Source organism: Scomber scombrus, chromosome 10 (assembly GCF_963691925.1).
Source record: "Scomber scombrus chromosome 10, fScoSco1.1, whole genome shotgun sequence".
NCBI lineage: Eukaryota > Metazoa > Chordata > Actinopteri > Scombriformes > Scombridae > Scomber > Scomber scombrus.
The window spans coordinates 4,705,136-4,827,031 of record NC_084979.1 but is presented as its reverse complement, the minus strand read 5'-3'; the positions used below and the strand labels follow the sequence as shown (position 1 = coordinate 4,827,031).

Here is a 121,896-nt window from a genome sequence, read left to right as displayed (position 1 = left end):
AACACCTAACACGGATTGTAGAGACACTTCTTGGAGTTTCTTTCCATTTGCTGGCTCTTCTACAAGGCTGTCTATTATTTCATTATTATTCTTGTGCATTTTCTATGTCATTAGACCTTTTTTGTGAATGAGTCTCATTCAACATGTCAGCCTCTCTCTTTTTTACATATCTAAAAGATAACACGTTTGTATGAGTCTCAAGAAGGTGATAGGAGTCACTTAGAACTTAGAGACTTTTTGAATGAATTTTAAAGAAAGGTGATTTATTCCGACCAGTGTAACAAATAAAAAAGTACCTCCTCATGTATTATTTGATGAGTAGCTATTTTATTTTTGCGAATAAATCATTGCACAGTCTATCAGTGATGATTACAGGTTTTATATGTGCACTTCATGAGAGTAAGATCCAGGATACAAGATGCATTTTTTAATCTCTATGTCTAAGTAAACATATGGACAGGTGTTTTTCTTGCTAGGGAAACAATGATAAGTCTTGACAGTGTAAACTTTTCACTGTTTGTGGAGGCCACTTCAACAGTGGTCGTATTGAGACTTTAGTGAGTGCTGACTATTAGGCTCTATTCAGCTGTGCAGATTCAAATCAAACGGGTTTTTTTTTAAAGATAAACCTAATTTGATAAGATATTAATTGCTAAACTTTTTCTTTGCTCTGTCTGCTTCTTCAAATGTGTGTGTGTGTGTGGTGTTTACCTCAAACTTGTACTAATTACAATGGCCTGATGACACGTTGATACAGTAAACACCATGGAGCATAGGCTGTGAGCATATTAATTGTTATTTAAGCTATTGGGTGTTTTGTTTACATTTCAGTCAGACTGTTGTAGATGACTAGTTGTATTTGGATTACTTTTTTTTAGAATATTTTATTTTCAGTTTTCCAACTTAACAAGACATACATGAACATACAGGAACATAGTTCTAAACCCCTTCCCTAACCCACCCAACAACAAACAGAAAAGGTAACGTAAAACGAGAGGCGAGACAAACAATACTCAGTACTGATGATCGAAGGCTTAGCCCTCTTCTATACCACATCTAAAGCACAGGTTGGATATCTCAGGTTTATATTTATGCAATTTCTGTGGCGTAATATAAATGATGGAGAAAGTTATAATGGGTCAGTCTGTATCTGGAGTTAATAGTGGCACTTAGATTTTTTTGACACAATTCAGACAGAAGAAGTTTGATTGAATCCAGTCTAAAGGCTTACCCATGTCTTTGCCTTATTCTCACACTCCTTGCCTTCTTGACAATATAAAACACTATTGTTGATGTTCACCTATGTATTATGCAGTATAATAAATGCCAATTTGGTTACTTTGGTGCAGTAATGTCATGTTGACTTTGGCCATACTAAATTACATTATAATTTGGATGTCCGTTGTGATGCATTGTAAGGAACTTCTAATGCATACTGAATAGAAGGTAATCTTCAGGGCTGCATAATAAAAACTGCTTTATTCCTGGGATGGGCATACAACCAAAAGTGCAGACTTGAACAGGATTAACTTGAACAAAGGATCCAACAAAACTGAACTGTAAACCAAGACTTAAGTACAGACAGAACTAATTCATTGATAGGGAAAAGGCTGGGAGTTTATTGGCTGAGAGGACACTGGAGACAGGGCAGGGTTGATGAGACTGATACTTGACAGGTGTGAAGGCTGAGGCAGTTCCAACGAACCTGATGCGGGGCAGGTGTGGAGAGAATAATGGGTTGAGGAGGAGTGCAGGAACACAGAAGTGTTACGGAAACACAGAGTAAACTGAAAATCAAAACCCAAAAGTCCAAAAAACCACGAGTCATGACAATAAACTGAAGCCATACATGCATCTATTTGATTAAGTCAAAACAGATTGTCAGTTTCCACTTGGCTAGGTGTAATTTGATTTTCAGTTAGCCTGTCTCCTTTTTTTGTGTCGATCCAATAAGGTACTGATGCTTCACGGACTCATTTGGGGTTGGGAATCTATCTGAAATTGAGATTTGGTGTTTGCACGGCTGCAGGGGATTAGGTGTAATTAAAAAACAACAACTTTTACCTGGGTGACAAAAATAAACTCTGAGCTACATCCTACTCCCACACTGTAAGCTGAAAAGTTCACATGAGTTGGATCCAAGTAAAAACCTTGCTCTGGGTAATATTATATTTCCAACATTTTGGTGTAGCTGTTGTGATTTCCCCTCGATATCTAAAATAACTTCAGTTTGCCTCTTGAAATACCTTGAAATATCTGATTTGAACATTATCAGATTCAAAATGGACAGTAATGGACAGGCTGTTAGCCTTCAGCAGTGATGAGGAGAGGGATGAAGAGGTCTGGTAAATACACTGCTTTCTAATTCCACACCCCCAGATTTGTGATATCACTTGAGGCATTTGTCTTCCTTTACGCATCCACTATCAAAAAAGGGAAGAAAAATGTATAATGTAAAACAGGAAGAATTTATTTGAGGATTCAATTAATTTGGAAAGAACAGATATTGGTTATGAGGTTACTATAAAACTTTAAGTATGCAAAATATACTGATGGCAAGAATTTACATTACTGAAGAAAAGATTCAACAATTTAATTACATGGCTTCAGATGTGTTCATCAACTGCAACATGATTTAACTCTGCTCTTTGCTTCCTGGGATTGTTAGAAGGTTTAAAATCTATGGCAAAGGTTAACTACAGTGATTAATTGTCATATTTTGCTATGTATTCTGCATGTCTAGTTTCAACCAGATATGGAATCATACTCCCCCCCCCCCCCCCCCCCCCCCCCCCCATGAACTCTCTGGCACCTGCCAGAGTTCATATCTTTGTGTCCACCCCAACACTTCACTGCATTAGGAAGGTTATTGCGGAGTGTAATGAGTGATGGAGATGCATAAAAGATAGGAGGCAAAAAAGGGAAGGAATGACGAGGAAAGGGACGGAAGAAAAGCAAATAAGGGAATAAGAGAAGTGAATAAGGGATCAAGAGGGTTCTAGGATGGGGGGATAGAGGGCTGGTTGGGGAGGAGTGATGGTATATCTCCAACCTTATATAGAGTGTGTTTGTCTACAGGGTTCAGCTGACCCCCCCTCCTCCCCTGGGGTATGTCCAGGAATAGAAGGAGGAGAATTGGAGGAAGAAGAAGGTGGTCAGAGAAGGAAACGGCAGGAATAAGAAAAAGAAAAAAATATTTTTAAAAAAAAGACAAATAATTTCCTCCCTCTGTCTTTCATTCCTTCTCTGCAAACCAACCTCGTGTCACCGTTCCACATCTTTGTTTCCAATCTGCTGAAAGGATGTGTGGAAAATGTTGTGCTGTGTTGCACAGCATCAGCTGGTGCTGTCAGTCAGGCAGCGAGCATGCACTCGTCGAATGCGGTGACATCATTGGGAAGCTGAACTCGCGCCCAGGCCCCCGGGGAAGGCAGAGGGGATGGCTGAGAGGGGTGACAGGAGGTTATGATGGAAAGAGGAGACGGTGTGAATCAAAACATGGAGAATAGTAGGAGGGGGATAAAGAAAGAGTACTGTCCATAGAGAAGAAATGTGGAATGTGACCAGGTGTTTAGTACTGTAAGAAGAGGAATGGATCTAAACCTGCCAAAAACTGAGATCATGTGAACAGCACTGGTCATTTAATTTTTTAACTGTAGTTTAAAGAGGAAATATGTAACACTGCATTTCAAATGGGTAGTGCAGTCAAAATTCAAAAGATTGGAGAAGGTTGTCTCCCCCTGTCTCCTCCGCTTCCAGACCTATGTGGGTTTTTACGTTGGGTGGAATCTATCTCAGTTGATCTAGTTTATTTGTTTGTTTCCATGGCTGCAACACGCTGTGTTTGTGTGCCAATGTTTCATATCTGGCAACCTGGGGTGTCAAAATGGGTGTTAGCCTGATCTAATAGAAATACATGAAATGACCAGGACCTCCTAAAATTGCATTATGTAGTGTGTTACAAGCACACTACATAATGCAATGTACCACAATTGAATGATTGAATGATGAATAAGCAGTGTGGAATCACACAGGGCGAATCACACAGGCCAAAACACTGAATATAACATTTCAAAGGAGAAGTTACTGACTGTAGTATTATAGTTGCAGAGGCCATAATTTTACTTATAGCATATTTCCTTAATCTCAGATAACATATCATGGTCTTTTTTCATACAGTAAATATATTACATATTGGTCCTTTAATTAAATCCTAAAGTGGTTAGGCTACTAGTTACTACTAGTTTTGCCGGAGCAGGTTGCCAAAGGGAAATAAAAGGAGAAAATGCATTTCTGCTCAAATGATTTTTTTTTTTAATAGATGCATTTAATCTCTTGAATTACACAACAGCCTTCTACTCTAGATATACTCAAAGACATACAAGATGATGACGTATGGATAATGTACTTTCAAAACAAATGTATTCCCTCGCTCCAAAAAAACTTGAGCAAAAACCCCCAAAAATAGAATACTTTTGTAACTTTTTATTGAATAATTAATGTGTATTTAAACACCAGCAGCAGGTTACTAGAAGTCTACAGCCATGCTAGCAGCCCTTCGAGGTTGTGCTTAGTTAAATGCTAAGATTATCATATGCTAATATGTTCACAGTGACAATGCTAATATGTCGATGCTAAGCAGGTATAAAGTTAACCACCTTCACCATCTTTGTGTAGCTTGTTAGCAGGTATATAGTTAACTATGTTCACCATCTTTATTTAGCTTGTTAGTCGTTTTAAAGTTACCATGCTCACCATTTTGTTTAGTTTGTTAGCAAATATAAAGTTCATTATGTTCACCATCCATTGTTAAGTTTAGCAAATATAAAGTTAACCATGTTTACCATATTTGTTTAGCTTGTTAGCATATATAAAGTTAACCATGTTCACCACCTTTGTTTAGTTTGTTAGCAGGTATACAATTACCCATATTTTCCATCTTTGTTTAGCTTGATAGCAGGTATAAAATTAACCATGTTTACCATCTTTGTTTAGCTTGTTAGCAGATATAAAGTTAATCATATTTGCCATCTATGTTTAGCTTGATAGCAGGTGTAAAATTACCCATGTTTACCATCTTTGTTTAGCTTGTTAGCAGATATAAAGTTAATCATATTTGCCATCTATGTTTAGCTTGATAGCAGGTGTATAATTACCCATGTTTACCATCTTTGTTTAACTTGTTAGCAGGTTTAAAGTTAACCATGCTCGCCATCTTTATTTAACTTGTTAGCATTTATACATTTAACCATGTTTATCATCTTTGTTGAGCTTGTTAGCAGTTATAAATGACACGCTCACCATCTTTGTTTAGTTTGTTAGCTTCGTTTTGTTAATTATAACTAAACATTAGAAACTAAGTACAACTGAGAACAACTAATGTTGTTAGTTTAGCACGTATTTACTTAGGAACCAACTGGAAAAACTGAATTTTAGCCTAGCTGATGGTGCTACATGAAAAGTTAAGGGATTTCAAAGTAATTTAAGTTCATCCTGAGGGGAACATGAATGTTTGTACATTTCAGTAAAAACTACAAATACTTTGACCTTCTGGTTGTGCAAGAGGAAAGGTCTAAAGATCACCAAAGTCATTAGTGTTCATCCTCTATGAATGTCTGTACTACCCGTCTCATAGCTTTCAATATATTTCAGCCTGGACCAAAGTGGTGCACTGACCAGTCAACCGACAGAGCCTTGTTGGTAGCATGGCTAAAAATACAGTATATGTACCATGTGCTACATATAAAGACCTACATTATTAATACACAAAAACATGCAACTTACATAGATACATGCAAACATCATCCAAGTTCACTATCCCCTAAATACTGTTCATATTCTACAGAAATCAAAGTCACATACAATCCACAGGTAATCCATGGGTCAAAGGAAGAGAAACCAATTACCAAACCAAATACCTGAATAAAGTCATTATCACAAATTACACCCCCAATCCAGTTCCAACCAATTACTCTACTCTCCTGCAGACTGCACTGTATTATTACCATCAGTGAGTTTCCGCCTGCTATGTCTCAATTTTCTAGATTTCTTGTGAACAGCAGCATATAATGAACTCAATGGTGACTGAGAATTAACTCAGTGGTGACTGAGACTCCAACAATGAAGAAATCATCTAAATATAACATAATTATCTACCCAAGCTGCTGTGCAGGTACATGTTCACTCCATGCAAACCTTATCCAACCAGGATAAGAAGAAAACTGGTGTGAGCAATATATATCTTAGTTGGTGAACGTTTTCACCACTAAATTCTGCCCTGATCTTGATGCTGATACAATGTGTAGATTTGAAGAAAACTTATAATGATGTTGCACAAACGTTACTTAGGCCAGTACACTGTTGTTAACTTTAAACCATCTGACATACATAATCCAGTCAAAAGTTTGGACACCACATTACAAGGAAAGTAAATTTGTGGTGCTCAAAATGATGAAAAATTATATTTAAAGCTCTACCATGGCTCTAAGAATATCAGTGTGGTCTGTCCAGACTGAAATACCTCAACAATTGTTGGATGGATTGCCATGAAATGTAGTATTGACATTCAAGTTCCCCCCAGGATGAACTGTAATAATTAAGGTCATTCTTTAACTTCTAATACTTAATAATATATGGTAAAACAAAATGTGTGCAAGGAACAAATGAGGAACAACCTAAAATTGATGAATCGTTAATAAATGCTTCCAGAATAACTGAGAATTGAGGACTAAATAAAAGATAATGATGAGTTTCTAGAGACCAGACTGGGAGATACCATATCAATGAATCATTAGGTAATGATTAGTTCATAAATATCTGTGAATCCATCATACTGACCACTTTCTTCAAGAGTTTTTCCTGATTAACTCAGACCTGCCTAGCTCGAGCAGAGAACCCATGAGTGGCCAATCGAAATTGTGTTTGCCAAAAATGTTTTTGTTCAGTTTTTGTTGTTCATGGTTGGTCCAAAGAAGAAAAAAGAAAAAAGAAAAAAAACATCCATCTAGATCTGCAACATTTAGTCAAGTTATTGATTAGTCAAATGAGAGAAAAGGAATCTTCAACTATTTTTTTTATAAATATTCAATTGTTTGTTCAATTAAAAATCCAAATTTTAGTACGCTGATCATCATGAGAATATTTGACACACTGAGATACAATTTAATGATGTTGAGTTAATAGTAAGTTTCTTTCTTTCTATAAAGCACTGAATGACTGACTGGCCTAATTTTTCATTTTAATCCTCCTAGCTGCAGGAAAAGCCTCAATCTGTAATGTCTTTTGAAGCAACTCCAAATGATTCTTTTTTTTCTGTTGCTTTTCAATAATGACCCTTGCTTCTTACTAACTGCATGTCTGGCACTCATGCTTTTTGATCAACTGCAGTTGCTCTAGTCTCTAAGCCAATGAGACAGCACTCTGTTCATAAATAGAATTCCAGTGAAAGCTTCTTAAAATTCCAGAGTGTAGACCAAGATCAGCTGAGACTCAACTGTTTCCATCAGCTGACCTGGAAGCTGAAGTGGAAAGTGCACTTGATAGTGTATATGTTTGTATGTGACAAATAAAACATTTTTTCCACTACTTTAGTCCATGCTGAAATATCTCAACAACTATTTGATAGATGATTTATTTTTTCATTCAAGGTCCCCAGAGGATGAATCCAAATGGCTTATGTGATTCATGAAGGTTTATGCCGCCATCATCATGTCAAACTTTCTGTTAGTCCAATACTTTGGTTTATGAACCAATACCTGTTAATCTAATGACAATCAATTCAGACTCAGCTGTACTTTGTGTTTCATACTAATCAGCAAATGAACACAATTAACAAACCAAACGAAGATGGTGAGCATTAACAATACCTGTTGTCATGTGTGACCATCTAAGCATGCTGATGTTACCATTTAGCTAAGTATAGACTCACACAGATGCTACCATGGCTGAAGGCTCATCTTTCCCTCCATGTAAAACCACTACACAATGGAACTAAAGAGTGGTGAGAGTTTTGCAGCAGTATATTCATTTTAATTTGCCTTAACATATACTTTGTTCAATATGATTCAGCTTGGTGATTGATTGATGTACTAACCATGGGTTGCATAATCAGGCTTGTGGCTAGGTGATCTAATTTAGTCGGTTTGCTTGTTAAAGTAGTGGGAAACCAATAGCTAAGATGGTTAAAGATGAGGTACAGCTGTGTGAGATCAAAAGTCTATTTGCACGCCTCTTAAGTTACAGATGTCACCAGTGCAAGGCCAAGTCCAAGGCAGCGAGGACAGAGAGACAGGCAGATAGATGGGTTGACGGACATTGCTAAAGGGGTAGAGAATCTGTGCACACTGGGAGGTGTTAATCTTGCTGTGCACGTTTGTCCGTGAGATGTGTATATGAGTGTGCATGTGTCCTGTTCTTCTAACGTATGTGAAATCAAGTGTCCATCTGCACTGAGATGCCCTGTTGATCCACGGCCAAAATAACCTCCAGCTGCCCGATGCCTCCGCTGTGTTTTCTTTTTTTTTTTCTTCTTAAATAAATGTCACTGGGGCTTGTCTGTTATCTAAATATAAATATGGCGGATTGGAGAGTGTGCCACAAAAGGGGATGTCCATCAGGAGTTTGTAAGAGGGCACAAACTAAAGTCGGATTTGATTGGCTGACTTTTCTGAGGAGGGGGTCTCTTGCCCAATCCTGATCATTTTCAGTAAAAGTGTAGTGGGATGAGAGGGTACTTATGGAGGGGAGGGGAGCCACAGTGCTACCTGAACTGTGTAGAAGGGAGACTTTCTTTCTCAGCCGTCTGTTGTTTGCACTGGTGTCTGTTTCGCAGCACAGCCGGCCACCATGGTAAGAAACCGAAAATTAAGATGGAGGTTAAAGGGAATATTTGAGGATTTATTTTTCACTTTCTGTTTTTAACTTTGAACTGGAGAGGATAAAAAGCATGGTGACAGAAGATGGAAACTATTATCGGAAGCAAAAAGAAACTTTTTCTTCTGCTTGCCCACAGTCACCCAGCAAGTCCTCATCTGCAACACAGCTGGATTACAGCTGGATGCCTACGAATGCTTTTATCTTTTGGGATTCCTTAAAGTAGAATTTAATTCGAGGCACATATGGTGTTTTGGTTGTTTGTAACTTTCTTACGCTTGCTCAAGACAGGAAAATTAACTTCTCTGACTGATAAGCTGCTGTTGGAAACCTTCTGTTCAACTTCTGTAACTCCTCTCTGCAGATGGTTGACAGCCAGATGTGATTTTACTCTGCGTTTGTGTTCCATCACATTGTCACTTAACTCAATACGATTGATATTGATATTGAGATTATAGGGAGCGACGCTAAAGATAGAAAGCACACAGCTGAGTAAAGTGAGACATGGCGCCTTTTCTGAGTGTCCTAACTTAGGGCGTTCACCTTGAGAAAATCCCTCCCAAATCCTCTCCATAGTGTCACCTTAAAAATAGCTTTAAAGTGGACGAATGACTAACCCCCTGTTGTTTTGTGTGACCTTCCATTTGTCAAAATTAGTGTGCGCCTTTCAAGTAAACTGACAAAGAGGGGAAAATAATGAGCTGTCGTCATCAACTACTGAGAAACAGAGGTCTATAGAACAGTTAAAGGGGAATACCACTCAATTTTAGTATTCTTCTGCAATGCCGTGATGTGATAGCACGGATAGTGTGTTTTCTTTTCTGTTTCAAAATGAAAATTCAACTTGTTTGCCTTATAAAGAAAATGAAAAAAGAAGCCAGCATCGTCAAGAAAGATTGATATTGGATGCATGACCTTCAGTGTAATTTAAAGGTGTGATGTCATCGGGTTTAAAGTCTGGATACGAGAACAGACTGGAAAGATGGCAGCGAGTGTTTGTTGCTAAAGACTGGAACAACATAGATAAAAACCAAGCAAACATCAGTTGGCATCACACACTCAGGTGTAACTGTTCCAACATATTGATTTGGCAACACTGAGTCTGTGCTAACATGTTTAATATTGAGTGGTGTTCCCCTTTAAGAACCATCATCAACAGCTGCGGCCAGCTGGTGGGGGATTAAACATGACTTCTTACCTGACATAAGACTATTTCCAGTCCTTGGCTGTCACTATGTCAATGACAGCTCTTTCTCTGGCTTTAGGTTTCTCTTTTGGTTTCCTCTGGCTCAACAGGGCTTAACTAGAAGGAGGTAGAATGACCAGAGCATACCACTGAAGGATCATACCAATGTGTATAAACTAAAAGGCACAAAAACATGTCTTTTTATTAAATTAAAACTAGAAACCCCCTTGAAATAGGCAATACTTGCAATATAATACAATGATAATGTTACTGTGCAATTAAACTTAAAACCAGATATCATGTTTAACTGTAATGTAAATTTAACAAGACATTTGTATTTGGTGTCTGATGCAGCAGATGTAAACCAGTGACTGCTTGCAAGGTAGCAAAACCACCCATACAATCTAAAACACCACTATAGTGCTTTTTTGTAATCTATGGTGTATGATTTGCTGTAAACAGGGCAGGAATGGACAGGTTGGCAGAGAATAAGAGGCTGATAGATTTTGATACAAACAGCTTAATGGTTCTATAGAGAGTTGATGAAGATGCTATCATCCTTAGACTATAGTCGCTCCTTACATCCTGTTTTAGTTCTTAACATGTTCAGCGTCATCACAATGCAGCTTCCAGGAAAATGAGTAATATGAATGATAACTAATGACCTCCTTTTCTTTCATTCATCCACCACTGTCCCCTCCTCCCTTCATTTCGATCACTTCTCTTAAGCCCACTGACGCCCAAAGCGATGCCCGCTCCTTCCTGACTGAGGAGATGATTGCAGGTCAGTTTGTACTATAATGCATCTCTTCATCATCATTTAGTGAATTTCACTTGATGATGTTCCTCCTTATTCCAACTGTTCCAATCCTATTGTTAGTAATTATTTTGATTATTAATGAATGGCTCTTAAGTGAACTGAAAATTAATCAAACAGATATTTATATTTTAAAAAGTGATATGTCATGAGTCAGCTTGTTGTAATCCTCCAAAATGTTAAAATTCAAGCACAAAGTCTTGCAACCAATGTCCTTCTGTCATCTAGAATTCAAGGCTGCTTTCGACATGTTCGACACCGATGGTGGCGGTGACATCAGCACCAAGGAGTTGGGCCAGGTGATGAGAATGCTGGGCCAAAACCCGTCAAGGGAGGAGTTGGATGCCATCATTGAGGAGGTGGATGAGGACGGTGAGACCACTGTGAGATCAAACAAATAGAAAAGGGACAAAGGATCTTGCGTCAAAATGCAAAAACCATACATATGATTGATGAAATTGAGCTTTCAGTGTTCCCTGTCCCTGTTTTCATAATTATAAGACGGTGGACTATTAGCTGGATTGAGTGTCCTTTTGAGAGTCCTTTTTTATTGTGTTTTTGATGCATACACTAATGCAATGCAATGATGCAATGCAAGGAAATGTAGGATGTTCTCACAGCTGAAAAACTAAAATAAATTGTTTTGTAGTTTTGAGACAACTCCAGAAAAGTCTTGTAAAATAAAGAAATTTAAACTCAGGAAAAAAAAATTGTGTAATCTATCTTTTGAGATTAATTGGCATGTAGTACTAACTGCTAAAATAGTAAACTACCACAGTTAGTTACTGTATTAGTATGTAATATGCGTAGTTTGGGTCAAGAAAAGGTTGTGTTCTGTTGTGACTCGCATACACTTGGAAGGTTTTTAGAAAGTGGCTACAAATAATTACTAATTGCATTGACCTCCAAGGACACAATAAACAAGATTAATGATTATGGGATTCTTAGAAAAAAAAAACTGTTATTCAAACATCACTCCTCTCTCCTCTTCTCAGGCAGCGGTACCATTGACTTCGAGGAGTTCTTGGTCATGATGGTGCAACAGTTAAAGGAGGACCAGGCCGGAAAGAGTGAAGAAGAACTTTCGGAATGCTTCCGTATTTTTGACAAGTATGACACCAAACCCTAATGGAAAGCCAAATATGTTTTAGCGTTTTAGCACTCTTAGTATTATATATAATGAACATAAAATTGAAACATAAGCCAAATGATTGAGACAATTTAGCATCTGTGTTGCCATTCCTTCGTTTGTCCACCAGAGAGCACACATCTCTTTATTTTAAGTTTACTTGTTGAAGTGGAAAATGTTCATTAGTTATTGTTGTATAAAAATTAGAGGAAGGAACAATAGTAGACACAAGCATGCTCTGTGAAACTAATTAGCTACAGCAGTGTTTCCTAGAATGCTAACAATGACTGATGCCAATCATGTTTACCAATGCCACCATAAAAGTGTAGCGTGTTAGCATGCTAACATTTGCTATAGTTGGCACTAAACACAAAGTAGAGCTGTGGCAGATGGAAATGTCATCAGTATTTAATTATAAGCTAAAGTATTAGACAAATATTGACCTGATGATAGCGGTAGATGGAAAATTAATCACCAAGGTTATATTTATCTTGAGTATGACATGAATGTGAACCATCTCATGGTCATATATTTAGTTTTTAGTGGTTAGTAGTAAGGAATTTCACCAAAAAAATCACACTATATCTTCTAGCTGCCATGGATATCCATTCTAATTTTTGTAGCAGCCCATCCAATGGTTATATATGCTAAGATATTTCATTTTGTCCAAAGCAGCTAGCTTTATAATATACCTACAGTATAGTCTATCTGCCAATACAATGTTATTGTTTTTTTTCAACCACTAATATTGCTTTCAGTATCTCATAATCCAGTCAGCCTTTAATTATAAGACAAGCCACAGTTTGTTGGCTAGAATATAGAATCATTCAGAAAATGTAGCTTAAAAAAAGAAAAAAGAAAAAAAGCTGACCTATTAATAAACAGGAATGTGTGTTGGTGTGTCGATGTAAGACAGCAGAGGTGTGTTTGTTTTGACATAGTGACTTTGATATTGCTTTTTACCCACAGAAACGGAGACGGTTTCATCGACCGGGAGGAGTTTGGAGACATTCTCCATCTCACGGGAGAACCAGTCGTAGAAGAAGATATTGATGAGCTGTTTGGGGAATCTGACAATAACAAGGACGGAAAAATTGATTTTGATGGTGAGCTTAAGCCACATGAACAGGAGGAGATATTTCTTTCCTGTGATCCAGACAGCATTTTTTCAAAAAGTAGATTATAAATATCAGAGGAAGAGAAAAACATACATTCTCACTCATTTAAAACGAAATAATATACTATTTTGTTAACCCTTTCTAAAAATTACACTGTAGGCTACCTTTTTTTTTTGACAAGTAAAGGTGGTACCAGCTATATATTGAGCATAAAATTAAAACACAGTCCACAATGAACTTTCGTTTAAAGGAAATGTTCAACATTTTGGAAAAAACAATTATTATTTTCCTTGCAGAGAGTTAGATATTAAAATCAATTCCACTCACATCTCAGCGTGTTATCAATCTTCTTATCAAACTATCTACAAGAAAGCAAATAACCTTATTTCCCAAAAGTGTAATTTACAGTCCCATCAAATCTCATCCTCCCCATAAGCAGTGTTGGGGAGTAACTAGTTACATGTAATGGTTACAAAATAAATGTAAGGGTACATTACAGTTACTGTTGATGATTACAAAGGGGGTTACATCTGAAGTCAGACCCTTAAGATTTTGCTCAGGAGATTTTTTTCCTCATTTTTTAATATTTAACATGTTACTGAATACATAAATTGCTTTTTTTAATTCTTTGAAATTAATATATTTTTTTATATTTAGTAAATAATCATGACGTGGGCTTATATGGAGCACACATGGGCTTAAATGGTGTCACAGTACCAATTAAACCCATGCCAGACTTTTGACTTTTTTCATCAAATATCTTTATTTTATATTCCAAAATCTACATGAACTAATGAATACATTTTCAAATGAGAGATAAATCTTGCTTTATAAAAAATGATCTCTCTTATAAATCATGTAAGTATCCATGAAAAACAGCTGAACATGTTGGTGCTTAATGGTTACACTTACCCTAACAGCTGAAAATATTTGTTAGAATATTAGAAAATGAATCAAAAAGTAATCAAATGTAATAAGTTACATTACTTTGATCAAGTAATTGAAATAGTTGAAACAATAAAACTTCTCAGATTATGCTCTGCAGTCACTTGAACTAAATATCCTCACATAAAGACTTTGTACACACTGTGACCTGACGTTAAGTGACTGACTAATTCATTCATCAATTCAGTCATTGATCAGTCGCTGTATGTTGGATCGATGGTGGGTTGGCTGATCGACTGTTGCCCTCTCTTTCTCCCTCTAGAATTTCTGAAGATGATGGAGAACGTCCAGTAATGACACCAGCTCTACATTCCTCGGTGACCCTTCCTCTGAGAGATAGGGAGAAAAAAAACCAAGACAAGGGCGATCCGCTATAAATCCCTCTACGGTTGTGAATATGATGTACTTTTTGAGACGTCAAAATGGATAGAGGCTGAAGAATGCCTTCGCCTTCACCCTCACTCAACCCCCCCCAACCCCCCCAACCCCCTTCCCCTTCTCATATGGTGAGGATATCTATAAATATCCGTTCAAACCTTTTAAGACGATGGCACTGTCCACCCTGCTTGCTGCCTCCTTACGCCGACGACCCAGCTGTCCCTTGGCAGCTGTCAGTTCTCAAGAAAGGCTACACCACCTACTAGCTTTAAATCCCCACACCGACCCCCCTTCCTCCTCCTTCTCTTTAAAACTAAATCTCTCCTCCACCCTGTTCTGTGCTTTCTAAATAAATCAACTTTCTCCTTCAGCTCATTGTGGATCTTTGCAAATGATTCTACCTTGCATGCTCGACACGACTTATCTAGTCTGATTCTTGTCTCTTTTTTTATCTATCAAAGGCCTTTCTGGGACTTCTGGATGACCACTGTCTGCCTGACATCACAACTTTTTTTTTAGAAACACACACACATAAACACTGGTGCACAGCCACACATTGAGTCACCACACACTCACAATCACATGTCTGTATACTCGAGAGCTGTTGCTCCTATACACACCAGCTCCTCATGCACACTTTCTACACCACCGATATCCACCTTTTACACACACACACGCACACACACACACACACACACACACACACACACACACACACACACACACACACACACACGCACGCACACACACACACACACACACACACACACACACACACACACACACACACACGCACACATTTGTTCAACTACAATCAATCTTATCTCACTATTCCATTACTTTTGACAATACCAGTCAAAAGTTTGACCACACTTTCCCAGTGAATGAGAAAGTGTGGCCAAACGTTTAACTGGTACTTCTACCAAAATCGCTGTCTCATTCAACAATAAAACTTGTCATCTGAAGCAGAAATTTCCAGTTATCTGATTTAAATTGATCTTTTCCCACTGTTTTCCGCCTAAATCTGTCATAACTCTCTAATCTCTGTGACTGATCTTCAGGCAAGCGTTCTCCCCCAGCACAGAAATCAATGCCCCCCCCCACCCCTCTGCCCCCAAGTGTCTCAGCTCCAGCGTGAGAGGTGAAGAGGCGAACAGGTTGCAGCCAAGCCCCAGACAAGCTGTCGGAGTGCTTTCTCTCTATCTCTCTCTGGTGGGAAAACGCAGGTTTCCCTCTGAGTATAGCCCGCAGCCCCCCACCACCTTTAAAGAAAGCAACATCCCTCCCATTTCTTCATGGCTGCTCTCTCCTCAGCATCACACCCCCTTCCCTCCCTCCCTGTCCCTTTCTCTCATCTCTCGGGCCCTCCCTTCAGGAACCGCCTGCCATAAAAGGAGCAACCAGGTTGTGTTTATCAGGCGACGTGGCACCGGCTTCCACGCTTGTGCTGCTCAGCCTGAAATCTGCCTGCTATTCAGGGCACAGCTAAAGGGGAGGAGACAGAGGAGAGGGTGGGGTGGGGGGGGGGTCTGAGGGTTGCTGGGTGAGATGGGGTCCAGCCCTGCAGACATTTTTTCTCTCGGTTTTGAGTTTCACGCCCAGATTGAAACGCCACCATCACAAAACCAGTAACCTACTTTAAAATCTGGGCCTCCCCCACTGTCTTATGTTTACAAGGTCTAAATAGTGGGCGATGACGAGCCGCAAGATGTGTAGTTTCACTGTTTCTGTTTAAATTTGAGTCATTATTTAAGGCGATTACAACTGAAGGCTTCTGTAGAGTTATTTAATGTTTTTTTATGATTTCAGTGCATTCTGTTTTTCAGTATTAACTATTTTACAGTACGTCACAGTTCTCGCTCACATCCTACCTCTGATAATCTCCATTTTAACAAACCAGGTGACAGACACATTAAAATACTCTATTACATCTTTGCATTATTCCCTTTTTGCATCTCCATTCTTCTCACATAGATTGTACCTTGACCCAAAAGTGCCCCAAAAACTACCCTCGAGACTTAACTTCTTCTACATTCTCAGTCACTTCAACTCCTAGAAACAAGAGCTTTTCCCCTCCAAAGTGTGATTGGCTTGCCTTGGCCCCAGAACCCTAAAAGTTCAGGATACTAAATCTGGAGACCTGTGAGAGCTTGGGGGCGGGACCTGGCCGTCCAGTTTAAAGTGTGTCTGAACCTTCACTTGACGTCTAGTCTCTCTGTTGGGGTGCACACGGATTGACCACTCCTTTGGGCTTTTATTTTCCTTGGATATTTGGGGGGGAAAAGCTAAACCACAAACATGGTAAGAGCAATGAATTGTGCAAAATGACCCGTTAAAAATATGACAAGTTGATCAGTCAACTAGCCATTGGTTATTTCCACATGAAGAAAGGTGCAATTTTAGTGTTTTTTTTTTTTAAATGAATAAAGCATGTGAGAGTATGAGTTGTAGGGAAGCATGTTTCCATCTGTAAATGAGGTTTATAAGTTTAACTGTTGGCTTCCCTTAAATACCTTAAATTATTTTTTATATATTTTATCTTCTTCTTAGTACATTTTTATACTTACTTTAATTGCATTTCATTATAATTCTTGCTAAAAAATATATAAAAATGTATATATCTTAACAATTTCTCTAGTGCGCACATTATCCATACTTGTAAGTTAGAATTGGGTGCTGATGGGGGGGAGCGGGGTGGGCCGCACAACTGGTAAGGTGCCGCTTCTGCTTAGGCGACAAATTCCAAGGGATTGGATGTCGGCCGGCCATATACAGCCAGCGTAATGTGTTGAGCCTGAAATAGCTGGGCTCATTTTCACCGAGCTCAACAATCCTATAGAGACGCATGCACTACATCCTTTAACGCCTAACTAATGAAAGGATGTCATGATAAACATTTATATCATGCAGTAATTGGAAATAAAGATTCAAAATATCTACAATATAATATATGTCTAGAATATCCCTGTGCTGTGCGTAATGGCATTTTTTTTACTCTCCTGTGGTATCATGGTTTTTGGTAATATTCTTTAAAAAAATGAACCACAGGAACAGCCTATGCGTCTTAGAGCTTGGCGCAATTTGGTCCAAACACCATGTCCAATTAAACAATTAACATGGTTTTAATTTGAATAGCCTATCTAACGAAGCCTAAATAAGGCCTGTGGTGATTGTTGAAGTAACAAAGTGACCCCTGTTTTCTTCCAGACTGACGCGCAACAAGAGGCCCGCTCCTACCTGAGCGAGGAAATGTTGTCTGGTGAGTACAGATTACAGTAACGCGTTACTATGTCGTTACTGTATCCAGGAGCTAGGGGTATACAGTAGCTGGTTATAAGTACTGATCAGTCATCCCTCATCTAAATATAAATATGGAATAAGTCTTCCAGTTCCACCCATAGTTTCCTGTTAGAATGAGCTCCTTCAGAAAAAAGCCAGTAATTGGATTTGAATGAGCAGAGTGATAATACGCATATAGCCACAACTTGTCTACTTAATGATCCATACATATCTTATTTCCCTGTGTTGTAACCTTTTACGTGATACATTTAGGATGTAGCGTAAAAGTCCTAGAAAAATAAACTACGCTCCTACAAAAACATACAAACCGTGATCTTTCTCCAGAGTTCAAGGCCGCCTTCGACATGTTCGACACCGATGGTGGCGGTGATATCAGCACCAAGGAGTTGGGCCAGGTGATGAGAATGCTGGGCCAAAACCCGACAAGAGAGGAGTTGGATGAGATCATCGAGGAGGTCGATGAGGACGGTGAGCAACGGATAGGACTTTGTATTTCGAACGGCAACGCAGTATTTTGTGTTTTTTGCGCACTTTATAAGTATCACACATCAGCACAATTAATCCAGTACCTGCATCTAACATTATAGGGCACAAATACCCTTTATGATAAGGCATAATGACTCTGTGTGAGTCATTATGCGTTGGATAGATGAGGTTTAGGCACATAGATGCGCACAAAGAGCATCGATGTTGTCCCACCAACATGAACCATATTCCCAAAACAAGACGTTATTGTCTTTACTGATATTTCACATGTCATCACGTTACATAAACTATATCTAAACTGGGATCACATAACTCCAGTGTTTCATCTCACTGTGGTTCATGTGTAAAACTGTGCGTAAAGACGACCCTGATGTCGAGTCCCACAGGGAGCGCGGCACTTTGAGCCTTTGGAACGGCTGATCATTGTTAATCAATGACATGGCTTCTTTTCACTCTCAGGTAGCGGCACCATCGACTTCGAGGAGTTCTTGGTCATGATGGTGAGGCTCCTAAAGGAGGACCAGGCCGGCAAGAGCGAGGAAGAGTTGGCAGAGTGCTTCCGTGTGTTCGACAAGTATGTTCACATTGTTCCTGCGCACTGCGTGGGCCATTTAGTGTGCGCCAAACTGATTTCTTATATGTTTCCAATCTTTATGCGTTCGTAATGAAATATACTTCTCTTTTTTTCCACAGGAACGCCGACGGCTACATCGACAGAGAGGAGTTCGCCCTCATCATCCGCAGCACCGGCGAGCCCATCTCAGAGGAGGAGATTGATGAGCTGATGAAGGATGGAGACAAAAACGCTGACGGCATGCTTGACTTTGACGGTACGTAAAGAACCCAAATAAGGGACTTGGGGTGTGTATGTGACCCTCACCAGCTTCCAGAATTTGCAGTCACAATGTATTTAATTAGATTTGTTAATCTTATATCAGCCTTAAAATATTCCTGCATGTCCCTCATGTGTCCATGTCATAGGCTGGCTTCAGGTTTTAGTTTGTTTTTATATATTTTATGTGATTTCATTGTTTTTGTTGTCTGTCATAAACACTGCTTGTAGGGGACGAATCATTTGACATGTGCTGCTGCTGATTGTCACTGGAATGTCACATTTCACTAACACAACCCCATCTTCATTCTCTTTTCCAGAATTCCTCAAGATGATGGAGAATGTGCAGTAAAACCAGAAAGACTCATGGACATTCCTCCTCCTCCCCGTGAACCCTCATTCTGAACACATCCGGTCCCTCAATTAACCCTCTCAAATCCCCCCCCCACCCCCCTTCCTCCCTCCCTCCTGTCCAACCTGCCTCTCCATCTCCATCCGTATTGACATCCTCAACAGACAGCTAGGGCACCTGGTGATTAGGGGGAGGGTCGCTGGCTGGGCTTCACCTTTTTCCCCCCAGCTCGCTTGTGATCGCATTAAAGCCCATGGATGCTGCGCTGAAACTGTACTACGTGACAAGACGGCAAGGCTGCAAATGGGGGAAAAAAGTTCACTGCACACACATTTTTTTTTGCTGTATGCATGGCGATAACACGTCATCGGCGACCCTCCTGCTGATAAAGATCAGATCTAGATGTAGTCTAGATGGAACGGCGGCCTGTTACCTGCTGCTTAGACCAATTCAATCAACCACTTCACTGTACAAAGAAGTAATTTGCTTGAACAGAATAAATGAACTAACACATGCTCACGTGTAGTCGGTCTGTCATATTTATGGTCTGTGTAAATTTTTTTTTGTTTTGAGGAATATTAATAAAATGTTTTTCTTCTTTTTGTCTATTTTGTTTGAACCACAGACATTTTTTTGTCTTTACGGTCAACTTTTTGTGTTGAGCATTCAGACTTTTGCAGTAGGGGTCAATTGGGGTCAATGTTGCATTTCAGAAGGTCTACACCTGAAGAGGCCTCATAATAATAATACAAGCATAACATTATTATACATGTTACACCAGTGCACATTTTCAGGGGTCATGAGTCCCTTTAAGGGCTTTTAAGGGTTTGACAAAGCGACTGCAAGTATGTCAGCTGTTCTGAAATCATAAAAAAGCTGCAATATGATACAATATATCCTCTGGAAATGATGGTGCTCAATTTAAACAATCTACTCAGTATTAGTAAAACAATATGTATATTAGTTTATTTCAAGAGTCCCAGACGGCATGAAATCAGGTCACTGTTCACTGTCATATGTAAAATAATGTCATCACATGTCTCAAATAACGCAGAGTCAGCACAAACTTTGACAGAGGTCACACAGATCAATTATTTAACAAGGCAGCAAATTAAAAGTAATGAACAGCCAAATTGAATGAAGACGCCTATGTATGTGGTAAAAAAAAAAGTGACGTAAAGTGAGTTTAAGAGCCGTAATTCGCCTCGTCGAAAGCTTTCCTGGCTCTCTTCAGCTCTTCGTTCATGGTCAGCAGATCTTTCACCCTGGCGAACTTCCTGGGGTCTTTGCGAATGAGGAAAACGATGTCCTCCACCTGGACGCGTCCCTGGCGTCCGATGGACATCGCTTTGTGGGTCATTTCAGTGATAAACTCGATGACCAGATCCTCCAGGATGTCCACAGACTCGGTATACGGGTTCTGGTCGTCCCCAAACCCGTACATCATGCAGCGGAGCTCCTTAGAGAAGAGCCTCTTTCTTCTTCCGTGGCAGACGTCAGTCCCGCCGGAGCCGTCGTCCAGCTCCTGCTCGTCCAGTTCGTCTTCCTCATCCGCCATTCTGCTGGAAAAAAAGCACGGCTTCAGCTTTAATAAAGGCCGTTTTAAACCAGCTTAACACTGAGTAGAAACACATATTAACATTATACTAGCTGTGTTATACCGTGTTGTTAAAGCATAGCAAACAAACATTACCTTGTAGTTCTTCGCTGCAACGCAACACCACAACAACACCGTCGTTTGTATCGCCTTCACCGGAGTTGTTTCCTTCGCCTGCGGAAGTGGTTTAGTGAATAAGGAAAAAGTGTCGTATTTTAAAAGTGCCGCCCCCCAGTGGTTAATTTAATCACACACAGGTTCCAGTTACGCCACAAAGTTTGCAGTTGTTACTCATCCGTAGCTTAACATGCCAGACGGTAGGTTTCAATTTTCTGGTTCGTTTCTGTTTTGTGAGCTCTTGACAATGTTTGGAGACGCAGCGAGGCCAAACTTCGGTCAAAAAAGCTAACAATATTGAAAAGGTTTGCGCCTGAGAGTGACCACCTAACTAGCTTAAACTGTCAATTAAAGTGAGCTACGTACACGTGTGTATAAACTAGTTAATTAACCCATATTTCCACCTGCGCTTTGTGCCTACTAAATAAGTGAAATAAGCAATGAGGTTTGGTGGTGAGCGACAACAGCCATACAGAAAGTAAAACATTTAGGAAATCATACCAACGACACTTGTCGGTGATTTATGCGGATGCCGAATTAAAAAAATAGTTCCTACTGACTCTATAGAGGTCTTTAGTAATAACGAAAATGACTTTTAAGGTGTCTAACAAACACTGATACTCTTAATTGGCGGATTTATGAATGGAGTTCGGTTTAAAGTTACTGGTGTCGCCGTGTTAAACTGACACGTCCCGGGTGGAGATGTGTACCCCGTCCAGTGACAGAGTGAGGCTGTTTAAAGCCCAATGAATGAGATGTTGGTTTATTATCGTACGTATTAGTTAATAGGTTAATATACAGAAGCAATAAAGTCAGGTAATGAGGTAATGTTATTGTTAGCTAAACCTGTCAAACTTAGCCTCTTCAACAGATGGCGAGTGTCAGCGGTGCCTCAGCTAATATTAGCCCGAGGCTGTCTTTAGAAACTACAGTAAACTCCGTTCTTGGTTATTAATGCGTTGGCTAACTATAGTTAATATAACATTAGGTTATTATTACTGTTATCAGCATTTCAGCTCTGTTAATGTGTTTTTTTTCAGCTGTAGCTGATTAAATGACATGCACCCACATTCTAACCTGATTTCTGTCTTTCCCCATTTCCCTTTTGTTCTCTTCGTTTACACGGTGTCTCTTCCTCTCTTTGAAGAAATCAGCTATGGCTGGTAGGAAGGAGTGCAGGCTGAGTTTGGAGATGACCTTTCTACAGTAGCTGTCTGGTCACTGGACAGCTGATCCTGGCAGCCCTGTATGGCGTTCCCTGTCCAGGTCATCTGCAGGGCATTTCGCACTGTTGGATTAGTTCTCTTGTATTATGTCTTCTCTATAGGCATCACCTTCTATAACAAATGGCTAATGAAGGTAAGTGACTCATTTCAGAAAGCACTGTTATCATACACAGGATGTAAACCATCAAAGCTGCATTTCTGCTTTTCTTGTCTTGGGACACACGTTACGCCATATAGTCTCTCTCAGTGCCTCCAGTCTAGGTGACTGTTTGTGTTTCTCTCTCTCAGGATTTCCACTATCCCCTCTTCATGACCTTAGTTCATCTCGCGCTCAACTTTTGCCTGTCGGCCCTGACGCGATGGGCCATGCAGTGCTGGACAGGGAAACCCCGCATCATCCTGGGCTGGACAGATTACATCTATAAAGTGGCTCCCACAGGTGAGGATTTCGGTGGACTCTTCAGAGTTTGGACCAACTGTTCACATGGAAGCACAAAATATTCAAAGCAAGACTGATAAGCAGCTGTTATCATGTTCACTGACTGATCAAGCTCTCGTGGAAGAAAACATTTGACTAAAGTCCATGTTGACAGTTGGGTGCATTACATCACACCAAAGTGGGGAGTTAGACTGTCCCATGTAGCTGGGATAGATTCTAATAAACTGATACACCAGTTAACAATCATGGATGAGCAAATCTTCCTTATACATCACATCCAATGATTTAAATTGTGCAGACTCTTTGGATTTGGGCAAATTTTCTTTGGTCTTTAATCAGTTACAGACAAACACCAGTATTCATTTTACACATCACAATATCCCCTTCAGTTCTTCTGATCTTTTTTTTTTTTTTACTGTTAGGAGGTCATAGTTAGTACTAAATAGTAGTACATAGTTTGCAATATGTACATTACTGACAATGGCAAAGCAATTTCTTTACTAAACATGCTAAACCGAGTTTGTTGTATCGAATCTAATCACAAAATTTCTGATGATTGATGTCTTACTTCTTATATATAGTCGAAGTATACTTCATAGTGATACACTGACATTATCTATTGGAAGCTGTTTGCCTTTAAAAGTCCTATCTCTCTCTCTCTCTCTCTCTCTCTCTCACTCAGCCGTAGCAACAGCACTGGATATCGGGCTTTCCAACTGGAGCTTCCTCTTCATCACCATAAGCTTGTAAGTCTAGTCTAGTTTAGACTCTAGAGTAATTGCATTTATCAGTATTGCATTTACTCATTATCGAGTTGTTCCATCCTAATATGTGGGCTTCGCTCCGTGTCATTCAAGGTACACCATGACCAAATCTTCAGCAGTGCTCTTCATCCTCTTCTTCTCTCTGGTTTTTAAACTAGAGGAGCCTGTGAGTGAACAGTTTTTTCAATCTAACTTCAGTGGAAATCATGTTCATAAAGTGTTTGTTAATGTTGTGTGAACTTACTGATTGTGACAGTCATACAAAAAGGACAGAATGTTCAGAAACTAAAAATAGAAATAAAAGAAGAAATGAAAATTTTGATCACATTCATTTGCTGCATTAGTGGCAGGGAAAGGAAGCGACCATTCTCATAGCTCTGCTGCTTTAAAAACATCAATTTAAATCTCAACTCAGCTCCTTGCTGTGTTCTCATCGTGGTCAATAAAAAAGATTATTCCCCTCAGTTATCTAATTTCTATTAAAACTGGGCACAGATAGGTACAAATATTGAAGTGTTGTTTATATAATAGATTTAATGTAGGGAAATATTCTCTCCATGCAGAGTTAATGTCATAGTGAGCATTGATTAGACTGCAGGGGACTGATGATACATTAAGCCTTTATAATCAATGTTTGATTAACCCTTCATCTTTATTTGTATATTCTCTCTACCATCACGTCGTTTTATGGTTTGTTTTCTTTCTAATCTCACCCCTCCCTCCCTCCCTCCCTCTCTCTCTTTCTCTCTCTCTCTCTCTCTCTTCTGTCCCATGTGACCAGAACCCATACCTGATCCTGGTGGTCCTGCTGATCTCCTCCGGTCTTTTCATGTTTACATTCGAGTCGACGCAGTTCAACCTCGAGGGCTTCACCATGGTGCTCATGGCGGCCTTCATAGGGGGGATCCGCTGGACCCTCACTCAGGTCCTCATGCAGAAAGCAGAGCTGGGTCAGTGTCGTGGAGCAGCACTATTATAGTTGCTCAACTGGAGGGTATTTAAAAAACAATTTAAACATGAATATTAATTCTATACTGGAGGCGTTTAGGTACAGTGTTTAGCGTAGGTCGCCCGGATGTTCGGAGCACTGAGAGCCCAATACACATGACTAGCGACACATGTTAAACAGAGGAAAATAGACCTGGGGTATAACAACATCAGGGCGCGGTTCCACCTGCACGAAGCCAGTGCAAATAGCTGCATAGATTAAAATGAGAGTGTGTCTGTTGTGTGTGAAGTGCGAGCGAAAAATGCATCTGACACATTTCAATGCGATAGTGTTGAAAAGAAATGAAAAACAATGAAAATGCCTCCAACATTCCTGCACGCTTAGCAGCCCAACTTGAAGGAACTGATAGTTGAGTAGAAGAGCTTTGAAAGAAGCCGTGCAGGGTACAAATTAAAAATCATGAATATGTTGTGTAATATGAAAACGGTGCATTCAAGGCACAGCTAAGGAATGAATCCAATAAGAATTACAATACAGCACCATTATTCATTGCTTTTACATGTCTTTTGATGTTTTTCTGCATCTCAAAGAAATTGATTCATTTTTAATACTTTATTTATTGTCATCATTTCATTTTATACATCTCGTGTTCATCTTGCTACATAGTGATGACAATATTTTTTGGTAATGTGATCAATTAACATACCAATTAGTTAAAGTAAATCAGTAAAGATAAGATATTCCTTTATTAGTCCCACAGTGGGGACATTTACATGTTTATAGTACAGTACATATTTAAATTATTGCAGTATATTGTAGTAAATTGAAATTCATAGAACATTTCATAGAAAATAATTGAAAATAAATAAATAATTATTTTATTTCATATTTAAAAGTCTGCTTGCTGTATGCCATAGGTTTTTCAAAGTTTCCACCTTCCTCAAGAGCAGCAAGCATCAAAGAAATTTATTTTTCAAAAGGTTTTTACCCCATTTTTCCTCCTTTTGAAACTCATTTGTTTATGTTGCATCTTCCCCCAGGTCTTCAGAACCCAGTAGATACCATGTACCACCTCCAGCCTGTCATGTTCCTCTGCCTCTTTCCCCTCTTCCTGTATAATGAAGGTGAGATGTAGTGTGTGGGTTAGTTATCTTCAATCTGTTTGTCTCTCACTGAAAGATGTCACAGACCTCTCTTTAAAGACTCTTATCTTCATAAAACTAATTATTCCGCCCCAACACTATCACTTGAGGTATTTATGAGTAGTAGAGTACCTACTCGTGCAGCAAATTTCTAAATTCCACCGTGTTCAAGTGCTTGTTAAAGACCGCAAGTATTTGGAGGTTCTTCAGCACGCATGCATTTGATTAACTCAACAGCATTACAATTAGCTGCTTCACTGCAGCCATGTACAGTGTACTAACAATGTCGAGTTAAGAACATAGATTCACTTGTCGGGGTTAAGTTGCGTGCATCAGTTTTTTGCCAAATTTGTGTAGGTGTTTATGATACTAACCATTCATGAACAGCGGTTTGATTCCAGGCAGGAATGCAGCCGATGTCCTCTCTGCAGGGAAAAGCCAACAACAATCATTCCTCCCACGCATGCTCATGTTTTGATTCACAGTGTGCACAGATAGGAGGAGGCTGTTCACAGACAGTCTGCTGTCAATGTGTTTGTGTGTGAGAAGGAGAGAGAGCAGGGCAAGGGTGCAGAGAAAATCAATGCTATGAGATAAGATTTTAACCATTTTAAATTAATGAGATAGATAATCAGTATGTGGCGATTGATTATTGACATTGCAACGGGCCGCCACAAATAAATGAATGAATGGGAAACACTGCAATGAATGCTATAATTAAAGCAATTAAATAGAGCTCACTGGGATAATGATAGGTTTTAGGTGATAACATCTGTGGAGGTTCTGTAAAATCAGCTTGCAGGAAAATTATCACCAACAAAAAAACAGCAATAAATGAACAGACTTTATATTTTGATACATCACAGCAGGATAAACAATGAAATGAATGATGGCTGCATTGTGTTAAGATGCTGGCTCACCGTCACGCTAGCATGATTTAAAAGGACACTTGAATAGAGCAGAGCCATTATTTATGTGATTAGTTACACCTGCACTTTTCCGTCTATGACAAATTAAAATGGCTGTGAAAAAAGGCTTATACAGTGGGACACATCTACCTACTAGCTGCTGTTAAGTGTGGGCATAGGGACAGCCCCATAGTTTGACTGTGTCGCATAGTAAATATCACGTCTTCTCACATTTCTGCACACTTGGCTTTTCATGTTTTGATATTAAAGCAACAGGTGGCCACAGGCAGAATATCAGATCATTATCTACATTCTTTTCCACACTAATAAACCAGCCATTATGCGATTTTGGCAGTGACGATGATGAGGTGGAGCCTGTGTAAACATCATGAATGTGGCACTAAAAAGAGTAACTTTAAAAGGCCTGATTTGACTCATTTGGACGGCTAAAGCTTCATATTAGCTTCAGATCCATTTTTACACAGAAGGAGGACTATGGATTTTGTCCTCCATCACTTACACTGTAAGTGCATTATGAAGGTATCTTCTAAAGGTCAGTATGAACAGGAAGAATGATGACAGCAAGAAAAATGTGTCAGTGGTCATATGATGATCTGTCTCTCTTTTTTCATTGTTCTGTCACTAAAATCTACAATTGTTCATTCAAGCATTTAAGGTACCTAGAACTATTAGGCTTTAAACATCTGGAATATTAATTAGTTGGAAGAAGAATGTGTGGAATAAAAAAAAAAAAAAGAACTGTCCATCACAAGTCTGACAAAGTGTGACAGTGCCATAAGTACATTTTTAACTCGCATTGCCGTTTTCAATGTCATACAAATATCGCCACTGTTAAACATCTCTGTCCTGATTGTCTCCCATCTGTCTCCAGCATTGAGCCTCAGTACCTCAGAGAAGTTATTCCGGGCGTCAGGGCCCTCACCTCTCCTCCATTCGCTCTTCTTTCTGAGCATCGGCGGCGTGCTGGCCTTCGGTTTGGGCTTCTCAGAGTTCCTGCTAGTCGCCCGAACCTCCAGCCTCACTTTATCCATATCAGGGATCTTTAAGGTACTTTAAAAAAACAAAAACAAAACTGAACCAACGAGCTACAGAATCTGATTCAGCAAGTTTATTATGTTTGCTTTGGAATCGTCACATAATAGAAAGAGCTCCAAAAGTTCCAGTGAGGAAAAACACATTTTTTAAAATAGAAGAGAATTTATTTAAAAACTCTCAGCGGACTCTTTCGCCTTTAAGTTTCTAGGTCAGCTGTAATCTAATTGAGCACGCTTTGTTTTTTTATAGCTGACCTTTCAATGTCTCAAGCATTCCACTCACATGGAGCTACAATGCTCGTCTTGTTCAGACCTATCTAATACACCCTTTCTACCTCTCCTCTTATTGTCTCTTCTTCTTGCAGGAGGTGTGCACTCTGCTTCTGGCAGCAGCTCTGATGGGAGATAAAATGAGCATGTTAAATTGGCTGGGATTCATCGTGTGCCTGTGTGGCATTTCATTACACGTGGGACTCAAGACATATTATTCCAAAAGTAAGGATTGTTATAATTAGTTTTTACAAATGCTTTCCTGCCTTTTAGTCTTGAGTCATGCACACTGCTCACATACACAGGGCAGAGAAATCTAGCTTGGGGAAATCAAATCTTTCTATTTCACTCCTCCAATTAAAGTTATCAAGTTTCTTCCGTTTCCATGACATGAAATCATCTTACTGGAGGAAGCCAACTGTAGCCTGGTTACTGACGTGCACATAAAAAACACACCGTTCTTATAAACTTAATAATAGGGATGTAACTTATCTTATAGTCATTTACAGAGAAAAATACAATAGAATAAAACAACAGCTAATACATAAATACAATAATAACTTAGACAATTTGTACACAACAGAAAGTCGATGTAGGCCGGTCCCCAAAAACCATTTAGAGCAGGGATGTCAAACTCATTTTAGTATGAGGGCCACATACAGCCTAATTTGATCTCAGGTGGGCCAGACCAGTAAAACCATTTCATATTAACCTACAAATAATATATGATATATATTATAACTTTACCGTAATAAACTGTCTATTTACAAACAGATGAACAGCCTGATATATCTTCAGAAAAATGAGTGCAATTTTAACAATGCACAATGTTCAATATATCAATGATTTAAATATGACCGCAATATATATTCATTGTTTTATAGAGAACTGTATTCTGGTCATGGTTGAAAAAAAAAAAAAAACCTCTGAAGCAGCAGAAAAATTGGAATTTCTTTTCTGCAATTTTCATACTTTGCAAAGTTATCCAGTGGGCTGGGTTGGACCCCTTGGCGGGCCAGTTCTGGCCCACAGGCTGCATGTTTGACACCCCTGATTTAGAGCTTTAAAAACAAGTAAAAGAACCTTAAGATCTATTCTAAAAGATACTGGGAGCCAATGAAGTGCAGCTAAAACCAGAGTAAAATGCTCACTCCTACTGTACTTGTTTTGGTTAAAGGTCTAGCAGCGCAGTTTTGAATGAGGTATATACTTGTGGATATACTTAGTTATTATGCTTGTGTAAATTGCTTACTGGATCATGATTGGCTTACAAAAAAGTTGTGATCGCAAATTGGTTCTCGTATCGAGTTACAGAGGCCTTCTAGTGTCAACGCATGATGTGCAGTTTGACACTAGAAGCTCAAATATTCAAGTGGTAGAACAAGCAGGCAAAACACGTTTGTGATTGGAGTGATGATCATTTTACAATGTCTATTTTTTATTTTTTATTTTTTATTTTCTCAGATAAGGGCCCTTCTTTAAGGCAGCTCAGTAGCAAGAGCCCGGAGCTCGAGCTGCCGTTACTGCGGCAGAACGGGGACGAAAGAGAAGAATCGCCCGCCGATGACGAAGACGAGGAGCAAGAAATCACTCTGCACTGACCTCACAGTATTACAGGCTGGCGAGGTCCAGACTGTGCCAATGCTGCTCTTCCTCCAGACAGTTCCCAACAGTGACGACAGAGGAGCGCTTCCAAAAAAACTTCTTTGTATGCAAATCACTGCCACAAAAAGACACAACAGCCTTTCTTTCTCTCGAGCTCTTCTCTTCCACCAGGCCAAGTCCTCTTCACAAGCTGTACTTTTTTACCTGTGGACTCATCACAAGTTATGATCTTTCTGCCCGAGGGCAGCTTAAAAAATTGAGCTAATACATGCACATGTCAACAAAGTATGATGTATGGAAACAGATTATTAGAGCTTTAAAGGGATATTTTTGACACCTTGAATTGTAGAGGGTCATTTTTCTTTGCCATATACATGTCACACTGTGGGGAATATTTTTTCTTACTCTGTTATACAGTATCTGGAACTGTAATGATGTTATGTGTTAGGAATGTGAAGGACTGGTAGAGAAAAATGAACTAGACTTTAAGGTGTCCTGGTATCCCTGTAATGCAGACTTGAGAGTGACGCTACTCAAATGTCAGATTACATGATATCTTTCCTTGATTCCTAAGCAAAGGACATCTCTAAATTATTTTGATGTATAAACCTGGATTAACAGCAGTTCTATAATATACTCACTCACATTCCTAATTTTTGCAGATGTCTCGGTTATATTTTTTGGCAGGCAGATATCAAAGCTGACACAATTTGATATGAATACATCCATTGATTACTCTACATATTATTATCCAACCAACAGTTCAAAACCTGAAGATATTTAGTTGCTATCAAATGAAACAGAGAAAAGTACCACATCCTCATATTTTAGAGGCTGGACTTGGTAATATTTATCTTGAAATGTTATTTAAATGATTAATAAGTGATCAAAATAATTGCAGATTAGTTTTCAAATCAACACAGTTAAGAATCAAATTGTTTCAGCCCTACAGGATCTGCTTTATTATGTAATCATAAGTAAGTTATGTGTTAATTGTGACATTATGATGTATGTCTTCATATTGGCACGTCACAATATAGTCCGTTTTAATGACATTTACTACTTCAAAAGTCTAACCCCGCTGAAACTGACAATGAGAATGAAATGAGGAGTCACGGGGTCGCAGACAGTTTATTTATATTGCTGGGTATTTGAAGTAGTGATGTAAAATGATTATACCTTAATGTGCCTTGTTAACATAACAGTCAAGAAGACTCATTTAAAGAGCTATTTTCAAAAAGCCATCATGACTTAATCAGTGATTATGTAGCTGCGGTTCTTGCGTTCATGAATTTCTTTTTTTTTCTTCTTTTCTTTGTCATGTTTTATAAAATGCAGCATTGTTGCAATCCGAAGAGAATTAAAGTGGAAAAAGGAGAGAAAAAAAAGTAATATGTTCATGTGTGGCACACTCTAACATGTCTTACCCATCTCCTCTTTCCTTACAGTATCAACTCAAGATTTTATTGCATCCCTGCTCATTCATTTGATTACATTTACCCACACACACTGCAAACATGAGCTCTCATTGCCCTAATTCAGTTTATTTACACTTAACTAGATTAAGTGTAGTTCCACAGGGAGCACAAGTCTCCTAACAAACTGATTCTAATCTAATCCACTACTCCTACTGCTCATTTATGGATGGAACAAGGGCACTCGTGCACAGATGTGAAATGTCTACACTCTTACTCATCGGTTTATCCCCCCTGAAAATCCTTCAGATTTGACAGATTACCGCCTGTGATTCAGCTCCCTGCAATAAGTTAAACACAAATGACTTATTTATTATCAGCCGTGCACCTGGTTGACCTGCCAGACTAGACTCATGTGATGTAGCCTCAGAGTATGGTCAGGTTCTAACACAGCTCTTTGGAAATGATTGAAGCTTGCAGTCATCATGGAAAAATAGATGATGGAGAGAAGGAGTGTTGGGGAAAAAAAAAAGCCTTCACAGCAACATCTCACTTAGTTTTGAGATAGTTACACCATACAATCAGTGGCACTGGGCACGCCCTCTTAAGACTGTATTGTGTCATTAAGTAGGATGTTTTAGGGTAATGTAGGACAGTTTTTGCAATTCTGATTTGTTTACCATATTAACATAAGGATCCAATAATATCAACACCTAATATCATTATTGAAATCCCTGAGATGTTTCCTTGTTAAATCAGAAGGCAATTTTTATATATTGTACTTAAAAGGAAAATGGCACATATATATATATATTAATGTTCCTTGTGCCAAATGTTTCAGAACTTGTGGATTTTCTAATGTGTGGACACTAGTTTTTAGGCTTAGAAATCATTTATACAAAGCAGCCTTATCTGCCAAAACATTTGGAAATGTGCATACCAATAATTGGTCATTTAATTTAGTATGCCTACAATGTTTTACTTTCCTCGTCAGATAGTTTAAAAAACTAGTAGCTTGTATGTTGACAGTTAGCTTTAAAATAATTGAATAGAAAGATGCACTGGAGCTTAGTTGTCCCACATTAGTCAATGCCCCACATTACCCTAACCCACCCTATACGTCTGCTTCTGCCGGGCTTGCCCTGGAGAAAAATTCTAGTTTTCTCCGGAGCACCACGCCCTTGTCGGAGCAGCAGGAGGGCCTTATTTCACATAAGTTTCGGATTTCACACCGGAAAGTTCCGATTCAACCTGCCGAGAGGGAGCTGGCCGCACAGTCCGGCGGAACTGGTGCGTGTTGACATCCCACCTCTGGAATGCAGTGAAGGGTTAACCCGGACAGACACCCAGGTAACACCTCACCTGGCGCCGCCGACAGTCCCGAGGAAAAAAGTAGCTGTGTTAAAGTGAGGGTAAGCACCGTTTCTCTTTGTGGTACTCTCTTAAGACTAGACTAGAAACTCCATTTAGAAAGTGTTGCTGCTGTCCATTGTTCCAAACTGTTTGAAAATACCTGAGGAGGGGATACACTACCTGGGGACAGGTAGGTTAGCCAAACTAGCCCAAATATAGCCTACAGCTTCTTATGTGTTGCTTGGCAACAGCCCATTTGCCACCTCTCAAAGAAATATGTTTGCATAATTTAAAAAAAAAAGTGAGTCAAAGCTAAATTATTATTATTAAGTCATATTTAAATCACCGAAAATGAAAACATCTGTGCGAATTAGCAGAATTAAACCGGATTTAAATGTCTACTGCTCAAAATTAAATGATTCCATGAAGAAATATAACATTAAAAAGCTCAGTGTTGGTTCAGAGGCAGTTAAAATGTACCTACTTTTGCTGTTTAATATTATATGTGTATTTATATTATTTTATAATTCCGTCATACACAGACATGAAAAAAAGGGGTCAGACTAAGAGGAAACTTTTTAATCCATCCTCTCGGCAAGTTGATCCACCTCCACAATGCATTGCATAATAATAGTCATCTTTTCCCCTCTCTCTCTCTCTCTCTCTCTCTATATATGTGTGTGTGTGTGTGTGTGAGGGAGAGAGAGAGAGAGAGTTGCAGACAGGTATGCACAACATGCGACTCCAGTGTAATTCAGACATGGCAACCTTCAGGCAAGCAGGCACATGTGAAGCATCGGAAAAACATAGAAAAAGAGCAACATAGTCTCGTCACATACTGCACATGAGTCTGTATCAGCTGGCCTGAACTAGACTCACAGGAGCAGTGCTGATTTGACTCGTTTTAGACACTTTTCTCACACCGGCGGGGCTGTGAGCTCCAGTATAATCGCTGCTTTACCGGGCAGTTTATTGCAGCCTTGTTCAGTCTGCACTTTACTGAACAATGTTGTTATTCACAAGGAGCAAATGTCAGCGTTTTTGCCTTTGTTGTCTAAATATCACCTGCCCACACTACTTAACATAATTTCCTGCAGCTCTCCAGTCCATTTAGCTTTCTTTTTCTTTTTTTGTTGGGGTCAGGCTTTTAAAAACTCAATTGAAATATTAAAAAAAAAGAGCTGCAGTCATTAGACTTTTTGATTCATGACCCCCAAATGCAAATGATACCTACTTATGATGTCTTTATAGAGATGTATTGTAGCAGAGTGGAAACAATGCACGGCAACTATTAACTATCTATCCTAGAAACGTTTTAATTATGTAACCTGTGCATTAGATTTACACATTATCCTCCTCTAATGATTTTATAACCTGCAGGTAATCAGACAATAGAGGTCAGTGGGTCCAGAGGCGTTCGGTGTACGCTGTTAAATGTTGCTCCTCTCAGACAGAGGCATGTACGTTTTATGACCTCTTTAAAGAGCTGCACGTTTGTTAATATTACAGCCCTGTGTGTGTGTGTACACGTGTGTCATTAACTGTGTGAAGTCTGCATGGGGACGAACGCTGAAGCACCTGTAGTCTGAGTCAGCCATAAGAGTTCCCACGGGAAAAAGGCGGACAGGATTGAACTTTTAGTTGGTGTGGAAAACATGTAATTTCACAAATGGTGTGGGTTTTTTTCACCAAAATAGAATTGTATATCTGCATTTTATTTGCCAAGTGTTACCGTGGCAAGAAACCTCTTCAAAATCATAATGTCAGTCAGAATTGTTTGACTTTATTGAGATGAGACAAGGAATTGTTTTAATTATCAATTCATCTGCTGATTGTGTTCTCAATAATTCAATTTGGTTCATGTAATATCAAAAAATGAAAGTTAGAAAAAGTGATTTTTTAAAAATCAGTTTTGCTTGAAAATTGGTTAAAATTATCATTAAATGATCAACCAATTACATTTCTGTCAATCAAACAGAGATACAAGGTTTTCACGCACCAGCCAAATCAACTGATTCTTTTTTATATGTGATACAATATAATATGAATATACATAAATTATAACATTCATACCATTTTTGTTCATGTTTCCAGGCTCCACTTGTATCATGTCTCCTCACCTCCTAGCTTCATCATCATCCCCATCATCATCATCTATGCTAATGCTGTGTTTCCTGCTCAGTGTGCTGCTGCTGTCCTCAGGGGTTGATGGCCAAGGTAAAGTGCTTCCATTACATTTATAACCCAAATGACTTTCTATATGAGAGTATCTAACATTCAGGTGGAGATGACAGGTGCTGAAGTAGCACAGAGTGGACAGGAATGATGGAAACGTGTTTTTACCATGAGTATTGCAATATAGGAGCATTTGCAGGACCACTATAGCATTCCTATAACACTGCTTGTTACCTAACATTACATGTATCCCAAAATAATATGTTTTCTTGGATTTTTTTGGGTCGATGCCGATACCAATATGAGAGAGTAAAAGAATTGTCTATGTCTATATATCTGCAAATAATGTTATATGTACAGACTATATACATAAATACACATTTTTTGCAATGATCTCTCACATGTGGTTACACTTGTGACAAAGATATGTAATGGAGGAAAGATATTTTACAGTTTAATAATAAAATGAAATCAGTTCACTGAAACGGTAAACTTCACTGGAAATGTAATAATTATAAATAAGTATGAATAAAAAATATACGTATATATTAAACATTATATATTAAATTGTATCATGTTATAACCTTATATATTATATTTGAATTAAGAAAAAAGGATCACATAAAGTGCTGCCTACACATATATATCGACCCATATCAGACAACATAAACGCAGATACCAATATATCTGTGATAGGCCAATATCGGCCAATAATATCAGCTGACCGACATATCAATGATGCTCTAACGCACTAATAAAGTAATCATTTTATGTATTTTGATACATGCAACTCCATTCACTATTATCTATTTCACAGCCTAATACTTTTAATACCCTAATAAAGCATAATTTATTATGTTACTAGTTTGCCATAAAGCAGACAATTTTTTGTCCTTACTTCTAAATGACATAGTCATTACAAAGCTAAAACTTCAGCTTATAAATGAAGCACAATGTTACTGTTGCATATTTCAAGCAAGGAAAATACAGTGTGAAAAACATATTACTCTTATACATGAAAAAGGTAATTTAAATATTAATAAATCGCTCCGACTGATACCAACACTGTACTACTTGGTAATTAAATAACATTATCATGAAAATGGGATTAGTACTAATTAATAATGAATATGTAATGAATATGCCAAGCTTTTTTCTACTGCTGGTTAATAAGAACAACCAATCAGAATGCTTTCCAATAATATGATCTGCTGTTGAGAATTAGGGGATTTCTTTTATCACAGTGGTTATTTTATAGCACATTTTATAAAAGCAACAGTCAGAAAGAGTCAGAGGGCTTATTATTTCTTTGCAACACTAAAACACGACAGCCGCAACCAGCTGCTCTTACACCACAAATCAGGGAGGACAACACAGCCACTGTCCTTGTACTCGCATATCTGCCCGCCTGTCTGGAAAAGTTGTTGTTGTTAGTGGCTCTGTTAGACCTTGACCCCGGTCTCTCTAAATCCCCATCAGACCCTATCTGATCCTCTGCCAGGCACCCAAGAAGCTGAAGACCCTCCAGAGGCCCTGACCCAAATACACACTCACACACACACACACACACACACACACACACACACATACATACACACACATACACACACATACATGTATGCATGCTGTTGAGTGCTGAGGGTCATACGTCCACAGAAGCGAGACAAAGACAAAGTTCTATGATTCATGCCGTTCATGTCTGCACTCCTCTGTCTTCTTTGCTTCCGTCCCCCCCTCATCGCCCCCCTCCATCTATTACCCTGCCACACAGTACATACAAAACCCCCTGACACACTGTAACTCTGTGACGTTCCTCTGACACGACCTTTGACCCCGTAGCCCCACACCAGCGTCCTGTTCCTGTTTCTACACCAGAGGAGAGGACAGGGCCAGCTTTGATGGATGAAGGGGGGCAGCTGGAGAGAGGGACGGACGGAGGGCAAGAGGATAGGAACATGAAAGACGCTGCTTGTTGGGAAGCCCCTTGCTGGAAATTATGGAGATGAAGTCGAAACAAGAGACGAATTAGATTTTTTTGGGGGGAAGGAAGCGAGATGAGGTTAGGACGTCTTGGACGACAGGAGACATGCAGAAAGTGTCACAGCTTGTTTCTTTGATCTTTAAAAAGCCATCAACTGTCAGGCTCTTTCCCTTTTTCTCTTGACCCAAATTCTTCATTAGGCAACACACACACACACACTAACCTGACTTTTTGTTTTGTTTTTCTCCCCTCTGTCACTGTGCATGTCAAGGTCGCCTTAAGCTGACAGTCCTGTCTGAGGACAGACTGCAGATGAAATGGAAGGAGGCTGATGGACCCGTTCAGGGCTACAAGGTCCGAGTGAGACCCATCTCAGGTGAGGCTCTCCTAGCTGTGCTAAAGTGCTGACAGTAATCTCAAGTGATGTTTTCATGTAATTATCTTCCGTAATAACATATATTAACAACACAATTGTGATATAAACTACTGAGTGGGTTCAAATCATTGTGGCAGGTTTCCAAAATATGTTTTTAAAGCCTTTTCAGAAGAGTGGAGGCTGTTAAAGCAGCAGATTAATGATCATGGATTTTGAATCAGATGTTAAACAATCACATGTGGGTGTAATAGCTCAGGCTATGTAGTGCAGATGTCCTCATCACATCTCCTTTAGTGAAAGAGTTAAAGAACAGGTTCAAGTCTGTCTTAAAACAACAGTTGATCACTGTAATCATTCCTCCTGTTCATACTGACTATTAAAGGATTTTCTTCAAATGTGCTTTTAATGTAAGTGATGGGAGCCAACATTCACATTGTGTCCACACAGTCATTTAAAAGTAGATGTGAAGCTAATATGAGGCTTCAGCAGTCTGAGTTAGTCATATCAAGTGATATCTGACACATTTACAGTCTTTTTAGCATCTAATTCCCTCTTAGTGTTTCCCTGTTGAACTGTGGTGGAAGTAGAGTAACAAAAAGACTTTGGCACTAAAACCACTGTAACGTTGAAACATAGAAGACTTGATTTGACTCATTTGGACGACTGAAGCTTTATATTAGCTTCAGATCAACTTTAAAATACATTGGATGTGGATTTTGTCCTCCATCACTTACACTGTAAGTTTATTATGAAGGGATCTTGTAATAGTCAATACGAACATGAGGAATGATTACAGCAAGGAAAACATGTTTCAGTGTACATATGGACACCTGACTGTTGTTTTTAAGACACACTTGAAAATTGTGAATCTGATGCTGTTTGAACACCAGACAAGCACGTCATGTATACAGTTAAACACAGTAAAATACACAGCGAAATGTACCTTTTCCAGCTCAGCGAGAAGTGAGAAGAAACTTTTAAACATTTTAAAAGAATGATTAAAATTGAAATAGAATAAATACAAAATAAATTATAAGTCATATTTTACTCACAGTGAGGGGAATTTGTACATGATTATGACTGTAAGAGCCATTCAAACACCTTTCAGCTATAATTCAAAATAATAATTGTAATTACAGTACAAGGCTCTGGGTAATGGCTAAAAGCTTCACAGCAGCGTGCATTGATCTAACTTGAAATTGCCTTTATTATACCGTGTTTCTCTTCCTGCCTCGATTTACTGTACAATGGTTCAAAGTTTTGTGACCTCTAAAAATACCATATGCAGGGGAGACAGTGCTTTTAAACTTCTGTCAATTAGGAAAAGACTGCATTCTCTATATAAATAATATGAATCTTTTTTCTCAGAATTATTATCAAGTCCTGTGCTTTTTAACCATTGGCACAAACTCATTACTTTGAGTTGCACTGAAGGTTTCACCGGAGTTAAGTGTACATTAATTTTACTTTGTGAAACTTCCTGCCCGCACTCTCAGGAAGGAACTGAATTGTCACCTTGGAGACGGAATGACACTACAGTTTTAGGACGCCATGGGCAGTCAAAAAAAATGCCATGAATTTTTGTTGTTGAATCGACTCTTTGGATCTGCTGTTGGTTTACTCACATTTGGCCACACTATCAAGTATCATACATCCATGTTGTAGTATGTAATAAATGTATTTAATATGTCATTCTCCATGACACTAACATGTGCAAGAGAGCCAACAAAGTAAGTGAAAAAAGCTCTTATTATTTATATATAATAGCATAGCTTTGGAGTCCTGATGTGCATCAAATGTAATCACAGTTGTGAGGGACTCAAATTAAATGATCACTAGTGTAAATGTGTTTCCTGGCTGCCAATGATGTATACATTTGTTTTCTGTGTTGTGAGTACAGTTACATCCTGGATAGAATGAGTCACCATGTTTAGTTTAACCCTTTACATACTGTTCATGTCAAATTCGACCAGTTTTGACATTTGACAGAGCAAACACCCCAAATGTCTTTTACTCTGAAATTTGATGTCTTTTCCTGAAGTGGAATATGGAAATATTTAAAAATGTTATACTTTTGTATAGGTGCTACACATTTTTGTCCATTGAGTCTGTCCTGGGTCAAATTTTACCCATATTGACATGTCTTTTAGTTAAATGAATAGTTAATAGTTTTAATAAGAAAGTAGTTATGAGGATTTCTTTTTATGATGGCTCTAATGGTTATACAATAAACCCCACAGTTCATAAAGATATGAACAGTAAGTAAGGGGTTAATCAATATTGGTTAACCTTTGATTTTGAATGTCTTTCTTATTTTAAAAAAAAAAAAAAAAAAGAAAAAGAAAAGAAAAAGTTGGACAGAGGAATAGAGGAATACGTAGCAAATGTTATAAAGCAGCTTTCTTGTATCCTAATGGAGACAGGATTTATTTTCAAGGTTTAGACATTTGATAAAAATACATATACATAATACTTTTACTCCTTAAAACAAATTACTCTAAGAATTTTTGGGGCAGAGCAGAATAACTTTCCTACTCTGTAAGACTTTTGTATATGCATCACAAGTCATTGTATGATTTCTCCTTTTTATAAAAGTACAATTCAGTGAACATCTGTTATCAAAAAATGGATTAGCCAAGCTTTACTCCCAGTCTGACCACTTCCTATTTTAATCAGTCTATGGAAGTTCAAGCCTTCACTCCATCCCTCCATCTCTTGCTGGAAACAGCATATAAATGTGCTGTGAAAGTGGCGCACTGCCTTTCATGTCACTGTAATCCAGACTGCCATCAGTTTGTCAGCTCTCTTGCTACGCAGGAATCGGATAAGAACGCGGCTCCCTTTCCCCCTCGCCTCCCCCGCCTCCCTTCACGTCTGTGCTTCTTACTGCCCCTCTAGCATCTTCCCTGACATTGTTTTCTCCCTGTCACCCTCTTATCTCCCATTCCACTTTGTGCAGCTAAGTCCAGGCAGGTCTAAAAGATACACAGAAAGGGGGCTTAGATAAAGAATTCAGTCCCACAGGAGATTTGCCGTTCCTCAGGGGAGGAGGGGCAGTGAGAGGATGAAAAGGTGGTCTATAGATGAGATTAAAGTGGGGTGGTGGCGTGTTGTACAATTCTGGGGGGGAAAAAGAAGAAAGAATAAAAAGAAGAAAGAAATGAAGAAGATGAAGAAGAAACAGTGATTACACAATGAGTTGATGAAAACTCCCTGCACATTTTTTTGCTTCAGGGGGGCTAAGTGGGGAGTAATCTGTCCCGCTCATGTTGTGTGTGTGTGTGTGTGTGTGTGTGTGTGTGTGTGTGTGTGTGTGTGTGTGTGTGTGTGTGTGTGTGTGTGTGTGTGTGTCTCTAACTGGTATCTCTTGTCTATAAAGCTATCATAGAAAAATGACTACATTACCTTTCAGAACTGCTCTATTCTATCTATTTTTTTTCTTCTTATTTTATCTTTATTTTTTTGCTGTTGTTTTCCTTTACTGTCCTTGTGATTGTCTCGATGTCATTGTAAATGAGGGTCACGCTCAATGATGTCTCGGGTATAAATAAAGGTTACTACTAGTTACGGAAGCCAATAATATATAATACTAGATAAACTACATGAAGAGTTTTTCATGACAAAAATAAAAATGCTCATAGTGAGTCATAGTTACAAGATACTAAGTGAAACCTTTGATTCAGTCAGTCAAATTAACCTAGATTTTACCATAGTATGTTTTTGACTAACTTAGTATATAATCATTTTGACGGGTCAGGTCAGGTTCGGCTGGTTGATGATTAACATTTTTGCAGGTTGGGTGGTGCTGATTGGCTCTCACCAGTCAGCAGCCACAGCAGCATACATCAAGTCCATAGAGTTTTGCTAATTAGAGCGAATTTCTGATTCCTACATACTTAGGAAAAATAAAATTGAAACATATGAAAGCATACGATGATAAATTAAAATAAAACTAAGAACAAAAATACAATACAAGCTCTCTCTCCTCTTTATCCTGAATACTTTTGAGATGCTCTGTCTTTCCCTTTAGACTCCAGCACTTTGGCAACCGTTTACTCAACCCAACCAAAATACTTCTTTCTTTCTTTCTTTCTTTTTCAGAGGTGCCACAGCCAGAGCTCATGCTGACCACCACAAGGGGACGGGCGACAGTGGCAGGACTGGACTCCAGTCAGGAATACACCCTCCAAGTCCTCGTTCTCAATGGGACCACAGAGAAACTTCTGGCAAAGCGGCGATTCACCAGTAAGAAACACGGCGAGGTGGGAGGGAGAAATTGGAAAGGCAGTACGGAGAGAATAGAGAGAATAAAGGGAAATGGATGAGGAGAGGGAAAAAAAATGTTTGCAGTCAGAAATGGCAGAAAAATAAAGGTAGATGTTAATAGATACTTCAGATTTGCAGGTGAATTGCCAATATGTAAAATAGCTTCCCACATAATTGACGTGTTTGTATGTTGTCACACAAAATAAGCAATTTTAAGACATGCCTTTTCAAATCAAATCTTTATGAAAATGTATTTATATAGCACCTTTAACACAGGTTAATGTAGTTAAAAGTGCTTCACAGTTGATTGACAAGCTGATTAAACAGGTGTCGAACAGGGACGACATAAATAAAAGGATTAAAAACAAGAAAAAACTAAAAAATTGAGACCAATGCATGCTACAGAAATAAGTGATAACATGTTATTGTTTTTTTAAAGTGAAATAAGACAAATAAACTGATTTAAACTGGTTAAAATAGATTAAAAAGACACATCTTTTTAAGTGAAGTTTATTAAAAGCTAGACTAAAACTAGGTTTAAAAAAAGAGATTAAAAAGACAAAAGAAACTTATAGGATGATGATCATAGTAAAATAACAAAATAAAGTAGAGCAAAATTTTACATGGTCAAAACTGAAAAAAAGACTATGAAAATTTTTTATCAAAAGCCAGCTGGTTAATTAAATAGAAACAATTATATTTTTCCTGTTAAAAAAAAAACATAAACTAATGCAACAAAAAGAGAGGAGGATAATAAAAAGGTATGAGGTTAGTTGTTCATGTGTATATATATAAGCAAGAAGGAGCATGACTACATATCTATATGGGCCATCTCATTCAAGTTAGTGTATATGTTTAAATCTGCAATCCATCAATTTAGATAGTGATTAACTGGGACATATGCCAGAGGACATAAAAGTCCACCAGCGCCATGTGATGTTCAGCATCAATAAGAGATGAAAGAAAACACCACCAGCCCTGCTGTTGACTCAGTTGGTCCTGAGTGAGATAACATTGGCAAGACATGACAGTCTGAGCAGTGTCATATTATAGGAAGTGGTGCATTTTTGACATTCTTAACACTTTACTTGAGTGTACAGTGGCTCCACCAAATCCCCACCCCATCACACCAAGTACACACACACACACACACACACACACACGAAGTAGGTGGGTATAAATGCTACTTTAACCGAATTACAGGACAAAAGTGGGACGTGTTTGGACATACTGTATACTTACATGAGTTAAGTGTGTTCCAGGGTTGTAAATCTGCCCACCAACATTTGTTTCTTTATGTTGTCAATGACTCACAAAGACAACTCTATATGTTAAATTACATAGCCGGTAATGGCTTTTTAGTACATAGTGTAAGGGTGTGTTGAAACGGTAGTCTAAAAGCTCATTCAACAGGTAGATAGGTAGGTAGGATTGGGGCATTTGGCTGAATTGTTATCTCTATTTAGTAGATTTGTCTTTCCGTGGAAATTAGCCACAAATTTTACACACTCATCAGCCCCTCATGATGCCTCAGATATCGCACAGCACTGCCAATCCCAACGCATCTCTCTCTCTGTCATTTTCCCCTTGATTTGCGATCCCTCTTTCACTTTTGACATTTTATTGTTGGACCGTGATTGATACTTTCTCGGGGGTTCGTAAAAGTGGTGGATGTAGCCCGTGGTTGCATGTGAACCGCGTTACGGATATTAGGTTACTGTGTTGAGTCGAGCGTGTCCGGGCAGGCCAGAAAACACACGTCAACATTGAAATTCGTAACACAGGCTGACACGCTGGAATGATGGCAGTCTGGGAACTCCTTCCTGAAGTGTCTTCTTTTTTTTTTTTTTTTTTGCTTTAAGCCCCCTCTGGGCTCTGTACTTATTTCAAGCTTTAGCAGTGATAGTAGGTTACTGTGTCGAGGTAATTCTTCCTTCCTTGGAAATTTCACGCTCAATTTGCAGTTGGTGACCTTAACCCCAGGGGAGGATTTGCCAACAGGACCTGGTGAAGGAGTCAAGTCAGAGATTTAGTATACTAAACAGTGAACATGCCCTTATTTTTTTTTACCATGTTTAATCATTTTTTTTACCTGCCTGATACCAAAATTCAAACTACAAAAGATGAATTGCTGATTTTTCTTTCACAAAGGTTACATGCATGTTTTAGTATAGAGTCTACATATTCAAAACTCTTCAGTCACAACAGTTCATTTTACACTTCAGGTAGAATGAACTGTAAGTAAATCGTTACAGCAAACATGAACACTTGATTTCAACTGACAGCAACTCATGTTTCAATCAGGACACACTAACTGATAATAATACCAACATGATGTATCTTTTTATGGCAGTCTTTAAAGTAGAACATCATTTTGTGACCTCTTGTTACTTAGTTTTTTTTACATTTATACATCCTTTTTTTAATTGCTGGTAGTGAAATGTGTATATCGTATAAACACATTTTTCATTACACAATACAGTAAGATTTGTACATTTCTATAGAAGGTACTATTGTGTGTTTAGTAATGAGTCATAGAAATACAGCAGGAAAGGTTTCAATGGGCTTTTTTTTCTTATCATAAAGTAAATACAAAATAGGGTTAAGGGGTATGTATAAGGTGTGTGTGTATAATTGGCCGGGTGAGTGTAACCTGTGATAACAACTGAATGTGGTGATTGTATGGAAGTTAGTGGTTGAGCAATTTAAGCAGACCAAATTTATTTCATTTATGTATTTATTTCTAGGAGTGACACCTATATTGCTCACTTCAATAAAAAATAATAATTGCGAAAAATGACTGCATTGCAATATGAATACAATAAATTAGAATATTGCTGTAAATAACAACCAACAAATATTAATACTCTAATACAGCTCAAGTTGTACAAAAAAGCTCTAACAGACTTCATTGTGAACAGCAATAGTAAAATGTCCATGTTAGTTGTTGAACTTAAACCGAAGAGTTTTGAAGCAAATGCATAAACATTAGCACAGTTGAATGCTTATTGTGTGGAAGCAACGTAAATGTCGTCACAGTCTGGTCCATAATTTTTGTTGTTGTGTTGTCTGTGTGAAGAGTTTTGAAGACACATCCTTAGTCTTGAAACATGCATGTAACCTATCGTAAAAAAAACTGCTAATGCGTTCACACAGCCCTGCAGTAAATGCTTAAATCATGCAAACTGTACTTACTCATCATCAGAATGATTAATATGTAATAAAATAAATACAGTAAAATAAGAGAAAAGGTTTATTAAAAGTTAGTGTAAAAAAACAGGTTAAAAAAGAGATTAAAAAGACAAAAGAAACTTGAATAAGGAGATAAAACTTAATAAAATAATGATAATGGAGCACCTTGGTAGCTGAGTGGTTATCACGCATGTCTCTTGTTTGATTCCGGCAGGGGACCCATGCTGCAGGTCATTCCCCTCTCTCTCTTTTCCTGTTTCCTGTCAGCCTCTCTGCCACCTGCTATCAAAATAAAAGCAAAAAAAGCCCCAAAATAAATCTTTAAAATGATGAAAATCATAAAATAATAGAAAATAATGTAGGAAAAAAATGTAAAACATCAAAAATAATAAAATGAAAATAGAATAAAAAGACTGTAAGCGATACAAAGCCAGTCATCCAATCATTCATTGATACATCACCCTGCCTCATCACAATGCTTCTAGCTTCTAGATGTCTTGTTGTGGCTGTATGGTTAATGCATACACTCAGCAGGTTGTGATTACATTTGCTGTGCATTGGTATATTGTACGTAGTGGATTTTGACTCTGGGAAAGGAATCACACATCTACCTCCTACACGATATATGATTTTTACTCTCTCTTTTACCCAGTGGAAAGTCTGCGGGAGGAGGAGATGATCCGCAGCGGCAGCCGAGAGAAGAAGAAGATGTTGCCGGGCGGCTCTGGGTCGGGAGACCTGGACGATGTGACGGAGGCTCTGCTGGGCCTGCCCACAATCCTCTACCCGGACCCCATGACAACCACCACTACCGCTGCTGCTGCTGTTGCCACAACAAATGCAGGTAGTTCATGCTAGTTCATAATAACACTGCAAATCACACACACACAAACACACACAGAGGAGGCAAATTTGATTACAGTGGTCTTAACTACTACTGAAAATGAAAATAACAGGGAAGCTTTGATACATTTGTATGTACTGCACACTACACTGCAAGATAAAAAACTACCCACAACAGAAGTCACTCAAGCACATTTCCAAATGCTGATCTCTGCTTTAATCTTCCATCGCTTCCGTCATTAGAACACTGTTTGACAGCTAGGGACCAAGACACGGAAATGTTGCCAACACAAACCAGCAAGTAAACAGTGCACACATGTGTACAGAGGGTATTGGATACTGTATTTATGCAGGCCTACACAAATACATGCATGATGAATGACAACAGTGGATGGTGTAAACATCTTTAGACAAGAGGGAACACAAGAAATAAGGGAAAGACTGAAAGAGGAGAAGGAAGTTGGGTTTGAGGGGGTTTGTTAGCAATTGCTGATACTTTATCTATCAAGAAAAGACAAAAGATGTTACTGATTAAACATAAAAAACAATGTTTATGTGTTAATGGTTTTCCCTTTGATACTTGTGAAGTCAGACGGATGTAAAGTCAACAGTAGATTTCCAGTCACGTCCCGCCTTGAACTTGGTCCCCTAAACAAATCTTTGCTTATCTTGCTGTAACCCCGCCCGTGCGCTCGCTGTTACCTCTCTCCTCCAGAGTCCCCAGCTACAGAAACCACCCCTCCTCAGATCCCAGACGACGCCCTGGAGAAAACCCCCAAAGAGAAGAGGAAGAGGAAGAAAGACAGAGAGCGGGATCGTTCGAAGGGGGAGAACAAGGAGGAGCAGGGGACGACGCAGGGCAAGCCTGCCGAGGAGAAACCCCGGAAGACACCCTTCCCTACCCAGCCGGTTACAGGTAACCCCTGCTCCTCAGTGTTAGAAAAACATGAACACAGATCTGAAGTGTTGCTATTTTAATGAACCAAAACATGATCGCAGTGATTAGGGCAACTCCCTTTAAACAGGAAGTAATACAAGTTTTCTTAAAAAAACTTTTTTTTCTCCCACTCTTCTTATGTGGATAAAGAACAAGAGGCTTGAAAGCGGTAAGCATCAGCCTGAAATGTAATGACAGTGTTTACACAAGGGAAGGACAGGTAAAGGAAAGGATAATGACAGGCTGTGCTGTTCGGCTGCAGGGCACATGTGTCCTCTCCTACCCTCATAATCCAGGAGAACACTCATGGAGAGTAACTGGTGTTCATATGCGTCATGCTCACACATGTACATCTACACACACATCTATTGCCTGCGTGGAGCCACCTGTTTCCTCATTTAAAACCCTGCATTTATCACTAACATCCAGATGAATGACAAATGAAAGGAGAAAAGCATACACAGTGTCTTAGTGAGGTGTTCTCCTGCATCTAGAGCAGCTTCAGTGCTGTTTGGTAATTATTCTACAATTGACTAAAACTACTCATGTGTTCCTTTTATTGAGGTATGTCTCCAAGGAGACCGTTCACATGCGAAAGCGATGGAGCGGCGGACATCATGTTGCTGGTGGACGGCTCCTGGAGCATCGGACGCACCAACTTCAGACGGGTCAGAGACTTCTTGGAGGGTCTGATAACACCCTTCCACATCGGGCCGGATCACATTCAGATCGGTGAGGAGTGAGGGGGGTCGGGGGGGTTTTATGTCATCATTCACAATGCATGCTACAGAGGTGCAGAGCATTATAAAGAAGTATAAAAAAGTACGTGTATGACATTTGTGTTGCTTCACTATGGCAGAATTTGTTGAGAAATGTTGAGTTAATTTCTGCTCCTGTGTAAACCGCTGGTAATCAGTCAAGTGCGCTTACACCTTAGCAACCCCTTAGCAACCATTTACCAAAGCCATAGTGAGCAACCACCATAAAGTGATTCAATTAATCTCCATGTTTACTGTGAATCCACATCCAAAGTAAGATGTGCACAGTATGGAAGCACTACTGAAGCATTTTCTCTGTTCAATCTAACCAAAATAGTTTGCATGTAAGCTCCGTTGGACATGAACATTGTTTGTATTTATTTGTAATTTATTCAATTATTGATTTTATTTTCCTGCCTTTTACAGTTACTGTCTACCAGGAAAAATCGCCTGTTCATTGTACAGGCAGACACCCCGATCCTCAAACTATAAAAAATGTTATAGAAAACCTACAAAGACTTCATCAACCTTTCTAAATCATGTGCTCTCTTTGTCCTTCACTTCTAAAACAAAACTAACATCTTGTACAATGCTGTGTTTTGTGTCCCAGGTCTGACCCAGTACAGTGGAGACCCCCGGACAGAGTGGCACCTCAACAACTTCACCACTAAAGATCAGCTGCTGGAGGCAGTCAGGAATTTCAGATATAAAGGCGGAAACACTTTTACAGGTAAACACACACGAAATATTCCACGTTTGACATCGTTGTTTTTGTGTTTTAGCCTTAACTACACAAAACCATGCATCCATCCATCTGTCTGCAGGCCAGGCGCTGCTCCACATCATGGAGGAGAACATGAGGACAGAGTCGGGTGCGAGGTTAGACACGCCGTTTTTCCTGGTGCTCTTGACGGATGGGAAATCGCAGGATGATGCCATTGCGGCAGCAAACCGGCTGAAGAATGCTGGCGTGGAGATCATCGCTGTAGGTGAGACTGAACGGAGGGAGGTGGTGAGGAGGGAGGGGAAATATCTTGCAGTTTCTTCGTCCGCAGGCTCATGTTCCCTTTAATCTAGTCACATCCATCCCTCATTTCTTTGCAGCGTGGGACTCTTTTTTTTTTGTCTCATGTTAATTGTGATCTCATTGTTAGGTGCTCAGAGGCATTTCCTTTTACTTTTTACTAATTTGGTTAAGCTATTTTATCATTTGTGGATGTTATTCAGGTGTGAAGAATGCTGATGAAGCAGAGTTGAGACAAGTGGCGTCTGAACCGGTGGATCTGAATGTCTACAACGTGAACGACTTCCCTCTGCTCAGCAAACTAGTGGCACGACTGGTTCACATCCTGTGTGGGAGGATAGAGGATCGAGGCCTCACAAAACGTAACCCACCCATCGAGCACCTTTCTTTCTTCTTTAGTCAACTCATCATGCATCATGTTTTTCAAATCATTCAATCATGATGAACTCCTCTGTGCGTGATTCTTCGTTGCCGTGTATCCAGGGATGGATCCTGGACCAACAGCTGACCCGGCCCTCTCCTACCCCAGTCCTTCTGACCTCCGCTTCTCTGACCTGGCCTCCAGAGAGGTGAAGCTACACTGGACTAATCCTGCTAAGCCGGTCCAGCAGTACAGAGTGGTGTACCACAGCGCAGAGGGTCAGAGTCCGCAGGAGGTCAGAAACACTACCTTTACCTCATGTGCAAATACATCAGTTTAGCAATGAATCCATTTAAGGTGCAAGATGAATAGTATTCACATAAATTATTGCTACATTAGGTTTGAGATATAAGCGCACAGTTATATAAATAAAAGAAGAGTGGCAGATTTAAATCCTACTCCATCCAATTCTGAGAGAAATATGCACATTGCTTCATTCTAACAGGAAAAAAGTTAGTTCATCATGTGAATCCTCAAATAACTAGGGAAAAAAAGGCGAGATTGCAGCAACTTCCTGTTTTTCTCAAGAAGCAACAATAAAGAAGACACATAAGTATCATCACCCATTCAAGGCCTTAAAACTCAGAGTTTGCCTTGTAATTTACTGTATAAAGTTTCTATCTCTGTCTCTGTGTGAGAGGAGAAAACATATTTAAAGATTATAAGGATTTCATTTGTTTGTGCTTGTCTCATTCTGTCTGTCTCTAGGTGGTGGTTACTGGCTCTGAGTCCACTGTCCTACTGGAAGGCCTGTCCTCTCAGACGCTGTACCACGTGTCCATCTTCCCCGTGTACGAACACAACGTCGGCCTGGCACTCAGAGGAACCGTCACTACATGTGAGACCGGCGTCATGGCTAAATATAATGTTTTATTAGATACAACGTGCAAGAGATGATTCAGTCATTCATCCCTCGCGGTGTTGTATTTTAGGAATCAGTGAATCATTCTGGGGTTTGTTTTTCAGTTGTAAGCTTGTAGCACAGTCAGTAGGTTTTTGTTTGTCACTCACAGTATCTCAACCACTTCAAATCTAACTTGAAACAATGGATCTCAGCACTGTTTTGAAGGGAAATGTTAAGGATACAGTATGCAGTCAATCAATCAATCAATCAATGAATCTTTAATCTCCATTTATATACTGCCAAGAGTTATCTCAAGGTACATTGAGCAGGTCTAGACTGTACTCTTCAATTTAATTTATAGAGACCCCACATACCCCCCCATGATCAGTTCCCCTTTAAACTCCCCTTTAACAGGAAGAAACCTCAAGTAGAACCAGGCTGACCATCTGCCTTGACCGGTTGGGGTTGAGAGTGAAAGAAAGACAGTGAGAGAGGGAGAAGAGGGAGAGAGGAAGGAGGGTCACAGTAACACACAACCCTGAAAATAACAGGAGTATGAATAATATGGTAACAGCAGTGTACATGTAATTACTAATGATTCTAATAATATTAGGTGATATTCTATATTTTCATTATCTCTGTTCCAAAACTGTTAAAGCCACATTATTGCACTGGGTGACGATGAACGACAGGTGCTGAAGATTATTTAGAGGCAAATCCACAAACACCATCCAGCTGCCATAAATACTTAGTATCACACCAAATCCATTGCTGAAAATGGTTCATAATAAGTACCCTATTTTCTCCTGTTTGACTAACATTTGCTAAAAATTACAGCACTCAGCTACTTTAGAAAATTATTTAAACGTTGTACTTCTTTACACACTATCATTAAGCGTGTTCTGGCACTTCATGCAGCTGAGGCTTCACTCTGGGCTTTGGTGACCTAAGACAGTCATTCTTATTTATGACATTTTAAGGGGTGAACGAATAATACATGTTCATAATAGTGAGTTAGAAAACCTGCTATTATAAGTCTTGAATTTCCTCTGTTATACAGTGTTGCTGTAGTGTGGGTTTCACCAATTTGTGAACACAATCCACTACATTTTCTTTGTTACTGGATTACTGTATTTAAAAAAGAACAACTGCCACAAGAAATGTGTTTGGATTAGTGGGCAATCTGGGATGCTGATTAGAAAACATGTGATTCACCAGGGAACAACTATGTCCCTGCGACCATCTGTCTTCTGTCTATTAATAGATTTATAATGTCTTTTAGCACAAGACTAAAGCCCTGCTCATTCACTATGACTATGCAGCTAAACCATGTTTTAACAATATAGACCATAAACCTGTGAATTCTGTGAATATTCTATGAATGTTTTATAGAGCACCAGATGTACCAGTCATGACCACAACAACTCTTATCTGTAATACAGCCAAAAATACCAACTGGAAACTCCCCTCCCAAACTGTTTGTACAAACTTTCAGTTTAATAAATATACAGTTTCACATGACCTCCACCAGCGAACTTTAAGAAACGTTGAATGTCCCAAACTGTCAGGGCATTTTTAAGGCTTCAGTTATAATCTACAAATACTGTATATGCTGTGAAATGAAAGGGAGAGCTTTAAAGGTCTGTTCAAATTGGATTTTTTTCCATAAAACATCTCCAACACCAGAGAGGGTTTAACCGTTTATTATAACAATATGCTTTCAGTTTTAGTTTAGCACTGTGCTTGTGAACAAATCTGAGCAAGCCTGATACAGACTGTCACAGATACCTCCTTGAAAAAGACAACATGAAAGCAGACCTAATGTCCTTTAAAGACCACCAGTTGTGAGATGTTCTGTAAGTTGTGGACATACATGATTGGACGATGCCTGAACTACCATGAGGCTCCATTCTTGGCGTTTCCTAAAAATGAAGTTTCTCTGCTCTTATCATCCTTTCTATCCTCTTCCTTCCTTGTCTTTCTCCTGCTGCCTCTCATCTTCTCTCAGTGCCGCTAGCCATGCCCGCCAACCTGGAGGTGACTCCTTCCTCTTACAGCACACTGCGAGTGAGTTGGGGTGCAGCACCGGGCGCGACACAGTACATGATCCTGTACTCGGCGCTCAACCACGGAGAGCCTGACGATGCCAAAGAGGTGAATAAAAACGTACATGGGTTCCTGTCTCTTTTTCACAGAGCTAATAATAGCTTACAGTGTGGGCAGAGAGGTGACAGTTTCATTACATTCACTCCACTGTAAGTCTAAGCCCATGGAGAAAAATAGATACTAATATTATAATACTAAAAATAACCCATTTCCACTCTCTGCTAATTGGTTTGGGATGGCACTTAATATAGACGACCCTCCACAGGAATGTGCAAATGTAGGGGAAATGGGTAGTGAGAGGGTGTTACTTTGAATAGGCCATTTTTATTCACATTATATATATTATAAATATTAAGGTAATATTATTTTTTATGCTTCCACTCTGGGGACAGCTGTGAGCAGAGGTGTTATGTTTTCAGGTTGTCTGTCTCATTCTCATGAATGCAATATCAGGAATATTGTCCTTTATGTTTCTTTATCTAGAAACACACTACTAACTACAGATGTCTCTTGTATCACTGCAGGAGAAATTCAGTGCAGACCATACAGTGGTGGAGCTGGCAGGGTTACTGCCAGAAACAGACTACTCTGTCACTCTTTATGCCCTCTATGAGGAGGATCCCAGCGAACCTGTCACTGCTGTTGCCACCACACGTAAGGCATTCAGAAGTCCCATTCCTTATTTTCACTTATTCCTTTTTCCATTTTCCCACTTTCTCATTTTTCTACCATTTTTTTCTTCCATTGTGTCTTCCAATTCCCAAATTCAGACATAAGTAACTCAGTCATCTGTGTTCCACCATTGTTCTTTCCAATACATTTTCACGGATCTTTTTGATCACTACCCCATCTTCCTTTTCACCTCTTTATTATCAGCATCTACAATATCTTCAGTGTCTTTCATCTCATTCACATTCCTCTCCCCTCCTCTCATATTTTTTGCTATCCCTCCCCACAGTCCCCCTCCCAGCTCCGATGAGGCTTAAATTCCCGATGGTCACCCACAGTGTGCTGAGGGTAAGCTGGGTGCCCGGGGCTGTGGATGTCCCCGGCCATCGAATCACCTACAGCACTAACCACGGCAGTGACGTCAAGCAGGTAACTTGTTAACCCTTTATCGGGAGAATCACTATATTTGATAACTTCCATAAACATCCAACATAGCCTCCCCATGCCTCTCTTTGAGCTTGTTGAACCATGTGATGATTTTTTATAGATATACTTTTTGGGAAATGTTTTACCCTAGACCTGCGAGAAACCAAGCGTAAAAGAGTTAAGGTGTTAAAAATGGGGGAAGTGTATGTTCATGCACATTCACACCTGTGTTCTTAAGCATCTTTCATTTCACCTAAATTCCCACTACGAATAATAATAATAATATGAATAAGGAATCATATTTTTTACAAATGGAGATGTTTTTTAATGGTTAAAAAATGTATATTACTAGGAATTGTTGCTATAAATGTGTGATAAATATCAAAACATTCATATACTATAAATAATTGTAGGTGTTATTGTCATCACGGGTTTTCTGTCATTCTTTGATCCTTATAACTATAGAAAAAGGTTTTTAATTGCATTTTATGTTGTATAAAAAAGGTTTAAGTTTAAATTAAGTGCCTTTATTGTCATCATATTATGAACAATACAACGAAATTAAAAGTGCTGCTCTGTTACGTGCCACGAATACCAGATTCACATTACAACTCAATCTCAAATCATACGTAAATAAGTCCTTAAAAGCTTATTGTAGGACTCATCAATAAGACTGAGTGGGTTCGAAAGGGCAGAATGTCAGTATGTGTACTGTGTCTGCAGCCGCACTCATTCAGTCACACTGAACCTCTTTCCAGGTGGAGGTTACAGGAATGAACTCCGTGCTGGTGCAGAACCTGTCCTCTCTATCCAGATACCTGGTGTCTGTCCAGTCTCACTACCCACAAGGCCTGTCTACAGCGCTCACCAGTAACATCACCACACGTAAGACACACGTTTTCTGTTTCCTTGCTGAATAAAAATATATCAAAGCAGACAAATTATATATATTTTTCTCCTTAAACATGTTCCATCTCTCCTAGTGAAGGTGCCCTCCCCTTCAGACCTCAGGGTGACAAATTTCTCAGGCAGTGACATCACCGTGCGCTGGGAGGCCGCAGCTGATGACGTTGTCTCCTACCTCATCAAGTGGATCTCCCTCAGTGGAGGAGACCTGAGACAGGTGTGTGTGTGTGTGTGTGTGTGTGTGTGTGTGTGTGTGTGTGTTAATGGATGGGTGGAATGTGTAATATGTTAGTCAAATTGAGTTAATGTTACCCCTGTCTGTGTATTTCAGTTGAGGGTGAGCGGTGAGAGTGAGGGGGCCATCTTGGAGGGTGTGGAGGATGATAAGGAATACCAGGTCTCTCTGTCTGGGCTGTATGGAGACGGAGCTCAGAGTGAAGCTGTGGCCATACGCTACAGCACCTGTGAGTCACACACACACTAATTTACACACTACACACACAAATAAGTAAAATAATAACACATACTGGAGACGAACTGGATAGCTTGTACATTATGAGATATTTTATATGGCTGAACAAACAAAGAGCACCACCTACTGAACATTTTTATTGAAATCCCAAAAGTCTGTTCTGTAGGTACATTGATAGCACTAATCTCACTTTTAATACAATTAAAACTTTATATTTTGGGTTACAACTGACAACTGATCTTCTTTAATCTTAAGTCCAGTATTCTCAGATGGGCTTGAAACATTCTTAATTCTATTCAGATAGTACATCACATCATGCGCCCGTGGTCAGTGATTTTGTACATTGGTGTTATGATCACTTTCTACATTTCTAAAAAGATGTGGGTATGGAAAAAGAAGAAGTTTTTTGGTAGAAGCACAACAACAGACCAGGTGCTGGACCAAACAACCAAGAGTGTAAAAGAGAGTGACGTTTCGAGCAAGTCATGTGACTTGAGCAGTGTGATTGAAACATCACCCTGCTGATATCCCATTCAACTTATATCTGCATTGGGAGTTACAGTTGCAAGATATACAGTATATGACAAGTGTAAAATATTGGACTAGGGATGATAGAGGGTTGGTTTACAGGATAATTGATCAACGCAATGGGTTGTTTGTTAGAACAACAAGCCCATGACAAAGAGGATCCAGTTCCAGTCCTTTTATTGCTTAAGCTGGTTTGTATCTGGCAGTAAGAACAATACAGGAAATCATAAGTCAAAGGTATGCATAATCATAACTAACAATCAACCTAAGATATCAAAGAGAAGAAACATTAATCAAACTAAAGAGGTAGAAATAATCTATCATAATAATTAAACAGGTTAATTATATGGAAACATAATTACTAAACAGGTTAATCATATGAAACAACTTAAACTAATGTGGAGGTAGGGAGGTAGGTCAGCTGGCTGCCTAAATTGTCTCTGGGGGCAGAGCTGGAGTGAGATATGGTGGAAGGAGGTGGGGATTTTCTACAACAAGGAATTGAGCTTTGATTTAAGTACTGAGGCAATATGCAAGGAAGGACAACAGAGACTACATTTTCTGCAGGGTTTACAGTAAATGTTTTTAAAGTAAATTATGTTATTGTAGATCCTCCAAAAAATCAGGGGGATTTAAAATCTATGAAACAGGCATCAGCTGGGCAACATTGGGAAGCAATGCCTTCTCTCTTTGGAATCTTTTAGTCAGCAAATCACACGGAAAGCCAAATCCCTCTTAGCAAATCCATACCATCCTCTCTTCATGTAATGTGACAACCTCACATCTGGTCAGAGATGCAGATTTTCTAAAATTAGCGCAACAGGGGCCTCTGCTTTGGAAACAGTCGTAGCAGCACTTTTAATGTCTTCAGTTGTCTTATTTGGTTTCTATTATGTTTGTTTTTTATGATAACTTCCTGCAAAAATAAATTCCTCTTGTGGGAATAGATAAAGATGAACATCCTTGTAGTGAGTCTACATAGCTCTACTTTTTGTGTGTTGTCCCTGCAGTGTCTGGCGGAGGCCCGTCCAGCGTGTCAGTCTCAGAGGAGACCGCAGTCAGCCTCGTCATCAGCTGGGTTCCCCCCAACGCTCACGTCCTGCAGTACCGCGTGTCTTACACTGCACTGACTGGAGCAGAAAACCAGGACAGCACTGTGAGTGTGTTGTAATCCACTCTCCATCACAGTGTTTCTCAAGGGTCACGGAGGATTCCCCCAACTACATATTAGCTCTCTCACCTGTGTCACCAGATGGACATTTAACCTGCCAGCTTGACTTTGAAAGGTGTGTTTCTTGTCTGCAGGTATTGGTTCCAGGTGGTGATAAGCAGGTGGTGTTAGAATCATTACAGCCAGACACACGGTACAGCATCCTGGTTACTGCAGAGTATCGCAACAGAGAAGGAGGCAGCGGTTCAGCTCAGGGAAAAACCAGTGAGTACAACACACAGTACTTAGCTTTACATAAAAAATGTGGCAGATCTAATGCTAAATGTCGTTTGTCTAATTTAAATGTAAAGATGACATCACTTTGTCCTTGCAGCACTAACATACTTGTGGAAATCTAATGAACATGTATCACTTATTATTCTTTTGATAGGCAGGATTGTGGGAAAAGTAGGATATCTGCAAGTCATGGAAAATCCAAAAGAAAAACCATTGCATTGTTCCCTCAAAAAAAGTCTTAAAAGGTCTTAAAAGTCATCATTTAATTTACAAAGCCATACCATATACTTCCATATACCTTTTTGTATGTGGTTGGGGACTTTTTGCTTTTTTTTTTAGATGTTACTCTTCTATAAACTACAAGTCAGACTGATGTGACAGTGGATTGTTCATACAGGAAGCAGTTTCATGTTTTTATTTTATTCCATTTTACTTTTTATTTATCAAATTCAGGAAAAAAATGAATTCACTTAAATATAGTAAAGCTGGAGTTCAGGACTTTTGCCTCCCCCTTTTGGCAATGGGAGTAAGTACAAACACTGTCAACACATGCTTAAGATAAGATATTCCTTTATTAGTCCCACAGTGGGCACATTTCCAGTGTAATGGCAAGAACAGCAAAAATAGAAGAGAGTCAATAAAAAGCATAAAGAACAATAAATAAGTACACAAGCTATAAAACAGTATTAATAACAATTGCACGGTTGAACTGAAAGTAAAGTAAGTGTAACATCATAGACTCCGTATAGTGCACATGCTCTGCCATAAAGCATGTGATCTAAAGAGAGATTTATCTGACAGAGACTGACAGACTTAATCAACAATGTGTGAACCTGTTTGCCAGGGGTGAAATGTAATGAATTTTCATTTATATGTAAAGGTTCAGCGCTCTTTAATATACTGGCAAAGACATGATTTAAATGTCAACAAATTCATAAACTCACTTTATGTGCAATACATAATTGTAGGCCTTTTTTACTAATTGATTAATGTGTAAAAAGAGCATTGAATTGGTTAGTAGCTATGCTAAAAGTTAATTTATTGAACACTGCAGACATCCTGTTTGGTCACATTAAATACAAGCAAATCAATCCTGCAATATTAGAATTTTGTTAATGTTTCATGATTAAAATAAGTCTACAGTCCAAAACCTGTCAAATAATGTTTAATATGTTTTCAGTATCACTCAATTTACTGTAGTGTCTGCTACCATGCTAGTCACGGCACAGGGAGACAAAAAAAAGTGTTCATATTTATTTTATTATTAGCTATAAGCAAAAATGACTAATAGGTACATTTATGTATTTCTTAAACTAACCAAATGTTAAATGGGTTTGAATCTCATGTGCCTTCTTATTGAAGGTTCTTTTAAAGTCATTGTTCCTGCTTCTGTTTGCCTCTCCTTACTGATCACCATTCTTTCTGTTCAACAGTCTTTCTTCTTTACCTTTCTTTGTGTCTGTCTCTATCACTTTGTCCCAATCTGTCTGTTCACACAGCACAGGGATAACTTACCGGTAGGGGTGTTTACTCTTTTCAAGTAAAGTGGTGTTTCCCATGGTGGAGGGATTAGGGACTAGATTTTTCAGCGGGGTTGTTTATTTTCCAACCTAAACACAGTGCAAGCAATAGTCTCCTCCAAGTGCTGATAAACCTTCTGTCTGGGCTTGTTAAGCTGTCAATATGGGAGACAAGAATGAACCAGATCAAGGGTCAGTGGCAGGTTGACTGCTTGCAGCCAGCTGTGGGATATGGGGTCTTTCTTTTGCTGAGTTTATATTCTCTCTCCTTCTCTCTCCGTCTTCAGCCAGCCTGAGGGTAAGCAGTGTGAGCGTGGTCAGGTCAGACCACTCCAGTATATGTCTGTCTTGGAGACCAGTGTCAGCTGTCGATGGATATCGTATTGTCATCCAATCCGTTAAAGGTAATCTATATTACAATCTATAGTACGTGACAGCTGCGGGTACTTACTTAATCCCCTTTCAGTTTACTCACTTGTGTGTACGTGTGTCCTGTCTAATGTGTGTTTGTGTGTATAGGCAAGGACACAAAGGAAGAGACAGTCGATGAGTCCAGCAGCAGTCACTGTTTCACTGATCTGGAATCAGAGACCTTGTATCGCATCAGCGTGCACTCGCTTCTCGGCTCAGCAGAGGGCGCTGCCGTCTCCATCCTGCATCCAACAGGTCTGACGTGATCACAGTAACACAGATATATGTTAGACTGAAACACTAAGACAAGCAAAATCAAGTTAGTCTTTTGGTTATCAGGCTTTACTGAGCTTAACATCAATGATTCTGGGTGACTGGTATCATTAAGCAGTTCATGATGATGTGAAATGAGACATGAGATGAGACAAAATTGTGATAGTCTCAGGGTAATTAGGTAATTGTGGCAGTAAAAGCTTTTATTTACAGATGTGTAGTATACATTATAATCACACAGCTTTCAATGAATAAAACGTTGTACAAGGAATAATAGCTAAATATTCAGAGTAAAGGTAAGCTACTGTTTTTAGATTCATTTAAATACATGCTCTAGTACAGTCTCATAATAAACAATCCATTATGAATATGTGATACATTTATAAAAGTTAAAAGTAACTTAATATAATGTTGTGCTTCAAGCACAGAGAGGATAAAAAGCAAAGTGCTTGATAAGTTCTATGTGAATGAAATTAACTGGGAGCTAATTAACAGTGTGTTGTCTGTTTTTATGTAATGAAATACAGCAGAAACTATTATTTTTTATTTGTTGTTACTCTAAGCTGCAGTGATGCAATGACAGTGTAAAAGCTATTTAGACTGTGAGGAATCGTGTTGGGAAATAAGAAAAAATGCAGAAATAATCATCATTCATTATGTTTTCAGTGTGGTTTCCTCATTTAGTTTGAAGTCTTGAGTGGATATCAAAAGCCTGGAGCAGCAAAGAGATTCTAATGATCTTTAAAAATGTCTCTATTGCTGTTTAGTAATCATCATTGTATAATCAACTCAGTAGTTTTGTCCCTGTTGAGATCCTGTAGAAATAATGTCAGGGATTAATAATGACTCCGATTGGTCATTAGTTGGGAGGTTGATAGATTTTGATCTGATCCTTTGACTGCTCTGCAGCAGGTCAGCCATGCAGTATAGGTTACCATGGTGACCAACCTGGGTTAAAGTGAGCTGACTTCATGTTACCAGAAAACCTGAGTTAAGCCCAAAGATACCTGAATACCAGGCTCCTGCTTTTTGTACTCCATACTTATTTCCTCATTAAATAAGTAATTTGCATGTCAAATGTGAGAAACTATTAATTTTCTAAGCTGCTGTTACCTCTACAAAATTATATATAATCACTCATTTGTTGTAACAGTGAGTGTATCTATGCATTTTTAAACAAAACATTGAAAAATAGTTTTTAAAAAAATGTGTTGTAAATGTATCATGGTTGGTTATATTTGGTCCTTTTACAGCCACAGCTCCAGTCAGAATTCCAATCCATCCCCGGATGTACCCTATCCACAACGAAGGTGACTCATCATCACACCGCACTAATCTTGTTCTCGTGAAACAAGTCTGATTAGCACTCGAATCATTTTTGTAAGCTTTTTAGGCTGTCATCTCAGGTCTAATCATGCAAACTTGTTATATTCCAGAAATAGTCCAGGGTTAGTCACGTGACTCCAGCAGGTCTTCAGCACATCACTTTATATGTCTCTCTCATCCTATACACATTAATGCAACGAGAGAACGTCTAACTATTGGTTTTGTTATCATGAGGACAGCTGTCATGCTTCATTTGTCTATTTAAATGAAATTTTGCTCAGTATTGTTATTTTAAATGTTGAACTACCTTCTTATTACTACAATATTATCTCACATAAGGCAATATATTCCTCACTGTGTGACAAAAGCTTCCCTTATTGCTTTCTCCACAGCTATATGTTGTGATACACTTCTTTCATTCATCACATCTAATAATAACTTCCTACAGTCTTATCAAATGGTCCTCAGTCATATTGCTATATTATTATTATTATATATTTGTTTTAATGTATGTGAAACTAACAGTGAGACTTTTATATTTGTGTCTGGGTTAAAAATGCTGTTTGTGTGCTTTGCTTCTAATGATACAACACTGCCCTCTTGTGTTCCAGTCTGTCCTGAAGTAAACATCAGAAACAGCATTGTTACAGGTGAGACAAACCGTCCCCACACATCGCTGAAAATCGAAATAAAAAAGGCTCATAACATGAAACGTCAAATTTACTCAAATCCCATCCAGTTTTAAATTATACACTTTATTTCATATGTGTGATGCGTGTGTCGTCCCAGGGTTTGACATGATGGAAGCGTTTGGTCTGACTCAGAGAGCTCACTCGTCTGTGGAGGGCGTGGCGGCCGAGCCTTTTGTCTTCAACACGCTCCCCACCTACACTGTGTACAGAGACGTCCAACTGACGCAGAGCACCAAGTGAGACTCTTATTGCGTGTGTGTAATTGTTTTGCTGTCGGACATATAGCCTTTTTTGTCATGTTGTATGCAACTGCAAAGTTGACCAACCGCTCTGTTGTGGTCACATGACCAACTCCAAATTTGGTCTGAACTATAAAACTCCAGTACAGTTGTTGTATATTTGGTGTATTTACAGTTCATCACATCCCTCAAGATGCATTTTAGTTTTATTAAGTGTGAATAATCCTGGTCATTAAAAGAAAACAACTTTAAAAAGTTCAATTAAACTTTAAGAGCAGTGATGTTGCAGTCATTGCTGGACTCTTTTTAGAGATTGTCTTGGTAATATAATTGAATATCAGCTGATTATCGGTCAAGATACCGAGATATTTGTAGCACTGAAACTGTTCAATGATCCGTCTCTTAAAGAAAATCAGGACAAGAAAGTTGGCCCTAAAGTCTCTAAAGTCAGCCCTTGTATCTTAAGTCTTCATTACATTGCATTTTAAAAAGCAGTTATCACACCGACTGCCCTGTAACAGGCTCATAATGACCGAATCATCTGTAAACTTTACATTTTATTCTCATGTTACCTTCTCTTCTCTGTTATTTTCAAATCATCCAGTGGGGGATTTCACCTATAATATCTATGTTTTAAATCGCCCCTTCTGCCTCAGACCAGTTTACTCAGGAAGTTAAAAAAAAATCAAAGCTAACAGTCAAACTCCGAAAAGCAAAACTGATACAATCATTCCATCTTTCCCTTTCTCTCCCTCCAGGTTCATCCACCCTGCAGGTTTCTCTCCAGAGCACACCATCAGCATCGCCTTCCGCCTGTTGCAGGAAACACCCAGGGAACCGTTCGCCCTCTGGCAGCTCACTGACAATGACTTCCAGCCCATGATGGGAGTGGTGCTCGATCGTGAGTAACACTTCTGCAGATCTACATCTCCCACACAGCAAGCAGCCTCATCATGTCCTCATATGCTGTCATAAGAACTCCATTAAAACCTCTGCTGTAGATACTGGACACAAGAAGTCACATTTTAACAGAGACTTAGAGAAAGGTTACATTATTGGTGGATTAGTGGACGTCAAATTAGGTTTTCCTGGCTTTAGGAGTTTTTATAGAGACAAGTTTCATTTAGTTAGAACAAGTTATACAACTTGATACTTAATAAGCTTTGTAAACACCCAAAACTAGTGCTTTGGTTGGGGTCTATTTTCAGCTGTGTATTAATACACATCAAATTAATTACAGTGCCTGCTCATCATCTGTTCATCATAGTGAAGAAACATGACGCCTAGTGCAGCATGTGGCTCATTAATCAGTTTTTAATCATATTTGGATAAAAGTGGAGCTACTATATACAGAACATAGAAATAAGATACGTCAGGTTTTGATTACACAGACGATACTTATTTACTGGATGACTTCAGTGTTGATTTTGGTCTTTTCATCAGATTTAACAAGAAAAAATATGGTGTCACAAGACATCAAGAAAATCAGCTCTCGTACTCATATGGACTTGACATAAAAACTTTTTTCTCTGCCCCCACTCTGTAAGGATTTTAAGGTGATGGAGAACAGCTGTCTCACTGTCCTTGGATGTTATATTTAAATGCAGAGTGAGAGGGTTTCACAGACTTAAGAATTAAAACTCCACTAGAGGCTATTCCAAATTAAACGACTGGAAAGCAATTGACCTTACAGCCGGCATTGCCATCTTTAGAGCCTTTTGTTTTTTTGTTTTATGAGTTCTAAGCTGATAACTGAACATCTGTTTGTTTTTCACCTTCCGCAGCTACTACCAAGCATCTGGTGTACTTCAGTCTGGACTACCGAGGAGAGGTTCAGAAACTGACCTTTGACCAGTCGCAGGTCCAGAGGCTGTTCTACGGCAGTTTTCACAAGGTGGGATACTACACACAGCAAGTGCTACAGGATGATAAACGTTTTTCTTTTACTTGTCAGAAAATGAAGCATTGATGTTATGTTTTCATCTCAGGTTTCCTTTTTACTCATTTAATCTTGTGCGCTTTCATAAAACTGAAATGTCAAGGCCTGCAGTAATAGGAAAGAACATGATGGAAAGGTGAAAGAGGTGTGTAATCTTGGGTCTTTAACCCTTGTCACAATTACATGATAAGGAAAATACACACAAAAGACAGAGATGTACAATAAGAGAAGGTAATAATCGGGAAATTGGATTACATTCTAACCTATAACTGATTATAGCTTTTAGAAGGCCTGGTTCTGTCAAATACAAAAAATCAATGCTGGAAGGTGGTGAGTTTTAGCTGGGCTGATAAAATCTTGAACTAATCCTTAAAATACTTACACCCAAGCTCTTTTCTTAGCTTCCCTGACACTTGACCTAATATGACAAAAAACAAAAAAAAGGTTAATCTGTGGTTCCATTTGTGTCCTCTCTCTTCTGTGATTGGCAGATTCACCTGTCTGTCAGCCAGGTGGGCGTGTCCCTGTCTGTGGACTGCCAGCGTGTAGGCGAGAGGCCCGCTCGCCCTCTAGGTAACGTACCGACCGACGGATTTGAGATGCTGGGGAAGCTGGTGAAGACCAGAGGACCTAACAGTGGATCTGCTCCGGTACATTTTTATTCTTTTCTAATAGTTTTCTTTGATTTCATTCCAGGCTCAGTCTTTCCTGTCAGTAAATTAAACACACTGGATATATCTAAACCATTGTGATCTCTTCCTGTGGCCTTAACCTCTTACCTTGTGTTCTTCATTGTATCCAGTTCCAGCTGCAGTCCTTTGAGATTGTCTGTAACAACACATGGGCTTTAGAGGACACCTGCTGTGACCTGCCTGGACTGGTCAGTCTATGTTCCACACCACTTTGATATAATCCTATTGTGTGTTTTAACCAGTATATAAAACACAATGAGAAGGTTTCTCTTACTACAGTAGCTCTTGACATTCCATTGTAGAAAAAAAGACTGTTGAAATTCAGCAGTTAGTAATTATTACTTCTCTAAAACTCATGACATGACTCACCCAAAATATGGGCCTGTAAATGTCTCATAAACAAATTACAAATTTTACAGCAGACTTTTATTTTCTAGTGGACGCAACAGTGAGATGCTTTATGAGAGAGCATTAAAGTGTATCCATTGGCTGACTTAATGTCTTTCTTGTTAATGTCACCCTGTCTGTCTCCATCAGAGAGATGAGGAGAGCTGTCCTGCCCCAGCGTACACCTGCACCTGCACCTCCGACATCCCCGGAGCTCCTGGTTTCCCCGGGCCAACTGTACGTCACCATGTGGCCTCAAATAAACTCAGTACCTGCTGAATCATGTTTCCTGTGACCAAGTGGTTTGATAAAATGTGACCATTCAACTCTTATTTACTTTCTCAGGGAAAGCCGGGTCCTCGTGGTGAGAAAGGCGAGAAAGGAGAGCAAGGGCATAAGGTGATATGAGAATATTTATTCAGGCATTTTAAATGAATTTATTTCGTTAGATTTCATTTTTCAAGCAGTCCGACTTTCATTCAACTCCTTTAGTTTCCTTTTTTAAAACGTTTTTTTCACATTTGGTTGAAAGTATGCAGCACTGGTTACATCATTATCCAAAGTTCACAGCATCTTTTTGATGTAATTTTCTAATTAAACCAATTTCTAACTCTAACAACCATTACTGATGTGAGTATTGGGCTTAATTTTCAATGAAGCAAAGCAGCACACTGTAGTCAGATTACAACAAGCCAACACATGTAAATTAATGAAATGCTTGCCATTTTGTAGTGGAAAATTCAGAGTACATAGATAAAGAGTAATGGCTTTTCGGCTTTAACACAACTTTCCCTTATGTACTATGTTGACCCTGTTCACTCATGACAGGACTGTTACAGATAGCACCGCAATGTTTACACATTGTCACTTTTCTGATTTTGGTATCTGACCAATTTCCAAGCAATTTTTTTTAGTTTCAAACTCCACTGATGTAGCATTGCACTTCTATAACAATGTTTGTCTCAAGATGGAAAGTTAAAAAGAACAAGTATTGAAGTTGATGATTAGTCCACGCACACTTCTTTATGGTCAAAACCTGGCGCCTACATTCTCAACAATGAAACATTGTCAACAGTTTAGTTGAAGATTAGCTGTATTATGCTAGTAGCAGCTAATGTAGCCTGGAGCTACTAGCCTCCAGCAGAGTGTGAGTGAGCCATAGAGGTCTGCTAACGTCACTGCTTTCTCACTACACACCTGGAGTTTAAATTTTTTTTTTGATTTTCACACTTGTAGTCTTCAACCTCAACCAACCATTTTTAAAAACATATGCAGTAGTACTCCCCAGCACCAGGAAACACATTTGGATGTGTGAAATTGGTGGAGTTCCCTTTTAAAATGTCAAGCTAGCCACAAAAAACATCATCCATTGAGACATTGCCTCTTTACTCGCAATGTGACTGTTTTTATTAACAGTTTCAGAAAATGTTATAGATATATAACTAAATCTTAAATATCCAGATGATCAAGGTGATATTTAAGGAAAATAGTCCAGTAAATATCCTTTACTGTACATGTTTTATTCATTTTTCTCTGTGTTTCAGGGGGAGATGGGTCCTCCAGGAAAGTCTGGATTTGAGGGAGGTCTTGGACCCGCGGGCAACGCAGGGCCGCGAGGGATGGTTGTGCAAGGCAAAGTGGTGAGTAATGTTAAATACTGTATGTACCTGTGTACAGCAGTAGTAAGGACAAATGGATCTAGTATGTTATATTTTAAAATCACTTTCTGTCTGTTTTCATATCTTTCTTATCAGGGTCCACCTGGTGCAAGGGGGGAAAAGGGACTTCCTGGGCGACCCGGAGTCCAGGTGAGTTTCAACTCACTTAACCCAACAGTCTGCCATTTTTTACTCTCCCTCCAACCTCCCTGTTCTGTTTCCCTGTAGGGTTTACCAGGACCTCCAGGCCCAAAAGGGGGAGAGGGGGTCCCAGGCCCTAAGGTGAGTTGTTTGGTACCAGCCAATACAGAACAGTCAATGTTAGCAGTTCTTCACCCGGTTGATCTGAAGCAGTGACACCCCTCTCTCCCTAACCCTATATCTGTATTCACATGTGTTTTGCAGGGCATTAGGGGGGTCGAAGGTAGCATTGGAGGACCGGGCATCACTGGACCCAGAGTAAGATTGAATTATACTTGTTTATGTTGAGGATTTTAACCTTTTTGACTTGAGTGCCCCCTAGCGTTTATCGTCCTTTGAGAATCTTAACGTGACCCTTAACCTTTTGTCTAGTGCCATCATCAGGCCACAGTTTACTCTTATCAATTTATCAAGAAAGTACCTTTTCAATGTTGGTCACGTCAAGTACTTTCCTCTAGCACCACACTCAGACTGAAAGCATCCCTGAATACAATAAATACAATGCAAATGACCATGAAATAAACACTTTTTATATGACCTACCTAAGCAATATTAGTGTCAGTCCACACCCACAACAAGCTGGGAATGTCATAAATCACATTTTTATTGTACGGTGTTATGACCTGCTAGTTTGGTTTTACAATAAATGTGTTCTGATTTAATTATGGAATGTCACATAAAGTGGTTTTATATTATCAAGGTGTGGTCTGTGTTATGACTCCCAGTTGTAAAGTGTTAATAGAAAAGTATACTGTTTACTAAAGATTCAGCTTTATCACTTTCTGACCTTTATCTATTTGCTGTGTGTCTGTACATGATGGAGTTACTGTTTGTATTGTACAGGGTTTCCAAGGAATGCCAGGACACCCAGGGACCACAGGGGAGAGGGGCCCCTCAGGATCTGTGGGACCTATCGTAAGACCAGAGGGACAAATAGGGATTGGTCATATCTGTTTTCAGTTATTGAAAACAGATCTGTTATATCTGTTGTTTATCTTTATACTCATGTATATTTTGCTTTACAGGGTCTGGCAGGGACTAAAGGGGAACGAGGAGAGAAGGTGAGTTTCTAGCTTTTCAATCTTTTTCCTTTTTGCAGCTGTAACCGCTTTGAGATACTTTCAAAATGACTCATCATGGTTGGTTAATCTGCTGATGTTACACAGGGGGAACCTCAGTCCATGGCCGTGATCTACCAGCTGGTCACACAGGCCTGTGAACAACTCGTGCATAGTACGTACTCTGTTAGCAAGCACGTAAAAAGAACTTGGACTCCTCTCATTTCTCTCACTCACTCCACTTTTTAAAAATCCCACAACAAATGCAACCACGTTCTCCTGCGTTTGCTTTACCCAGACTTGTTTGTATTTTTCAGTGGAGGTGTTGAAGCTGGACAAGTTCATTAATGAGGTAAATCGTAAGCCGGCTCCTATTGAGGAACCAGTGGGGCCCCCGGGGGAACCTGGTATACCAGGGCCCAAGGGTCCACCAGGCCCCAGGGGCACCCAAGGCGATGTCGGCTCAAGAGGGAGACCTGGCAGGACTGGATATCCAGGAGAACAGGGTAAGACTCCATCTTGTAGAAGGTTTTTTTCTAGCTAAAATCACAATAATCATGTTCATCTGACAGCTGTAAATTATGAATTTCTCACCTTTTTCTCATTTCTAGGGTTCATTATGATTATATTATAAAATTTGATTTATAAGATTTGTCTCCTGTGTCTCTGCAGGACAGAGAGGGGTGCTAGGGGAGAAAGGTGCCTTGGGCACCAATGTCCATGGCCCCACAGGGGTCAAAGGATTTGCAGGTACTTCTCTATGAGACATCAGTTTCATACATCTTAATATAATAGCACTATAAATGTTGCAAGAATTTCCACATAAACAATCTTAACAGTGATATAATAAATAAAACTGTCCAAAAAATGATCAGTACACAATATTCTGTGAGGTCCGGTCATGTTGCATGTGTGTCGTGCACTGTGTGTGTGTGTGTGTTTGCAGGTCTTCCAGGTGAGGCCAAGCTGGGAAGCCCAGGTCCCAAAGGAGAAGATGGTAAAACAGGACCGCAAGGGATCCCCGGACCTCCTGGCCAGACGGGTGAGATCGGACCCCCGGGTGCGTGTGACAGCAGTGGAGGCTGTCAGAACATTGCCCAGCAACCAGGTTAGTTACCAGGAAAGAGACACTGACTCAAATGACACACAGCCGATCTACAACATGAGATCTTGTGTTTCACTAGTGAAAACAAACCATCTCTTGTAGATTTCTTACTGTTTGTATTTTTTTCAGACAGACATTCTTCTCCTTTCTTTACCTACTTTAAGCATGCTTTGGACAGGTCATCTATCACATTGGCATTCATTCACTTATGTTTTCTGGCTCCAAGTACAACAAAGATATACAGTTGAAACAAATACCGATTCATGCTCAGTGGTTTCAAAATATTAGGACATTGTTCCGTTCATTGTTCAGTATTCTGCACGCTTTCCTTTGACTCTTTTTTTTGTGTGTTCCCTCTTCACCCAGAAGACCCATATTACGGCTACCAGCCTTGAGTGGATATTGACGAACCAGGCAGCAGCGGTGAGGTGACGGCTGACATCCGTTTGAAATGACTCCTTTGAAGCTGAATGACAGACTGGGAATGGAGCTGGAAGAAAAAAAACATGACTGAAGAGGCTTGGTGTGCTGAAACTGCCACTGACTGATGCAGGTCTTAACACAAGCTTCATCTTCTGTGTGGACAGGAAACAGTACAAGAAGGATCTCCGTCTGTCTTCTTGTTACAGTGTTCTTTCACATTAAACGGCTGAGAGATGTAGGAAAGTAGGAATCTTTCTAATATAGAATAGCATTGTGATAAACAGGTAGTATCATTAAGGAAAATATTTTCCCAGTGGGATTAGATTATTATAAACCATATTCGCACTGAAACCTTTTGTTACTATGTTTATGTATTCATGCACTGTATCAATGCCAAGTAGTTTAGCCATGTGTGTTATTTGTACCTGTTTCATTTGCCATTGCTAACCTTAACTGCCTCAAGAATAATGAAAATACATAATCCATGGTGTAAAAGCTTATTTTTGTTCCATGGTATAAATGATACTGTGAGAATGTCATGTGTATGATAATGTGTATATTTTTTATTATATTTACTGTATGCAGTTATTCATGTATGATATTTTGTATCTATCCACATTGATAATTCATGTTTACATTTTTCTGATTTCCTGGGGTTAAGGTAACAAGCATTACTGGTGTGTATGTGTGTGTGCGCGCGCGTGTGTGTGAGAGAGAAAGAGAAGAGAGAGTGTGTGTGTGTGTGTGTCAGAGAGAGGTTTTTTCCTTAAGTGTTTCTGATTTTGATAATAAAATGCCATTAATATTTAAGTGTTACTGGGTTTTTTTTTTTACTATTCCGCTGAACTGTCCTTGAACATGACAGTCTCTACTAGTTCCAGACCTGCTGTTCTGACCGTGAACCTGACCTCCTAGTGGAGGCCAGGAAAACAATTAGCTCCAGGAAGAATCAATAATGAGGATAATGGTGGCGATTACTTGTGCAGTCTTTTGTCGGAACCATGTTGAATAGATAATTGTTTCCAGTGGTGTCTATTTTTGAAGAGCACAGCGAAAGCAGTCACCTCATCAAGGTAGCATCAGTGATTAGGTGTATTTCCGGTTTTGTCTCTTATGTGTTTATTCTTCAAAATAAAAGTAATGTATTTTAATGGGCCAAGGAAACATGAATGATAATCTGGGATTTTAGGGAGAAGAATAATAATTAAAAACATTAACAATAGCAGTGTGAGGACATTACTGAGAGATGATTACTTATACATTTTATTTTTGTTGAGATGACACATGATAAACCTGCATGCAATAATAATAATAATAATAATAAATCAAACTTATATAGCGCTTTATGCGGTGCTCAAAGACGCACTCACAGACTGTGTTTTATGTTTACGCTCATTTCTCTTTATGTTTCAATAAAGCTGTTGTGAACAGACTGAAATGTTAGTTTTAAAATGTAGTATATAATGGTAACATCTACCGTTTTTGTCACTAGGATTAAAAAAATACTGAATTTATTCTGAAAGTGACCAACAGGATGTAGTGTTGCACTTCATTGAACTTTACGCATTGTGATTTGGGTACAGTCACGTCGCCATGGCGAGCCGAAGAACTTCGCAACCAAGCAAAGACAATGGGGACAAATATTCTGTATTATTACCCACCTACAACGAGAGAGAAAACCTTCCATTGATAGTTTGGCTTTTGGTGAAATATTTCGGTGAAAGGTGAGTTCTGGAGAACCGGCTAAACTGCTCGGCTAACTACTAGCTAACCTCACCCAGTCAGTGATGAGCTGTCACTAGTTAAACCTCATTCAGAAAGTGACAGCTTCATCTTTTCGGGTGTGTGTATGTGTCTGAGTATGTGTGTGTAAGAGAGGAAGAGATAAATAGTTTAGCAGTTTGACTAAAACTAGAACAATGTTAATTTGAAATCGTTGCATTTACAGTGGATACAACTACGAGATTATTGTAATTGACGACGGAAGCCCAGACGGGACACTGGAGGTGGCTGAGCAGCTGCAGAAAATATATGGAGAGGACAAGATAGTAAGTTTAATAATAATGTGTTTCTTATTTTGTTATTGTTATTGTAAAGCACATGTGTAAGATATTAATGAATGTATTATATATATTATATTATATACACCAAATATATACATAAACACACATTTTTAGCAATTATCCCTCACATGTGGTTAATAAACACTTCATCAAACATCAAAATGAATAGTAAAATATTGGTGCATGGGTTCTTTAAGTTGACTGGTGTTTTCTGTGTTTCAGCTTCTGCGACCAAGGGCAAAGAAATTAGGCTTGGGTAAGTTTTTTTTTAAAAATCTTTAGGAAATAAAAAACATAATATAAAAAATAATATGGTTAACCCTGTTTCCTTTTAAAGGCACTGCCTACATCCACGGCATAAAGCACGCTACTGGCAACTACATCATCATAATGGATGCTGATCTTTCTCATCATGTGAGTGGAGCTTCTTTCACTGTTTGCGTACAGTAGGCTCATTACCACTGGGTGTGTTTACCTTTGCCAGGCATGATAACAGTAGTTTGCCACACAATACACAGAGCTGCTTCTATAACTGGATCTCTCTTTCTATGGTGTGTTAATTTATACACTCATGCATAAATTATTAAATGAGTAAATTAACTGTTTATTTAAAAGTCATTGTTTATTTATTATTTATTTAAAGGGACAACTTTACAAAATCTGAACGTGAAATCAATAAATCATGCTTTCAGACTGATATACCACCCTCTTAAATACTTTAATATGAATCTTTTAGATAATTGCATTGTTATGTTAAATATATCAGATTCTGTTGATATTTTAATTATTCTTTGTCCTTTCTTTTTTTTTTCCAGCCCAAATTTATCCCAGAATTTATTGAGTAAGTTTCTATATGTCCTTTTCTTTGCTTGTGATTTAGTTTTTTGGACTGTTTGAGTTTCTATACACAGTGAAAAATACTGAATATTTCTGAATATTTAAACAAACTTTTTTTTCTTTTTTTTCAGAAAGCAGAAGGAAGGTAACTACGACCTGGTGTCTGGCACTCGATACAGCGGGGATGGAGGCGTATACGGCTGGGACCTGCGTAGGAAAATCATCAGGTAAACGCAAAGTCAACAGCAGCGTACGGCCCTCAATTTCCACTCACCCATTTTGCACTGACCCTGAACACAACAAGCACTAGGCTGAGATTGAACTTTTCCTCTTCTTTCTTCTTCCTCCCCCTCATTTTGAAGTCGGGGGGCAAATTTTGTGACTCAAGTGCTGTTGAGACCCGGTGCTTCAGACCTCACTGGCAGCTTCAGGTGAGGCGCTACTATGAAATAAGTACATCTGACTTTTAGTAAACATCTTTTTTTTTCTCACACTGCGGCTGCTGCTGTTTTTCTCACTGATGTCAGGCTGTATAAGAAGAAGGTGTTGGAGAGTCTGGTGGAGCGGTGCGTGTCTAAAGGCTACGTCTTTCAGATGGAGATGATCGTCAGAGCCAGACAGCTCGACTACACTATCGGAGAAGTGAGGCGCTGATTCATTCAATTACTCACTCATGCCTACATATGTTTTTGTGGAGGATAGGATTATTTACTCAATGCAAGTAAAGTATTATAAGGAGGTAATACTACGTTGTTAGTGAAGATGTGTGGAGGTAGAAGCAAACCACAACCATATATTCTCTTCCTCTCCAGTTTTGCAGCAATATTGGGCTGAAATAAGTAAAACTATAGATGCTATGTTTCACTACTATACTTCCTTTGTGGTCTTTTTTGGCCTGAGCAAATATTACTGGGTAGAACAACACAGCCGCTCTCTCAGCAAACTGATAAGTATCTTTTTAGAATTGTAAGAACAGCTGCTCCTAAGCAGATAACAAATAACTGGTCGAAAGCAGAGGCGCCAAAAATAAGAACATGGAAGGACACAATTAACACATTCTACAACATGCAGATCATAAATAAAAAGGTTTATGAATCCAGCTAAACTGTTGAGATGGAAGAAGACACAGAAAACACACATTATAGAAAAATTAAAAACAGTTACCTTAAAATACTCCCCAAGCCAAACTTATGATCTACTACATATTATTATTACTTTTATATATTTATTATTATTGTTTTGTTTTTTAAATTATTATTTTGTTACTTAAATTTCTAAATCAAATATTACTATTACTGTTGCCATTCTTCCCCCATCTTTTTTTCTTCTTCTTCTTTTTACTTTGGGATGTTGGGATGATGAGGTGGGATGGGGGGGCATACAATAGTTATTGTGAAGTTTGTTTTTCTTTTTCCTTTTCCACAAAGTAACTATTGTAAGGAATCATAATAAATAAAGAGTATTCTTTTCTCTTTTTTTTTTAAAAGAAAGACCCTATCTCATGTGGTGTGAATGAAGAAAAATCTGTGAAATGGCCCTTTATTGTTTTGTTTTGTTTTTGTTGTTTTAATACCACATAAGTAAGTTTTTTTAAATCTGAAAGACCCTTAACTTACCCCTTAACCTGTGAATCTGAAGGATTGTGACACTGCATCCATCGTTTTAACTGTGAACTGCTTCTTCTTCTTCTTCTTCTTCTTCTTCTTCTTCTTCTTCTTCTTCTTCTTCTTCTTCTTCTTCTTCTTCTTCTTCTTCTTCTTCTTCTTCCTAACAACAGGTGCCCATCTCCTTCGTGGACCGAGTTTACGGCGAGTCCAAACTGGGAGGGAACGAGATCGTGTCATTCGTCAAAGGACTGCTCACACTCTTCGCCACCACATGATCAGTGACGCACCAGGATTGGACGTCCCATCGGTCATGTAGCCATTTGTTAAAGTTACTGTCTTTTTAAAAGCAGTAGTTGTATCAGAATTGTAAGGGAGGGACAGAGAGACAGGGAGACATCTCTCTGCTCTGTTAGCTGTAAATAGAAAATATATCCGGGTCAGCAGCCAACTGCGGTACTGAAGGAACAACACAGTGCTTTACATTCCCGTCATCCTCCTTAATGAATTTAAACAAAGCACACGGTGTCTCATCATTCCCAATCCAGACAGCTAACTGGCTCAGCTTTAACACCACTGTCAGATGGGTTTAAGTACACATTTAACTGCTACACATGTGATTGTTTGTATAAAATGAATCAGATTGTTTGTATAAAATTAAACACTTTACATTGTTGTCTTTGTTTGTTTTGTTTTTTTTGCATTGTCATTGAACGTCCTTATTTGGGAGGCGTAGTCCAAAGAAAAAACCATGCTTGCAAAATACACAGTAACCCACTTCTCTTATTGGTAGTGTTTGAGGTCAAACATTTAAAAACACCAAGCAGAGGACAATAAAGGAAGCAGCTTTGAGGTCCATTTACCAGCTTTTTCTGGAGTTGTCAACCCTGTCTCGTGGGTCACATGTGCAAGACTGGATTACTAACAGTGAAGCAGATGACTGCCTCGAGGTCCCAGACCTTCAGTGGCCCTGAGAGCTCCAGACATAATATTATTCTGTCAGCTGGCATGAGAAAAGTCTTAATGTGGGAGTATTTCTATTTGATACTATTTTCTACTTCCACTTTAGAGAGATATATTGTATTTTTTAATAGTTACTTTTCAGATTAATACTAGACATGAAAAACAGCTGATAAGCTTATAAAACACAATACATTGTTATAGATGACTTCTTCCATAAAATCATTGTGCGGTTATGTCTAATTGATGAAGATGTGTGAGTGGTTAGTTCCACCTAAGAGACATTTCTACACTAAACTTCCCACCTGGTTTAATTCCAATAACTCTTATCCAATATTTCATAAAACATTCAAGATTATAGAAAAGTTCCTAAAACTGAAAACACATTTGTGTATCAGAACTTTGTTTTTTCTTCTTTCCTCTCCCATTGATCATCTCACCACCCCTCACATTTATCTGCTGACCCTTTGGAGGGGCCCCACCCCTAGGTTGGGAACCACTGGACTAAAGTACTTATCTATATATAAAGTCATAAAAAATCACCTCAAGCAACTACAACAGTAACATGCTGTATAATCATTGAGCTACCAGTATAATGTATTTTTAAAATAATACTTTATATCATTCACATAGGATGAATTTCTGCTAAATGAGCAGCCTACCATGCAGTTAGTTTTACTTACAGGTACCCCCCAACACACACGCACACACACACACACACACACACACACACACCTTTAGTTTACTTTAGTTTTGCTCAATTCCTGGATGCCTATCTCATAGTCACTCGATAGTTGAGCAAATATATTCTGATATTGCTGTTTGACTCCACCATATTCATACAATTGTCTGTCTGAAGGCTTTTATTAGTTTCTGACTCTGAGATAAAACAGTAAAACTCCCCCAACTACTGTATCTCTGAACAATCTCTTGAATCAAATCACACATTTAGGCTATTCTATGTGATCTCCTATGATAACTAATGTAATATTTTTTTCACTTCCATTCACTGAGCCTCTCCTGATGTGTGTGTGGAGCCCCCCCCCCCCACCCCCCTGGGAAGGCCTGCCTCCTACTTTGAAAACCTCTGGAGTTGCCTATTTTTACATTGTGGTATTGATAGTCTTACTTAATTACTCATTTAAATGAATTATAATCATTATTATTAAATAAACACACAGCATACATTAAGCAATTGTTCTACCAAAACCTCAATCACTCCATGTACAGAAAGTGGTAGGAATGGGTGATGGTGGATGGATGATGAAGATGAGGATTATAATGATGAGGATGATGATGGGAGGACGGAGGAAGGAGAGAGGGGGGGGGGGTTAACCCCAGTTTATGGAGAACTCTTACCATCACTTTAACCATTTAAATCCAGTGTCACCCTGTATGAAGAGCCTTCACTCAGCAGTCCACTGCTCTCTAGAGGGCTGCCACTCATAAGGCCCCATGCAGGAAAGTAGTCCCGGCCGGTGGTGGTAGAATCCAGCCGTTAGCAGCACAGCAGATTAGAGCGCCACCTGCCGTTCACACACACAGCTCCAGCTGAGTGCTGAGGCAGTGTGTACATCCGAGCATCTGCAGGACGCCCGCTGTCGGCCAAACCCCGCTACTACTGCGCTGGGTTGTTTACCCCGCATAACCAAAGGCCTTCCTCGGACTAAGAGGAACAGGACTGCTATTTATTAATACGCATTTTTGCTTAATTGGTTAATTTGATTGGCAGACCAATCAGGAGTTTTAATGAGGGCGGCCTCGCGATGAGATTATTTATGCTAATCAAGTAGATGTCACTTCCGCCCCTTTTATTTGCGCCATTTTGGATAGGGCAGTTTCTCTGCTGGATGTGTATTGTCTGTCAGAGAGGAAGAATGGGGCAAAGCGGTAACGGCTGCCGAGCAACTAAAAGCGTACTTTAGGCGATTTAACGGAAAAGCGGAGGAACGCCCGGTAGTTGTCCGCAACGACGGGACATGCGTAGAACCTCAGCACTGCCGGGAATGGAGAATTGTAGTGTCTAATGTGGCTCAGAGGCTCGCTGCTGCCGACCAGAGGGAAGAGGAGAGCCCGTGTCGGCGAGGGAGAGTCGGGGTTAGGAGAGTCGAGCGACGGCCGGGTGGCTGGTTCTCCCCGCACGGAGCTATAAGCGCTCACCTGGAAGGATATTATTACCGAGAAACCTGAAGGGGGAAAAGTGTCTCCACATCGCCTCAGACACACCGTGTGTGTGGGGGGTGAAACATCTCACTCGGACGGGAGCAGTTGGATGTGAAAGCAGGTAAACTTGTGGTGTCATAATGTTAGGCAGTAAGATAGTTTGCTGTGTTAGCCGCGGTGGTGAACTAAAGCTAACGTTATGTTTGTGTGAGTGAAGGAGGAGGAGAGGTGGTGGTTGGTTGGTGTTCAAACCCCCGAGTTGAATGACTTCTCTGGTAGGTTTTTGTTTATCCCCACCTGAGTGTAACACCGCTGAAGGGAATGAGCTGCGTGGAAAACAAACGAAGCGCCAGTTGGGATAAACCCCCGTGTTGTTGGTGCGAGTTGGAGCTAGCTTAGCATGCTAAGTTAGCGCGGTGTGTCCCCTATTCTTTGTCAGTGGCAGCAGCAGCAGCTCCCTGCCAAAAGCTATCGATCTGGATACTGCCAGATGTGGATCAAAAATTAGATTCACGGTCACTGGCACGCCACAGGAGCCCGGTGTCAAACGCAGGATCGGGGCTTTAAAAGCTAAAATGTTTCTATGGAGAGAAAACGTGTGTGAATATTATAACAAAGTACGTTACAGTACAGAGTGTTTGTCTTGTGAGGAGGGGGCACGAACACACACACACACACTCATACACTGTCTACTAACACATTCACAACCACATGCAAGATTGTCAAAGGTGATCATGGTTCAGCCTGGTGATGCTGGGGTTTGATCCAAGAGGAGGAGGAGAAGAAGGGGAGGAGGAGGAGGAGGAGTGTCACCAGGTCAGTGCAAGTGTCAGATCATGATGGTCACTATCATCACTTCACACACACCTCCACCTCCTTATTCCTAAAGGTGTCATACAGGTGTTGAGGAGACTGGTGACACAACTAACTAACTGACTAACCCCCCAGTGTGAAAAGCCAGTGCAAGGCCATCCCAAACTTTTCTGGCATCGGCCTGATTATCGATGTCACCTGAAGCTGTCATCTACAACATCTACAGAGGGGAGGTGTGAGCAGCAGTAGGAGGTTATGATGCCCCAGTGGAAAGACTTGCTGGAGGAGATATCTGCTGGAAGGTTTGTAGGCCTCTTGTTTTCTCTCAGTAGAGAAAAGGGGGGAAACCAGCAGTCTCCTATTGCCTTTCCTCCATCTCCTCTTCCTTCTCTCCCTCCCTTCCCTCTTACTCAGCCTCTCCTTGGCTTCTTTTTTTCTCTCTCTCTCCCTTCCTTCCTTCCTTCCTCCCTCCCCCCATCCCCTCTGCGCCTATCCATCGCCCCCTCTTTCTCTCACCCTCTCTTCCATTTTCTCTCCCACCCCCTCAGCCCACCGCCGCTTCCACCACCACCACCCCGCCCCATCCCTCACCCTCCTCTCCCTCCCCTCTCTCTCTCCTCTCTGAGCCTGTCTGTCCGACCTCCCTGCCTCCCCCTCCCCCACCCACTTCCGTCGCTCGCTCTGTCCTCTCTCCTTCCCTCTCATCTCTCACCCCCTCCTCCTCCTCCTCCTCCTTTTTCCTCCCAGCTCCCTCGCTCACACACTCCCCCACCACCACCACCTCCTCCCCTCCCCACCTCATCCTCTCCCACACTCACCCTCCCCCTTTCCAATCTCTCTCTCTCTCTCTCTCTCCTTCTGTCCCTCCCCTTCCTCCCCTTACAACATCCCACCCCCCCACCCACCCCCCACCCTCCACTGCAGACATATTGTAGAGGCTGTTGCTGACTCAATAGGAGGCGCCATTCTGTGATGGTATTGCGAGGCAAGGGAGGAGAGGAGGAAAAAGGGGGCAGGCAGAGTAGAGGGAGGCTTACATAATGGGAGTGGCTCTCTAGCGCCATCTACCAGTAATGGGAGAAAGCAGGAAAAGGGAGACAGAGAGGGGAAGTGGGTGAGGTTGTCTCTCTCTCTCTCTCTCTCTATCTGTCTCTCTCTCTCTGTCTCTGTCTCTCTCTCTCTCTCTCTCTCTCTCTCTCTCTCTCTCTCTCTCTCTCTCACTCTCTCTGTCTCTGTCTCTCTCTCTCTCTCTCTCTGTCTCTCTCTCACATTGACCACATTCTGCTCGTCTGAATGTGGAGACAGAAAGCAGGCGAGCAAGCGGATCGGCAGAAATGTCTCCGGGTCTCTCGGCTGGGCCAACAGTTGTTGGAACCACACAGAGAGAGAGAGAGTTGCCCCCCCCCCATATCTGTTTTGTGTTTTCCAGAAGGGGCAACAAACGGAGGTGCTCACAGGAATTGTTTGGCACTGCGCCGTTCGTTGTCACCGAGCTCGCCTTTCATGCCATCGTGCATCAGTGACCTTTGACCTCGGCACACTTTGCTTTGATTTGAATAGAGACACTCGACCAGCAGCGTCAGGCAGTAAACAAGAAGTAAAGCAGGCTTCACTTCTGCATATGAGTGGTTTCAAGGATTGTTGGTGAAAAAACATCATGAATACGAGGATGCTTGATTGCACTGAACTGATTTCCGCGCTGCTTTTTCCTTAAACTTTGCTGCAACTTTTTAAAAATCTTATAAAAAAACCAGCAGTTTTTCTAGATCACAAACCATCGAGCCAGGAGCTTCCATATTCATAGCTTGAGTTTCATTATTGTGCTCTCTTATAGGATGTATGTTTGCTAGGTTAAAGCGCCACGATTAAAGCTCTCTCTAACAGAGGACAGTCTGATATGTCACAGTAGATAAAACACAGTCATCAATCAGTAGTAGTATCGTGCATCCTGGCTCTCACTTTAATCGGCTACCGGTACACTTAAACTACAATTACACAGACACCCTTCATATTATTAGCAGTGTTGGGGAACGTTACTTTTAAAAGTAACTAGCTACATTACAGCATTACCTTCTGAGAAAAGTAATTTGTTAGAGTACTTTTGCGCTACTGAAAATGAAAACCTCTTTGTGATTCCTCATGTTGTTTGAGTCCAGACGTCCTTTAAATCACTTTTAATGACTGTACCATCATCACACAGCCAAGTCTGGCCCATAATCTGTAAATCTTTACACTAATAGCAGGAATGACACACACTATGTCCCATTTACAGCTCTTTATTGTACAGCCTTACATAAAAATAACTGTAAAAGTGCAATATATGTTTATGTATGTATAGTAAGTCACTTGCAAATTCAAGCAATATGCTTTCTAAACACATACCACATACCTTTCTAAACGCATGCTTCTTCAAGTTTGAAGTAGAGTTCCTTGCAGTTGACAGGCTGTTGTTACCCAGCCACAACTTGCATGTCACTGTAATGTTCTTGCTCTTATTTCCTCCCACAAATTCAAAATAATGTGAATATTTCCACGAAGTGAATGCTGTCCCTTCTGCCATCTTGCTCGCCAAGCTGCCGTACTCGGTGCAGTGATATAACAGTAGCACGTAGCCAGGTACCTGCCTGCCAAAAATATAATAACGGTGCAAAGTCGTGGCAGATTTCTTTTCTTGTGGCAAAGAGGAAGCTACAGGAATAGTTGGTTTAAAAATAATAATGGATTTCCTTCTTGAAAACGTAACCAAACAACTGAGTGCTTAAATTTCGGCCCTAATGCGTTAGGTTACTCCAAAAAAGTAATCCAAGTACTCCCGACGCGCTACAAAATAACGTGTTACCCTCAACACTTGTTATAAGTGCTTTTTTAAGTCAAATATTTCTCGTGTGAAAGTCCTACCATGACTTTGGTTCAATAATCTTTTGAGGAATAACCTCAAACAATAACAACTTCCTCCATCTGTTATCATAGTTGATTAAAAGTTAGATGTTGATGATGTAAGTGACACTTGTGTCTGTTACTTTGACGGATTCACTTTTATTTATAAAGCGCCAAATCATAACAAAAGTGATCTCAAGGCACTTTTCACATAGAGCAAGTCTAGACACTTTAATTTAACCCGACATTCCCCCCCATGAGGAAGCACTCAGCGACATATATTTCTATGAGTTTTTGTATTTCTGCTTCCCCTTCAGGTGGTATAATAGTAAGTCATGTAAACACTGCTTTCCAGACAGCTGTCCAGATTCTCCCATTTCTACACTTGTTGATAACACTCTGCATGTGTCTTTTTTTTTTTTTTCATCCAGGCGGGCAGAATGTTCCAGCTCCCTGTCAATAACTTGGGCAGTCTGCGGAAAGCTAGGAAAAATGTCAAGAAGGTCCTGGGAGACATCGGCCTGGAGTTCTGTAGAGATCACTTAGAGGTGAGAGCCACTAGACTTTTGTATTTCTGTAACGATGACGGCACTGGGCTGTTTTGTTTTGATAGTTGTGCCTTAAAGAGGAATAAACAGTGCGTTTGTTCCCCAGAGAGACGCATCAACCGGCATCATTTTTTAATTTCCTGCTAAGCTTTAAGAATGGTTCTTTTTTTGGATGCATGTTTTGGGTAAATAATGAGGTCAGTTCAGGAGTCGAGTCGCTCTTCCATTCGGCTCGCTGCAGGAAGCGAGGTGAGGGCGCAACAGTGGACGATGGAGAATATGTATGATGGTAGGACTGGTAGGTAGGGTGTGATATAGATTGATATAACATAATGCATACAATATGATGTGATTGCCTTATTGTTTTATATCTCACTTAATGTTGGAGAAAGATGCTTCTCAAGCTTTATATAATTAAGCATCCAGTTCTGTGAACGCTTGGCCACAATCATGAAGAATTATACAGATTTGGGGGAGTTTGTCTCCAGAATTATGTCACGACTCCTAATCCAGATTTAGACATGAGAATTACAAACCAGAATCGAGATGGGGTTTTTTCCCACAATAAGATCACATTGACAGACCGTGAGAGATAATATTGATTTATTTTATAGGCCCAGTATAAAGTTAATATGTCAAAGAGTGTAATAGAAAGCTGGGAACAGAGGCACAATTTTGGAATTATAGAACAAATTGAGAAAGTAATCTGTCTGCACTTGTGTTGCATGCTCATCCAGTAAGCTTTTAATTGACACACCAGAAGCGGACAGAAACGTTGGTGGAGTCGTGCTCGTCGGGGAATCTGTTGCATACAGTTACCAAGAAACCACAGAATCACGTCTCAGCCATTTACTGTGATGTTTCCATCATTACCTTCGTATTCATCTTACTTGGCTTGTTTTTAGGTCAATGTACATTCATGTAAAGTGCTTTGAGTCAATAATGTTGCCAGAAGATCTGTCCTTTTTCTTTTTTCATTTTTTGGTTGAACAGCCAGCCTTCTGTTACACATCCGGGTTTTAAAAACAAGAGGGGCTTATAGAATTTAGCTCAGAACATTTTTTTTCTTATCTAATTTTGGGTGATGCAATGTAGGAAGTTTTATGTTGTATATCTTGTGTTTTGTCTTTTTAAAGATCTGATACCATGTTGGAAATGAGTATTTTCACTTTAATGTATTATCAGTTGGATTTCTTTTATTTCGGAAGTCTATAAATAAATCATATCATAATTTATATTCTCTTGATTGCTTGTGGTTTTGTTTTATAATGACATACTTATGAATCTTAATTTCCTTGTTTTCAACAGGACTATAAAGACTATACTCCGCCAGACGTGTATATAAAGCACACTAACTGGGATGATGTGTGCATGTGGGAACCATCACATACCAAAGTCCAGGTGTGTGACGAACACAGAGACCTACTCTCACAAATATATGCAGATTTTTTGCAACATATTTCTTATTATTATTTTTTTATCATTAGTTTGTTAACACAATAAACACAGGAGAAAAATATGAAAGTATCATTTTAAAAAAGTTTTAATTTCTCTGATGTCTAACCATTTTCCCACCTCTCTGTGTCCAGGACTACAGATCGAAACCTTTCTGCTGCTCCGGCTGCCTCTTCTCATCCAAGTACTTCTCTGCATACAAGAGCCACTTCCGCAATGTCCACAGTGAGGACTTTGAGAACAACATTCTTCTCAACTGCCCCTACTGCACTTACAATGGTAATAAAAAGACCCTGGAGACGCACATCAAACTTTTCCACATGCCCAACAGCACTGTACGGCAGGGGCCGGGTGGCATGGTGGCGGGTGGCGGCGGGATCCTGATTAAGGACGGGGTGCTGAAAAGGACCGGGGACAGTGTGGAACAGGCTGTGTACTACTGTAAGAAGTGCACCTACAGGGACCCTTTGTACAATGTGGTGCGAAAGCACATCTATCGGGAACATTTCCAGCAAGTGGCCCAGCCCTATATTGTGAAACCAGGAGACAAGACAAATACTCAGAACGGTGGCACAGCGGCAGCCACCGGGAATACAGAGAGTAGTAACACAAACAATGTTAACAGTAACCAGATCCACTGCAAGAAGTGTCTTTTTGTTCCGAGGACCTACGAGGCACTTGTTCAACACGTCATCGAGGACCACGAGAGGATCGGCTACCAGGTGACTGCCATGATTGGACATACCAGTGTGATAGTGCCCCGTCCCAAACCCATCATCATGATCCCCCCGAAAACCCTAGGAGACAAGACCATCATCGGAATGGGTCCCAAAGGTGCAGTCATGGCAACAACCAGGTCTCCCGCCTCACAGCTGGGGCGAGTTGTCATGGGGTCAAAGACAGGTTTCAACTCTCAAAGTCTTCTAGCTGGACTGAAACATGACGGTATAGGGTTAAAGGCCGGGACCCAGTCTTTCTCTATCGGCGGCCAGCAGGTCAGGGTCACTTTACCGGGGAACGCCCAGGTGTCAGTGCCCCAACAGTCACACGCAGCAAAGCAGCTTATTTCTGGTGGCAGCTTGCGGGGTCCAGTCGTGGTCGGTGCTTCTTCCTCACTCAAATCAAACCCCCTGGGTTCTCGGGTCCAGGCGGCGGCCACTACTGTAGCCTCCGTCACAGCCAAGAAAGGTGGCTCATCAGTCCTCGGCACATCCTACACCCAGAAGTGGAAAATCTGCACCATCTGCAACGAGCTCTTTCCGGAGAATGTGTACAGTTCTCATTTCGAGAAGGAGCACAAAGCAGAGAAGGTGCCTGCTGTGGCCAACTACATCATGAAGATCCACAACTTCACCAGTAAGTGTCTCTACTGCAACCGCTATCTCCCCAGCGACACGTTATTAAATCACATGCTGATCCACGGCCTGTCTTGCCCACACTGCCGCGCCACCTTCAATGACGTCGAGAAGATGGTGGCCCACATGCGTCTGTCGCACCCAGACGAGAGCGTCGGCCCACGCACGGACTCTCCGTTGACCTTCGACCTCACTCTGCAGCAGGGCAACCCCAAGAACGTTCAGTTGATCGTCACTACCTACAACATGAGAGACGCCCCAGAGGAGTCGGTGGCGTTTCATGCCCAAAACAACAACACCTCTGTTTCATCAGCCCTATCCGCCTCATTATTATCAGGCAAGAGGTTAATGCCTCCGCACCCGCCCAAAACACCATCAGTGGCTGGTGATAGTGCCCCAACCAAGAGTGCCCCACAGGCATCTGTGCCCTATAAGAGGGACGTTGGTAAGACACTGTGTCCTCTTTGCTTCTCTATCCTCAAAGGTCCGATCTCAGACTCACTGTCCCACCACCTGCGAGAGAGGCACCAGGTGATTCAGACAGTCCACCCTGTAGAAAAGAAACTCACCTACAAGTGTATTCACTGCTTGGGGGTTTATACCAGTAACATGACTGCCTCCACCATCACTCTACACCTGGTTCACTGCAGAGGTGTAGGGAAGACCCAGAACGGGCAGGACAGCAAGGCAGCCCAGTCCTCTCGAGTGAGCCAGGCCCAAAGTAGTGCTCTAAAACGGCAAGGCTTTGATAGCTCTGACACTAGTGCGCCAAAACGAAGGAGGCCAGGACCCCCAGGGGAAAGAGCCCACCCACGGGATAGCAATGGTCCATCTACGTTTGTAGAAAACCCAGATGAACCTGTAGTTCTGGCTCTTGACCCCAAAGGACATGAAAATGAGTCATATGAGTCAAGGAAGGCGTTTCTAACTCAGTATTTCAATCGAGCGCCGTATCCCACACAGCGGGAGGTGGAGAAGCTAGCGGCCAGTCTCTGGCTGTGGAAGTCAGACATCGCCAGCCATTTTGTCAACAGAAGGAGGAAATGCGTACAGGACTGCAGAACTCAGAACACCAGCGTGCTGCTCGGGTTCAGCATGCACGAGGTCAGCAAAGTTAGTCACGAGCTGGCATTCGTCCAGGACGCCGTGTTTGAGGTTAGTGATAGCAAAAGGCGGACATCTAGGACATGTATTGGGGTGTCTGAACAGGCTCGCCGGAGACACAGAGAGTCTGCAGCTGCTAATGGTGGTGTGGCGCCACCACCAAAGGGAAAGCCAGCCAGGACTGTGGAAGGTTCTAAAGCAACGTCGTCTGGCTCAAAAGCCAACAGTGCCAGCAGAGACCAAACCAAGACAATCAACAGGACCTGCCAAGAGAAAATGCCTCTAGACCTCTCTGAGCCCATCGCCATCGACTCTGACAGTGACGAGGAAGAGCAGCAGAAGCATAGAAAAGAACAAGAGGGACAGCTACATCTCCATGGTAACGAACAGCTTACCGGAGCTAAGGAGAGAATGGAGCCAAGGACGAGGGCCAAGATTGTTCCAGATCTAGATGATATGTCAGACGAGGACGATGAGGACGACGAAGACGACGACGACGAGGATGATGACGAAGAAGAGGCACATGTAGAGAATGGCTTCGGCCCCAAAGAGGCCTCGGGCAGACAGGCTGCTAAAGGAAGAGACGCTCTACCTATCATTATTCCCAAGTTTGTACCTTCATCTGCAAGAAGAGGGAGAGACGGAGCGCAGCTGGGCAAACAGCAGGTCTGACTGATAAAATCAAAAAGACTCCAAACAGTCAGAGAGACAACTTTTTAGATTTGATCCACACCAACAAATCTGCCTCGCCTGAACTGAAGGACACTGCCCAGCTCTGTTCGGCATGTGAAAGAGAGGGAGATAAGGAGATGAAGTCTCCTTGAGTAAAAACTCCCAAACAAGCCATCCAGTGACATTTTTAAAGGCAGGACTCAACGAGCAGCTAGGACTGATGTAAAGATCGGCGAACAAAGTTTAACCTTTTCCTCCCTGCGTGAAAGGGAGCGCAAACAAACAGAAAAAAGTTTTGTTTTTTTGGCCTTCTGTATACTTTACTACATTGAGATAAGGAGTGATTAATGTTCCGTTAGCCACTGGACTTGTTAAACGTGGCTTAAAATATTGAGTTGTTGTATGGTGAAGCTTTTAATCTGACCAGATAATCCACCATTTTTTTCATGTAGTCATACTGAGAATAGGTAGTGTAAATTTGTACAGTCTTTTAGACATGTTTGGACAGACGTTGCCGTACATGTACCCTTAAATATTTGCTATTACCTGTGTGTAAGGTAGCCTCATACGTTCTACATTGGTATGCTTAACGATAGGTGTCGCTTTGGTGGCTGGTATTTTCTTGTATGTTTAAGTTTATTTTTTAACAAAAACCTAGTTTTTTTGGCAAAATAATATATCTATATATAAATGAAATAACAAATTGATTTGTTTTTGCTGTTAACTTGATTAGATTTTATTTTTTTATTTGTATCCTTTTCATTTTTAGTTGATCCCCCCCCTTTTTTTGAAAGAATAGTGGCACTGAGCTGTTATCATTCTTTTACAGTATAAAGGAGTATTTCATCCACTTTTTGCAGCCCTGTGCTCATGATCCTTGACTGTACTGTAACTGCTCTCCATTCTTCATGATTTTAACTTGATGTTTCTTTGACCCACAAGACTGGACAGTAACCACCATACAGACATCCACAAAAGTGAAAAGCTTTTTTTTTTTTTTTAAGAGTTATGTTTAATCTTTTTTTTTTTTTTTTTTTTTTTTTTTTTTTTTTGAATTGTGTGTATTTGTTTCATGTTTTCATTTTTCACTTAAGCATTTATGAACAATAAAGTGCTGTAATTGTGCTTCTCACAGACAATGATATGTCAGTTTTGTTGTTTACAGAAAGGGAAAGATAAGTCTGTTTCACAGCATACATTTTGACTTTTCATAGTAGGAAAAGCACAAGTGTCACAATGGCTCTGTTCTATTCAAGCATCCCAGTAAGCCCAGACAGTGAGTCAGCATGTGCAATATCAGGGCTGCTTCCCATTTCAGTAACGTGGCTTCTCGCCTCCCCTCACTCTCGTCTCGTCCTTGCGTCTTTCTTCCTCCGAGGAAGAGACATAAAAACAAAATTCTCAATTCTGCACCTCAACTATCGAATGTGTAAAATTAGAGTGCATACAGTACTATGTAAAAGTTAAGGCAGTGAAAATAAAGTGAGGATGCTTTCAAAAATAATGCCAGTAATGAATTGATTTTTATTGATCAATTAACTTCATAGCAAGTGCAGTAAAGAGGAGAAACTTAAATGAAATGTACATTAGTTGTGAGCAGCTTTGTCTTTAAAAAAAGTAGCATTTCTTGGTACACCTGCACACAGTTTTTCAGGTACTTGGCAGGTCTTCAAGAAGTTGCCACAGTTCTTCTGTGGATTTTGGCATCTCAGCTAATTCTATCTCTTTATGCAATCCCAGACCGACTCCACAATGTTGAGATCAGGGCTCTGTGGGGGCCAAACCATGTGTTGTAGGACTCTCTTCTCCTTGTTGATGAAGATAGTTCTTTATAACTTTGGCTGGTTGTTTGAGGTCGTTGTGCTGCAAAAAAGAATTGGGTTGACCAGATGCCTTCCAGATGGTATTATATGCATTAATGCATAGGCATTATGTGCATATGTGTATATACAGTATATGTATACACACACATCACCTTCACCAGCCACTTATTATTAGGTACACCTTGCTAGCACCAGGTTGGACGCCCTTTTGCCTTCAGAGCTGCTTTATTTCTTCATGGCATAGATTCAACAAGGTGCTGGAAACATTCCTCCAATATTTTGGTCCATATTGACACGATAGTATTACACAGTTGCTGGATGCAGGATGAACGTGATCGGCAACAATACTCGGGTAGGCTGTAGGATGTTCAATTGGTACTAAGGGGCCTAAAGTGTGCCAAGAAAATATCCCCCACACCATTACACCATCGCCATCCTGAACCGTCGATACAAGGCAGAACGGATCCATGCTTTCATGTTGTTTACGCCAAAATTCTGACCGTACCATCTGAATGTCTCAGCAGAAATCGAGATTCATCATACAAGGCAATGTTTTACCGATCTTCCATTGTCCATTTTTTGGTGATCCAGTGCCAATTGTAGCCCAGTGTCCTATTTCTACGCTGACAGGAGTGGCACCTGGTGCGTTGGTGTGGTCTTCTGCTGCTGTAGCCCATCTGCTTCAAGGTTCGACATGTTGGGTGTTCAGAGATGATCTTCTGCATACCTCGGTTCTAACGAGTGGTTATTTAAGTCTCTGTTGGCTTTCTATTAGCTCGAACCGGTCTGGCCATTCTCCTCTGACCTTTGCTAAAGTATATATTGTATTTTTGTGGACTAATCTACCCCACTGATCGTTGTTCGTAAAAATTCCAGTAGATGAGCAGTTTTTGAAATACTCAAATCAGCCCCTCTTGCACCAACCCATGCAACGTTCAAAGTCACTTAAATCACTTTTCTTCCGCATTCTGATTGTTGGTATGAACTTCGACAGTTTGCTTTGACAGTGTCTATGTAATTAACTGCATTCAGTTGCTGCTACGTGATGGACTCATTAGATTATGAGCAGTTGAACAGGTGTACCCGATAAAGCAGCCGGTGGATTATCCAACAGTGTATATGTATACCTGCTGACTGCTCCTTTGATACTGATTAAAGATCTACTTCAGTGTCAGAGCATCACTCATAGAAATAATACAACCAGACACCAGATCGGTAAAAGAACAGAGCAGTCATGAGGTAGCAATAAAAACGACTATAAATATTCTGAATAAAATCTATAGACTTGTCAGTATGTGAAAGACCACAGGTAGAGTAATGATATTATATTTACTGTCCCATCAGATCGGATGACTTCAGATTTACGTTGTAAAGGTAATTCCTCGCTCCAAGCTCCTGTGAGAGCCTCCTCTCTCTCACATTTAAGGGACTGGAAAATCGTCGATGATTGCGGACCGCAGACGATTTCTGGGTCACAGGCTTTAGGACAGGAGGAAGCAACATTAGCAGAACGGAAAGAACCCCTGAACCCTGAAACTGAAACAGCTGAATGGAATTCAGCCGTCAATACAGTCCTTCTACCTCTCCGGGTCAAAAATGTGTTTTGCTTCTCTTTCCTTCAGTTGGATGTTTGAGCCTGACTGTGCAGAGTTTGTTTTCACATTCATCTATTGAAGGGGGAACATTTGTCTGTGCTCATTTTAAATCTGTCGGGTATGTACTGATTTGCCAGACTTGTCACATCACAATTAGTTTGGAGCCAATCCTGGGCTGTGACATGGAAATATGGACTTAACAGTGAAGTAGGAGACGTCTCATATATATACAGCAGGTAAACTTTGGTAAAAAAAACAATATTTGGTTATTTAGACATTCTGAATTTTTACATCATTTACAACTTTTAACCTTTTAATTGAACTGTTTTTATGGAAAAGAAAGCATAAAAAAACATGTCAGGAGAGGATCTTAGAATGTTTTTATTTACACCCGTGCTTTTCCAACTGACATGCACATTTCTTTTAGACTAAATATTGTAAATATACTTCTGTTATTTACACAGTTTCTCCTTAAACTTGATAAAGTTAATGCACTTTCACATTCAAAACTCCAGGGACGTATTAAGTGTTTGTACAAGCCCTATTTGAGTGCACAGTGGAAGCTGAAGGTTGTATGGTAATAGTGAGGAAAACACACAGATGCATTGATGGCTGTAGAGTGGTTGGTTCTTAACCTGGGGGTTGGAACCCATCCAAGGATTTCAATCTGAGGAGTCTCCAGATAATTCAAGAGATAGAGAAAAAAATCAGCTAAAGAAAATTTTGGGGTGTTTTTTGTTGTTGTTGATGTTGATGTTGGAAAATCCTGGATTCTTTCACTTCTTCAGGTCTTTAAATCTCCTTTCAGATGAGACAAATCTGAAAAGGAAAAAAAATCACTGCAAACAACTCAAGACCACAACCTGAGATGAGTTGCTTCACATTTAGGCGTCACAAGCCAAAAAGGAGAGAGGAGCACTACTGTAGCCCCGTTGCTTTTCCAACAACAACTCCTCAGTTTGGAATATCCGAGACACCAACCAGCTGTTAACAAATATCTCTCTTGCAAAACATTGTTCACTGTTGAAACGTATTACTCAACCAGAAAAACACTGTGAGCCAGTGCGGGGATTAAAAAAAAAAAAAAAAGTTTTTACCCTGAATTGGCAGTGATGTAGGAGGAGGGATCATCCAAAAGTGGGAAACAAACAATGGGAACATCAGGGATACAAAAGCAGCTTTGTTGTCTATACTGTGGGAAGGGGAGAGTGGCATATATTCATATATATTATAAATACAATAATTCCTCAGCAACAAAACTGTCAGCTTTCCTGTGAAGAAAAGCAAAGATTTTGGCACAGAAACAGAAAAATGAAATTCTAAATAAGGGTTTGGTTTCTCCAGAAATCATAATTTTCTTCAAAGGTGGAAAAAAAAGAAGAATCTGAGACATACAGTACCACAGTCATTTGTTTTCTGCTTTAAGTCATAGGCTATAATCATCTATAGAGGGGTCTATAGTGTCACCAAAGCATGCACTCTCCAGGTATGAAAATAATCCTTTCCCCTTTCTGAGCTAATTGAATCCTAATTGAATTGAATATTTAATTTACCAATCAATTCTGAAACATCTTGACAAATCCATCAGCGCAACCTTAATGAGATTTCACAGCCGGGGCAGGGAATGCACTGATGGGATTTTATTCCCATGTGTTGATCGTTTTTCTGGAGAAGAAATCCTCCTCCATCCCTCACACATGAAGGATGTGCACGTCGAACGCGTCGCTCTAACCGTATGAAGTTTTTGAACTTGTGACACGGGTGGCCAGGAATATCCAGCATTGCTTGGTAACCAAAATGAAGTCGCCGAACAGAATTAGAAACGAAGGTTGGGAGGTAGAGAGATGCTTGATGAAGCCCTCGTTAGAATGTTTTTGAGCATGTAAACTTGCTGGTTGAGAGTAATGACTTTGATGTGGAATCATTGAAAGATTTGACTTGTGTGGTGAGGTTACACTTTTGGATCTTTTCCTCAAAAATCCAGCATCTCTTCCTTCTGTGAAACTGAATATATAAAGAGCTACAACATGTCCTCCTCCTTTCGGCCTGGTTATACAGCTGCACCAAATGGACCCTGTGTGCATCTTACCAATGATCAGATGTGGAAAAGCCTCGGTTGGAAATAGAACACTACATTATTAACCTTTTGCTGAGGTGTGCCATTGGATGAAAGCTTCTCTCCCAGAGAAGGGATGAATCAGATCGGAGTGAAATCAAATGAGTCCACCAACCCAGGTAAATTGAGTAAGATTAGATGCGTGCGCTCACTATACATATTTTTACCTCCAAGTGTTTCATTCCAATCCCATCCTTTGCCGCCCTGGGATGAGGAATCTAAAATGGAGGGAAATTACCCCAGTGCAAGAGGGAGAGAGAGAGAGAGAGAGAGAGAGAGGGAGACGGGGAAGAGTCTCCTTGACTGGCTAGTCAGTGTTGCTATGCTGTTGTAAGGAGCTAGAGAGGGAGGAAGGGAAGGATGGAGGGAGGGAGGGAAGGAGTGGTGGGGGAGGTTGAAGGAGAGAGAGTGAGAGAGAGAGTGAGAGAGGGCCTGGCAGACTGTGGGGGAGGCGGAGGCCTCATCTGCAGTGCTGTGTGCAGAAGGAGCGCTTAACAGCCTTTCAAAGGGGGGAGGGGAGGGGAGGGAGGCGAGAGTGAGAGTGGGAGACGGAGGGAAGGGGTGGTGGGTCGGGGGGGGGAGAAAGGAGGCTGGGGGGAGGGGAGGAGAGGAAAAAGGGAGTCAGAGAGAGGGACAGGAGCCCGGGCAAGGGAGGAGATATGGCGAGAGGAGAGGAACGGTGGGGTTTGGACTGGAAGGTGGAGAAGCAGAGCTGAAGGGGGGAGAGGGGAGGAGAGGGTGGAGGAGAAGAGAGAGACAGAGAGAGAGGCAAGGTAGAAAGCAGGGGGGAGGAAGCGGTGGGGAGGGGGGGAGGGGGAAGGGAGGCAGAAGGAGGGGGGGGCTCCTGGTGGTGTAGAGACTGGCGCCCCCTGTAGCTGGAGGAGAGATAGAGAGGCCCGGGTGTATGTGTGTGTGTATATGTGTGTGTGTGTGTGTGTGTGTGTGCTGTTAGACACAAAGAGGTAAGGGGCTGCCGAGACAAAACAGCCCTTGTACTTAACGCTTAAAGAAAGCTAATTACCCAAACTGGCTACAGGTCAGTTCAACATTCACCCCCATCACCCCTCCATCCACCTGACCTCATCCTGCCATCCATCTGAGCACTGATCTCCCAACATTAAAACCTCAGGACAATGCCATCTGCAGGGAGAGAAGAGAGGGGGTGGGGGGGTGGGGGGGCATGTAAGGAAGAGGAGGTGAGGAGATGTGTGTGTGGGGGGGGGGCGTGAGCAGATTGTAATGTAATAACGGCTGCAGTGGAGTCACTGATGGCGCCCCCTGTTGGAAAGTTGGAGGAGCCGGCGTGAAATCCCTCCTCGGCCCTGCAGGGAGAAAAGATGAATTAATGGTAAATGTTTTGTTTCGGTGTGGTGGTGGTGATGGTGATGGTGAAGAGACGCCAGAGACACGGTGATGCTGCCTGTGCACCGTCTCACCCTGTACTCCCACATTCACTGAATATTGCGAGTCGCTAGAGGTCATCTAGATCAAGGTGCCACACAAAGTGGGACAATAACACCATCACTGACACAGAGAGAGAGAGAGAGAGAGAGAGAGAGAGAGAGAGAGAGAGAGAGAGAGAGAGAGAGAGAGAGAGAGAGAGAGAGAGAGAGAGAGAGAGAGAGAGAGAGAGAGAGGGAGGGAGGGAGGGTGATGGTGGTGGTGGTGGAGCGGTGGTGGTGGAGGGGTGGAAGCTTAAGAAAGGCCTTGCAGACTGCGGGGGAGACAAGAGGCCTCCTCTGCAGCGTTGGGTGATGGAGTAGGGGTGGGGTGGGGGGGGGGGGGGGGTTGAGAAGGGGGGAGTGGAGAGAGAGAGAGACAGAGGGAGATGGTAGAAGAGTTATCCCACTGGTAGCGCCTCCTGCAGTTGGAGTGGGCTCGCTGCACACAAACACAGTCAAACACACACACTCACACTCACACAGTCACACACACTTCAAATGATTCATGGAAAGATTATGGTGAAATTGAATCATTCAGTAGGCAGAGAGAAAAAGAGAAAAAAAAAAACAAGATATTAAAAGAAAGAAGAAGAGAGCGAGATTGTGAGCGAGGAAAAGGGGAGAAATTGTGAGTCGTGATGGGGGAAGGACGGTGAGAGCGACTGAGATGAGGAGAAGATAAGAGACGTGCAGGAGAGGAGAGGAAAAAGCGGTGACGGGCTCCATGAGTGCACAGAGGCAACATGCAGTCACAGTGTCAGTGAGGTACAAGAGCAGCTGCAGTGCTGGATGGGGTCAATACAGAGAGGAAGAGTCAGGCTGGAATGATTATTGTGAGAGAAAAAAAGAGGGAGAGAGAGAGGAGTCCTCTCACGTCATGAAAATCTTTGTTTTTTGGCCTGTGTCCCCAAAAATGAAGCAATGTCTACTTGTCCTTCTTGGATTGTGTCATTTTAAGGACCTCCAGAGGCCCAGAATTTCACTTATTTGAACATTTGAACACCTGTTAATGTGAACCTTTGCAGTATTTCATCTATTTTAAGGATTGTGAGGCCTGATGAGGTGAAAGATTCTAGTATTAACCGTTCAAATTTGACCCATTTTTACATCTGAGAGCTGTAAAAATACTTTTCTTCTTTTAGAGTCAAATTTGATGACTTCCCTTAATGTGATCCAGAATATACAAAGAAGAAAATATTTCATTTTTGTAGCGTTTAACCCATTAAAAAAGTTCAAAAATCGGCATCCAAAAATGTGTCACGTTAAATCTAATTTGTTGAAATTGGACCACGTTGTAGTGTTTTTTTATAGTTCTTTCTCATAAAAAACTAAAAACTATATCTGAAGTGGTGAGAGATTGAAGATTTAACTTAATGTAACATTTTTAGAGGCTTGAATATAAATTACAAAGATTTTTAGAGGCTGGGGAGAATGCAATATTCTACATGAGAGAAAAATAAGAAAAAATACACTTTTTTTGCGACATATGTTTTCAAGAGTCATCTTTCTAATGTTTGATGAAAGATGAAACCCTGCAGTTTACTGTGCAAAAACTGTGGAAAATGATTATCCTTATGTGCTCAGATTGCATGTTGGATGCATCTCAATATTCCAACTGTATCCTTAAGGGTAATAAAATAGCTGCAGTAGAAGTTGCAATCAAACACATGCATCCTTCATCAGGACTTTCAGCCACCTATCTAAAATATAGGATATGAATCTATAGCACATAATTCATTGTAGTGTGCAGTGACTCAACAGAGTGTTACCTGTCTTTTGTAGAGGAAGCATTGCAAATTCTTCAGTGGCCCTCATTTATACAGTACATGGGAATTGACTAACTGCTCTTCCTATTGGTCCTGCTGCATGGTATATAGAGATACAGTATGATTGTGCATTGCAGTGCATTTTTTCACATGAACAAAGTGACGGCCAATACAGGTTGCAAACATCTTCCAGTTTGCTTGTCAAAAATGTGAATCAAACTTTCCAGGTTGTTGCATGCTGCAGAAAACTCAGCTGGTGACATCATGATCTCACAGGAGAGAGACACAGAGAGAGACCCAGCAGACGGAGGGGCCTCTGCGGTCGTGTGTGCACTGAAGATAGAAGGAGGGAAGTGACCGAGAGCAAGGGGGAGTACGTGTGAGCGTGTGTGTGTGCGCGCGTGTGTGTCGGTGGGTGCCTGATACTTCCATGGAAAGGACGAGGAGCAGAGAAAAGCTTTGCTATGATGGCAATGAGGCAGCTACATGCGCCCCTCGTAGGAGGGAGGAGGATGTCTGCTGCATTGCATTGCACATATTGCAGAGGGGAAGGTGGGAGGGGTGAGACGCAGAGGAGGGGAGGAAGTCTACTGGGAGGTCAGATACTTTATCTACAGAGCTGTGTACACATCAGGCAGGGGGGGAGGCAGACCAAAGAGGGGGGTTGGGGGAGTGAGGAACGTGGGGGTGACCGAAGAGGGCAACAAACTGCTAGTAGGTGTCTGGGGAGCGGTGTGTCTGTCAGTTTGATGTCTTTCTGCTCCACAAGCCAATCAGAGAAAATGTTTATACTGTATAGCAATGCATTCATTTCTTAAGAGTGAAATGCTCCTTTACAGAGGTCCGCAGCCATAGCAACGAGTCTTGTTCGAGAGTATTTCAGGTGGATAAATGCTCTCCGAAACCGTTCTTGATCCTGCCTGCTCTGTCCAGCTGAAGGACAGTCTCTGTTGCCACCGTATGACCCTGCTAGTCCAAATAAAAGAAAGAAAAAGACAATTTTAGTTTAAAAGGAATGAATGTATTATTTGCCCTTGGAGTTGTTGTCTGTGCTCTTTCGATCAAAAGGTAACTAGGAATTCATCATCACAAAGACCCAAACTCTCATACAAGCCTGTATGTACTTGATGATTCCATTTTAACACAAGCTACAAAGTTATTATCAGTGATTTTCATTTTTTTCAAAGTCTGCAAAGTTCACAAAATTTCGACAACTCCTAAGAGACTTGAAGCTTCGGTTCTTTGTATGTATGTCAATGTGTATGTCATATTGTATGTAATATTTATGGAGAACAACAGCTCTTCATAAAAATGTGTTACTGAAAATTCTGCATTCTTTTACCTCCTCTGATAAGGGGGTCACAAGCAGACTTTGCTTCATTTTAAGGGGTCACATGCTAAAAAGATTAGGAACCTCTTATGTCATGTATAAATGATTGGTGCTAAATAGTAACACGCATTGGTTCGATCCTTTTAAGAACACCCAGAGCCAGTATAATGTCAGGCCCTGTACCACTGTTTCAGACATCACAACTCTGTGATGATATATATATATATATATATATAGACACATAGGGACTCATAGAAAATGACGTTAGGTCTCCTTTCCTTTAGCTCAGGTTTTTGGGGCATATAAGTACAGTGTATTTACGGTGAGGCCAGCTATCAGTCTGTTATGTGTCCGTTAATGCCTCTTGTGTCTAATTCAATTCAACCTCCTGACTGACTGAGTCAAACACCATTCATTTCCACCGATACTGGCCTCAAATCTCTCTGCACTATCAACAGTCATGATAGTTAGTGAGCTTTTGAGGTGCTCGTTGGTGGATTTTGTAACTTTGGGCAGAATCGGGCTAGCTGTTCCCAGTCTTTATGCTGAGCTAAGCTAAGATAACCATGCTGCTGGATGTAGCTTCATGTTTAGCAAACAGCTGAACTCATCTTAGTATCAGCAAAAAAGTGACTAAGTGTATTTATGTCTAACTATTCCATTGACATCACCCATTATCATTGCTGTTAAATTTGGTTCACGGTGGTGATGGGTTAGCAGTCACAACTGGAAATACAAAAGAATCTCAATTTCCTCCAAATGTAAAATGATTTCTGCTTTAAGGCAAGACTATGCAACTGCAAGAAGCAGGAGTGTGACACTTTACCTCATGATGTCTTAAAAGCAGTTGATTGAAGACAATCTTGGGAAATGAAGGCTATTTTAACGTGACATTATTCAACCACTTGTGGTCACAGTGGCCTCTCAGCATAAATTATATAGACTCGCTTTAATGGAAACAGTCATTTTGAGTGTTTCGCTCATTACTTACAAATGTTAGTGGAATGGCCTCTGACCATACAACACTATCCCATTACATTTACTACAACTTATAGTCATTTTTCATTTCATTTCTTTTTTTAGGCCCATATTCAAAGTACTGTGGTGTAATAAACAAATGTAAATTTAATTTGAATTATTTATCTAACTGTATTATTTATTGTATGTATTATATTGAGTTATATTGCATTTTTGACTTCGGCCTGTCTCAGGGCTCCATAGTATGACAGTCATATATCAGTGGTAAATTATGATTATTCGGACAGTATGTTCAAGCTGTCAGGCGTGGTGGAGGTCTGTGAGTCAGCCATCCATGACGAACTCTTGCTGGACAATTTGGTCTACCTTCTAAGCATGGCAGAGCCAGCGCTACATGAGTGACTGAAGTCTGGAGAGGATTAAGAATTTGAGGAATCATGTGACCTTCAAATCCGTGCTCTCCTCTTTTTCTCCTCTTCTTACAGGGGGAACCTCAATCCACTCTCATACTATTCCTGGGTTCCAAAATGGATGTGATTAAATATGCATCACTTGGTTTTATAATAATATTACATACTTGGCATTTCATTGCCCTAATAAAAAGCCTTCTTAGAAGGACTACGACTGTGGCACTTAATAGTGAATTATTGGGTCCTTGGGTCCTTTTGGTGCTTTAACTTCTCAACCTTTGCTGTGATATTTGTAAAAAATACCATAAGTAAGTGTGTCATGTGGTTACTGTGGTTTTCTGTCATCTGGAGGAAAAGAATGGTGGGACACAAATGAGAAAAAAAGTACAGTGCTTAGTGATGGTTGGCCTTTATGTAGTATATAAATCTCTCCTGGCTGGTGGCTCCTTGCCTGTGTACATATAGTATATATCAGTAGAAATCAATATCAATGTGCCTGTCATTGTCACACTGTTCCTCACAGTTTTAAAAAGCTTTAAATATACTGCCTGTTCCTTCCAGAGCAATGAACAGAGGGACCTGACCATTTTTAGAGCTAAACAGAACTTTTGTTTTTCTGGGGTTCTTCATAAATGTTTTTGCATCTAAATGTATTACTTTTTATATTATTTTGATCATTTTGGAAATCTAAAACCATTAAGTATTACAGTAAAAGTACTGCAGTATTATGAGCGATGTAGTATGCAGTATTACAGTAAAAGTACTGCAGTATTATGAGCGATGTAGTATGCAGTATTACAGTAAAAGTACTGCAGTGTTATGAGCGATGTAGTATGCAGTATTACAGTAAAAGTACTGCAGTGTTATGAGTGATGTAGTATGCAGTATTACAGTAAAAGTACTGCAGTGTTATGAGCGATGTAGTATGCAGTATTACAGTAAAAGTACTGCAGTGTTATGAGTGATGTAGTATGCAGTATTACAGTAAAAGTACTGCAGTATTATGAGTGATGTAGTATGCAGTATTACAGTAAAAGTACTGCAGTATTATGAGTGATGTAGTATGCAGTATTACAGTAAAAGTACTGCAGTGTTATGAGTGATGTAGTATGCAGTATTACAGTAAAGTAGTGGTTTGGTCCTCTGACTGATATATTATTATATATGACATCATTAGATTATTAATAGTGAAGCATCAGTGTTAGAGCAGCATGTTACTGTTGTAGCTGCTGGAGGTGGAGCTAGTTTACACTACTTTATATACAGTTAGCTAGTTTAGTCCAGTGGTTCCCAACCTAGGGGTGTGGCCCATCCAAAGGGTCAGCAGATAAATGTGAGGGGTGGTGAGATGATTAATGGGAGAGGAAAGAAGAAAAAACTAAGTTCTGATACACAAATGTGTTTTTTTAAAAAACTTTTTCTCTTATCTTTGATTTTTGCTGAAATATTGGATCATTTGAACATTTATTGAAATGAAACCATGTGAGAAGTTTAGAGGGAAAAATCACTATTTGGTGGAGCTGTTAACAACTCATAGACATCTGATATGTGAGCATGAGTATCTTTACACTGTGACATGTAAAAATACCTTCCATCTCCTGCAGATAGCAGTCAAACCTGACATATTACTGCTGTGTGTTATCCTCCTTTCCTTATTCACTCCCAACTTCTTTTGCAAACTGTCAACTTCTTTTGCACGCTTTTACTTTGATCTAATGTATATTTTACTCAAGTGACTGGGAAGGGACTGACATGAGTCTGGGAGTTCCATGTCCTGAGCAAAATAATGAATATTTTAAAGATACTGCACACCCTCACATGTGTTTTCAATCTCATTCTGGATGATTGATGGTTGATTTTTCCTCTGATTACAGCTGGGAAGAGCCATGCCGAGATGATGCCACCAATCTCCATATACTAATATCAATGATGTAAGTATGAACTGCATGTTTAAGATAAGCCGGTGCTGTAAGTAACTGGCAAATTCTGATCCTAGTTGGAACTGAATAGCATCAAATATTTTCAACAAATTTGGACATGTTACCTTTTTACCAAATAAATGACCTGTTATTAAGTTGTCATTATTTCATCGAGAGGCTCTTAAATTGGAAGATCTGACAGGTCCATATTTTTCCCACATAATGCTTGCTTAAAATAGACAGAAGTGGTGGGTTAAGCTTTATGTAATTTTAAATGACCTAATATTAAGTTGTCACTGTATTAATCAACAAGCTCTCTTAGCTTGAAAGATTGGCCATGTCCATATATTCTATTATAAAGGAACAGATCACATATCTGCATTGATTACAGTTATGCTATGGTTCAGATTCTTTACACAACCCATACATGAATAATTAATGCACACATTTAAATGACCTATTTATCTGTCATTAATTGTATTATTGACCCCAGTACATGTCAGTGAAAAACTGTAATGTAACTGTAATGTTTTGGCTACACTTTAAATTCATTTATATTTCAATCCCAACACTGATGGTAAATGAAACAAGAACTATTTTTCATATTTCATATTTTATATATTTCTTTACCAAATCCTGTCACACAGCAAATGATAATAAAATGACATCAAATGAAGGTCTGTGGTATCATTTGTATCAATTTAGTGTCCCTAACATGACAAGGTTTGGGATCACTTGTACAATACAAACAGGTCACAATGACCTCCTCTGCTGAATCACTTGCTCACCTACATTTGACTGACTGCCATACATCTAATTCATTGGTTAACATGAGATAACACTTAAGTGAGTTATAATGATACTTTGTTAAAGGAAAAAATAATTCATTAGTACCTCATTATGATCACTGACTGACTGCAGGACATAGATCAAATTCATTTTTTGTATCCACCACTGCATCACTGCTTATAATGGTGGCACATACTGTATTAATACTGTACTGTGTGAATAGTACAGTACAGTATTTGTCACCATATGCAATCTACAGTGTATATGTATTTCAAGTGCGCCCGTACTCTGAGCCAGCAGCAGTAGGGCTTTATGGTGTTTGGCCAGAAGATGTCACTATACAACAAGAAACACACAGCATCATCTATAGCGTTTCACATTTACTGCCCACTTACTTTTTATATCTATAATTGACATCTTAATAGTGATTTAAGGGTCTGCTGCTTGCTATATACCATAAACAGTCATGTAAACAATCTCATGTAAACAATATGAAAGTGATACCACATAATGTATAATATAACCAAATGTATTTTTGTTAGATTTTTGTACACAGTTATGATATTTACAGTGATAAAAGATGACTTATGATGTTTCTGGTAGGCTACAAGTCACAGGACTTCTATGGTGGAAGTGTATGTTGTATGCATGTATGCATGTCTTTTATGCTATTTCTTATTTGGTAATACTCTCAAGTGTTAAGGGAATAGTTTCTAAAAGAGACCATGAAGGGCTCTTTGGGGTCACCAGCAATATCTCATTAATGTCTATTGTGTTATAATCATTTCAGTTACTGGAGCTTAACACAACACAGTGAGATCATTTATGGACATTAATAAAAAAATTCAATCGGTGATAGTAGTGCAGTTATTTAGCCCACTGAGATGAGATACTGGATTAATTAAGTCTCACGTTCCCTGTTCTAGTTTTGACCTAGTTATTTGGAGCCAGGTTGTTATCCCATGCTAGTAAATGTTTAAATGATCAAATATTTCACCAAAAATCAAAGAATAGAGAACTTTTTTCATACATAACTTTTACTTGTAATGGAGTATTTCCACATTGCTGTATTGGTACTTCTTCCACCACTGTCAATAGTCCTAATTGGGACAAGTGGAATGACTTATGTATTAACAACTATTACTAACTAACTAACTAACTAACTAACTAACTAACTAACTAACTATTATTATTATTATTTCCTCCCACCAACTAGTTGGAGACAAAAATTTGGCCACGAAAGAGAAATCAGTGAAATAAAAATAAAAATGTTCTAATCAAATGTTTCAGTCTTGCATAGTTTTATTGTAGGTTTTGCCTTTGATGTTCTTTAGTTGGTTTTAGTTTATTTTTATTCACTCTCAATTTATTTAGAGATCTGGTGCAATTATTATGACATAAATTGAATCCCATACAGCAGTACCCTTACACAAATTAAACAATGGACCCCCATTTATTAAGATTTTTGTTTTTAGATGTTTTATTAGAGAAAGTGAGCAGAATAGTCATACATTCAGTCACTGTGTTATTTATGGATGCAATTACAGTCAAAATAAATCCATCTCCTTTTTGCTGGGTAACTCCTGAAACACCCTCAAGGACCCCTGAGGGCCTCATTTTGAGACCCACTGCCATACAAAACCTAATGGGGCTGGAAAGTAGAGGGCTTTTATTTTGAAGTGAAGAATGAGGGAAAGCCATAGACTCAGACTTTTATTGTGAAGTCGCATCGTCAGGCAGCTCTCCAGGCCCAGAGAGAGAGAGAGGGAGAGAGGGAGAAGAAGAAGAAGAAGGAGACGCAGCGGCGGCAGCAGAAGCAGCAGCAGAAGAAGAAGCGGTGGAGCGTCTCACACACACATACACACAAACTAACACCAACAGCGGCAACAATGACAGGAGACAAGTTTCCAGGCTGAGCGAGGCTGGTTGGCAGCCGCTTGTCCTATTCTCGGAGGGACGACGTAAAGCGCTGGACGTCGAGAAATCCCTGCGCTTGCCTGTCTTACTCCTAAAGTAACGTTACCTGGTGGACACGGACAGTTTGGATACAGACCGGCGGCGGCGGCAGGAGCAGCAGGGCGAGTGTGTGAGTGCTTTGGCGGCGAAACATGAACAAAAACCACCGAGTGCCGAGCAGCCGTTCTCTGAGTGCCGTGGAGGTGAAGAGCAAGGTGCATATGGGAACTTTTTTTTTCATCCTGTTTACTCGCTTATATGTGTAGTGTTACCTCTCCCGGCGACGGCCACTCCGGCTAATTTAGCCTGCTAAGTGGCTTGATAACAAGTTGCGATGTCGCACAAACTAGCTAGCTTACACAGATACTAACAAATGAAGCTTTATATCGGGTGAGCGTAGGGTTTGTGTGTCACCGTGGCTCTCTGTATGTTTAAAATAATGTTATTCACCATGGAGTTGGTGTGATAAGTTTGACAGCTAGCTCGTTAGTTTGAAGGTGGAGGTTATCAGCTGACGGCGCAGTGAGCTAGTATCACCTGTCACAACCCCCCCCCCCCCCTCCCCTCCCCTCCCCTCCACCTGCTCCGTCCCAAATATTGACTCAAGGTTAGAGGGTGAGGGATGGAGCCCCAGGGCGCTTATTGCTGCCTAAAACTAGTTTTTTTTTTGGACCCACACATGTTGACACAAACTGTGACATACTGTACATGCTAATGCCATTACCTCACAAGGAGGCAATGTAACTTTTTAGGGCTGCAATTAACCTGCCAGTTAACTTGATTGATTGATGTTTGAAAATGGTGAAAAATGTTGGTCAGTGTTTTCCAAAGTCTCATTTTGACGTCCCCAAATGTCTTCCCTTGGCCTGAACAACAATCCACAATTGAAGATTACTGCTTACTGTCAACGAGAACTGAAAACTAGTAAATATTCATGTTTAATAAACTGTAACCAGATCATTTTGGATTATTCTCTTAAAAAAATTACTCAAAATCATTAATTAAGTGTCATAATAGTTGGCAATTAATTTAACTATTACTAATAACTAATCTAATAATTGCAGATCTATGTTTTTACCACCACTTTTCATAAAATACTCATTACTTTGTTAATCTCTTTCCCAAACTGAGCAGGCTAGGGTCATTTTAAATGTTGTCTGCTCTCATGTTCTAATCTTACCCAGCCCATAATTAACATAACTCAGCTTTTCACCCACATGTCTAAGGCGATGTGTGTGTGTGTGTGTCCAGGACGGCGCTGACTTGTAGATCATCTTTTGTCAGCACCGAGCAACAGTAACCACAACACTCGTTACTCCTCGAGTCCCCATCAACACCGCAGACGGGGACATTGTGCTCATTCTCGGCTACGCAGTCTCTTACAGATTAGACATGTGCTGCCATTGATCCAGTCAGACCTCAGCGATTTACTATGTTACTCATAAGCCAGCAACGTGTTTTGGGTGTGCTGAAGACAGACGTGTAGTTGTTACGAGCACGACTCACATACCTAACATTCTGCCAGGCTGTGTGAGTAAACCACACTGCTCAGTCTTGATCCTACTGCATCCAAAAAAACTCAGAAACACATCGAGATACACAGACACATCAAAGTGTGCATTAATAATTCATCGCATGTGGCGTGTAAGCTTGGTTGACAGTCTTTTCGATATAGCCTGCAGTGGTTTTTGAAGTTATCTAGGCTATCATACCAGTGTGTGTTTACCAATCATAGCTCCAAATCTCAGATCCTTAAAGTAGATGAAGGTTTATATAAGTGATAGCTTTTTCCTGCAGCTATCTGATGCTTTTTTTGTCTCTTAAATCAGCATCACCCTCATTCACAAGTGTCCATTTCTTTGCATGACTATCCTCACACGCCTGTCCGCTCACGTCCCAGTTCGGCGCGGAGTTCCGTCGCTTCTCCCTGGACCGGTCCAAGCCGGGCCGCTTCGATGAGTTCTACGGCCTCCTGCAGCACGTGCACCGCATCCCCAACGTGGAACTGCTGGTGGGCTACGCCGACGTGCACGGCGACCTGCTGCCCATCAACAATGACGACAACTACCACAAGGCCATCTCCACCGCTGCTCCCCTGCTCAGGCTGTTCCTGCAGAGGAAAGGTAAGCACATGTGTTTGAACAACGCCGCCCAGTTTCCACCAGTTTGTTAGCACACCTCTGCTCTCCTATATGGAAATACAAACAAAGGTTTAGTGTTTGCTTTTGAATGGTACAGCTTAGAAGTTTGGAATTGTTGATTGAAGAAAATATGTAATTAAACTTTACATACTGTTCAGGTCAAATTTGACCCGTTTTGACATTTAACAGCTGTTAAAACACCCCAAATGTCTTTTACCCTGAAATTTGATGACCTTTCCAAAAGTGGTCCAAAATGCACAAAAATGAAAATATTTTAAAATGTTATACTTTTGTAAATGTGCTCCAAATGTTTGTCCATTGAGGCTGTTCATGGTCAAATTTGCCCCGTATGTATTGACATGTCTTTTTGTTAAGTGAATAGTTAATAGTTTTAATAAGATAGTAGTTATGAGGATTTCTTTTTATGATCCAGATTCCATAAAGTTCTTGTAATTTTCAGTTTCAAGACAATACATTTAAATAATTATTACTATGTTTTATTTTCATGTCTTAGTAGTACATGAAAAATAAAAAAAATGAGTGGTGTAAAAGTTAAAAAATACACTTTCTCTGCTCTCTGAAACATTAATAAAGGTTTAATCAACCATTTATTGATCAGTCAGATCGACTATTGATGCTTTCTAAACAAATTTGGTATAGACACTTTTTATGAGAGGAATCTTAGACCGGGACAAAATTGCAGACAAAACATACTGCATTTTTCAGTTCAGTCTGCATGTTGCTTGTGTCTTCTCAGCTACGTCCTTTGGTGTCCTGCTGCTGACCCACATATCTAAAGATCAGCAACCTTGCTAAGAAACTGTGTGTGTATGCAAAGATAATCTCTCTGCAAGAGCTAGACACCACAACAAAAAAGTGACGATAACGAGCAATGCTCCTCTCAAATGATCTCACATTAAACAAGACAGTCAGTGTCAAACATGGTCAGATTCCTTAGCAGACTGGGGGGGGGGGGGGTTACTCATACGTTTAGGATGGCTTGTTTTTTTGGGCCTGGCAGACTGATGGGAGGTGTGTTTTTACTGTAGGACTGCTGACAGCCAGTTTTAGGAAATTAAAGTTTCAACTTCAGCACATACACTATTTATTGTTCTTAACTTCCTCGCTGCTATTACCCATAATTATTATCTTTTTTTTATGCCCTGCTTTTACATTGTATCATAGGCAACTCTTTCACCTTTTTACAGGCCTGGGGGGCGGGGGGGGCGTTTAGTTGCCGTAATAATTGATCAGTTTGGCTTCTCATCATAGGTTCATGTTTAGGGATTTAGTATTGGCTGCATGTTTAAAGTGACAAACATGCTATTTATTTTTCAAGGGAATCCTGACTAATGAGTTGCTGACCTGTTGAATGTGTGTGTAAGGGGGGGGGGGGGGGTTCCCGGGGTCTGCAGGCCAGGGGGGTGCATTTAGGTTTGGGCCCGCACGCTCTGTTGTGTTTAAGCTGTCTCGCTGTGCCATATGACCCTATAGAAGCTAAGCCACTTTGTCAGGAGGAGATTAGTGGGGTCACTGTGTTGCGCTGCATGGAACCGTGTTTCAATTACACGCTCCAGACACTAGCCCCACGCTGGGCCGTGCTGCTGTTACACACACACACACACACACAAAAACACAGTCACGCAGGCAAGCAAGCAGGCGTCACACATCAGTCACAACCTGTCATAGAAAACTTAAAACACAGAAGATACACACACGCACACTTACACAGCATCAACAACCCACCCCACCTCCCTACAGACCCCATCCATCACCCCCACCCCCTTACTTTACTGCTAAGCACCGGGGTGCATTTGGTCCAAGCTTAAAAAGCTCTGGGGTGTGCGGATGCAGCAAATTGGCAGCTTATACAGCGTTTATTATGTATCTGTAGACAACGGTTATTATCTGTAGTGATGACTCTACAGACAGGTAATGGCTTCTTTATGTCAGGGCTAAGTGAGGCATGTCAGGCCAGCTCACAGTTTTTATAACACTGAATGAATGCAGAGAGCTGTTTGTTTAAAAGTGCTTCACCTCTTTTCTAAGTAACACACAATGATAAAAGGATAGTTTAAATGATAATAAGCCCTTCATGACACAAGTGACCCCACACCTGGACATCTTCTTTTGTCTAAACCCTCTTTTTTTTTTTTTTTAAACAAGGGAAGTTACCTCCCAGCTCTTTCATGTTATCAGCAGCGTAGGAGGAAGATCACAGGGCAGGGTCACGGAGGTCATAATGGGAGGGGTCACACCTGTGCTCCACAACAGACTGCGGAGTAGCTTCACTAAACCAGTTTGTGTTAAATGCGCTGAAGTGTATCAGAGCATAGTTTCAGTTTTATAGCAGCTTCTAACTACTAACGACTAGACGACTACTCTCATTTGAGACTGAAACTGAGCCATTATGTAAATGTCTGAGATGGTCAGCGGTTAGATGGGATGTGATTGGCTGTTGTTGCATAAGAGCCGGACTTGAGATATGGCAGTAGTGTTTGTTCTTAACTAGCCTGCACGGAACAGTGCAGTGAAACCGTAACACGGATATGTGGGAAATGTGCTCGGACACTCAACTTTCAGCTCCAGTGATTATAAACAGGTTTACTTTATGTGTGTGTGTTAAAAGAAAGAATGTCTAGTATCATATGAGGTTATTTTTAGCACTGTATTCTATATGTCTGGATGATTAAATATCGGCTATTTTTATTTCAGGCTCAATGCTCTGGGGGTTTCCTTCATTCAGTGTTGTGCACAAGTTTGCATATATAAATAGTAAAAATAGTTTTAGAAGCAGCATCAGGTTTTGTTCAAATGTACATTTTGTATTTTTGTTGCTTTTATATCATTTGAAATGACATTTGCACCATTTGTTTTTACCAAAAGTAAGACTGAATGCTCCTGAAAATGTCAAATGGTGTAACCACAAGAGAATGATAGATATTAACTATTTTATCCACCTACAGAGTATTTAAGTGTACTTATACAAATAATTACTTAAATATTTCCTGATTGACCTGATTCCCCAGATTAAATGTAATATTTAGAACAATTCTATTCCTTTACCTTTATTTAATATAAAAAGTTATCATGTAAGATCATGCCAAACTAGTTGATATGGTGTTTTATTGAGAATTTAGTGTTTTTAAGCAAGTTGAATTATTCAAACAAAGTTTTTATGGTTACACCACTTAGACATTTTTGCCATAATCCTCTAATATATTCTCTCAAAATGGATTAAAAGAGAAATTTGATTCTGGGTCCACAAAAAAAAGAATGTGTTCCAGTTATTTATACGTTAAATTTAACCCCCCTAAATTTGACTAAACGGATGGACACATGGACACAAAAAGTGTGTGTGTGTGTGTGTGTGTGTGTGTGTGTGTGTGTGTGTGTGTGTGTGTGTGTGTGTGTGTGTGTGTGTGTGTGTGTGTGTGTGTGTGTGTGTGTGTGTGTGTGTGTGTGTGTGTGTGTGTGTGTGATAATGCATTTAAAATGTTGAGGATAGCACAATCAAGTTAGAGGATAACTTCTTTCCATTATGGTCCTCTTTCAAAGCAGCCTGCACTATCACATATGGATAGAGGGATGGTTGGATGGATGGATAAAGGGGTGGATGTGAGCCTGTGAGCGTCTGTCGCTGTATTGTTGTGGGGTCTGCTTGTTGTCGAATAATGCCCACATTGTTGATGTTGTTTTCTGCTTCGACGCTACATCACCGAGCAGCCGCTTCAGAAAAACAGGGGGGTTTGTGCCCCTGTGTGTGTGTGTGTGTCATTTAAAAAAAAAAAAACTGCATCAGCACACACACACCAATGCCACTCTGCGCCGGGCATCCCCTACTACCCCCTCCCACCTCCTCTCCATCCACTAACAATGTGTCGACGACCATCGAGCTGGCAGTGAGGTGTCCCACTGTTTACCGGTCGCCATGGCAGCGCTTGAAGAGAGGCCAGCTCATAGGTGGATTAACAGCGCCGGAGTCTCTTTTTAAAGGGTTGACGGGAGCTGCAAAGCATGCTGGGAGCATAGCATTCAGACTTTGAAAACACACCTTTATCTTTCACGTGTGTATGTGTGTGTGTGTAACTCCCTCATGCAGCTGACTGGAGCTATTTTGAGGAGCGTATGTGACAAAAATCAATAAGTTTCTTAAATGATATTCAGCTCAGGAAGCACATTAGCTTTCAGTGATAGATGGAAGATGCCAGGAGCTGTTTACTGCTCCACACTTCATTATGCTCAGTGTAAACACAGAGCAACAATCAGCTGTTAAAAACAAAGTTGTCTATTGATTTGTGTTGATGTTAGTTAGTCTGTAAAGTTGTTTTTTTGGCATCATCCTCATATGAGTGATCAGCTGATGAAGAACAGCTTTGCAATTGTGTTGTTATATTTGTAGCTTTGGGTAGATGGAAATCTGTAGTACGTATTTACAGTATTACCCTCCCTCCACCCTCGCATCTCCAAAAAAAAAATGAAATCGCACACGCAACACATTTTTATCAGATTACAACACCTCAGCATGATTGCATTGTCGCTCATTAAAATAGCGCGGCACACTTGTCAGTCGTGTCCGTGGACTTTGATTGCAAAGAAACTGAGTATTACACCTCAGGCATGGTTTGTGATTCAAGCGTTTAGAATACAGCGAGACACACCCAGCTTTGTGTTTGCCTGTATCAATCATCCAGTTCATTGTAAGTGTACTCTGACACACATGTATCTGATTATGGTCACTTTTGGGGATGTTACATAGACTTATATTCATTCAGTCATCCAGAACGTTCTTCTGTAATTGTACACACACACACACACAATCACACACGCACATCAGATCATGGTCACTTTTGGGGATTTGTATACACACAAACATACATACATATACGCACGCACGCACGCACGCACGCACGCACGCACACCTATCAGATCATGGTCACTTTTGATAACATAGACTTATATTAACTTCCTGGAGACTAACCCGTGACCACTACTTGACTAACATTAACTTTAACCACTGACCCAAAAGTCAGCTTTTGTCCCCAGTTGGACAAACCATCCCAAATTAACTGGTCCTAAGTCTGAAGTTTGTCCCCAAAAGTAGCCAGTGACAGACCACACACACACACACACACACACACACACACACACACACACACACACACACACACACACACACACACATACACACATACATATACACCTGCAGTTCATGGCGGTAGCAGCTTTAGCTTCTCTCTCAGGGCGTGGATTTGTTTAGTGACATTACATACACAGTTTCAGTCCTGAACGGCTCATAACTCACCACTAAGGTAAAATAGGAGAGGGACAGGAATGCTTATATTTGCATATCCCAGCAGGGACTGCCTTAGCAATTAGTAACCAGGGCATGAGTCATCCCAGTCAGAGAGAGAGAGAGGGAAATATAAAGTGTGAAAGTACAACACAGGCCATGTCTACCCACCCTGTAAAGCAAGCAAGTGAAAGACTGAGCAATGCGTGATGACTGAAAGATGAAACAAGGAAGAAGATGAGTCAGGGGAAGAAAGGGAGAAAAAAAATGAATTAAAGAGACAAAACATAAAAAGTTAGAAGAAGAAAAAGGAGAGATTTCTATGTTGGGCTTGAGATGAAAGGATTTCAAATGAAGGAGATAGAAGTGCTGGCAGGTGTTATCATGGATGTCATTCCCCTCCCCCCCGAGGAGCACAGGAGAGAAATTTTGAAGCAAAATAATAGAAATCAGCTGCTCCCATTTTTAAAAAAGTTTTTTCCACACAGCATGAATTATTCCCTGGGATGCCGTAACGTAATGAGCTAGGGAACAACCGACTCGGAGGAATGTGAGGAGGATGAATATATCTTAGGCTTAATAATAAGATGTAAGGGATGAGAGGGAGAGAGAGAGAGGATAAACTCTATTAAAGAGGGAGTAATGTATAAGGCATTGTTTAGGCGAGGGCATGTAATTAGAGATGTGGGGAAAGTAGAGGGAGTAGTGTAAAGTGTGTGGTAGGAATGCAACAAGAGAGAGAGAGAGAGAGAGAGAGAGAGAGAGGATAGTGGGAATAGTATTAGTGAGGGAGGAATGTAGAATGAGGCCCAAGCTGGGGAGGGTGGGAGAGAGAGAGAGAAATGAAAAGAGTGAAAGAGAGAGATGGAGGGGAGAGAGGGGAGGGCATTTTGCGTGGAATGTGGCCAGCCTGTGATCACGTCTGCCGGATAGATTAGACAGGACAGCAGGTCAGACCGGACCCTACCGCTACAGAGCCCCGGCCTCCAGCAACAATAGACAGAGGAACAGAAAAAGAGGGTGAACGACAGAGAGAGAAAGAAAGAGCAAAATAAAGAAAAAGAAAAGAGAGAGCCAAAAAGAAGGTTTAAAATACACAGCCTGGCAAGCTAAAAACATCACTCTTTACCCCCTCCGTCAGACCTGGCTGGAGTTTGCTGAAAGACGATGGAAGGGGAGGGAGGGAGGATGGGTGGTTTGGATAGAGGGGGGCAGTTGGAGTCCAGGCTGTACTGTTATAGAGTCTGTCAGAAAATTTCTCAGCTCAGTTGGTTAGGAAAGATGAATGGATAGAAGGAGAGAGAGAGGGAAGGAAGAAAAAAAAAACAGACTGGATGAGAGAGAAACAGCATACAGAGAAAGAGAGAGAGGGCGCAAACTGGCAGAGCAAGCGAGGAAAAAAAGAAAAGAAAGCAGACTCTTAACCACGTATAGAAAGTGAAAAACAAAAAAAAGACAGGAGAGAGGGAAAGAAAGAAAGAAGAAAGATAGAGAGCTGCACTTTGGAATGAATGCAACATGAAGGAGTGTAGGCAGGTCAGGTGAATGTGTGACGCGCTGTCATAGATACCGTTGAACTTCGTCAGCTCGGGATTTAAAGCCCTGTCACAAATACTATCGGAGAAATCCCCATCATACTGTCACGAGAGAGAAGAGTGGGCGGTTATGTGTTTGAAAAAAAAAATAAAAATCGGAGACGTCAAGAGAAAAAAGAAAATATTCAAATAAATGATAGTCATCTTATGTCGAGAAATCTAAACATAAATCAGAATACATTATTTCTCTTTCTTATCACCACCTGTGTTGACTATCTTTTTCATTTCAGCCTGCTAGCAGACACTTTTTTTTTTTTCAGCCAGGGTTTTGTAATTAAAAAACATTCTTTCTGTCCGCTGGGCTCGGCGCGTTACAGCGATTATTGATATGAAGTGTGATAACTGATACGCTTATCTGTGAATTTCTTCCAGCACACCATTCCAGCATATTTACCCTGGCCTGCAGTGCACATAGTCAGCAGGCTCCGACACGCCGCTCCCTAACACTGTTGCCTAACTACTATCACTGTTTGTACCAAGTTAAACTAGAGTCTTTACGACTACGTCTTTGAAACTGTATACAACTGTTGATGTGGTAATACTTAACTCTAAGTTTATAAGCATTATTTCAACATATAATAAAAGGTTTATAACACACTATAATGTAACTGTCAACAACTATAACTCCTCCTCTTGGTTATAGTGAATGACAATGTAGTCAAACACACTATATGTCTTCATAGGAGGAGATAACAATGTCCTTATATCTGCTTACAACATTATAGTGTGTTATTAATAATTTATTTACACGTTTATATACAGCTTATGAATGTTAATGGATAAGGCTAGGCAATATATTAATGTTGCATCAATATCGTGATATGAGACTAGATATCGTCTTAGATTTTGGATATTGTAATATATGATATTACATAATAAGATATGTGACAAAAGTATTGTCTCTTCGTATTATAAAGGCTGCATTACAGAAAAGTGATGTATGTTCTATCTGTTCTGTTATTTACCTTTTACCCATTTAGTCATTATATCCACATTAATGATGATTATTTATCAAAAATCTAATTTTTCAATATTGTGTTATAGCACCAATTAGTCATTCCTACAATAACGATATCAAGGTATTTGGTCAAAAAATATTGTGAAGTATGAATTTGTCCATATTGCCCAGCTCTGCTACAGGGGATTTAAAGTAAAGGTTAAAAAAAAAAAAGTCTCCTGAATGTTTGTCATGGAAATAATGAATAAAGTGCAAATTTGAAGTCATGAATTGGAGACTTGAATGAATTAGCACACATTTGGCAATTAGACTTAATCTTATGATATTGTCCCGACAAGCCCTTTTCAAAGTAGATGCTTTGACTTATGTCATAGATGGAAAAGCACAGGTGTTACTAACAACAGTAACAATGAGTCTGTTCTGTTCAGGTTTCCCAGTAATTTGTTCCAGTGTGACAGTGAGCCAGCATGCACAGTACCAGGAGGCTGAAACTGACACAGCTCAATGGAATTTAGGCCCTTATTCATTTTTACACGTGTGCTTTTCTTACTGTGACATGTCAAAATGGGTTCAGTGCATTTTCTGTCAGTTTTGTCATTCTATAAAAGCTTTCAGTGCCAATGTGACCCGCCTCAGGGTCCAGGTCTAACTGCAGGTCGGCTGTGTTGTCTTCCAGGGTCAAATGAATGCAGGACAGAGCCAGAAGCACAGACTCCCCCTCCCCGTCCCTCCCCGGTAAAGTCCCTATTCAGACGCATGAGCGACAGAATCGTGAGGCAAGACTTGGTCTCCTCCAGCCCACGCCGTTGCTCCTCCCTCCCTTCTACTCCCCCGTCCTCCCCGACGTCTAGTCATCCCTCTTCTCCTCTCTCCCCCTGGAGGCTAAATGTTGCAGGGCTGCGCAGAATGTTCTGCTTATCAAACCCAGATCTAAGCATCCCACCCCAGACTCGCCCTCCTTCTCGTAACCCGGTGCTGACACCTACATCCCCAAGTGACCCGCTCCAGTCCCCTACCCGGCCCTGCCCCAAGCTCAAATCCAGCCTCACCCCCAGGAACATCTTTGCTCCTGGCTCCGTTTCCATAGCTACGTCAAGAGACAGGCCAAGTCCAAGCACCAGCCGTAGTCCCTTTGCTACCAGTCCAGCACACATGCCCCCATCCTGACTCTTAACTGCATGACTCACTCCCCTCATCAGAGCTGTACTTGTTTTTCCAAACCAGGTGCTACATTTATTGTCTTAACTTCGGCTTTTGAGTCCTGTGCTTGATGAACTTGTGCTCGAGCTTGAAAAAGCACAGGAGAGAGAGAGAGAGAGGGAGGACAGACAGTCCAGCCTGACAGCTACAAGCAAAGACAAGGATAACAGAGGCAGAAAGAGAGAGAGAGAGAGAGGGAAAAACTGCAAGACCATGAGGGACAGACCAAAAAAAAAACCCTTCTCCTGCTGAGAGACGGACCCAAGTGACAGATTGAGTGAAGGGCACAGGGGAAGGATGAAAAAAAAAAGAAGGGCGGGGAGGAGAGGAGAGGAGGCATTGCAGGAAGGAGAGGAGAGAGGTGTCTTTGTCAGCACAAAAAAGGGAATTGATGGAATTGCTTCATAGCGCAGTGATGAGACGGACAGGAAATCACTGTACATGAGTGTAGACCGGCAAATACAATGCATTCATTGTTTACATTACATTACAGCCACATTAAACTACAAGATAGATTTTAATGTCTGTATGTTTTGATAAATAGCTGCAGTCAAGACAGGGTAATAAAGCAGGACTGATGAGTGAGATGAGGTGTACGAGGAGGCCTAGCAGCAGGCTAATGTTCATGACCAGACTCCTTTGAATAATGGATTTAATAAGTAATTCTTCAAATGTGTCAGCTCCATTACACATTAAAGCTTTTGTCTTTGCTCCACCTCTACAGCAGGTCTCTACAGCAGAGCATATATCAACGCCTCCTATCAGTACACCGCTCTCTGTTTTTCTTTGCTGTCCCTATTCCGTCCTTTCCGCTCAACGCTCTCCCTTTGACCCCCACCCTCTCTCTCCTCCCTCCCCCCTCCTTCCATTTCTTTCTCTCTCTCTTATCAGCAGCATTAAGGCGCTTTTATCTGGGCTGTGCCAGGGAGGTATGCTCACCACACCAGGAATAGTAACCCTCCGGGAATTTACTCCTTTTCAAAGTTTTTTTTATCACCTCTATCTCTCTCTTTATCTTTCTCTCTTTCTACTCTGACAGTATTTGTCGTATTCCTGTCTTTCTTGCCTGTTTCTTGTCTTTTTTTCCCTTTTTTTTTTATAGTTTTATGCCACCACTGGTTTTTCTCATCTGCACAAGTTCACACTGACACACATACACAATCGCTCCCCCTCCTCCTCCTCATCCTCCTCCTTCCCCTCCTCCTCCTCCTCCTTGTATCGTTCTGTGTCAGGAACACCGTGGCACGGACTGTGTGGTGGACTTGTCATCAACAAACCTGACTGTTTCCAGAACACCACAACCTTCAACTTCACGTCTTTCTCTTTGAGTTTTTCCTCACTCAGTTACTCGAGACGTGTGTCATGTTCGGACACTCTAGACGTGTTTCATGTTATTTTTTTTTACAAATAAATGAAAATCTTCTGCTTTTAGCATCTGTACGGTATATTATTAGATTTTCTCCAGTGATTAATATTTCTGACCTAGTTCATAATACGCACTAATCAGTCACTCTTATCCCTGTAGCTGTAATTACAATGGCCTAGAAATAGCTACAGTTACATTTGGTGACCATACAATTAAAGATTTCTCTATCACTTTCAAAACAGCTGCATAAATACCTGGAATATAAATATAGAAGCAATAGTGTTAGTTACAGTAGAAGTAGTAGTGTTAGTACTTATGACTGTCATGTAGCTCCTTCCTGATTGTGTTGTGTCACCTGCACACAGTATCAGGTTTCCCTGACGCGGCAATCGGGACAAGCACCAGGAAGTAATGGATTGTCAGTGACACCGTCGTGGACAGGGATCATTATGTTACAAGAAAAGGCAGAGAACCAGTCATCCTTTATCATCGTTCTTTTAGTACTGTGTAACCAGGGGTGTAGCAGTTACTGAAGAAGTGGGTGTAGTAGAGTAGTATGACTAATCCTCTGTTAATGAGAGTGCTGGAGCAGATGAGAATAAATGTCCAGTTGTAAAAGACGGGAGCACTACAGGTGTACACTTGTGGTTTAGACTTTCAAAATAAAGCATACTTCATGTAATAGTTTTAGTCAGAAGCAAGCAGGAAGTGTCACTGACAGAAATAATGGTGTCAATAGCTGTGGCATGCTCTGAATGCCTGCACATCCCACTTATTCTGAGCCATTAACATTGACTCTCTTTATAAAAAGCTGGATTTGGAGCATGATGCACCCAGAGAGTGTGAAGAATAGAGCACTGAGAGAGATGACGTGTCTGACCAACGCATGCCGCTTTGCACAAGTGGTTTCCTCTCCTTAGGCATACTTGTCTTAGAGTGAATTCCCTTCAGTGTCGTGATGGAGATGCATTAGTTGTTCATCCCGTGTGTGTGTGTGTGTGTTAGTTATATACAGAGAAATACCACTGTGTGTTCTCATTCGTGTCAGTGTATATCGGGTTGTCATTTTCTCCTCCGTTGCTTCGCTTCCTTCGCTTCCTTCGCTCCTCACTGACTCCATTCAAAGTGTGGGAAAATCAAAGCAGCCACTCACATAGCTGGAATACCTAACCTGTGCAGAGCCGTGGCAAGTGTTGGGCTGGGGTGGAGGGAGGGGGGTTATGTTTTTACTCAGCGTTTGTGAATTATGTATGAACACTGATTTCGACACACTTGCAGGTGTGTGTGTGCGATTGCGGTTGTCGCCTGAGGAGATGAGCAGCTTTGGGAATGGTTAACAACACAGCTGGTGTCAGATATTTAAAATGGTTAGTAATTTGTATGAGGAATTAAACGGGCCTCCAGTAATTTAGAATTCACTTTTATTAAATTAAGACGCTCACAAGAGACAGATTAAAAAAGAAAATGTCAAAATATAACAAGCAGAGGCAGAGATATCCTGACTTAATGTCTCAGCTATGTATGGATCAAGCAAAACCATGGGATCCTACATTTCCCATAATGCAACAAACAGCGTCTTTTCATTGGAGCCTCTCTGCTTATCTTTCAAATTCAACATCCCCAATTTGCATCCTATACAAATTTGTAGTCCACACCCAGGTGAGATAACACTGATAACATCACTGTGACATCTTCATAGACTTGACAAACCTCCTTCAGAGCCACTGAAGAGATTATGCAACTGTTTTCACAGGATGTTTAGCACAGGCCATGTCCAGTAAAGTGACAGTTTGCTAAACCCCTGCCCCGAATTGATATTGTCCAGTCATAGTTTTGTAACCATGACTTGGCTTCGCAGGCCTGTCAAGCTTGGCATTTGTCAACATGCCCATAAATTGTTGTAGGGAAACATTAGCATCCCTATGGGGGAACATTATACTCCATCTTCCTCATCATACTTATAATACTAGGAGTTACTATCCCTATACTGTAATACACAAGCAATGCCTCTACTTTATTTCCATGTCTTATACATGAATCATTAACTAGTGAGGATACTGACTGGTTGCCTCAGTCTTTTAGGACAATATCATGTATATAGCTATAAAGTGCATATTCAAGAGCCTTTCAAAGGACAGTGCTGCTGCACGCATAGAAGAGTTAGCTGGAGAGAGTGTTTCTCAATTACCTCATGGAGCTAATGTTAGCTTAATTAGCTAGTTAGAGCTGTTGACAACTGTTGCTAGAAGCCGGCAAATTGACTCCAGAGTAAGAAAAACATTAAATCTGTCACTGTTTCTATTGTAAATAATATGCGAGAACAAAAAGTTTTACATGTACATCAGGGAGGCGTGGCTTAAATGCTCATTTGACTTGTATGTCTCAAATTGGTGAAGTACTCTTTTATTTTTTTCTTAAATATTGTTTTTCTGTTATTTTCCACCTTTACCGTTTACCTTTACAGTTGGCAGGGAAGAAACAGACAGGCAACAAAGGGTGATAGATGGGTATCACATATAACAAAGGTCCTAGAGTACACCTATAATGGACATATGGACCATAAGCTCATTTGGAGGCAACTTAAAGGCACTCTATGAAAGATTTGTTGGCTGGTGTTTGTAAACACAACATTCAAAGTTGGCCCCTCCTCCCTGGCTCAATGACGCCAGACAAGAGCGAGCAGCGATGGTCAGGCAAACTAGAGAGAGATTGAAGAGAGGGAGCGGTGCTAGTGAGAACAAAGCAGTGAATCAGATCAATAAAACATTCTTTTCTGATTGTTTCACAGTGGTTATGTTCTAAAGTACAAATGTATACACCCACACCTCCACACAACCCTACAGGAAGGTACCGCATTGCCGGGTTTTGTATGAAGGCAGCGTGTGTGTGTGTGGAGCTCAGCCGCTCCCCCGTAGGTGGCAATGTAACCTGGTTGCTACGTTTTTATAAAGTCCCAACGTCACACCCTGTGCGCTGTCATTAGCTGGTGGCTACACACCCAGTGACCAAAGGTTCACCTCCGAAACGTCCACAACATGGCAAAAGAAAAAAAATACCTACAGAGGGCAGGGTTTCTGTAGATACAGACACCAAAAAAGTGATGAATGAGAGGGATTATTTTTGTATAAGTCTATTTATTATTTTTAATGAAAATCCTGCATAGTATGCCTTTAAAGAGTTGTGAAGAACTGCACTTTTTTGTGAAGAAAAAGTAGAATTAGCAGAAAAGCTGTGGTGTAAGAGTACAATGACGTGGCATATTGGCGTGGATTTCTTCCATAAATTGTTAGTTCTCAAATGTTGGCGTCATAAAACTCTTGTTTCTTCCCACACAGTTGACCTCTGATTGTCTCAATTAATCATTAGCTGAACCAGCTGCATTTATCTAGGCTCTGTGACTGCAGCATACCTCAGTCAAGCTTCATGTGTTTACCTAGCATTGAGGAAGTAAAAGTGTTATATGTTATGTATATTATATGTGCTACACATGCAAACCCACACAACAACAGGCAACAAATAACCTCATAACTGCATGTAGAATTGTGTCTCATAGGCTTGAATCAGTTAGACGTTAACGTCCTGATGCTTCAACCATTAGCCATGCAGCTTTTTCAGCCTCTTCTTTCCTGTTTGCATGTTTGTCTGGATATAAAAGTGTTAAACCTCTACTAAAAGTTGACAGTAATGACTAACCAATTGGTAATTCGCTATAATGGGCCACAAGCCAGCCATTCTGTGCCAGCCAGTTGTGATTATTGCACCATTGGTTTAGCTGATAGACCAGCGATGGTGCTTTGACATTTCCACAATGCAACAGTGGTGAAACACTTGCTGTGCATGCTTTATTAAATTAATAGGATTAACAGATTATTTAAAAAATGTTTTGACTCACTATGCAATCTATGACCCAGATTGCAAACATATATATAGAATACACACACTGTATCAGCATACGGCATATACAGTACATCTTTAAATTTAATATCATACTTGCTTAGATAAGCAGGTTCACTGCATTATCGACTTGCAGCATATTTCATGTGCGCCGAGCCTCCACGTTTGTGTCCCAGGACTACCACGAAACATTTTTGCAACACCTTAACGTACACACACACTGAACATCGCAAATAGAAGTAACTTTTTAAGATCTCAAGTCTGATATTTAAGCTGTTGAAATATTTATGCCTCCATGATCAATTCATCTCCGCTGCTTATTCCTTAGCCCTAAATTTAAACAGTAGGGAAAAAAAGAAGCCCCTTTGTACTTTAACAAATGAGGAAGAGCGTGTATATTTATATTGTGACTTGCCTATAGGCCTTTGTAGCCAATTAAACTGAGAGCTTTGCTTCTGAGCTCTAATGAGCTATAATGTAGCTATGGGTTTCCAGGGTATTGGGTTTCTCTGTGCTGCTGTTCATTAGGGCCTCATCTCTAACCATAGATAAGCCTAATACGTGTGTGTGTGTTTTTTAAATGAACGTCTGCTTGTGTGTGCTTGCAGATGCTTGCATATGTTGTTTCCGTGTGTGTGTGTGTGTGCTTGCAGATGCTTGCATATGTTGTTTCCGTGTGTGTGTGTGTGTGTTGCGATCAGGAAGCCGCATCCTTACGCATAGCATCCGCTGCCGGAACTGCATCTCTTTTTGCCGTGTGTGCTCCAGTGAGTGGCCCTGAGGGAACATCCTATTCTCCTTTTCCTCAACTATAACTCTATTGTCAGGTCCAGCCTTTTATATGCTGCTGCAGAGAGAGGGATAGTTTAGATGAAAAGAAAGTCTAGAAAGAATGAAATGAGATGTGGAGCATCATCGCCTCCTACTACTCCTGCATGACTGCACTGTGAGAACAAGCCTTGTGTCAGCGATGTAAGTGTGCAGGTGCTTTGAAACATCCACCTGTACACCCTTTTTAGCATAATGCTCCTTTTTATAACAGTGTTTATGTGCGTGACAAGGGCATGGAGTGCAGAGAAAACAGTTTGAACAGGAACAAAACTGATTAAACGTTTGCATTTTTTTACCTCACCGACTCGTGTGAAGCTGCTGTCGCTATATTTTTCCTCATGTGGGGCTGCCCTATAAGGTCAGGGCTGGCAAAGGTATAGTCAGTGTGTATACACTGGACTTGTGCCCCATGGGAACTGAAACGCGAGACCGCCGCTCTTTCTCGAGACAATTGATCCTTTGTTTTGGTTTTAGAGATGGAGAGGGGAGTGGTGGGGTGCGTACCTGTCAGAACCTGAGAGCTGGAATCTTTATCAGCCACCTGAGTGGATATTTTCCCAGATTACTCACACACACACACAAACACACACACACTGAGAGGGAGAGAAAAATAGTGAGATAAGTATTGCCAGAGCTTTATTTATAGAGCACTTTCATCTAAGAACAGAAGAAAAGAGTTGGCAAAGTGCTTTGAAAACAGCAAAATATGACAAAAGGTGAAAAGTTGAAGATTTATTCATTAGAAAGTTGTTAAAAATAACAACAGAAATAGACAAAAACTTGACTGAATCAGGTTGAATCCTGGCAAAAAAAAGAATCAAAGTCCCATAGATGTTAATATTTAGCTACTTGCATTTCACTGGTTAACTATTGGAGGGCTGAGGTTCCAGTTTTTGTCCCTTTTACCTGCCCATCCCTGGTTGTAGTGTTCACAACAGCCATGCTGGGTTAAAGTATGTAGTAGCTTGACAGTGTGAGGAACACTTGACAAAATGGGCAGTGATTCATAGCATCCCTGTGACTCATGCAGCTAAAATGTGGCCACAATATTCTTTGGTCAAATGTGACCTTTCGGCATGCCAAAACTACTTTATCTCTTATCTGAAACAGACATTTTTTTAAAAAATCCTTAACTGAGTGACATTTGCTATGACATTTGGGGAAACACACTTATTTGTTTTCTTGCTGAGAGTATAGTGAGAAGATTGATATCGCTGTATATCCGTCTGTTAAATACGAAGCTACAGCTAGCACCTGGTTAGCTTAGCGTAGCATTTCAGAATGGAGAAAGAGCTAGCTTAGTTCTGTCCAAAGCTAAGAAACTTACCCTACCAGCACCTCTAAGGTTTTTTAGTATTTCCCTCATCTTTTTTGCTAAGCTAAGCTAAGTGTCTGCTAACTCTAGCTTCAAAATTGAACAGACCGATATGAGTATGTATCAATATTCTCATCTAACTCTCTGCAATAAAACAGATAAACGTATTTTCACAATGTCAAGCTGCTCCCTTAAAAGCAGTTGATTTCATTTAGTAGAAATGTCTTCATTGGTCTTTTTTTTCTGAGTATGAAGAATCCACATGGACAATCTGTGACACCAACCATATGCTCATTAAATCTATACTACACTATCTCTGCTCGCCATATGCACCTGCAAGGCTGTATGCAGCATATGTAGGCTAATTTGAGGGTGGCAGCGTATCAGAGAGTGCTGATGGAGGACTAGGAGTTGGACCCAGTGCCTGGCTGGTGTGGTATTTTGCATCAGTATGACCTGAGGGGAGTTATAGGAACTTGCATCGTGTGTGTGTGCGTTCAGCACAGACGCCCTGCAGTAATGCCTCCAGCTGAGAGCCTCTCCATTGCAAAGCATTGTTCATTCTGCTGAAAGTACATGATGCAACAGAATGTCAGCCTGAATAATGACTTGGTGTGTAATGAGCCCAGCAGGATATTAATGGAAAATTAACCAGCATTTGATAACACGTGTTGTTTCCCTCTTCCCCTACTTTCTGTCACCCTTTCCCCTTTTGGTCTCCCTGTCACATCTTCCTCTTCTGTGCTTCTCTTTCTCTACTTCCTCTATCTTTTACCTTGCAGAGGAAGCTGATTACTCAACGTTTGGTACCGATTCTCTGACCAGGAAGAAAAACACAGTGCTTTCGGCAGTTCTATTGCGGCCTGATGCCAACAGGAAAAAACCTCCAGTTATCATCAGTCTCCCGAGGGACTTCCGCCCCGTTTCCTCCATCATCGATGTGGACATCCTGCCTGAGACTCACCGACGTGTGCGTCTATACAAGCACGGCCAGGAGAAGCCATTGGGCTTCTACATTCGTGACGGCTCCAGTGTGCGGGTCACACCGCAGGGCCTGGAGAAGGTCCCGGGCATTTTCATCTCTCGGATGGTGCCCGGCGGGCTGGCAGAGAGCACCGGCCTGCTGGCAGTAAATGACGAGGTGCTGGAGGTGAATGGTATAGAGGTGGCTGGGAAGTCTCTGGACCAGGTGACGGACATGATGATCGCCAACAGCCACAACCTCATCATCACCGTGAAGCCTGCCAACCAGCGGAACAATGTTGTTCGCAGTGGAGGAGGGGGTGCGGCGTCCGGTAGCTCGGGGCGCTCATCGGACAGCGGCGCCAGCTATTACGGCTACTCATCGCAGGGTGTGGTCGGCGCAGCGGCCTCCATGCCATCGCATATCATCCAGAACTTCCCCGTGGGGGAGCTGGAGAGCGACGAGGACGACGAGGACCTGGTGATCGAGGCGGGAGGCGACGCCGAGCCCATCAGACGCGCCCCCTCCAACTACAGCATGCCCTCTCTGCCTCGCTACGAGCCGCACCTCAACCTCCGAGTTACCACCACATCCACGTCCAATCTCTCAATCAACGCCAACGGGACCCTGCCAGCCAGCGCCAGCAGCGGATCACTAAGCAACGCCAATGCGACGTCGACTACGCCGTCGCCAGACAGAGCAATGGATAGTCGGAGTCTGGAGGAGGATGGCACTGTTATAACTCTGTAGACTGGGCATTCACACACTAAACACTGGAAACCTGAAGTAAACACACACTCAGATACTTCCACCCACACTTGGGGGGGAGTTATGGACCACCAGATGAAACACAGGACCATCCTTTTTCCATTAAACACATACATCCATATGATGACTGTATCTGAGAAGCACAATATGTGTACATATTAAGTCAACACAACAACACTGACACCTAAACCTTTGTACGTCCTAACATTTACATGTAAAACACTGCACCCCAGGATTCGCTCTTCTACATGCCAATGACATGCATGTGTGCCATAGCGGCGCCACAGCCCCCCCCCCCCCCCCCCCCCCCCCCCACATAGCTCTGCAGGCACAATAATGTCAGAGAAAGAACCCCCCCTCACTTTAATCTACCTTATTTCCAAACCACTAGCAGCACTTGTTTTATTCCAAAAACTGTTGTTACTACGAGCTTCCACTAGATGGCGAAGATGAGACACTCAATCCTCCCCATTTCTTAAAATCAGTCCAATGAATAGATGAAGGCTCTCAATGACAATCTGTAGATGTTTTTGGCCTTGTGCCCCCCACCCCCCCTCTCTCTGCACCACACTACCACCACCTTCCCCTTCTCCCCCCTTCCCCATAAGTGACCACAGCACGTGATTGGTAAACCGTTGCGATACTCTCTCCACCGAATGAGGTACCAAAACAATCTACCAAGTGCTGAGATTTGCAATAATACTGTTTTTATTGGAGGAGAAACCACCTTAAAACAAGTCTGGGTCTTTTTAGCGTCAGCTCAGATGCTTTTAACCACTGGTCTTATAGCTGTGTTAATAACTGACTGATCATGAAAGGTTGATGATTTTAATCATTCTCGGGAGCAGCTTTTGAAAATCCCTTTACCATCAGGCCTGTGCTTTTATATTGTTTCTTTCTTCTTCTTTTTTTAACAATACTTGTATCTCACAAGTGACTTTATGACCAGTTTCCGTCTGACCAATGGCAAGCTGCGAGTCACTCATCCCACCTGGGAACGGGTCGTGTTAGAATTAATTTCCCCTCACATCTTTCCTTCATATTGCACTCACCTCTCCTTTCCATGACAAGGGCTATTTCCCCTGCTGCATGTGTACAAATGACAAAATGTGAATGTGATTTTATTTTGTTTTTTGGTTTCTCTCTCTCTCTCTTTCTCACTCCATTCTTTCCTGGACCACGACTTAATATCTAATCTCAGTGCTGCACAGTAATATTCATCTCTGTTGTTTTCCAGTCAGGTCCAGAGTTCACTTGGATGTGTCGCGAGATCATTCACATATGAAAAGTGTTCTCCAGTATTCTTGCTAGTGGTTCACTAAAAGAGAATGTAACACAATAACTGTATTCAAAATAGATTGTGAACATCGACTTTGGGCCTAAATTGGGTGTCGATAGCTGGACTCTAACAGTTTCACAGAACAAAACCAAATTGACCACAGAAGTG

The 121,896-nt window shown here is 40.6% G+C and overlaps 7 protein-coding genes across 10 annotated transcripts; 6 read left to right on the top strand and 1 right to left on the bottom strand.

Moving 5' to 3' along the window:
* Nucleotides 1-2,292: 2,292 nt before the first annotated feature.
* On the top strand, nucleotides 2,293-14,360 carry LOC133987279 (troponin C, skeletal muscle-like). The gene is made up of 7 exons (XM_062426588.1): nucleotides 2,293-2,345; nucleotides 3,335-3,452; nucleotides 10,787-10,841; nucleotides 11,103-11,246; nucleotides 11,870-11,984; nucleotides 12,973-13,109; nucleotides 14,329-14,360. The coding sequence occupies exons 1-7, from the start codon at nucleotides 2,293-2,295 to the stop codon at nucleotides 14,358-14,360; spliced, it is 654 nt and encodes a 217-aa protein (XP_062282572.1).
* A 2,295-nt stretch (nucleotides 14,361-16,655) lies between these two features.
* On the top strand, nucleotides 16,656-20,022 carry tnnc2.2 (troponin C2, fast skeletal type, tandem duplicate 2). Its single transcript, XM_062426986.1, has 6 exons — nucleotides 16,656-16,745; nucleotides 17,652-17,703; nucleotides 18,069-18,212; nucleotides 18,690-18,804; nucleotides 18,924-19,060; nucleotides 19,383-20,022. Exons 1-6 carry the CDS (start codon nucleotides 16,743-16,745, stop codon nucleotides 19,412-19,414), a joined length of 483 nt encoding a protein of 160 aa, XP_062282970.1. The 5' UTR covers nucleotides 16,656-16,742; the 3' UTR covers nucleotides 19,415-20,022.
* Nucleotides 20,023-20,354: 332 nt separating this feature from the next.
* taf13 (TATA-box binding protein associated factor 13) lies at nucleotides 20,355-22,362 on the bottom strand. Of its 3 annotated transcripts, none has more exons than XM_062426989.1 (2): nucleotides 22,206-22,362; nucleotides 20,355-20,973 (listed from the first exon to the last, which is right to left on the bottom strand). In XM_062426989.1, the coding sequence occupies exon 2, from the start codon at nucleotides 20,970-20,972 to the stop codon at nucleotides 20,601-20,603; it is 372 nt and encodes a 123-aa protein (XP_062282973.1). In that variant the 5' UTR covers nucleotide 20,973; nucleotides 22,206-22,362; the 3' UTR covers nucleotides 20,355-20,600. The 3 variants fall into 3 exon arrangements, with proteins under 3 accessions (XP_062282973.1, XP_062282971.1, XP_062282972.1); XM_062426987.1 differs by lacking the exon at nucleotides 22,206-22,362 and adding an exon at nucleotides 21,108-21,244; XM_062426988.1 differs by lacking the exon at nucleotides 22,206-22,362 and adding an exon at nucleotides 21,108-21,184 and having other exon boundaries at nucleotides 20,355-20,976.
* On the top strand, nucleotides 22,352-67,998 carry LOC133987278 (collagen alpha-1(XX) chain-like). Its single transcript, XM_062426587.1, has 51 exons — nucleotides 22,352-22,487; nucleotides 22,643-22,793; nucleotides 23,476-23,539; nucleotides 23,651-23,723; nucleotides 24,339-24,507; nucleotides 25,547-25,630; nucleotides 27,449-27,624; nucleotides 27,977-28,106; nucleotides 29,346-29,480; nucleotides 34,349-34,471; nucleotides 36,269-36,400; nucleotides 36,682-36,786; nucleotides 40,888-41,031; nucleotides 44,897-45,060; nucleotides 45,835-46,003; nucleotides 46,589-46,756; nucleotides 47,393-47,512; nucleotides 47,607-47,771; nucleotides 48,010-48,168; nucleotides 48,290-48,462; nucleotides 48,936-49,065; nucleotides 51,080-51,225; nucleotides 51,702-51,831; nucleotides 52,136-52,275; nucleotides 53,031-53,157; nucleotides 53,256-53,395; nucleotides 53,510-53,642; nucleotides 55,189-55,334; nucleotides 55,484-55,613; nucleotides 57,433-57,549; nucleotides 57,665-57,811; nucleotides 59,083-59,139; nucleotides 59,767-59,805; nucleotides 59,945-60,083; nucleotides 60,845-60,987; nucleotides 61,871-61,980; nucleotides 62,517-62,675; nucleotides 62,828-62,905; nucleotides 63,255-63,341; nucleotides 63,450-63,503; nucleotides 64,649-64,744; nucleotides 64,859-64,912; nucleotides 64,991-65,044; nucleotides 65,168-65,221; nucleotides 65,807-65,878; nucleotides 65,989-66,024; nucleotides 66,130-66,196; nucleotides 66,339-66,527; nucleotides 66,694-66,771; nucleotides 66,968-67,129; nucleotides 67,493-67,998. Exons 1-51 carry the CDS (start codon nucleotides 22,377-22,379, stop codon nucleotides 67,519-67,521), a joined length of 5,958 nt encoding a protein of 1,985 aa, XP_062282571.1. The 5' UTR covers nucleotides 22,352-22,376; the 3' UTR covers nucleotides 67,522-67,998.
* Nucleotides 67,999-69,125: 1,127 nt separating this feature from the next.
* Nucleotides 69,126-72,729, top strand: dpm1 (dolichyl-phosphate mannosyltransferase subunit 1, catalytic). The gene is made up of 9 exons (XM_062427339.1): nucleotides 69,126-69,273; nucleotides 69,498-69,597; nucleotides 69,835-69,868; nucleotides 69,950-70,026; nucleotides 70,428-70,453; nucleotides 70,581-70,676; nucleotides 70,812-70,880; nucleotides 70,977-71,091; nucleotides 72,227-72,729. The coding sequence occupies exons 1-9, from the start codon at nucleotides 69,143-69,145 to the stop codon at nucleotides 72,329-72,331; spliced, it is 753 nt and encodes a 250-aa protein (XP_062283323.1). The 5' UTR covers nucleotides 69,126-69,142; the 3' UTR covers nucleotides 72,332-72,729.
* Nucleotides 72,730-74,882: 2,153 nt separating this feature from the next.
* On the top strand, nucleotides 74,883-85,256 carry adnpb (activity-dependent neuroprotector homeobox b). Of its 2 annotated transcripts, none has more exons than XM_062426953.1 (4): nucleotides 74,883-75,297; nucleotides 79,298-79,414; nucleotides 80,723-80,815; nucleotides 81,004-85,256. In XM_062426953.1, the coding sequence occupies exons 2-4, from the start codon at nucleotides 79,307-79,309 to the stop codon at nucleotides 83,998-84,000; spliced, it is 3,198 nt and encodes a 1,065-aa protein (XP_062282937.1). In that variant the 5' UTR covers nucleotides 74,883-75,297; nucleotides 79,298-79,306; the 3' UTR covers nucleotides 84,001-85,256. The 2 variants fall into 2 exon arrangements, with proteins under 2 accessions (XP_062282937.1, XP_062282938.1); XM_062426954.1 differs by lacking the exon at nucleotides 74,883-75,297 and adding an exon at nucleotides 76,160-76,291.
* A 14,746-nt stretch (nucleotides 85,257-100,002) lies between these two features.
* pard6b (par-6 partitioning defective 6 homolog beta (C. elegans)) lies at nucleotides 100,003-120,743 on the top strand. The gene is made up of 3 exons (XM_062426984.1): nucleotides 100,003-100,339; nucleotides 102,025-102,247; nucleotides 119,500-120,743. The coding sequence occupies exons 1-3, from the start codon at nucleotides 100,277-100,279 to the stop codon at nucleotides 120,429-120,431; spliced, it is 1,218 nt and encodes a 405-aa protein (XP_062282968.1). The 5' UTR covers nucleotides 100,003-100,276; the 3' UTR covers nucleotides 120,432-120,743.
* Nucleotides 120,744-121,896: the final 1,153 nt, after the last annotated feature.

Coding starts and splice junctions, on each gene's coding strand:
- dpm1 (XM_062427339.1), top strand. CDS start 69,143: ATGGCGAGCCGAAGAACTTCGCAACCAAGCAAAGACAATGGGGACAAA. Junction 69,598..69,834: donor TATATGGAGAGGACAAGATA/GTAAGTTTAATA, acceptor TCTGTGTTTCAG/CTTCTGCGACCAAGGGCAAA. Junction 69,869..69,949: donor GGCAAAGAAATTAGGCTTGG/GTAAGTTTTTTT, acceptor TTCCTTTTAAAG/GCACTGCCTACATCCACGGC.
- taf13 (XM_062426989.1), bottom strand. CDS start 20,972: ATGGCGGATGAGGAAGACGAACTGGACGAGCAGGAGCTGGACGACGGC.
- pard6b (XM_062426984.1), top strand. CDS start 100,277: ATGAACAAAAACCACCGAGTGCCGAGCAGCCGTTCTCTGAGTGCCGTG. Junction 100,340..102,024: donor CCGTGGAGGTGAAGAGCAAG/GTGCATATGGGA, acceptor CTCACGTCCCAG/TTCGGCGCGGAGTTCCGTCG. Junction 102,248..119,499: donor GCTGTTCCTGCAGAGGAAAG/GTAAGCACATGT, acceptor TTTACCTTGCAG/AGGAAGCTGATTACTCAACG.
- tnnc2.2 (XM_062426986.1), top strand. Junction 17,704..18,068: donor GAGCGAGGAAATGTTGTCTG/GTGAGTACAGAT, acceptor ATCTTTCTCCAG/AGTTCAAGGCCGCCTTCGAC. Junction 18,213..18,689: donor CGAGGAGGTCGATGAGGACG/GTGAGCAACGGA, acceptor TTTCACTCTCAG/GTAGCGGCACCATCGACTTC.
- adnpb (XM_062426953.1), top strand. CDS start 79,307: ATGTTCCAGCTCCCTGTCAATAACTTGGGCAGTCTGCGGAAAGCTAGG. Junction 79,415..80,722: donor TCTGTAGAGATCACTTAGAG/GTGAGAGCCACT, acceptor TGTTTTCAACAG/GACTATAAAGACTATACTCC. Junction 80,816..81,003: donor CATCACATACCAAAGTCCAG/GTGTGTGACGAA, acceptor CTCTGTGTCCAG/GACTACAGATCGAAACCTTT.
- LOC133987279 (XM_062426588.1), top strand. CDS start 2,293: ATGGACAGGCTGTTAGCCTTCAGCAGTGATGAGGAGAGGGATGAAGAG. Junction 2,346..3,334: donor GAGAGGGATGAAGAGGTCTG/GTAAATACACTG, acceptor TGTGTTGCACAG/CATCAGCTGGTGCTGTCAGT. Junction 10,842..11,102: donor GACTGAGGAGATGATTGCAG/GTCAGTTTGTAC, acceptor TCTGTCATCTAG/AATTCAAGGCTGCTTTCGAC.
- LOC133987278 (XM_062426587.1), top strand. CDS start 22,377: ATGGCGTTCCCTGTCCAGGTCATCTGCAGGGCATTTCGCACTGTTGGA. Junction 53,158..53,255: donor CACCAGTAACATCACCACAC/GTAAGACACACG, acceptor CATCTCTCCTAG/TGAAGGTGCCCTCCCCTTCA. Junction 57,550..57,664: donor TGTCATCCAATCCGTTAAAG/GTAATCTATATT, acceptor TTGTGTGTATAG/GCAAGGACACAAAGGAAGAG.